General features: G+C 38.8%; 1 protein-coding gene across 16 annotated transcripts; it reads left to right on the top strand.

The window, feature by feature from the left end:
- Positions 1–803: 803 nt before the first annotated feature.
- SLMAP (sarcolemma associated protein) lies at positions 804–95446 on the top strand. Of its 16 annotated transcripts, none has more exons than XM_081318074.1 (25): positions 804–979; positions 1146–2490; positions 39532–39679; positions 42601–42673; positions 44037–44073; positions 48816–48878; positions 50499–50594; positions 50783–50854; positions 53593–53733; positions 55735–55872; positions 57979–58147; positions 58235–58285; positions 59033–59083; positions 63877–63939; positions 71756–71815; positions 76345–76425; positions 76631–76690; positions 77410–77535; positions 78103–78177; positions 79833–80153; positions 81848–81965; positions 82664–82835; positions 85145–85279; positions 92159–92248; positions 93618–95446. In XM_081318074.1, the coding sequence occupies exons 2-24, from the start codon at positions 2293–2295 to the stop codon at positions 92240–92242; spliced, it is 2532 nt and encodes an 843-aa protein (XP_081174200.1). In that variant the 5' UTR covers positions 804–979; positions 1146–2292; the 3' UTR covers positions 92243–92248; positions 93618–95446. The 16 variants fall into 16 exon arrangements, with proteins under 16 accessions (XP_081174200.1, XP_081174202.1, XP_081174190.1 ...); XM_081318076.1 differs by having other exon boundaries at positions 77413–77535; XM_081318064.1 differs by lacking the exon at positions 92159–92248.
- The last annotated feature ends 35161 nt before the right edge of the window (positions 95447–130607 follow it).

A 130607-nucleotide genomic window follows, 5' to 3' on the forward strand; every position in this document is an offset into this window, starting at 1 on the left:
ACCCTTGTACCGTTGTTTCCTCAACAATTTAAACTTGACCTTGGTTTTGCTAATGTTGCTCTTGATTTCTACTCCACCTTCCAGTTCAAGATAAATTTTAAATACTGTTTTGTTTGACGTATCTCCTCCTGACATCGATGAAAATAAAGAAGGCATTTGTGGGAAAGGGAACGAAGGGCTAAAAGGAACTATCTGCAAATCGATCCGGACGTATACTGGAATAAATCTCATGGAACGAATAAAGTGCTTAATAAACAGTTATAGAATAGATACACACGTGTATATTATAGAATTTACTGTTATACTAGGAAGCCTCTATTTTATGTGGAATTACCCCCAGGTAAATGAATACGGTTTCCGCCTCAGTATCTTGCTGCAACAATTTCGCAAGACCTGTGTCTCTTTGGCATTTCCAAAGGTTTGAAATAAAAGTTTTCCCACTCTTTCCGTGGAGTAACGATATCCAATTTTGCCTTAGATTTCCCGTCTTCCTCAGGTAAAGCTATTGGCTGCCCGCTTTTCCACCCCTCACCATTCAACGTGATGCTTTCCCCTCTACCTCCCTTCCTGGGGAAAAAAAAATATCTGCAGAACTTAAATTTCCTTCGGTCACCGAGGCCTTTCCATTTAGTCCTCTGGTGAGTTTTTACCCCTTTTTTTTTACTACCCGGAAACAGCGCCAGCAGCGCATTCCTAGGTTACGGGCAACTACGGCTTGCCAGTAGCCCACCGAGAGCTTCAGTGGTTCCCTGTGCGCATGATTCCCTGTGGCGCGTTCTCAGTTCGCGCCTGCGTCGAGCTCCTGGCTGGCCGTCAGCCTTTCTTTTGGTCAGGCCCATGGCAAAGCGGCTCCTCCCCTCTCATTCCCTTTCCCCTCCCCGGCAGCGCGGCGGCGGCGGCGGCGGCGGCGGCTGCTACACCGGGTAGGTTTCTAGTCAGTATGGCCGCTCCTGCTGCTGCTGCTGCTGCTGCTGGGAAGGTAAGAGCGCGCGGGCGAGCTGGCGGGCGGAGGGCGCTGAGGTTCGTGCGGTCCGCTGTCCTTTCGCCCTGCGCGCCTCGACCGAGCGGAGAAGCCCCGCGAGGGGCGGTCGAGCCGGGGCCCGCCTGAGCCCTGAAGGCTGACCGGGTTTGTTTTGCTTTTACAGGTCGAGGGAAAGTTTTCGTTGACGGCGGCCGCTTTGACACCCAGCTCGTAAGGCGTCCGGCCTCCAGGCCTCTCCCCGGGCGGGAGCGGGACAGAGCTCCGGCGGGCGAGCAAAAGGCGCCTCGGGAGGGGAGTGAATTTTTTTCCTTCTCAGCCACCTGCAGTCCCGACTCTTCGTCGCCCGCGGTTCCCCCGGCCTTCGCCCTCCTAGTTTTCCTGAGGAGATTCTGCCGCCGTTTGCTCCAAGACCTCCCTCGGCCAGAGCCGCCAGATGGCTTTTCTCCCCCTTTCCCCATAAGTTATCTGCGTTGGTTTAGAGTCCCTCAGCGGAGGGACCCCGACACCCCTGCTTTCACCAGGCGTCGTCTGGCTACTTAGCCTCCTGTCCGTTTCTCGCTACTTGAGAAGACCCATGTTATTCACTGGCTCAGATACGTGGCCAGGTGTATTGCGCTAAGATGTGTGGGGAAATACTTGCATTTCCTTAATGGTCGCACTGGGGTTTCCGTTGGCTCCTTGAAAAATTGGAGTCTGGGCCTATGCTGCCTAGGGAGGGGGAGAACCTGTTTTTTTTTAGCTAGGCACCCTCCCTTTCCTGATCCTGCTGATGTGTGAAACTGGACGAACCACAGACTTATCCTTGGATCATTTTCCAGTTCTTAACTCCTGTCTTGTAAACCTCTGGACTCTCGCTCTCTGAAATTTTTATTGTTTCTCTGGTGAAGAAAAAGCTTGGGCAGTGATTACGGAAGAGGATAGAGTGCGTACATCCCAAACAAGTATTTTTGTGTGAGTCATTCGTTCGCTTGGATTTATAACTCTCTCCACCTTAATTTGAACAAGTTTTGTTTCTCTTTGGAATGGTCATATGCTCGTTCACATCACTGAGGGAGATGGATTAAAGTGGAACTTCTTAAACGTGCTACAAACCTTATTAAAGAAAACAATGGGGCTTCTCTATTGGATTATTGCCTGCTTTAGTTCACAGACTGGAGGTATGAGTTGTTAGATCTTGATGGCAGGTAATGTTTGTCCTGCTTTAATGTGAAGTATAGTGGGAGCTTTGCTTATCAACTGTGGAGGGGGGCTTGGATCAAGAAGAGTTTCTCTTCTTTCCTGGTTGGTGTGGCACCACATATCTGTCCTCAATGCCTTCAGCCTTGGCTATCTTTACTTGCCGCCCGAACTCTCATCCATTTCAAGAACGTCATGTCTACCTGGATGAGCCTGTCAAAATTGGACGATCAGTGGCTCGATGTCGACCAGCTCAAAATAATGCCACCTTTGACTGTAAAGTCCTGTCTAGGAATCATGCACTTGTCTGGTTTGACCACAAGACTGGAAAGGTAAGACATTTTAAATTTCTCAAGAAAATTTTATGATCATGCATGTAACTTTAATATTGCTAACTTTTTGAAGATTGAAATGTTGATTTGCATGTTTCAAATTTTATAACATTTTGCCCAAGGTAATGGTTTTTAAGAAATTATTTATCAAAAATTGGCCCTATTAGCTGGTAAAGTGTTAGAAATAATTGTTGAATTTATTCTGACAACAATCTTCTCATTGCACTAGTATATACTTGAAACTGAGAAATGGCTTGTATGCAGATACTGCACATCCATCTCAAACAGCACTATTGACTTATTGTCTCCAACACTGCTTTAGTACTATATAATTTGATGTCTGAAGAATAACAGATATTTCCATACCTGATCAGAAGTACCTTACTCATTGCTTCTGTAATAAATCTTTTAATTTAAAAAATAAATCAATTTTTATCTCCACTGTCTAGGGCCTAGGCTTATATGTTTTTATGATTATAATTTGATTTAAAATTGGACAAAATTTAAAAATTGAATGCTGTAGCTAATGATGCAGCTAGTTTTTTGCTTGTCATTCTGAGGAAAGCAATACTTCAGTGAAGTAATTTTTAAATATTCTGAAGCTATAATTTAAACCTCCAACTTTACACGGCAAGCAGATGCATATTTTATTGAGGATTCCTTTGGGTAATGGTTATATTCACCTTTCATAAAATATAACTGATTGCATCTGAACAATGTTTCCTTATTTGGTTTGTATATTTTAAAATATATTTAAGCAAGAATATTCCAGTTTTAAGAATATACAATTTAAGTATAGGTAGACCACAACGGCACCCAAAATTTCTGTTGTTAAGTGAGACTTTTGTTAAGTGAATTTTGGCCCATTTTACGAACTTTCTTGCCACAGTTGTTAAGTGAATCAATGCAGTTGATAGGTTAGTAACCTAGTTGTTAAGTGAATCTGGTTTCCCCATTGACATTGCTTGTCAGAAGGTCATAAAAGCTGATCACATGACTTTGGGACACAGCAACAGTCATAAATATGAACAAGTTGCCAAGTATCTGAATTTTGATCACATGATTATGGGGATGCTGCAAAGGTCATAATTATGAAAAATTGTCATAAATCACTTTTTTCAGTACCATTGTAACTGAGTGGTCACTAAACGAACTGTTGTAAGTTGAGGACTACCTGTAGTTAGCACAAAAATTTGGAAATACCTATATTGGCTATTGTAGTTTACATTAGCACTGTGATGGAATGTATACAATGGGTTGGATACAAATTAAGTTTTTTAAAAATCAGTGGTACACAAAGTAATCATAACTAAGTTCTCAACTGATTGACTGGTTTGATCAAACGTGTCACTAATATCATTTAAAACAAGTCAATCATTTCCTGAAAGATACAATGAAAAGTCTAGGTTTCTTATAAAAACTTCTTTTTTGGTAAGACTATGTTGGGTCGCATAGGAATTATATATTATTTTAGCTTTAGCTTATATTAAACATTTTTGTGGTATAAAGGCAGATACTCTTAAATGTTAAGCATGCCATAATACCTATTTTTCTGAAGTAGAAACTAAAATCGGATATTCAGATGCTGCAATATGTTCAAATCAATGCTTTAGCTATCCAAGTTGTACAGTAATTACATTTGTTTAAAGTACCGGTAATCCTCAATTTATAACTACAATTGAGCCCAACATTTCCCTTGCTCAGTTGATAAGTAGGTTTTGTCCCATTTTAAGACCTTTCTTGCCGCCATTGTTAAGTGAATCACTGTTAAGTTAGTAACATGGTTGTTAAGTGAATCTGGCTTCCTGTTGGTTTTCCTTGTCAGACTCTGGGACACTGAAGCTGTCATAAATACATGCCAGTTGCCAAGCATCCAAATTTTGATCAAGTGTCTGTGAAGATGCTGCAATGGTTATAAGTGTAAAAAACAAGTCACTTTTTTCAGTGCTTTTGTAACTTTGAACATTCATTCAGTGATTACAACCAGTCACTAAATAAATTGTTGTAATTTGTAAGTAAAAATACTTGTAGTATTTTTCAGTGACTATAAATTTTTAGTGTTAGTATGCATTTATTATTTTGAAAATACTTTTACTCTTTTGGTTTATTTTGGCAAAGGCTACTAATTAATATATTAGTAAAACTTACCACCTGGCACAGTATGGCATGACATGATAAGGATGTTTTTTCCCCCTGTCCATTATGCAATAGGAAAAACAGAACAAACTGAAAGTTGAATAAGTTGTAACATGAATGTCATATGACTTTAATGTAGAGTAACTTTTATTTAAGGTGCAAATTAACAGTTCAAAATATAGAATCCACTCACATTTCTTGTAATATTTTAAAGGTCCTGCTTTGAGTTATTTTTAATAGTGAAAATTAACATTAAGGAAGAAAGTATTAAAATAGTACTGGTTAATTTGTCACTAAAGTCTGTCTTCAGTCCTAAAATCAATCTTTCTAGTTAGACTGAATATGCTGAAATACTTTCTGCAAGTATGTTTCTATATCTAATTCTATACATTATTTTAAAACTATACTACAGTTTTGCATAGTGGCAGATTGTTCAGCTGAGGTACAATTTCGAGTTTCAATATGGATACTACAATCTTGGAACAAATAGGAGATTTTGCATATCTTGCTTTAGTTGTCACTTAGTCACTTTAGTTGTCACTTTAGTTGTCATTTTGCATATCTTGCTTTAGTTGTCACTTTTCACCTCACACTAAAGTGGATGCACTTACTTGAAGCTATCTTCCTACTGGTTGTCACATGTATTTGTCTTAGTTCACAGTGGATAGGGAGCAATGCTACATGTATCCTCCTTACCTTTGCCCTCTTGAACATAATTCGTTATTATGAACTCTTGAAAATAGGAATGGAGAACAGTGGAGTTGTAAGCAGTTGTAAATAGTTGAATTTGAAAAGCACAAATATTGTAATGGTTGAAATGAGATTGAGAGCTGTTTAATTTCAATTTAAACATTAGGCCTTTTATTATTTAATGCTTTCAAAGTTGGTACTGGTATCTGCAGGATCGCTGTCCTCCACGAAAGTTAATGTGGCCACACTTGTACTCCATTCATCTGGCAGTCACAATAGTGATAAAGAGTATTAGGTGCTACCATACTTTTAACTAGCAGAATCATCCTTGAGATTTTTGAGGTTGCACAAGGGTAAAAAGATAGATTTCAAGTTATTGTTTGGAGTCTCTGGCATGCTTTGGCCCCCACCATCCCATTGGCCTTGTGACTGCTGGCACTAGAATGATTTGTCTAACCTGTATTCTCTATTGTGTAGCAGAGATGTTGGCAGAAAAGTGATCCTTGTGAGCTTATTTTTACATATTTAGATTCTGTCAAAGAATGAAAGCAGTCTGGGAAAATATATATGTACCTTGAGCAATTGTAATCTGTGATCTGTAGTCAGTTGCTCATTATCAAGACTATAATGACCCTAGAATATCATTTGTCAATTGTTAAATATTCTATATTCTATATCTGAACACTTTTACACAGTAAATTAACATCAGATCAGGGTTCAGGCTTTTGCCATACTTATATCAAATCTGATGAATGGAAAATCTGTAACTATTAAGAGTTGAATGTGTCTGATTTAGGAGTATTTATGGGAATACCTAACATGTAATGTAGTACAATATCTTAAACAATCAAATAAAGTTTCCATCAATAAAAAATCAGACTAATAATTTTGGGATAAAAAGTGCAATGTTTTGGTCAGATTTAATCTGTGTTCCTAAGTATTGCAAGGCATTTCTTTCTCCAGATATTGAATGTTCTAAGAAGCAGTTTCTAGTTAGTAATTTACAGAGAAAGCATTAGTTACAAGAGGAGAAAATTGTTCTTCTTATATTGAATTAAAACAGCTTTAATATTAACAATATTTTATTTTAGAATTTGGAAAAGAAGTGACATCAGCAATTAATAGCTGAGAGATGTTACTGCCTACTGATCAGGATTTTCCTGCAGAGATACTAATGTAGTCATTGCTGCAGAGCTAATACTGTAATTGTTGGAGGTGCTCCAGTATATTCACATAGCTTTAGTTTTTTTTGAACCTTGACAATTTAATGAAATTTTATATATATCTCAAATGTTTGCTTTCCAAAAGTTAGCTTTCCAGTGCTGACTTAAAATGGGCATTAAGCATTTTTAGTTAATGTTAATTCAATTGTTGACTTACAGTAACTATTAGTGGAAGCAATAGAAGGCTATCAGTTTTAATATGAGGTCATTGTTAAAATGAATGTGTTAATTTGCATATGCATACATAGACATTAGGGACGCGGTGGCTCAGTGGGTTAGGACGCTGAGCTTGTCGATCAGAAGGTCGGCAGTTTTGCGGGTCGAATCCCGAGTGCCGCGTAACAGAGTGCGCGCCTGTTACTCGTCCCAGCTTCTGCCAACCTAGCAGTTCGAAAGCATGTAAAAATGCAAGTAGAAAAATAGGGACCACTACGGTGGGAAGGTAACAGCGCTCCGTGCGCCTTTGGCGTCTAGTCATGCTGGCCACATGACCACGGAGACGTCCTCGGACAAGCACTGGCTTTTCGGCTTTGAAACAGAGATGAGCACCGGCCCCTAGAGTTGGAAACGACTAGCACACATGTGCGGGGGAACCTTTACCTTTACCTTACATAGACATGATAGGATGGGATAGGATATAGCTGGAAGGAACCTTGGAGGTCTTCTAGTCCAGGGCTTTTCAACCAGTGGTATGCGTACCACCTGTGGTACATTGGCACCTGGCAGGTGGTACGTGGCCTTGCCCAGCCAAGTGTAGTGGGAGAAGGGAACTAGCCAAAGTGGCACAGTGCAGGACTTGCCTTGAGAGAGTCCTCAGGAGCTGCAGAGCTGCTTGGGGTTAGACAAAGGCCCCAGGATCGGCACTTCTGGCTCACCTGGAAGAGAAAGGAGGAGGGGGGGTGGAGACAGGAGAGGCTATAAAAGGAGGCAGTTTTGGCAGGAGAGGGAGAAAAGAAAAGACTCTAGAGCCGTGTTGGTGAACCTATGGCACGTGTGCCACAGATGGCACGCAGAGCCCTCTCTGAGGGCACGTGCGCCGTTGCCCCAGTCTTAGGCCTTCAGCTGGGTTTTATAAAACTTTCGCTTTAGGCCTCCACCACTGTGTGCAAAAAAAAAAAAAAGGTTCACTCAATCAATTTCAACTTCTCGCAGGAAAAAAAAAGATCTCGCAGAGTTGGAATTGATTGATTGAACTTTTTAGTCCCACCCAGTCTGCCGTTACCACTGCAGCCATGCCCACCCAATGGGTCACGCCCACCCGGCATCCGACAACACATAAGTGGGTTTTGGGTTGCAGTTTGGGCACTTGGTCTCTAAAAGGTTCGCCATCACTGCTCTAGAGAAAGAGGCAGAAGAGAAAAGGCTTTTGTCAGAGAAGTGGTGAGAGAGACCTGTGTGTGTGAATGGAAAGGATATTGGAGGAATGTGTGTGTGTGAATGGAGAGTGCCAGGTGAGCCGCGTTTTGCAGGACAAAGCGGGCAGATGTATGCCAGCAGGCCTATCGGGACCAGGAAGGTTCCAAAAGAGGTAGCTGCGGGGGGGGGGGGAAGTAGGTGAGTCTGCAGCAGGTGCTGCCAGGCCTGCAAATGCAGTACTGCCCCTCTGCTTTCCAACCCCGAAATTCCGGAGTGAAGTTGGACAGCCTCTGAGTGCCCCTGACAAGCTGCAAATCTGCTGTAGTCTCGGCTGCCACCCCCTTCCTTGGCAGGGCGAGGCTGGAGCGCTCAGCCTTTAGTCGGGGCTGTCAGCATGGCGGCAGGTGGGAGCACCACTTTGCAGAACAAAGCAGACGGAGGTACTTGCAAATCCCACCCCAGCTATGTTGGCCCTGGGGCCGAGGAGAAGGAACTGGAGGGGCGCGGTGGCTGGACTGCCTTCTGACCCGCTGGATTCAGGTTTTTCCTTTGATTGGGGGTGTGTGGCCTGACTCTTGCCGAAATGCAAATCCCTCTCTCAGCAGGGACTGGGAGGCTGAAGGCCTCTATTTTTGTGGCCATGCAATTCTAAAATCCATGGGCTGCTGCTGGGGAGGAGAATCAAAATAGGGCAAACAAGCTTAGTCCACTATGGTTTATTGATTGCTAAATTTTCCTTGGGTTTTCATATTCCTTCCTGGGCTGTTAAAATCACATTGGCAAGGTCTGTACTGAGCACCTGGCTGCAAAGTACTCAACCAGATTTTAGCCTGCTAGCCCCTCGTGCAATCCCAGGCCACAGTCTAGAGAGGTAAGAAGATGTAGTAACAGGAGAGAGCTGCAAAATTGATTCGTCATTCTTTTCTAGCATCAATGACTACATTCTTTGACGACTTTGCTAGCAACCTGCAGGCTGTGAACTTTCCTTTCCCCCTTGGGGAAAGAATTCAGAAGTGCTAAATATATTTTTCCTGCTAATTACAGTATACCTTGTTGGTTTTTTAAGGAGCTTATGAGAAAAAGATGTGTCTGGAAATTAAAGGATGTATCGATTGAGTTGTGAGACAGGAAAGGGAAGTACGTGGACTTATGCACTTCCAGTCGCTGACAGGTGTGCCAGTAATATTCTGACTTGACATCTGTATGCTCTCAGGGCCCAAAGATCATCTTCATTCTTCATAGGGCGGTATTGTGGATTAACTACATTTTTTTGGGTTCTGATTTTAAGGTAATTATCCTGAGCTATGGAGGCCTTTGATCTTCTTAAATACATAATAATAAAATAAAGAGAACTAAAGGCTTAAAGGGAAGGCAGATTAGAAAGAATGAGACCTTTTGGGGTCTTAAATTCCCTTCCTATTGAGAGTTCCTTAATAAGGTTTGCTCTTCCTTCCTGACATCAATAAAGGTGGTTTTTTCCAGAAAATATGTGAAGACCTGTAATTAGTGATTTAGCTATGTTTTCTTTTTGGCTGTGTTCAATTTATATATAAAGGTAAAGGTAAAGGTTCCCCTGCACATGCGTGCTAGTCGTTTCCAACTCTAGGGACTGGTGCTCATCTCCGTTTCAAAGCCGAAGAGCCAGCGTTTGTCTGAGGACATCTCCGTGGTCATGTGGCCGGCATGACTGGACACCAAAGGCGCACGGAACGCTGTTACCTTCCCACCGTAGTGGTCCCTATTTTTCTACTTGCATTTTTATGTGCTTTCGAACTGCTAGGTTGGCAGAAGCTGGGACGAGTAACAGGAGCTCACTCTGCTGCACGGCACTTGGGATTCGACCCGCCAAACTGCTGACCTTCTGATCGACAAGCTCAGCGTCCTAACCCACTGAGCCACCGTGTCCCTTCTAATTTATATATAATGTATGTTTAATCGAGGAGGGCTTGGAGAGGTAGAAGTGGCCAATATGGAGGCTGCACCTTGGCCTCCAGATCACTATCTCCCCTGCAGATCTCTGGAGAGGAGGAGGGGGTGGCAGGGGAACTGTGTGAGGGAAGTCTGCCCCAACAAGCCAGCATCCTTACCATGCATGATTGGAAATGGGAATTCCTTTTCAAGAAGGGCTGGTCTCCCTTGTGCAGGACCTGGGAGTGCTGCTCCCCTGCCGCCTCCTCTTGCTCTCCAGAGATCAGTCAAGATAGAAGTTGGACTCGGAGGAAACTGCTTCCTGCAAACGTCCTCCACCTCCTGCTTTGCCGGGAGGGGGCACCGGACAGGAAGACACCAATGATGTCTGGGATTGGGAAAAGAACATCTCTTTAGCATGCTACACACACACACAGATACACACAGATACAGACACACACAGACACACACATTAGAAGCTTGGAGACTTGTATCCACATCTGAGCTAGCAAATTGCCAATCATGCCTACACTTGGGGAGAAGGCCCTCTCCTTCCTCTCTGGATTAAAGTCCCCAAACCTGGAATGTGGTGTGTGTGCATATGTGTGCGCCCACATATGCTTGGCTGCTAGCAGTTTGGGGAGGCGAGGAGTTTGTGGGGCACCGAGTTCTCCCCACATTGAGTTTTCTGGTGCAACTTGTTCCGTTCCGACCCAGCTGTCTCGAGTCATCTGTGTCCAGGTAGTGGCGTCGAGTAGGCCACATCCACCTGCTAAGCGACTGACCGGTGGTAATCGAATAGTACCATATCCTAAAAGTGGTACAATCTCTGAAAAGGTTGAAAAGCCCTGTTCTAGTCCAGCCCCCCCCCTCCGCCGCTCAGACAGGAGAACCTATACCATCTCAGACAAGTGGCTGTCCAGTCTCTTCTTAAAAACCTCCAGTGATGGAGCGCCCACAAGTTCTGGAGGCAAGCTGTTCCACTGGTTAATTGTCCTCACTGTCAGAAAGTTTCTCCTTAATTCCAGGTTGCTTCTCTCCTTGATCAGTTTCCAACCATTGTTTCTTGTCCTGCCCTCTGGTGCTTTGGTGAATAACTTGATCCCCTCTTCTGTGTGGCAGCTCCTCAAATACTGGAATACTACTATCATGTCACCCCTATTTCTTCTTTTCTTTAGACTGGCCAAACCCAAGTCCTGCAGCCGTTTTTCATGTTTTAGTCTCCAGGCTCAGATCATCTTAGTTGCTCTTCTCTGAACTTTTTCCAAGGTCTCAACATCTTTTTTGTAGTGACCAAAATTGGTTGCAGTATTCCAGGTGTGGTCTTACTAGGGTTTTATAAAGTAGTACTAAAGTGGATAATCTCAAATAACTGGTCAAGGCTAAAAGGTTCTTGTGACAGTGGTGGACAGGTAAAACTGATAATGCTTAGGCCCCAAAGCCATAAAAATTAGTATGAAAATATCATTAAAAATAGTTTAAAAGATATTGGCTAGTTGTAGCGGATACCCAAATAACCTTATTTCTCTCAAGTTTTATTATCATTAATCTGTAGCCCCTTGTCCCCGGCCAATTGTAGTGCTGTATGTGCAGTGTGTGTGCTCTGGCCTTCCCTGGGTGTACAAGCTCTGCTGCGCCATTTAGTACTAAAAGAAAAAATATCTTATGAACCGATAGGTATGAAATTTTCTCTACATAGTATTCTATGGGCTGCCTTTTGCTAGTTTATGCTAGAAGCTGTGAAGAGACTGTTTTAGTTTCATACTACAGCATGATCAAGCATGATGTTGAGTTTTATAGCATTGTTTGAGACCATCCAGTGAGACCTTCCAATGCAGAAATAGAATGTAAATGCATATTGTGTTGTGGAACCAGGAATTTGTTATGTTAGGGAAAAAGAATTAAAATGAGCTCTGTGATAGCTATGTGGAGTAAAGATAATGTTTCAGGGATACATAATTTATTGTTTCTGAGATTGGTCATTTTTTTCATAATAATAGTCACTTTAGTAATATCTTTATTTATATACCATTTTTCCACAAATTGTTCAAAGCAGTTTATATAAGAGGCAGACACGAGGCTGGTTTCAGGCGGTCATCTCTGCTTCTCTGAGTGAGGGTCACTTCCCCGCCTCCTTGAAGGAGGCGGTGGTGAGACCTCTCCTCAAGAAGCCCACCTTGGACCCAACCTCATTGAATAGCTTTCGTCCAGTCTCCAACCTTCGCTTCCTTGCGAAGGTTGTTGAGAGTGTGGTGGCGCATCAACTTCCTCAGGTCCTGGATGAAGCGGTTTATCTTGACCCGTGCCAATCGGGCTTCAGGCCGGGCTACAGCACGGAGACGGCATTGGTCGCTCTGATGAATGATCTCTGGAGGGCCCGGGACAGAGGCCATTCCTCTGTCCTAGTCCTATTAGACCTTTCGGCGGCTTTCGATACCATCGACCATGGTATCTTGCTGCGGCGCCTCAGGGGACTGGGAGTGGGAGGCACGGTACTGCGGTGGTTCTCCTCCTTTCTCCTGGGTCGCTCGCAGTCGGTGCTGGCAGGGGGGCGAGGCCTCTCGTTTGCGGAGTCCCTCAGGGGTTGGTTCTCTCACCTCTCCTGTTCAACATCTACATGAAACCGCTGGGTGAGATCATTCGTGGTTTTGGAGTAGGGTACCATCAGTATGCTGATGACACCCAGCTTTTCATCTCAACTCCAAACAGCATCAGTGATGCCCTCGACGTGATGTCCCGTTGCCTGAAAGCGGTCCGGGAATGGATGGGGAGGAACAGGCTTCAACTCAACCCGGACAAGACTGAATGGCTGTACATACCAGCAAGCCAGGATACTCAGAACATTCCATCCCTTAACATCGGGGATGAGTTATTACCCCCTGTTGATAGGGCCCGCAACTTGGGTGTCCTCCTAGACTCACAGCTATCCTTGGAAGATCACATAGGAGCTGTGACCAAGGGGGCCTTCTCCCGGGTTCGACTGGTGCGCCAACTACGACCTTATCTGGACCTGGATGCCTTACGTACAGTCACCCATGCACTTGTGACCTCTCGCCTTGACTACTGTAACGCTCTCTACATGGGGCTGCCCTTGAGAGCCACTCGGAAGCTTCAACTGGTGCAGAGTGCAGCTGCACGGACACTTTTGGGGGCCTCCCGATACTCCCATATCACACCTCTCCTCCGTGAGCTGCACTGGCTTCCGGTTGCCTTCCGAGTGAAATTCAAGGTGCTAACAATGACATGGGTCCGGACTACCTACGGGAGCACCTTCTGCCAACGTCAACACCCCTCCGTCCTGTGCGCTCCCACAGAGAGGGCCTCCTCAGGGTGCCACCGCTCAAAGAATGTCGGCTGGTGGCCCCCAGGGGGAGGGCATTCTCAGTGAGTGCGCCAACCCTCTGGAACTGCTTGCCTACCGAAATCCGGATGGCCCCCGACCTCCGCACCTTTTAGCGCGACTTAAAAACTTACCTGTTCCAGCAGTCCGGCCTGGCCTGATAGCTCTTGGGGTCTCAGTTGTTTTTACTACTGTTTTTTACTATTGTTCAACTGTATACCTACCTTACTCTGTACACCGCCCCGAGTCCCTCGGGAGAAGGGCGGTATATAAAAACAAACAAATAAATAAATAAATAATTTACATTAAAAAATCTAATTATGCCCTTACCTCATTGTTCATTTAAAACATAGTTTTGTAGAAATGAGAATTACAGAAAGTAATAATATTGAATATTATCAATATTCAGTATTATTACTTTTTGTAATTCTCATTCATACATAACATTATTGATGTTATCACTATTGATTAGTAATACTAACAACACAGAAAATATTATCACAAAATATTTCATCCAACATTTTACATAACCTAACGTTAAGATTCTGTGCTCAGTTCAAACAGGAAGTGACAGAAAAATGAAGCACAGGAACCACACGTACTAATCCATCCTAATCTCATGCAACAGGAAGGGATTATTATGGAAGCTGTCAGTGCTAATTGCAGTGCAAGCAGTCAAGTTCTAAGAGCATCTCTCAGAGCATTGTCCCTACCATTCCTAGTACAGTAGTTTAGCAAGCAACAAAATACATCTGTAATTAAATTGTTGTCAAATATTCCTGTTTATGTCTGTAAACATATTGGAATATGTTGGGGTCATATTAAATTTAAATGGGAAAATTAACTGACTAATAATTAACAATAGAAGTTTACTACAAATTTTACTACAAGCATTCACAGGAGAGAAGAAAGATATGTATGATTATATCAGTCAGATTGATAAAACTGCCTTATATGATGGAAATAGTATGTCAATGTTGGAGTACCACTGGATTAACTTCAGTGTGGTTGGAACAGCCTGTTCCGAACTCAGACTCTTGAAATGTTTTGTACACGTTTAGTATTTTTTTTTATTACAAAGTAAGGGAAAACAAATACCTTTTTATTCCGACTGACATGTTGGCTAATGTTAGATATAGAGTAGGGCTTTTCAACCTTTTCACAAACTGTACCACTTTTAGGACATGACAGTATTTGAGTACCACCAGTGCTTAGCAAGATGTCAAAAACTTGATGACTGAAAAAAGGGGGTGGGATTTTGGGTTTTACTGATTAGATTCATTTGTTGTTATAGAAATGGCTAGTCTATACTATTATGGAAAAGTAAAAAGTTGAGGTTCGATGTTAATGCTTCCTTCTGCTGCAATAGAGGAAGTCGGAAGTCATTGCCTTTTTCCCTTCTCCCCCTCACTATTTTCCCCCTTCTTCCTCCCCACTGTGTCCTACTATTTGCTTTTGTATTTTATTCCATCATCTAATAAAATGTTACAAACTGTAAAAAAAAAAGGAAAAAATTACTGGTTTTAATTTCTTCGGTAGTGGTTCCTTTGCTCTCAGGCCATGTGGAGGACTCCCAGCAGTGCAGGCTGCCCAGAGCCCTGGGCATTGGAGGGAAAGTACCCAGCTCAGCCCAGCCTTCCCCAAGAGGGCGCCCGGCTGTGCTTACCTTCTCCTTGAGGCTGCTGCTGCTTGGCTTGCTCTCCTTGGCCAGGTTGCTCATGGTCTGTGTGAGAGGGCAAAATATGTGGGTCAGAGGGAGGCCCACTCCCTTTCCATGTGTGGAGACCTGGCTTTGTAACCAAAACATCGTCAACGATAGGATGGGAGACCACCAGGAGAGTCAGGTGGAGGGGACAAGGGGATAGCAAAAGGGCAGCAGGGCTGGTCATGGCCATGTGCTAAGGCAGGATTTCCCTCTCATTATAACCCTTCCTTCCTTCCTTCCTTCCTTCCTTCCTTCCTTCCTTCCTTCCTTCCTTCCTTCCTTCTCTGCAAACTAATGAAAGCTGTTTTTTTGGAGTACTTGTTTCTTTTTCTCAATGTGCTGCCGATCGCATTGCGCCCTGCTCCCCTCAGCTCCCGCCCCAAGCTTCGTGGAAGGCTGCAAGAAGCTTCCATCACAGCTTCTCTCACCTTTCCCGTTCTTTTCCTCCCCAATGTCACAGTGTGGGGCTGCAAGGAGACCCCCCCCCCGCATGTGCACACACATACAAATGTGCATGGGTCTGGGAGAGGTGCAACCAAGATTTGCCTGTTCTGAAGAATGATTTTCAAATGAACATTGGAATTGTCTAATTAAGGATCTGCTCATATTGGATATAAAAATTTAAATTTGAAAATTGTTCAAAGTACCTCAATCCAAAAAGAAGTACAGTTTTCATTTAGGATCGCAAACCTACAGCAATTTGGGATAGATTCAGGATGAGGTTCAAGAAATGTGTGTCTCTTGTAGGAGAAGAGCAGGCTGACAGCAGAGTTAAATATGTCATCTTTAAAGGTAAAGGTTCCCCCGCACATACGTGCTAGTCGTTTCCAACTCTAGGGGCCGGTGCTCATCTCCGTTACAAAGCCAAAGAGCCAGCGCTTGTCTGAAGACGTCTCCGTGGTCATGTGGCCTACATGACTAGACGCCAAAGGCGCACGGAGCGCTGTTACCTTCCCACCGTAGTGGTCCCTATTTTTCTACTTGCATTTTTACATGCTTTCGAACTGCTAGGTGGGCAGAAGCTGGGACGAGTAACAGGCGCTCATTCTGTTACGCGGCACTCGGGATTCGACCTGCCAAACTGCCGACCTTCTGATCAACAAGCTCAGCCTCCTAACCCACTGAGCCACCGCATCGCTTATGTCATCTTTACAGATGCTATAAACCAGGCATGTCAAACTCGTGACTTCTTGGAACTTTTTCCCATTGCCGAAAATGGGATGGGCGCGGTTTCTCCGTGACGTTCCGGCCCGTGGGCCGGCAGTTTGACACCCCTGCTATAAATGATCAAAATCCATTCCCCCCCAAAATTTTGTGATCCTTATCTAGTGCCAATTTACTGCTGACCATTAGTTGACTAGGTTGAATGCCTTTTATGTACTACAACTTAACATATGGCCCTGATCCTTTGCATCTGACACCTCTGGAGATAAGTAAATGCCTGACTCTTTGCTTTAATGTTGGCTAAGTGAGTCACAGAGAAAACTTGAACTTGAAGCTGAACAAACAACATACAATCATAGGACTGTAAGGGACTTCAGAGGTCTTCTAGTCCAACCCCCTGCTCAAGGCAGGAGACCTTATACCATCCTGGTCAAATAGTTGTCCAGTCTATTTTCGAAAACTTTCACTGATAGAGCACCAACAATTCTGGGACACAAGCTATTCCATTGATTAATTGTTCTCACAATCAGAAAATAACTCTCTGTGTTAGATCTCTCTTGAGGAAATATCATCATCATCATCATCATCATCATCATCATCATCATCATCATCATCATCATGATGTCCTCACAAAGACCTTGATTCTGAATCATAGTTAAACAAGTGATGCAAGTTCAAAAATAATGTTTTAACCTAAGGATTTAAAACTCAAAACATCACGCATGATGCTTGAGAACTGGTTCATTAGCATAAAGATAATAACATTGAAGCCTGTTTATATGTCGATACAAAAATCCTTACTGAGTCAAAAAGGAGGAAAATGAATATCAGGTACTGTCCATTAATCATACATTTAATAAATAAAGTCACATTTTCTGTAAAAGAAAGTCATTTCATTTTGGCAATTTAGCTGGCAGCATTTTTAATTAACTAGAACAATATTTGGTTTTAATCCTGAGATGACTGCATCCTTAGTGTTGCTTGCAATTATTCATGTCAACCATGATATCAATATTCATTTGTTAATTTCTGAAAAATGAGAAAACTTAGGTGTATGCGTGTGTGTATGTAACTTGGCAATTTTTTCTGGAGACAAAATTGTAGAAATCTGTCTCTCTTCCCCTCCCCCTTCTTCCCCTCCCCCTCCCTTTCTCCCTTGCCTCCCTCTCCCTCCCTCCTTTGGAGAATTAAATAACAAGACCATCTGAGGAGCCGCTGCCTGTCATTGCTGCTTCCGTCTCCTTGCTATGACTTCAGAGAGGTGCAGCTCTGCACTGAGGCACTACTACAGCCAGAGCTCCAACCTCCCTCGTTCCTCCTTGTGCAGCCAGGCCTGAACAGTGAGTGGACAGGCCATTAATATATTGGCACACAAGGTAGTCGTGGTCCACTATAATTAGAAAGCTAGATTTTCAGTTCACAATAAGTTAATAAAGAAGACAAATCTTTTGGAAAATAGTCTGAAATTGAACAGAGGGTTCTACTTGCCCAGGGAAATAGCAGTAGGAGAATGATTAACACTCTCTAACCCTCACAAGCGAAAGAAATTAGAATGAATGCAGTGTCTAACTAGAGCAGCTATCTGTTTCTTAATTCAGTTAAGCTGAATTATGTAGTCCTTTGTCCCTAGACTTACCCTGTGTATTTGGGATAACTCCTCCAATCATTTATCAATCCACTGGAGAGAAGGTGCATTCTTCCTGCTTTCTGAACTCAGGGAGAAAAACTTGTTTTAAATCTCCAGAGTTCTGCCTTTTCAAAGATCGAAACTTTTTCTCTTACCTAAGAAGGGGAGCAGTTAATGAAGTCTCTTGTTTATACATGGTAAATGCCATGCCTAAGAGTAGATATATATTCAGTCTCAAACATTTTCTAGATTAGCAGGGAGACTAGTATTGTGAATGCTGGCGGGTTATTCACATCATAGGTATTTTTTTTGTATGCAGCTGTCCTGGAGAACAAGGTTATTCCTTCTAAACTTCGTAAGAGGATATAAAAATTACAAATTGATTTTGTAAGACATTATTGTATGACTAGGGGTTCTGTAAAATGATTTTTTTATTAACCACAAACCCTGCTCTTGCTGAATCTTCTCTAGGCTTTAATATTTTTCAAAATATCATTTGCCAATGCTGTTGTAAAACTTTTTCCTCTTTAATTTTTGTACTGTTCACAGTAACTCATACCGTCATGACCTCTTGTCTGGATTACTGCAGCGCACTCTACATCGGGCTGTCCTTTAAGACTAAGAGTATTCAGAAGCCGTTGCAGAATGCCGCTGCTTGGGTAGTAAAGGGTGTCATGTATTTGACACATATTAGACCACTGCTCTGTGAGCTGCATGGGTTGCTAGTTGGTTTCCAGGTGCAATTCAAGGTGCTGGTTATCACCTTTAAAGCTTTTCATGGCTAGATATTGTTATGTAAAAGTCTTCTCCCAGTTCTTTCTCCCGGTCCTATTCCGTCAGGAAGATTTGGCATGCTGCAAGGGATGTCAGCTGGGCAACCAGGAGATGTGCCTTGTCTGCCATAGCCCCTGCCCTTTGGAATATTCTCTCTTCAGATATCAGGGTGACCCCAACCCTGGTGGCCTTTTGTAAGGCCTTGGAAATTTGGTGGTGTGCCTGGGCCTGGAGCCTGAGTGTGCTAAAGGCCCCGTTTCCTGGTTGTATTAATACCCATAGTAACAGCTTAGTGCCATACATATTTATTTTTAATTGTTTTAATTTTTAAAAATGTTTCATGTCTTCTAACGTACACTATCCTGAGTCACTTGTTGAGATAGGCAGTTATAGAGATCAAATAAGTAATGATGATTCATATAGTAGTGCTAGCAAATATAGTACAAGTTATGATGGGCCTCCCAAAAGCTACTTACAACCCAGTTCCAAAGTTCCTGTGGTCCCCCTGGTCACATGGCTACATTTTACATGCTCCGCAACTGGCCAGCCTTTACAGTTGTTTGGTCATGTCCTGCAGGCCTTTGTAATTGTGATTTACGATACTTTTGCTGGGAAAACGGTGTTTAGTTCTGGTTTCTGGCAAAAATTGGGCCATGGTGAACAATGGATTTGCTTAACGACTGTGCTGCTTGCTTTAACTGTGGTGTTTGCTTAACAACCATAGCAAAAAAAGGTCATAAAGTTGGACAGTCACATGATGATCCACTTTATGACTGTCATGACTTAATTATAATTGCCAGGCTCGATTACAGTCATACGTCAAGGCTTTCCTGTATTCTTTGGGAACAGGAACCATTTATGATACATAAGGCATGAATTCACTTTCTATTTCTGTAAAAAATAATAATTCTCCCCACTTTTTTCTTCCATAATAATTTTTCTCCTCCACCTCCTCCTTTTCCCAAGCTATTGACACTTTTAATCTCTAATCCTAATCCATTTATAGCAATCCATTATGTAACAAATAGCTTAAATGGCAGAAATTAAATTTCTGACTTACTAATGAGGATTAAAAAAGAATGGCCTGGAGTTTTGTGCAAATGCACTATTCTGTTTATTTTTTCAATGGTGATGTTTATTAATAGTATGATGTGCTTTCAGAATAGCAGTGCTAATATCAGCAAAAGCTAGCAGAGGGGATAATACAGGCAGATTTTGTGCCTTTAGAAGTTTATTTATTTATTTATTTATTTTAATTCCATTTATATCCCGCCCTTCTCCGAAGACTCAGGGCGGCTTACAAGCTTAGCAGTAGCCTTCATTCTATGTAGTATATGCCTGCTTATTAGGGCTTTCACACACACCCCCAAGCGGCATTATTACAAAGTCAGCTTAATTGCCCCCAACAATCTGGGTCCTCATTTTACCTACCTCGGAAGGATGGAAGGCTGAGTCAACCTTGAGCCTGGTGGGATGCGAACCTGCACTAATTGCAGGCAGCTGGTGTTACTTAAGGAGGCATCAGCCCACTGCTCCACCAATTGGGCTATTCAATGAAATATGAAGGGATTGGTGTGATAGAATGGCCAAGAATGTTCGATAACATTGATAGTTGCACAGTGATGATTTAGGCTTTCTATAGACATTGGACTGGGGATGTGTTGGACAGGCTCTTGTGTGGAGATAGATGAATTCACGTCTCTTGCTGCAACCACCGCCAATTTGTTTTCCTGTGCTAGGATTACTAATTTTACTGTTACTCTGCTGTGAAAACCCTTAGGGGGCAAAGGAGTATGACCATCTCACAGCTTCAGCCAGAGTCATTGCCATTCCTCCAGATAGGACTGGGACCTGTTCCAACCCCCTTAGCTGTTTCTTGTGCAACTACATGTGTAAGTAGCAAGTTGACAGGCTTGGACATTTCAGTGTGAGGCTAGCCTCTGTTGTCTGAATGCTATATTTCCTATTCTAAATCTATAACAGGAAGAGCTATTGCAGTGGTGGTAGGAAATGCTTACCTTGATTTGCCCCATCTAGGGTTGCAAGTTTGAGATCCTTGCCGTGCTTTTTTGTTAGCCTAATTGCCATACACTAAAAGAAAAAATGTTGGCCTAATGATAGACTAGTAAGCTGCTTTTACAGTTATTGCTCTCTTGCTGTATGTGAATCGAAAAAATAAGTTGGAGGTTTCATGAAGCCCTGGACCATACGTTTTCTGTAACCTAATAATTAATCTGTGTTTACTCCCTGAATGTTAGATTGACCAATTTAGATTTTGGTTGCTTCACTGAGCTGGTGACATGATAAATGGAAAGGTTTCTGTATTTACGGTATTTAGACTTTCATGCTTTGCATATAAAATAACTCTACTTAACTGAATGAAACTTTAATTACAGCGAAGGCAGGTTATGTAGCATATTCTGGATCATTTTTGTCTATGTATATGTGTGTGGCAGCCCCCTCCCCAAGACAAAAATCATGATGGACGAGACTAGTAACAAGGAAATAAATTGCAAGTAATGATGTCTTTTGGAACAAGTCATTAGGGCAAAAGGACATATTAGATAATGATTTTATATGCAGTTGCTTTCATTTTATCAAAAAGCATGGGTTTCTGCAAAAACCTGATAAGGCTAAAGTCATTTAAAGAGTGTGGGTTGGAGGAATGGGCATAAAGATATGCCATCAAATGTTTTTGAGGAGAGGCATCATAGACCTTCTGGACCAACCCATAGCTATTTCTTCCTCCACAAACAGAGAACGCTGTCTTATCTCCCATGAAACATTCAAAAATTAACAATATGTATAGTGTTAGGAAATGAATTTGTTAGATACATTTGAGATGGCAAGGGGGAAGGAGAATATTTCTATATATTTTAGCATAAAGGTAAAGGTTCCCCCGCACATGCGTGCTAGTCGTTTCCGACTCTAGGGGCCGGTGCTCATCTCTGTTTCAAAGCCGAAGAGCCAGCGCTTGTCCAAGGACGTCTCTGTGGTCATGTGGTCGGCATGACTAGACGCCAAAGGCACACGGAATGCTGTTACCTTTCCACCGTAGTGGTCCCTATTTTTCTACTTGAATTTTTACGTGCTTTCGAACTGCTAGGTTGGCAGAAGCTGGGACACGTAACAGGCGCTCACTCTGTATTTTAGTATATAGTTCCAATAGAAAAGAATATCTCTAACTTGGGGTTGAATTGTAGAATTCTTGGTTCTCTGTGCTTGATAGTTTGCTTGATTGCAGTTACCACCATCATGAGTCGTTTAGCTCAGTAATGAAATGCCTGCAAACAAGGCCAGAGAGCACCAAGAATTCCATATAGTTTTATTCTGTGAATTCACATGTTTAAATTATATAAAGGTTTTTGCTTAAGATTTGAACAATCTTGTCTCTTTAAAATATATAATTGCCTACAAGTAGAGAAACATCTAATCAAAATGCTTATAATCTATATTTAAATTTTCAAAAGCAAAGCAAAAAGTGGAATATAAAATTAATATTAAAGATGAGAAAAATCAGTGCAGCTGCTGTTCAGTGAAACAAGCTTACATTTAATGCCAAATCCTTACAGGCAATGCATAAGAAAGTGCTCACCTTATGGTTTTGTTAAGTTTTATGTGTTCTGTCATTTTAAAGAGCAAGGGGAAGGATTGTGGTTTGAGATAAAAGAAAAGGAATACTTGTTTTGCTGTGAATATGCTAAAATTTCTACTAGCTGAAGAGCTCTATGACTGGAAGAGGACAAAACTACTTTCTTTAAAAGGGGAAACAATAGTCAGAGATTATAGATCAATCAGTCTAACATTTATATCGGGGAAGATTTTAGAACAGATTGTAAAACCATCAATCTGTAAGGAACTTGATTTTTCAAATAGTTTATTACTTGATTTTTTTTTAGCCCACCTAAAATTCAAGTGACATATATACCTAATGTTTCTATTTTCTGTTTACCCACATCAACAAGCCAGTGGGTGGTCCTAAGGAAAGTGACTGGCCCAAAGTGGTACCAAAGTGGGGCTAAAGCAGGGGCTAAGTCAGTGACAGCTGACTGAGACCGCTCAAGGCCCCAGGCCTCTACTCAAGGCCCCAGGCCTCTACCAGCTGTGGCACTGCTGCCAATGAGTGTTGCCAAGCAGAGTGGTGAACATGGCAAAGACCGGTTGGGTCAGAGTTATGCTGGTGGGAGAGAGTTGCAGCACCTTGCAGGCATAAGCACTGGTGGGCTGGGTAGGGGAGCTGAGCTGGCTTCCAGGGGCAGCTGTGCCTTTGTGCTGTACTGTAGCATCCCCCAATTTATGCATGTCATACCCCAGGTCTCCCAGAGCTCTTCCCACAATGCACCCCACCTTGTTGCCTTGGACTTCCTCTGCTTGACAAGCCATGATTCACAGTTAAACAAAGCCCCCCCCAGAAGTGCCACTATTGCAGTCATTAAGCAATGTGGTCACAGGACATTTCATTTTATGACCCCATTGCTTAGCAACCAAAATTCTGCTCCCAATTGTGGCCATAATGTAAAGTTTCTTTGTTTCAGCAGAAGATCTGAAAATTTTTTCCCATGACATTCTGATTAACATACTAGTTAAGTGTGCACTTAATAGTATGAAAATGTAGTTTTCCTTTTTAGTTGTCCCATTCAATCATATCTGAAACTCAGAAACTGGACAACTCTTGGAGTTTTTTTGGCATGAATTTTCAGAAATGCATTGTCTGCCTCCTTTCTTGGGCTGAGAAAGTGACTGGCCAAAGGTCACCTAGCTGGCTATGATACCAGAACTCAGACTCCGGTTTTCTAGCCTTAACCACTATCTATCATCAAATCCTCGCCCAGCCGGACTTCTGCTGCTATATAACCTGTGCCGCCCTAGAGCATTGTCAACAACGTCCTTAGACTTCATCACTAACTTATGAAAATCTGGGGGGCTAACATATTTCCTGAGGCAGAATTGATGCACAGTTTGAGGGTTCTATAGGATTTCTGGCTTCTGCTCAAGGAGAAGGTGGTATCTGTGACCAGGAAGGTTTTTGCAAAATTTGTTTATTCAGTTTGCATAGCACAAAGTGTATTAAGCTAATTTGTATAGTTACATCTTGAATGCCATTTACCGGTATATTCATTCCTTATTTGTGATGTACATCTCATAGTCACCTGCATTGTAGTCATCTCTTGATTAAATTGTTGCAACATGCATGACATGGGAATGTCCTTGATGAGTGTTTGAAAGTGTAAACTGGTCTAAAACAGTGGTGTATTGTGGTTTGATATACCACAATATGCTTATATGACACTATTGCTGTATGAGCAGAACTGGTTTTCAGGGGGCTTCTGTGTACAATTCAAGATGTTTGTTGATCTCTAAAACCCTATATAGGGCAGATTACTTGTGGACTGTTTATCCACAGTGGTTTTAGTACATCCTTCTAGATTTGACAGAGTGGGTGTGCTTTAGTTCCCACTTGTGAAGCAGCAGCATTTCGTGGGTCTCAAGAAGCATTTCTTCCCTATCATGGCTTCTGTATTGTAGAGCAAGTATCCCCTCCAAGATACAGTCGACCTTGATACTATTATGTTTTCAGAAGGCCTGTGAAGATCTTGACCCCCAGTCACTTGGGATGGTATGTTGATGGAGCTGTAGCATGGCTGTGGTTTTATCAATATGTTGACAATGTAATTTTTAGGGTCCTCAACCCAATTTCTGAGCCACCACAACAATCTGGCTGTTAGTGGTGTTGTTGCTTGTGTTTTAATGTATTTATTTATTTATTATTAAATTTAGCCTGGCATGGGGTTACTTTGGCAGCTTACAATAGTAGAATGTAAATTTATAAAAAGTGTAAATACATTAGTAAAACAATGAAACAGTAAAATTAAATAACGAAAGTACAGCAATATGAATTAAAAGATGGTTGGGGAGGGATCAGGGTGCGCAGTGGGGATGGGATCGGCTGTAAGTGCAGTAGCCACCTCCAGTGGTTATTGGACTAATGTCCTATAGTCATAAATATGTGTTAGTTGCCAAGCTTCCCAAATTAAGTAATGTGACTCGGGGGTGACATTTTGTTTCCTTCTGAAAACAGATTCTATTGCCTGCCCACTTCCAGATGGTAAAAAAATTACCCATTGTGATACTAATGTATCTAACGATAAACCAAGTCTTTAAAATTCAGTATTTTTTAATTAGAAACTTAGAGATGGAAAGAACCTTAAATATTTATTTTGCAGCAGTTTTTCTCTTTTCCCTGTGGCCATAAAGGGAAGAGGGAAGGGCCCTGAGTGAAGGAGGAAGAGCCAGTACCAAGGTAACAATCAGATAAAAGGAACAAAGGGCCTGAGTATGGGCAAGAGTGAGTAAACTTCCCAGACAACTCGCATGTACGTCACACAAACATGAAGGGTGGGGGGTTTCCTATCTTGGTCTACCTTGAAGGACTGATAGTGGCTGGTTTCATTTGGTGTGGATCGGCAGAGAGACATTCACACTTGGCTGTCATTCCCTTTTTGTTTAACATCTACGTGAAACTGTTGGGTGAGGTCAATTATTGATTTGGGACCATTTAACATCAATATGTTGTCAAAGTCTGGATGCTGTGCTGGTCTGAATTGGGAGAAGCAGAAATAGGCGCAATCCTGACAAGACTGAATGCCTGAGCTTATTTGGACCATCCCGTTCTGGGGATAGTCCATCATTGGTGTTTAATGGGTCATGCTTCCCCATTCGAGACTGGTATGTAATCTTAGGGACTTCTTGTACTCACAGCTCCAGCTCAAAAGAGCAAGTGGCAACTATGGTTAAGGGGGCCTTTGTACAAATTCATCTAGTACCCCAATTGCTCCTGATTCTAAAGGCCTTTCACACAGTCACATCTTGATCATCTATTTATTGGATTACTGTACAGGTAGTCCTTGGCTCAGGACCATAATTGAGCCCGAAATTTCCTTTGTTAAGCAAGGCAGTTAAGTGACTTTTGCCCATTTTACAATTGCCACAATTGTTAGGTGAATTGCTGTAGTTGTTAAGTTAGTAACAGAGTTGTTAAGTGAATCTGGCTTCCCCATTAACCTTGCTTGTCAGAAGGTCACAAAAGGTGATCACATGATCCTGACACATTGCAACTGTCATAAATAGAGTCCTCCTAGATTCACAGCTTTCCCTAGAAGACCATATAGTAGCTGTGACTAGGGGAGCCTTCGCCCAGGTTCGCCTGGTGCGCCAGTTGCGGCCCTATCTAGACCGGGATGCCTTACGTACGGTCACTCATGCGCTCGTGACCTCTCGTCTTGACTACTGCAACGCTCTCTACATGGGGCTACTCTTGAAGACCACTCGGAGGCTCCAACTGGTACAGAATGCAGCCGCGAGAGTTGTGTTGGGAGTTTCCCGACACTCCCATGTCACACCTTTGCTCCGCAAGCTGCATTGGCTTCCAGTTGTCTTCCGGGTGAGGTTCAAGGTGTTAGTAATGACCTACAAAGCCCTACATGGCATGGGTCCGGAATACCTTGGGGAGCACCTGCGGCCGGCGTCAACTTCCCTCCGCCCAGTACGCTCCCACAGAGAGGGCCTCCTCAGGGTGCCACCGGTCAAAGAATGCCGACTGGTGGCCCCCAGGGGGAGGGCGTTCTCTGTGGGTGCACCGGATCTATGGAACCATCTTCCGGTCGAGCTCCGGATGGCGCCCAATCTCCGCTCCTTCCGGCGCGATCTTAAAACCCATCTCTTTGAACAAGCTGGCCTGGCCTGATGGGACGGGGTTGGATTTTATAAATGGATCTTAACTTTTAATTTGTATTAATTTATTACGGGCACTGTTTAATTACTTTTTAATAATTTTTAATATTTGTATCTTGTTTTTATGTATTGCCCTGTTCACCGCCCTGAGTTCTTCGGGAGAAGGGCGGTATACAAATTAATAATAATAATAATAATAATAATAATAATAATAATAATAATAATAATAATAATAATAATAATATGAGCCAGTTGCCAAGCATCTGAATTTTGATCACCTGACTATAGGGGTGCTGCAATAGTTGTAAGTGAAAAACAATCAAAAATCACTTTTTGCTCCCATTGATTAACAATGTCATTTTTTGAGAATCCTTATCTGTTGCAGCTCTTGCCCTCACTGATCCATACTACCCATGTAGGTTTGGGGTTTTTTTTGCTTTTTTTAAATAGGTCTTTTCGTTGACTGATATTTTTATGAATATTCCTTTTTTTACAGTTAGTCGTTAACCTACGATCATAATTGAGGCTAAAATTACAGTTGTAAGGCATGCTGGTGATTAAGCAGGTCACTGTGCGATTGCACCTGATTTTACAACCAATTTTGAAGTAGTGGCTATGTTTTTTTTTGGGGGGGGGGTTTGCCAGAAACTGGAAATAAATGCAGGTTTCCAGCAAACGTTGTAAAGCGTGGTCACGTGATCTCAGGATGCTGTAAAGGTAAAGGTTCCCCCACACATGCGTGCTAGTCGTTTCCAACTCTAGGGGCCGGTGCTCATCTCCGTTTCAAAGCTGAAGATCCAACGCTTGTCCGAGGACGTCTCCGTGGTCATGTGGCCGGCATGACTAGATGCCAAAGGCGCATGGAACGCCTATTTTTCTACTTGCATTTTTACGTGCTTTCAAACTGCTAGGTTGGCAGAAGCTGGGACGAGTAACAGGCGCTCACTCTGCTACGCAGCACTCAGGATTCGACCCACCAAACTGCCGACCATCTGATCGACAAGCTCAGCGTCCTAACCCACTGAGCCACCACGTCCCCAGGATGCTGTAAACAGCTGTAAATGCAGTTTGTTAACATCCTTTTTAAATAGCAGTGCCCAGAATTGGGAATGGTATACCAAGTGGGGCCTGTTCAAGCAAAGTAGAGAATTACTTTCCATACTTATATTTCTAATTATGCCTTATTATCAGCTGCATCACACAGCTATCTTTTGTTTAATTTGTTCATTTCACTGATTACCCCACCTGCAGGATTTTATAGTTCTCCCATCTTTTCTTCTAAAATATTAGCCAGTATCCTAAGTATTATATAAATATTTAAATGTTAATACATAAGTGCTTTTTCTGAATCATATGACCAATTTTTATATAACATTTTTTTACTCTTTGTGCTGAAAATAGGTAATAGATATATTTGTTATGGAACAGCATAAAAATGGGGAAAATAGTTATTCCACAAAACTATTTATAAAGTTCTTATAAAATATTGCCCATGAACATAGTACCCAGTTTTTCAGGGATTTTTTTCCTTATGGCATAGCAGAAATATGTCAAGGAATTATAGTTCTTCTCTTTAAGAATTATTTGTAATAAAGGAGAAACATCTTGTTTTCTAAGCTATTTTTGTTTTGCTTATAAGGGAGATTTTTCAGTTAAACACATATCATTTTCAAGATATTCTAAGTTGTGTTTTTGCTCTAAGAACTGCATAATTGGAAAGGCCGCACCCTTCTTTAGTTGCCTCTGTTTCCAATTAATTACTCATATTCCTAGTGGAATGCTCAAGTTGCAAAATCTGGATGGAAAATGATTGTATAAAACAGTTAAACAACAAATCTCTTTTAAAATCTTAATATATAGGACATACTATAATATGTTTGAAGCTAATAAACATAGCAGGGGTTCAATATGTATTGCTTATGGACAGTTATGTACACACATACTTGGTTTCCACTATGGTTTTGTTACATCTGATTTTTAAAATCTTTTAAAAATAATTTAAAAAGGTCACTTATGCTGATTAACAAAAAGCTTGCAATGCTGTAAAGAAACAAAATCTAACATTTAAAAAAAATAAGCTTGCTTCTAGCATGCAAGATTTCTTAGTAAATCAAAACAAAGGAGACACTAAGCTAATTTTATATTATTCACCCAGAGTTGGTTGAGTGGCTATATAATTTTGGATAGGTAAAATTAAATTGAATAAAGCCCAGTCTTTGCAATTTATCTTTCAGTCTAGAAAAATATTAAAGTTAAGCTAAGAGAGAACCTTGTAGAATCTAGAATGAATGATGGGAAGCTAAGTAATAGTTGACCTTCAGGTTTTGATGCCTGCTATAGTAGCTATTTTTTGAATGCACACAAGTAGCCTTTCATATCACCTAATAAAAATCTAATTAAATAATCTATAGTTTTCCCCTATCTTCATGTAAACATAGCATTACTTTTTAAGGTTTTTTGGTTTGACTTGCTGATGGTAAAAGAAATGAGTTATGTGGAATATTTTTAAATAGATCAGTTTAGAAGTAGAATAAACTCTGAACCAGTATGGTAAGGTAAAGATAAATCTTGAACACTTATCTATATCTATAAACATTTTTATTTGTAATATTAGAATAATGTTTATTAAAACTTAAGACATTTGGTAAAATATGGCTGTACTACTAAATAAGTTTAAAATGTAAACTAAAACAGGCATATCATTCAGGACAAACTAAATTTCTTCTTTTCATATGATCTAAGAAATTTAAACCCAGATGGACTTTCATTGAGGTGAGGCCAGCTTCTACCCGTGTTTAATAATAATAATAATAATAATAATAATAATAATAATAATAATAATAATTAATAATAATAATAATAATAATAATAATAATAATAATAATAATAATAATAATAATAATAAGAAGAAGAAGAAGAAGAAGAAGAAGAAGAAGAAGAAGTTGGAATGGACCTTGGAGTTCATAGTCCAACCCCCTGCTCAGGCAGGAAACCCTATACCATTTCAGACAAGTGGCTGGCCAGTCTCTTCTTAAAAACTTCCAGTGTTGGAGCATTCACCACTTCTGGAGGCAGGTTGTTCCACTGGTTAGTTGTTCTAACTGTCAGGAAGTTTCTCCTTAGTTCCAGGTTGCTTCTCTCCTTGACTAGTTTCCATCCATTGCTTCTTGTCCTGCTTTCAGGTGCTTTGGAGAATAGCTTGGCTCCCTCTTCTTTGTGGCGGCCCCTGAGATATTGGAACACTGCTATCAGTGTTTCTCTGTTCTGCACAGATTGCAGGAGCATTTTATCTGGAAAGGCAGCTGTATGTGAGATCCAGATTGCTGAAAGAAAGATAAATCTGAGGATTACTCTCATGTGCTTCAGACACCTCATTTTTGTGAGCAGGCTATAGAAACTGTAATTTTTGCACTCACTTGCGATCAACTGGGTGTCATGGGTTCCCTCCTGAGCCATAAATGCAGCCTTCATGGACTCAATCTTTTTAATTGCTTAGGAATTATTTTTTTGTACCATTTCTTTAAAATGGAAAAACCTTTGGAACTACACGCAGCTAGGTGAGTTTGCTTTCAATCCGTTTAATAGAAGAGAAACTATGCCTTTTCAGCTTTGCAATATCTTCATTTTTTTGCAGCTATTGGCAATAAACAGCAAAAAAAGTTACTTCAAGACTTTAAAGTTGTTTCTATATAATTTAAATGCTAAGGCTTTGTGAAACTGATTTAAAGAAAGGTTTTTAAACTAGGTTATTTCATGTGTGAAAAAACTGTTTTGTTTACATTTTAACATATAACAAGACTTTGAAAGTTAATTAGTAAAGCACATGATGGCTTCTTTAAAGGAAGCTTTTGAACTGTGTGTGTGAACTGTTTAACTGCTGACTGGTGTTTTAAAATTTGTTACTGAAGATGAACAATCGCCTTTGAAGACAATTGAAATGAATTTTAAGGTGGACTTAAAAATTACAGCTTACAAGAAGGAGATGGAAATACTGGCTGTGAATAGGATGATAGAATAGAATAGAGCTGGAAGGATCTTGGAGGCCTTCTAGTTCAGCCGCCTGCTCAAGCAGGAGAACCTAGACCAGGGGTAGGCAACCTCGGCTCTTTTATGACTCATGGACTTCAACTCCCAGAATTCTGGGAGTTGAAGTCCATGAGTCATAAAAGAGCCGGGGTTGCCTACCCCTGACCTAGACCATCTCAGACAAGTGACTGTCTAGCCCAGGGGTCGGCAACCTTAAACACTCAAACAGCCACTTGGACCTGTTTCTCACAGAAAAGAAAACATTGGGAGTCACGAAACCCTTTTGACATCTAAAATGAAGGTAACACTGCATATAACCTTTTTACCTTTATGCTGTGTATAAAAAAACTATAGTGTGTTGCATTTATGAAATCAATGAACTGCTACAAAGAAAACAAATTTTTATGCCGGAGAAGGAGGGGAAAAAACCAAAACCTTTCTCCTTCATCCCAACAGGTGAAAACAATTTTAGTAACTTATCTACCATCTTTAAATACAGCATAATTGTCCCCATACCTCATCTCTTAATGAAAAAAAAATCAAAATATTTCATTAAACGTTCTTGACTAAAAGTCCAGTAAGGACAACATATATTTATATTTTCTCTCTCTCTCCCTCTCCTTCTCCTTCTCTCTCTCTCCTCTCCCTCTCTCTTTCTCTCTTTCTTCTCTCCTCTCTTTCCTCTCCCTCTCCCTCCCTTTCCTCTCTCTCTCTTCTCCCTCTCTCTCCCTCTCTCCCTCTGTCTCTTTATCTCTTTTCTCCCTCTCTCTTTCTCTCTCTCCCCCTCTCTTTCTCTCTCTCCCCCTCTCTTTCTCCTCTCCCTCTCTCTTTTTCTCCCTCTCTCCCTGTCTCTCTCTCCCTTTCTCCGATCTTCTGCTCACCTGGCCAGCTGGCCTCACGCTGTTCTCCGACAAGCTGACACACAATCTTATTGGGCTGGCTCTCTCCTGCCCTTGGTTTGCCAGTCCTCTTCCTCCACTAAGTAAGTAAAAGTGTGTGTTTGTGTGTGTGTGAGAGAGAGAGGGGGGAGAGGGAGGGGGGAAGAGAGAGCGAGCGAGAGCGAGCGCTGCTGCTTCCTGCGGAGACGCAGCAAGGGCAGGGAGCCCGCCCAATAAGCTAGTCAGCTTGTCGGAGAACAGCATGAGGCCAGCTGGCTAGGTGACCAAAAGATGTGTGTGTGTGTGTGTGTGTGTGTGTGTGTGTGTGTGTGAGAGAGAGAGAGAGAGAGAGAGAGAGAGAGAGAATGGGGGGGAGAGGAGCACAAGTGCCGCTCTCTGTCTCTCTCTCTCTTTGCAAATGGCGGAGGACGACTGGGAGCTGCAGTAGAAGGCTGAAAGAGCCACATGCGGCTCCAGAGTCGTGGGTTGCTGACCCGTGGTCTAGCCTCTTCTTAAAAATCTCCAGTGATGGAGCGCCCACTATTTCTGGAGGCATGCTGTTCCACTGGTTAATTGTCTTCACTGTCAGGAATTTTCTCCTTAATTCCAGCTTGCTTCTCTCTTTGATCAATTTCCAACCATTGTTTCTTTTTTTTTATTGAAAAGTTTTAACATACAATTTTTCCTTTAAAAATCCCCCCTCCCCCTCCCTTCTCCCTCCCCCCTACCCCTCCCCCCTCCCCCCCTCCCCCCCCAACTTCCCAGAGCTAAATACAAGGTATATGTATAAAAAAAAACAATCATAAACAACCATATACTAACAACCATAAACTCTAAAATCCATCACTCTCTAGCTTATATAGGATAAAACAAACCTTAGTAATATTAAATATATATAGAAAACAAAAATAGAAAAAGAAGAAAAGAAAGAAGACTTATTCAAATGCTACATGAAACTTCTTAACCCTATACTTGTTCTGGATAAACTCAATCCATTTTCTCCATTCCATAATATAGCGTTCTTGCGAGTGATCTTTCAAATAGGCCGAAATCTTCGCCATCTCAGCCAGGTCGGAAACCTTTAAAGTCCACTCTTCTATAGTCGGCAGTTCCTCTTTCTTCCAGTACTGACCTATCAAAAGTCTTGCTGCCGTAATTAAATTCAACATCAACTTAGTGTCCACAACTGTAGCATCTGTAATTATTCCCAACAAGAAAAGTTGCGGACAAAACTTTATCCTCTGTTTAAAAATCTTCTGCATGTTCCACCATACTTTTATCCAAAAGGCCTTAACCTTTTTACAAGTCCACCATATATGAAAATATGTTGCGTCTTCATCACCGCACCTCCAACATTTAGGCTGATAATTCGGATACATACTTGCAAGCTTTTTAGGATCTAAATGCCATCTATAAAACATTTTGTAAAAATTCTCTCTTAGATTTTGAGCTTGTGTGAATTTTACATTCCTCACCCAAATCTTTTCCCACGTGTCCATTGTGATAACTTCCTGGATGTTTTGGGCCCATTTTATCATACAATCCTTAACAAGTTCTGTTTCTGAATCAATCTCTATCAACGCAAGATATATCCGTTTAATATGTGCTGGTCCCTGATTTCTGATTTGCTTTATCAAATTTTCATCAGTCATTGTAAAACCATTTTTCTGATCTTCTTTCCACCTGGCCCGTAACTGAGTATATTGAAACCAATTTTGAACAACCTTCTCTTCTCGCAAGAGGCTATATGATTTCAAACACCAAACATTTCTTTCCAAGCTTAGGATCTCCTTGTACGTAGTCACATCATGTTTGAAACCAGCATGTATATTTTCTATTGCGTGTTTTGGAATTGCCCACAGTGGTATCTTGCAATCTAACTTATGTCTGTACTTCTTCCAAACTCTCAGCAATGCCTGTCTTAAAATATGCACTCTAAACACATTGTCTACCTTCTTGTCATACAACAAATATGCATGCCAGCCAAACAACAAATCGTGGCCCTCAAGATTTAATAATCTCTCTTGTGTCAAATTAATCCAATCACTTATTCCTACTAATGCAGCAGCTTCATAATATAGTTTAAGTAAAAGTGTGTGTTTGTGTGTGTGTGAGAGAGAGAGGGGGGAGAGGGAGGGGGGAAGAGAGAGCGAGCGAGAGAGAGCGCTGCTGCTTCCTGCGGAGACGCAGCAAGGGCAGGGAGCCCGCCCAATAAGCTAGTCAGCTTGTCGGAGAACAGCATGAGGCCAGCTGGCTAGGTGACCAAAAGATGTGTGTGTGTGTGTGTGTGTGTGTGTGTGTGTGTGTGTGTGTGAGAGAGAGAGAGAGAGAGAGAGAGAGAGAGAGAGAGAGAGAGAGAATGGGGGGGAGAGGAGCACAAGTGCCTCTCTCTGTCTCTCTCTCTCTTTGCAAATGGCGGAGGACGACTGGGAGCTGCAGTAGAAGGCTGAAAGAGCCACATGCGGCTCCAGAGTCGTGGGTTGCTGACCCGTGGTCTAGCCTCTTCTTAAAAATCTCCAGTGATGGAGCGCCCACTATTTCTGGAGGCATGCTGTTCCACTGGTTAATTGTCTTCACTGTCAGGAATTTTCTCCTTAATTCCAGCTTGCTTCTCTCTTTGATCAATTTCCAACCATTGTTTCTTGTCCTGCCCTCTGGTGCTTTGGTGAATAACGTCACCCCTTTTTCTTGGTGGCAACCCCTCAACTACTGGAACACTACTATCATGTAGCCTCTGTTTCTTCTTTTCTTTAGGTTAGCCAAAACCAAGTCCTGCAGCTGTTTTTGCTTTCACTTGAAAGGATATTAAGGATAAATTTAGTGTGGTCTCTCTTGATCAAAATTCTAGTCTGTGGGAGAAGCCCTGGAAGGACTTCTATCATTTTCCTACAGCTATGTTCTGTTAGTGACAGGAATCCTGTTTTTTTTAATCCTGACATAGTAATTGTTTATACTTTTACACTTGTTTACACTTATTAAATAATTCTGTTTACGCTCAGTGTAAGCATCTCAAGAGGGATAAAGTTCTTCCTATACAAATTGTTTTGAGCTAGTTGGAAAATCTAACTAGTGGTAGATGAAAAGAAAAAAATAATTATTATTCCTTTCCATACAGTTCCTTACACCCCACACACCCACCCACCCAAGAACAAAAAGTTTTCTACAGAGCAGGAAATATGGCTTTTAGGGCTTTAAAGAATCTGTGTACATTGCCTCTTTCCCTCCATTGAGGAAGCATTTTTAATGGCCCCTACAAATGGAAAAGAAATTGGATCCAGATAGTTAAAAGATAGACAGTTATCACCATTCCTGTGGGATATATGCCTGTTTTATTTAAGAAAACAAGTTTCATGGTCTTTAAATTTGCTAATGAAGAAAAAAGGAGCATTTTGAAGTGAAGATAGTCAACTGAAAACTGAAAAAGAACTACATATAAGGTAACTAAATTGTAATTGTGGTGAATATGTGGTGTGATACTTGTCAATTCTTATGGAGAAGAGTGACAAATTTTAGGAAGGAAAAGGTACTAAGTAGTACCTAATTTGTAGCTATGGAGACAAGTCTTGCAGTAAGATAACTAGCTAGCTAGATACACACATATATACAGATTTACTTACAGAAAGTTTTCTTTTAAAATTCTTATTCTTTTAATAAATAAAGCTAAATAACTAAAACTTTATGAATCCTGTATTCCACAGGACCATTTTCTTCTGATTTCATTTTAGGTAATTTAATGTTATGTAGTATATTTCTAAAATCCAACTTAAAGACATTATTATATAATAGGTTAGGTTTTTTCCTTTTACATAACATTTTATACAATAACAATTTAGTTAAATACATATAATATGCTAAGTAATATTAAGTGCAGTGTTCTTAAATAGCAATAAAATTATTTTTGAAAAATATTTTATTACAGATTAGAAAATAAAAGTAACTTTGTGGGGACAGAGATAACAACAACAACAAAACAACAACAACAACAACAACAATAATAATATAATAATACCAGTAATAGTAATAATAATAATAATAATAATAATAATAATAATAATAATAATAATATGATGATGATGATGATGATGATGATGATGATGATGATAGGGAACTTGGAGGTCATCTAGTCCAATCCCCTGCTCAGGCAGGCAACCCTATACCGTTTCAGACAAATGGCTGTCCAGTCTCATCTTAAAAACTTCCAGTGTTGGAGCATTCACAGCTTCTGGAGGCAGGTTGTTCTACTGGTTAAGTTGGCAATCAGTTCAGGTGATTCCCACAGAATGGAGCGAGGGAAATTCGGTGTCATTTATAGCAAGTTATAATCAGACTTATAATCAGTCCAGTCCAGGTCACACATACTTTATACTCTTACTCAATTCGCAAAATACCGTACTTATATTGATGACAAAACAGGTAAATACAAATACACTGAAATCTGGAAGCCTGTAATCAATGAGTATTTAGGCATGGGTTAATATTATCTTTCCACCATTCAGAGACTTTGTTCATAGTGGTCAATGCAATGTGCACTGATTTGAAAATAGCATAGACAGTGCAGAATTAATAACTTACCCAGTCACTAGAACCTATAATAAAGTAGATTTATTACAAATCCAGATTCTATCAGAATAGAATAGAGCTGGAAGGGACCTTGAAGGTCTTCTAGTCCAGCCTCCTGCTCAAGCAGGAGCACCTATACCATCTCAGACAAGTGACTGTCCAGTCTCTTCTTAAACGTCTGCAGTGATGGAGTTCCCACGATTTCTGGAGGCAAGCTGTTCCACTGGTTAATTGTCCTCATTGTCAGGATGTTTCTCCTTAATTCCAGGTTGCTTCTCTCTTTGATCAGTTTCCAACCATTTTTTCTTTTCCTGCCCTCTGGTGCTTTGGTGAATAATGTGGCCCCTTTTTCTTGGTGGCAACCCCTCAAATACTGGAATACAGCTATCATGTCTCCCCTATTTCTTCTTTTCTTTAGACTACTCAAACCCAAGTCCTGCAGCTGGTTCTTTGTATGTCTCCAGGCCTTTAATCATCTTAGTGCTCTTCTCTAAATTTTCTCTAAATACTCAACAACTTTTTTGTGATATGGTGACCAGAACTGGCTGCAGTATTCCAGGTGTGGTCTTGCTAGGGCAGGGGTGTCAAACTGCCAGCCCATGGGTCAGATGCGTCATGCCGAAACTGCGCCCACTCCATTGCCGGCAATGGGAAAAAAGTCACAATACGTTGCGACACGTCACATGACATTGTGAGTGACACCCCTGTACTAGGGTTTTATAAAGCGGTACTAATAGTTCACATGATCTTGATTCTATGCCTCTGGTTATACAACCCAGGATTATATTAGCTTTTTTGGCGGCTGCTGCACACTGCTTGCTCATAGTCAAGTGATTGTCCACTAGGACTCCAAGGTCCCTCTCACAGTTACAGTTTTTGAGCCAGGTCTCACCCAATCTGTACTTGTAACTTTGATTTTTTCTGCCTAAATGTAAAACTTTGCTTTTCTCCACACTGAATCTCATTTTGTTGGATAGGGCCCATTGTTCAAGTTTGTCAAGATCTTTTTTGGATCCTGAGTTTGTCTTCTGGGGTGTTGGCTACATCTGCCAGTTTGGTGTCATCTGCAAATTTGATGAGTTCCCCTTCAATTCCTTCATCTAAGTCATTTATGAAGATATTGAAAAATGCTGGGCCTAAGATGGAACCTTGTGGTATCCCACTGCTTACTTCTCTCCATGTGGATGTAGTGCCATTGAGGACTACTCGTTGAGTACAGTTTGCTAGACATCTTGACAATAGATATGAAATCTCTCTGACCATTTATTGAGTCAAATCCATTGAAAGTTCTGAATTCTGAGTCCATGTGAGGTATATATATTTAAAGCTTCCTGTTTTTCGTGCTATATTTTGTGCAGTACAGTTAAGAAAAGCCATTCTATCACTAGCAATATCTGTTTCAATTAATTAACAGTTCATTTGCCTGAGATTGGGTCTAAACCACCATAATAGTTAAAAAATAAAATAAAAGTCATGCATAACAAACATTTTACTGTATACTACAATGGCATTCAGGCAAAATTCAGAGACCAACTTGTGTTGTTTAGATTTTTGAAGTCCAGGAGTATGTACATTTTTAATATATGAGCCTCTAGAAAGAGTTGAAACAGAAGTCTTATGAAAATACTTTGTTATATTATTATTGTATTTTAATAATTTTATTATTGGAATGTAATCTGTTGGTCTCTTATAGAAACTAGATGATGCTATTACTTGACAGTTTTTTGTGATCTACAATAAGATGAAATCACTAATTACAACTAATTGTAATGAAATTCAATTTAGAAAATTTCAGCTTTGTTTAAATTCCATAAATAACAGACAGTAGGTGTTAGGTAATAAAGAAGTAATAAAAACAATATACCCTGAAATATTTGAGTAAACTAGTTTTTAATGCAGGCTTCAGTTAAAGCTAACAAAAATAAAATATTTTATTTATTAATTAAAATGTTTATGCCAATATTATTTATTTCTGGATAAGCAGAATGTTACAGCCCAAACAAAATTTTAACAGAACATTTCTTATACCCTAACAATTCATACGCTCAACTTATTAACTATAAATGTGCTCAGTATTTCTGAAATTATTATACATTTGGCCCACACTGGATGTTTTCTATTTTCTGTGTTTTCTATTATTCCATCAAATTAAAACTAAATGGTATGTAGATAGGGCTGATTTGTTAGAATGCCAGATTTCTAGGAATTACCAGACAATTTTGGGGTCTGATCTAAAATATTTTTTGCTTACCAATTGAATTTGTGTTTGTATTTGTTTAAGTATTTAGAGATGAACATGCCTCAGACTTTTAACACGTAAACATTTAACAAAGCTCAAAGAGCATCAAGAACCTAACAAAAGAAATGTATTAAAAGTTGCTTCTTGTTATTTCTGTTAATCTGTTATTCATGCAATACTATTTCTGTCTCTAGAACCCAGTCTTTATGGCTCTTTTTTAGATTTGATGGCATATATCATGAAGTTGGTGTAACATTTCTGAAACTGGAAGGGCAAATAGTTCTGAGAACCTGAATGAAACACGCTGAGCCTAATTTCATTTGCTAGCCTACTTTAATGCTTGGAAAACAAAACACATACAATTTTAAATTGAAATTTACATTTTAAAAGATTTTTACATTGTCATACATGGAAGTTCTATAATACAATAAATTGGGTCCAAAATATTAAATATTAAAATTATGAGAATCATTAAAGGGATGTTTCATTAAGCAAGAATTTGACAACTCTGATTTCATTGCTTGAAGTATTGGAGAATCATCCTCTCAGAGGTGGGGCTGCACTTCTCCTGCATGTCGTCGGACATTGTGTGCACATAGAGGATGACATTTCCAACAGAACTGATGTTAAAACGAAGCAGCTGATGTTTTGTTTCAGTGGCATTCCTTGTGGAGCTATCATCTGCACATATCTATGCTTGCTTATGTGATGTGAGGAGGCCCTTAAAGCTGCAATACTAAACCTATAAGGACATGTAGTGCTTTGATGGCTCAGACAGGATATTTGTGTAAGCACTGCTCTGTTAAATACTTTATTACACATGGCAGTTGAAAACAGTGTAAGTATGGGGCTCTTGGTGCTCTCTGAGTTTGGTGATTTTCTTGCAGACATTTCATTATCAAACTAGGTAACATCATTGGTGTTAGAAGGAAGTGGGAGTTTGCTCTCTCCCCCCTCCCCCCCCAAACTTCTGCTACAGATATTGGGTGCTCTTGGATGAAAGAACCAACAATTTACTTTCTTTGGTTCTATGTTTTATAGAATCTCTTTCCCTTCACAATGTTTATTTTGTCAATGAAAATGAAGAAAATTGTGTGGAGGGCATTAATGGATTAAGCCTTTCTCACAGAGCACCTTTATTCTCAAGTTGTTCCCTTTCATTTTTTGCCTTAATTTTAAACATACTTGTTATGAAGTGAAAATTCAGAATGACTGTTTTCCATAGCTCTCTCACTCATGAATAGAATTCCGGATATTTATATTGTTGTTAAAAAATAAACTTCTACAAATGCTTTTACTTCTACTTTGCTGAGGAACAACACTGGGCTCTCAGGGAAGTAATGGAGAGTTAGGGTGAAGTTGAAAAGAAAGAAAGACAACTATTCAGATGGTACATAATTTATTAAAGTTTAATATGGCTAAATTTCTACATAGCAAAATAAGAGTGAATGCAATCCAATGAATAGACAGTCATCTGTGGGATTCATTCTCAAAATATAAGAAATAAACTCTTTTATTACTCTGCTGCAATGATAATATAGACGTTATCTGAGTGTACTTGAATTATCATAAATCTCCTCTTGATTTTCATATTTGTGAATTGTCTGCCATTTTAATATTAAATTTGACAAACTTTAAACAATACGTAAGATAAAATTACAGGCTTTTTCTGTTTTTCTTACAGTTCTATCTTCAAGACACTAAGAGCAGTAATGGTACCTTTATAAATAGTCAGCGATTGAGCAGAGGATCTGAAGAGAGTCCACCATGTGAAATTTTGTCTGGTGATATTATACAGTTTGGTGTAGATGTAACAGAGAACACACGGAAAGGTAAGAATATGGATCACTTTTTTCTCTCCTGCCTTTGTAATATCAAGTACATTTCATCACAAAATAAGCTTTAAACAAATACAGACTGTGGATGTTTGAGCTCGATATTGTAAAGCATTGTCTTTAATGAGTTTCTTCAAGAAGTGAGGCAAGTATACCTCACTTTCTCAGATGATGATGCTCTCCCCTTTATCCAGTGGTTATTCTACCTGAGCTAGTTGGGATAAGTGCAGTGCTGATTTAGAAATCACCCTGATTGGAGCAACTTTATAGACTTTTGTAATTCATGAGGGTTGTCTTAGGTTATATCTGGCCATGCTTATAGTTGGACACTATAACTAGACCTTTTAATCTGCGACTGTATTACCTTTAGCCTGCCAGGTGAGAATGGGTTTGAGAGGCATCATTTTACAATAATTCCTTTCTTTCTGAAATAAGTTAACAGAAGGCGAAACTGGAAGACCCTCTGGAGATTAGAGTATTACAATGAAATTATTGGGATAAGCTAGGGAAATTGGGGTGTGCTACACAAGATAAGCAAACATGTTTCTCTTTTTTGCCCATTACCAGGGAAGCCGTTGGTTTTCTGAATGAGTATGTAGCAGCAGTTATGGGCTGGATAGGGTTTAATAGGTCAGCAAAGCAGAGTAGGGTAGGAAGCAGGGTAGAAAGCAGATGGTCTCTAGACTAAAAATTCAGTGTAGTTTGGATGAGACACCATACCTCTTAAGCAGTCAGTTTTATATCTTAGGGAAGGAACTTTTGGATTCAGCTTATACAGACAGTTTACAACAGTTCATTCAGCACTGAAAAAAGTAACTTATGACTATTTTTCATACTTATGACTGTTGCAGCAAAACCCCCCCCACACACACGGTCTCGTGATTTACGTTTGGATGCTTAACAGTTGGTTCATATTTATGATGGTTGCAGTGTCCCATCATGTGATCACCTTTTGCAATAACAACTTCAGTTATTCACTTAACAAATGTGGCAAGAAAAGTCATAAAATGGGTCAAAACTCACTTAACAAATTTCTCACTTAACAACATAAATTTTGGGCTCAATTGTGGCCCTACGTTGAGGACTAGCAGTACTAGGATGCTTAAAAAACAGAATAAGAAATACTTTTATTCAGCTTAAGCTAACACTGATTCCTTATAGAATGATTTTAAAATATTATTTATAAATCAAATTTATTAGACCTTTCAAAGATATGAAGTAGTGGCCTTATAAATTTGGTGTACTTATTTAAACAAATTTATTTGTTTGTTTATTTAAATAAATATATTTTAAAATATTCCTCAATTGTATCTGAATTGGATGCAACTGTATGTACTTGTTTTCAGGTTACATTTGAAAAGTCTTTGAAAATTACACCGATCTAGAATGTAATAGTAATAAAATTGGTGGATGAAAAATTATATTATATCCTTTTTACAAAGCTGTAGTGGTTGCCACTTGTTTCTAAGTGCAGCTCAGTTACAGCCTTACTATTATTCAACATTATGACTTTCTTTTCATCTATATTTTTTGGGCAGTAGCATTTATAACATCAGTTTTATCACTGTCATCACCATATGTATCTCTAAAATGCTTTTTTCAACTTTACGTTACTTAGTATTCATGTAAAATCTCTGGCATTCGTGATTTTTTAGCAGCTATGGTGGCTTAGTAGTTAGAATGCAGTATTGCAGGCTAACTCTGCCAACAGCAGGCGTTTGAGCCTGACTGGCTCAAGGTTGACTCAGCCTTCCATCCTTCCGAGGTCAATAAAATGAGGACAAGATTGTTGTGGGCAATAGCACTGTGAAGCGGTATATAAGTCTAACTGCTATTGCTGTTAGTGGGTTTTGCTTTTTGTCTCATACTGAAGCAGATTCAATTGAAACAAATTCAAAAGTGCATACAATACTTTTTCAGGGCAGATTACTAATTCTCATGAATTGATACTCTAACTCATGAGAATTTCTTGATAATGAAAACTTGGCTCTTCGATCTGTTTGGTCCAGACTGTGGGGTTGTTAATTTAACTGGGTTTTAGATTTATTCTTGGGGCTTGAATTTAATTTACCGTAATTGTTTTAATTGTTTTTAATTTTTTGTATTCATGGTTTTAACTGCCCTGTAAACCGCCCTGAGTCCTACGGGAATAGGGCGGTATACAAATCCAAATAAATAAATAAATAAATAAATAAATAAATAAATAAATAAATAAATAAATAAATAATGGAAGACAGTTTTCTAGAGAGCTTCTCAGAATTTGAAAATAATTTTATTGCCACAGAATAACGTGCATGGCATTTTAAAATTCTTCCATGGTACTTAAAGCAAGGCTGAGGAACTGCCCTTTAAATGATATTGACATACATCTTCCAATTGCTATAGCCAATGTGATCACTGGGGAGAAATGCTAACCGTTATTCAGTAATAAATAAAATCAATAGGGTTCCTTTCCCTAGCCTTGTTTATCATTGTTACCAAACAATTTCCTAGTTTTATTTTTGTCTATTTTTCTTAGCTATTTTTAAGTCTTTTACATCGGGGAATTGATCAATTTTTATTGTTTTTGTTCTGCACTTGTGAAATGATCTGCTGGGTGTTTTTTGTGATCCCAGATGAATTATCTGAAAATTGTTTCAATTTTCTAGGAGATGTCAGAATATTTCAGAATTGGATCCATAGCACAAGGTGGGAAATAGTATGGGACTTGGGTCTTCCTGATATTTTTAAATGGCTTGCTACTTTTTATTTCTTGGAAAGAGAATATTTGATCTTTCTTTTTCCTGAAGTGTTCAGTTTTCATCTGTGTATTGCTTTTGTCCCTTCAAGGTAACATTATTGCAATTATAATAAATTGCTTTAATAATGTAATTTTTAGTAACTGGATACTTAGAACTTAAAGTCTTATTTTTTTACAGTTACTCATGGATGCATTGTCTCAACAATAAAACTATTTCTCCCTGATGGTATGGAAGCTAGGCTACGGTCAGAGTAAGTGCAATTTCAACATTATTTTAGTGTCCAATATATTTGGATATTAGAGAATTTCCCTATATATAAGGATAGTCTGTTTTTTTATTCAAGAATGTTAATACATGAGCTATGGCTGGCATGCTTGAATAGCCCATTTTGAGAGATAATAGGAATATTATCTTTTTTGGTAAATGGTTTTTTATATATTGGAGTACAGTTTGGAGTATTCAATATGATGTATCTATTTAATATAAACAGTTTGGACAATGCAGTGCTATTATTGCATGACAAACCAAGATTTCTGAAATATTTTATTGAATTTTTTAAATATAATGCATAATTTTGTGCATCTGTGAAATCTTATAGAACAGGGGTGTCAAACTCAATTTCATTGAGGGCCACATCAGCATTGCAGTTGCCCTCAGGGGCCCGGGTGGGTATGGCCCGGGTGGGCATGGCCTACTGGGTGGGCATGGCTAGAGTGCGTATGGCCTACTGGGTGGGCGTGGCCAGCTCTACATCATTCTCATCAAGGGTGCCTATGGGGGCCTGGGCAGGAGTGGGACAGATCTGAGGGTCTCTGGCAGAAGGAGGGTCTCTGGGCCAAGGCAGTGGGGGCCGTTCCCTCACTGTTTCCAGGATGGCTTCGCGGGCCACAAGAAACCACTTCGCGGGCCGGATCCGGCCCCCGGGCCTTGTGTTTGACATGTCTGTTATAGAATATAGCACAGTATAATAGTAATTTCTAGAATGCTAATACATAACAAATGCTGTACTTCCCAAAATAATTATCTAATAATTGGGAAGGTACTCATACATTCCTTGATAAAAAAAATAAAAGATGTTAAAAGCAAAGAACTGAGCAAAAGATTCCAGTGAATGCAGGCATGGTGTTAACATGAATATTAGCATAAAGAAACACTAATATAAACATTTGCCTCCTTTTTTCTTTCCTCATCCAATCATTTCTTCATCTTTCTTAATCTTCATAAAGTTTTAAGCCAATCATGCAGCTACCTCTTCTATTTATTTCATTTCCATCCTATATTTTTTCTTTCCCCTTTTTTCTGTTTCTTGATAAAAGGAAGGAGGCAATTTTGTAATTTTATTTCTCTAGGGTCTGCATTTGTATGTAAGACAATGGTTGATATGTGCAGATAGAAATCAGTTAACCTGATATCTTAGTTATTCATTAATATTTTTTCTCTTAATCCTATCATTTGGTGGGAGGAGATATCTATATCTATATCTATATCTATTATATCTATATATCTATATCTATATCTATATCTATATCTATATCTATATCTATATCTATCCTCTTTGCTAAATATGGTGGAAAGATTTTTAATTGATAGATTTTGTTTTCCCCACCCTATAGTGTCATCCATGCTCCATTACCAAGTCCTGTTGATAAGGTAAGCCTCAGAACATTTCTCCTTCGGTACCCCAGGATGGCAAGGGAGACAGGATATTTCTCACAGATCAGGCCTATGATTTATTGTTTTATATAATTCCTTAACCCTTCAAACTTAAACTAATGATACTGCAGTATAAATGTAGATGCCTTTTTGTGGTATTCCTGTTTAAGATAAATACACATAAATAAAAAGTTATTGGGTGGTCAGTGCTTCCTGTTGTGCTTTTTGCCTTTTTTCAACATTTTTAATTATTTCAGATTACTTAATGAAGGCAGATTAGCATCACTTAAATGTTTCACTTGCTGTGGCACAAAATACATTAAATTGCATGGGATAGCCTTTAATTACTATATCAAATAGATATTTGTATTACTATAATTTTTGAATCCTCATGTCATCAGTTAATTAAAAGATTAATTTAAATATTTTTAAATTTTAACCAACATTAAAAGATTAAATTTTATTCCTGAATTTTGTTATCTGCTGAGAAACTAAAAAAAAGTTTTGGTGCTGTTATAGTATACTTCTTATGTTTTACATTATTTAGAATGTATGGACAGTTTCAAGAGTTGTAGCAATAACAATCTAATTATCAATACTCTTGATGTCTGATCTTCATACTAATAGAGGCTAGGTTAAATACCAATGTGGATTTGAAAGTTGACTTTTGCAGTGCAGGTACATTCTTGTGTACTTTTGCAGTTGGCCATGTAAAAACAATTTCTTGAACATTAAACATTCCAGCACAATGACTAATTGTATATTAAGTACTCTACCAAGGTAATAAGCATTTTACTAGATTATCTTCTTCCATATAAGGAAGAAAACTGAGCCCTAGAGAAAGCTGCATTACATTTTTTTCTCTTTTATTAGACTTAATACTATGTTGCGTGTGTGGCTTTTCTTAGATTTATATTGTCTGTATATCTGGACAAAGTTGTTAAAAACTGTATGTATTAAAAAGGGATTTTGATTGGCACGTGATGTAGAAGTCATTCCATGTTCAAACTCATTTTTATGAATGTCATATGTTATTACATTTGATTTCTCCTGTGTTTATATTGCCTCATACAAATTATTCTGAATACAAAAAATAATAACCCCAATTTTCTTTGTAAAAGTTTACAAATTCAAATTCATTTCTGATTTCTTTTCTTATTGAATCAAATGTATACAGTGGTGCATAGCATTTTGAGAAACCTTTTGAATTTTGAGTATTTTTGCATAAATATGACCTAAAATGTTCTGTTTTTCATACAGTTAGATAAAAAGATCCCAATTAAATAAATCAAAAACATTACACATGTTCATTTGTTTACTTTAATCCTATTTGTACTATTCTGAACAATTCTATCCATTTTTTATATAACTTTGATGATGTTACTTAATCTGGTAGTGAAACATCCACAGGAAAATAAGCAAGCTAAAAAGTAAAAATGTAACAATTCAACACTAAGCTACCTATATCCTCTATTATTGGAACATAACACAATCCTTCAGATACTTTGGAAATAACTTATCATACGCATACTCACTACTTGCAACCATTCATTATGAACTTTTGCTTCTAGGCTCCTTACCGTTTTAATTACCGTATATACTTGAGTATAAGCCGAATTTTTCAGCCCACTTTTTGGGCTGAAAAATTCCACTTCGGCTTATACTCCAGTCAACAAAAAAACTTACCGAGGACTTGTGCGCGGCCGAGGCTTTGGTGCTTCTGGGATCGCGCGCACCTCTCCCAAGCCACCGCCGTCCGGAGACCTGCCGACGTTTGGGGAGGTTTGGGCGCCTCCCCAAACCTCCCCAAACGTCGGCAGGTCTCCGTTCCTCCGCGCCCTGCCTGCCTGCTTCTTTCCGCTGCGGAAAGAAGCAGGCAGGCAGGGCGCGGAGGTCCGGAGACCTGCCGACGTTTGGGGAGGTTTGGGGAGGTGCGCGCGCACCTCCCCAAACCTCCCCAAACTTCGGCAGGTCTCCGGACGGCGGCGGCTTGGGAGAGGTCCGCGCGATCCTGGAAGCACCGAAGCCTCGGCCGCGCGCAAGTCCTCGGTAAGCTCCGGGCGGTCACTTGCTTCGCGTCTCCTGAGGGAAGGGGGGGCGACTGGAGCGGGCGTGTTTCCTCACCTGCTGGGCGCCGCGATTTGCCCGGGGAACGCGCAGGCCCCGAATGGCAGCGTGGAGCGAGGAAGCGGACAGCCAGGGCTTCCCCGAGAGCCGCGGCCACACAGGGTATTCCTGTGTATTCAGGCTTGCAAAATGGCGGATCGAGCCTCTGCTGGCGGCAGAGGCTTGCAGAGCGCGGATCCAGCCTCCGCCGGTGGCGGAGGCTTGCAGAACGGCGGATCGGCTTATACTCGAGTCAATAACTTTTTCCAGTTTTTGGGGGTGAAATTGGGGGTCTCGGCTTATACTCGAGTCGGCTTATACTCAAGTATATACGGTACACTCCTTTGAATATGTTACAATTTGACAATGCCCTTCCTACAATATGGTACCCATAATTGGATGCAGCGTTCCAGGTGTGGTCTAAGTCAGACTGTCTAACCCAGGGGTCTTCAAACTTGGCCCTTTTATGACTTGTGGACTTCAACTCCCAGAATTCCTCAGCCACAAGTCATAAAAGGGCCAAGTTTGAAGACCCCTGGTCTAACCAATGGAGAAAACAGAGGATCAGTGACTTTTTTTTAATCTTACACTATATTTCTTTTGAAGCAGCGCAAGATTCTTTTCTTTTTCTTGCAACTGTATCAGGCTGATCTGCCAAGACACCCAGATCCTTTGTGAATATACTTCTGTCAGTATCATTCTTCCATCCTATATTTTTGCTTTTGATTTTTCCTACGTAAATGTGGGTCTTTCTGTTTTATCCCTATTGAAAGTCTTACTGATATCTGCCCTTCTTCCATCTTATTACAATGTTCCTAAACTTTGATATTAGCCTGTAAGTTGTTTGCTACAAGTCCATGTTTGTATCATCTGCTATTTTCATAATTATATTTAACCCCTAATATAATCCATAAATATGTTGAACAGCATGGGGCTTAGAATGGATCCTATGAGGTATCACTTGATTCTTCTTCCCCCCCCCCCTCAGCTTTATACAGAGTCATTGTCATAGAGTCATTGGTACAATCTGTTCTGTATCCATCCATCCATCCATCCATCCATCCATCCATCCATCCATCCATCCATCTCTATATCTATCTATCTATATCTATCTATCTATCTATCTATCTATCTATCTATCTATCTATCTATCTATCTATCATCTTTTATCCTTCTAATTTTGAAATGGCCTGTCTCCTTCACATAGGTTTCCTATCCTCTTTACTGCAATCTCACAGGAGATTTTGTCAAATGCTTTGTTAAAATCAGAGTATAGTTTATCTACCACTCTCATTGTCAACTAAACTGGTTATATTGTAATTAAAGGAGAATAGATAGATTTGGCATTACTTGTTTTTAATAAATCTCCATTTTGGTTTCTACTAAATAATACATTTTTCCTAAATGTTAGCAAATCAATTTAATAGTCTGTTCCAGAGCTTTCCCCCCACTATTTGTGGTTACCTAGGTTTTCTTTTTTGTTACTCTTGGGTGGTGGAGTCATGTAATTTCTATTGTAAAATGCATGATGTAAGATAAAAACTGTTTTTCAAGTCTGAGAGCTCAAAATATAAAAATGGATACCATTAATAGAATGTGCCTAACTGATAGTACATACTGTACCTCCATAGTGATTACAGCCATTATCCATTTCTTATGTATTCTCTCAGCTCATGCGAAACTCTATATTACTATGCTTCAATTTCTCTTTCTATACTATCTTGATTCCCAAAATGGAATCATTTTCCTCCCAACTTTGCCATTGCTTTTACCTCTTGAATGTTTTTTCTTATTGCTTAGCAGTGAAGTAGAAAAAAAATCCCCTTGTATCTTCTTCTTGGAAATAAAACAATTTTAGGGACCTTTCCTCTTGGCAAAATCAGTCTACTAATCGAGGTCCATGTAATTGAAGTTTCCCCTTATTATGTTTTGCCTTCATAAAAATTCTGGGAAGCATTGTCTGGTCAATAAGGACTTTATACAGATTATCTGTCTTGCTTGGTGGTCAATAGCACATCTCTATAATATAGTCTTTTTCCCCAATTTCTTGTATCTTGAAGAATTGCTTCAGGCTTTGCACAAATGAGCATCACCTTGTGTTTTATTAAAATAACCTGACTTTTTTCAGCTTGAAAAAAAGTTCTGCTTCAAGAGTCATTTTTACTTTAAAAAGATGGATTGTTTAAAGTAGCAGCATCTTTATATAGCTCGTGCTTTAAGAAAAAGCAGAGGATCGACGTTTGATCTTGAGTGAGCTCTGAAACACTTCTTGCAAATAATTTCTCCTGCATGTTAATTTGAGAGAATATCAACAATGACAAGATATCCACTTGATATAGTATGAAGAAGTTATTTGTAAAAGTTAAAAGAAAGGAAGCTGCGCAATCAAAATAAGGAACAGAATTTTTAGTGTAATATTTTATTAGGGCTACCCATTCTGAGGTAGCCCTAATACACATAGAAGAGGTGTTTTAAATTCCTTTTTGGTGTTACTTGGAGGTTGTCTGAAATTTTGCAGCTTAGATCTGTTAGCCCAGAATTTATTTAATATGAAAATATTAATATAAGGCCCAAAAGAAGTTGAAATCTGACACCAGAGGAATAATAGAGGCTTTTGTTTCCCATTTTTACAGGTTGCTGCTAACACTCCCAGTATTTACTCTCAGGAACTGTTTCAGCTTTCTCAGTATCTTCAGGTAATATTGTATGTACAGTTCTATATAAAGTTCTGAAGTTCTATGAACTTCAGACTTATAAAACTATATTATAAAATTTAAATAAGAGTTTTAATATGATAGTTATGTAAGAAATTAGGCTGAAGCTTGATAATCATGTTCTGCTAATATGTACAACTAAAGTTCTTGCTGTAAAACTTAAAAGATTGCTAATCTAAGACCCCAGGTGCACAACTAAATAACAGCATAGCTTTAGTCATAGTTGTCAAATTAGCTATATTAATCTGAACATATAGCTATAATATAAATAACAATAGTGGTAAAATGTTAACATTCCAGTCTCCCCCCCCCTTGCTGTTTATTATATTCAAAGTCATACATAGCATGGGGCCTCGATATTTAGGGGACTGCCTCTCTTTTTTTTTGATGGATACATCTAACCATCCTATCAGACTCAGCAGAGAAGGTATATGGGTTCCATGTACTAGAGTATTTCATCTGGCGGGACCCTGGAGGAGAGCCTTTTCTATCATGGCATCTGCCCTATGGAACATCATCCCTTCAAAGTTAGATTGGCCTTGACGCTACTAATTTTCCAGAAAATTTAAGGATAAGTTCAAAGTATTATTATCTACATGGCCTGTTGAAAAGAAAAGAGTGAGGTGTGCCATCTAGTGGCTGTTTGTGAAGAGTCCAGTAATCCTTTCATAGGAAGTGGGTGTTATTTTCAGAATTCTGTAACTGATGTTTGATAACTGAACTGCTTTGTTTTCCTTGTAGCAGAAATAGCCTGATATATTTATTATTATCATGAAAGGTTTACAGCAAAAGGAACACAAACATTTGTAAATGGCCCAAACATAAGTTGTACATATATATCAGCACTCGTATATCAGCAGTCTGGAACTCCATATCAGTTGCAGAAAGCAATATTTTCCCCTAGGTGGTTATTATTTATTAATTTAAATCTATTGACTGCCAACTCCAGTGGTTTCCAGGACTGTGCAGCTAACTTGCACTACTAGAAGTCATAATGATTATATTTAACTTTAGCACGCATAAGGTATCTTGAAGTTATGAAGCACATTAAAATAATGCATCCATTGTTTTGAAGTTATTCTGATCATTATACTAAAGAGAGAGAAAAAGAAAAGCTGTTACCAAAACTTATCTGTCTCCAGTAATGCTTATGTGGATAATTATGGCGAGGCTGAAAAAAAGTTAAGATATATGCAGAGCTTTTCATTGCAGCATTTTTGCACAAACAAATCATTCTACGTGCTTCTGAATATCTTGTCATATAAGTCTGATTATATTAAACGGATGTCTGTATAGATACCATATATGATGTTACCTGCTTACTGGAAAGAAGGGGACTATCATACCATATTAAAACGTGTTCCTGTGCCGAGTATTTGAAACCAACAGAAAAGAAATCAGTTTTAGGCATGAGCAGTGAGTTCTAAAAGGCAACATTCCCATTTTAAACTGTTACTTTTAAATTTTTCCTTAAAATAAACATCATAGATATGTAAAAGAGAAAGTTAAAACAGCATCCATGCAGAATTTTAAATATTAAATAATGTTATTTGCTGCTGTTAAAACTAAAGAGTTTTTTTTTGTTGTTGTTGTTCAATGCAGGAGGCCTTACATAGGGAACAAATGTTAGAACAGAAGTTGGCCACTTTACAGCGGTTGCTAGCTGTCACACAAGAGGCATCAGATACAAGCTGGCAGGTATTTTGTCCCCTTCCCTTCCCCCTTTCATTAACGTGATAGTACACCTGCTTACTTATCAAAATTATAGAGCTCTGCTGATTAATTTAAACTTTGTGGGGATACTATGTGAATTTCTATTGTTAATATTGTTTCTATTATATTACTGGTGTTGATTTAAGGACATGTTTGGATTTCTTTTTTAACAGGCTTTGATAGATGAAGATAGACTTCTATCAAGGTTAGAGGTTATGGGAAACCAGTTACAAGCTTGTTCAAAAGTAGGTTCCGTACTCGGTTAAGACGTCTAGCTTTTGGGAACTTACTAATATAAAAATATTTATTATTTGTTTAGTGGCAAACACAAGAAGACCCTTGCTAATTTAGTCCAAAGATCTATCTGTTCCCTTTTCCCAGAGTGACCAAGTAGGTGCTTCTGAAAAGTTTACATGCAAGGAATGAAATATTCCCACACTATGTTGTCTTCCCTTTAGCAACTGTTATTAAGTAACACAACATCTCTGAATATAGAGGCTTTATCAATAAAAATGCCTAATATTCCCTAATAGATGTTTCCAGAATTAACTGTTTAATAGTTAGTTTTAAATCTGTCTAAACCTATGAGTATCATCATTTCCAGCCACCATCTTGCCATGCTAACAAAAGTATTAATATAAAGTTGAGCTTAAGGATCCTGTTACTGTTTCAGTATTTTGTTTTTACTCTGTTGTTTTAGTTGTAATCCAAGTTATGTTGTAGTATTGAAGACACCTTCAGAGTCAATTTGAAGCGACTTGTGCCTGGTGATGAACAGCTCCTGAAAGATTAGGTCTTCTTGCTGCCACTCCCACCACCCCTTTGTTACAGACCTCTTTCTCCCGTTACCACCAACTTTCTGGGGACGAGAAGAAGGCTGAAAGAGAAATCCTTGCCCTACCTAAGTCTGGCTAAATGGCAGAGAGAGAGAAACCAAACAAAACACTGGGAATCAGCAGCTTAGCTAAACAGTGGTATGCTAGAAGGTCACCAGTTATCTCCAGGATTGAAACAAATCAGCTTTATTAAAGGTCCCCAAAGAAGTTGAGGTTCCAGATACACAATGCATAGATAAAAAAAAAGTTAAAACCACCCCATCCTTAAACAATTCTAGCTATAGCCAAACTATTTCCAGTCTCACCTGAGGTAATCCTTCTCATCCAGGATTCCAATCAACTCTCTTACCCTCTCCCTAGTCTTCTTACATCCTAGTTTCTCTTTTGGGAAATTTTGGAAATTTCCCCTTCAAATGAACTGGTATTTCCTTCCCCCCCCCCCAAATATGTAGTTTTGGATCATTTACCTTATTAATAAATGACCAGGTCTAATGTTCTTTTTTTAAATTCAGTTCTCTTTGTCTACTTTTAGGATTTGGGTGGAGAACATCATGTTTTAGGTCACATTTATGCAGCAATATTGAAAATTCAAAACACTTCACTAATCTTCTACATAAAATAGAAAGCTGAGACCAGATGCACACAGTTTAATACTTTCTGATTGTATTTTAATATTTGCATGTAGTTTATATTTATATTATTATATTATTATTATTAAATATTATTAAATATAATATAATATAAATAATTATTATATTATTATATATATAATATATAATAATATAATAATAAATAATATTAATATATAATATATAATATTATTTATATATTATAATATATATATATATATATAATATATAATATTAATATATAATATATAATATTATTTATATATAATATAAATAATTATTATATTATTATTATTATTAAATATTATTAAATATTATTATTTTAATATTTGCATGTAGTTTATATTATAGCAGTTTTAAAATTTTAAGCCATAATTAACATCACCAAATAATGCACTGCTGATTTTATCATTAATTTAAATGGCGTTTTCCCTTTCTACAGCCTATATTAGAAGTAATATTTAGACTTTAGCATCAGAACCAAAACTATAAACAAATCAGAGTAAAATCAGTTAAAAACACCCCGTATGTCAGTTGAGTCATATAATTGGAATAGAAACAATATCTGGTAATTTATCTATTAAGGCCTTATTCTGATGTTCAAATGTATCTAGGGAATCTGTGTGCCTTCTGGTGTTTATTAGATTATTAACTTCCAGGCTCTCATAGAATGGTAGAGAAGTGCAGAGAGAGATATAGTTATAACACAAGAGTCCTGTAATATTAGTATTAATTTCTTTGTTTTGTTTCTGAGTTTCAGAAAACACTATGGTCTAGTGCAGATCTAACATTGTTAAGAGATTGGGAATATGTACTTTTTCATTCTTTTTTACTAGTTAATTATCTATAACCTTTTCACTTTAAAATTAAGGAAAATGAAAATACACTTGAATTATGATTAATATTAAAACTTAATTAGAAATCAAATTAATCCAAATTAATTAGGATTAATAATTATAATTCAGTTAGGATTCAAAATTAAAACTAACATGTTACTCTGTGTTCAAATTTCAGTTCTATGTTAGCATTAACAGCAGTTAATTCTGTGTTGATATTTTCCTTAATCAGATTTAAGAAGTATTTATTTTTCTACCAAATTTCCACACTGTCCATCTCATCTAAGTAATCATCTCTAGGTGGTTTAAAATTATGTACTTGAAAGCAGCAAAAACATAAAATCAATCTTAACATTGATTTCTGATATTTAACATGATCGAGGAGAAGTTAGCATTATGTGTACATCCTTATATGGCCTGAGACACTGTTTTCATAGTATTTTTAATAAGAAAAAAATAATTTGTTGGTGAAGTCAGTTAAATGAACATATTGAGGTGATTGGCTAGAAATAATTCTGAAATCACGAAATGGCAAATACTGGAAAGTTGAAGGTTTTATTCCTTGGACAAAGCTTTTAAATTCCAAAAAGGATCATATATTTTATAACATTGAGAATATAAGGAAATATATGGGGTTATATAAGAATTATGGGCTTAAACTCTCTGCCATGTTATATTTCAGAATCAAACAGAAGATAGTTTACGAAAGGAACTTATAGCATTACAAGAAGACAAGCATAATTATGAGACAACTGCCAAAGAATCCCTGAGGCGGGTCCTTCAGGAAAAAATTGAAGTGGTCAGAAAACTCTCAGAAGTAGAGGTATTTACTAATTACATTTTGCCAGATTTCTAAATATAAATTCAGTGTTCAGATCACGCAAGTAAATCTTTAGTGTATTTACTTTTCATAACAATTTGATTGTTTGATTTGTACTTGTGTTGAGAATTCTAGGATGCTTTGCAGATTTGTCTGTCATAAATTTTTCCGCTCAATTGTTAGTGTTCCCAGAAAATATTGGGTCCATATGTTGGGCTTATATGGTCTCTGATTTAATTGTTTTGCTATTTAGGTAAATACATTCAAATCTTTCATTTATTTTTATGTGTTTAATCTTTCATAGCAGGGGATGGCTGTTAGTTCTTAGGATTGATCAGATCAGAATACAGCATGCTAAGACCTTCCAGTGAACAAGTTGGGGTTTTTTTTTGGGGGGGGGAGCACGTCAAGGTTAGAAAGATATTGGCCTATCTGCAAGATTGTTTCAGTCAGATAATTATGCAAGCAGTACTTAGCCCCTGTGTACAAGATCATTTCAGTTCTCTTCTCCCTCTTGTCTTCGAATAACAAATGTATATTGCTTTATGCCTAAATGCTATACTATTCTGAGATTATTTATTTGTTTGTTTATTTATTTGCTTGCTTGGCCTACCAATGTTCCTAAATATTCAAAAGTTTTCAGTTGAAGCTTAACTGTTGTCCTGGCTAGTCTAACTTTGATATTTTCCGCTTTCAGTTCTTTTCTTCCCTATGGATATCTTTGCTGCTTTGCTATTCTTGCATAGTTATTTCTATTGCAATCCTTTTTCAATGATGTTGAATCAGCCTGGACCTGCGTTTTTTTTTCATCAAGACTGCCTAATTTAATTTTTGTTTGCTAGCCATTTTTTTCCTTCCTACTCTCTGTATATAATACCGCTCACTTCTGCCGTCTCCTTAGCTCATTTTAGCCTCTTTTCCTCATGATAGACTCTGCAAGATCTTTTCCCTCCCAGCCTCAGATTATCATTTATAATCAACTTTGATTATGGTTGTATGCCTGGGAGATACTAGTAATATGACATTGCTTCTCTTTGTTCTGTCACAGAGATATTTAATAACTGCAAATACATGTTAAAATAAGCTTTGTAAACATCCAACCTATGTAATTTTCTTAAATAAGTTTCATATGAGTAGTAGCATTGATGAAATGCTGGTTGAAAGTATCTTAAATGATATTTTAAGGAATATAAACATATAAACAAAAATAAAAAGATAAACATGTCAATGATTTTGAAGTCATTTATTGAAACACATAATTTGAAGTTCTGTTATTCATAACTAGTTGTTATCTAAATTCACTGTGTTCATTGTAAATAGTGTTAAGTGTTTTTAATGCTTTTGAAGAGAGTCTAAAATTATACCAATATAACAAGACAGAGTATACTTCTTCAGTTAATGTGTGCCTCAAAGATATACAATTAGGATATGCTTCTTGTAGCCACTGTCTTTAAATCTGAGATTGGCCATTAGTGATTTAATTCTAGCACAACTAATTAATGAAACTTGAAATTATACTTGAAGCTAATGAAACCATAAAAGAAAAGCAGATAGGCAATGCCATCTTTTCTCTGCCTATCTCTTGGGCATCTCTTGGAAGGTGAAATTGCTGCTTTCAGTTTGATCTGGCAATCAGTTGTCCTCAATTTTGGATATTACTGTAAACTTTAAATGTTTCAGTTCCTGATGTAACTTATTTTTTGGTTTAAAGTTGTAGTTCATGATGACTTTCATCATTAGTACTTAACCAGTTATTCCTAGTTTCTATTTTAATAAAGGATATAATTTTATTCACATGTGTCCTATAAAAATATATGCCATCAGTTATGCCATCAGTTATTGCCATCAATTTTGGATGGTGTACCTTGGCAGAAGAATGTTTTAAGTAATGCCCTATGCATTTCTCAGAAAATTATTGTAATTCTTATATAACTTGCTTTGATTACAAAAGTTAGATCACAAAATAACTGTTCTGTTTAAAGTACTGTTTCTTTCTCCTTGCAGCGAAGTTTAAGTAACACGGAAGATGAATGTACTCATTTGAAAGAAATGAATGAACGGACTCAGGAAGAATTGCGGGAATTAGCTAACAAATACAATGGAGCTGTAAATGAAATCAAAGATCTCGCTGACAAACTAAAGGTAGAGATTATCACTTTTTATTTATTATTCTATAACAATTAACACAGAATATGAATATGGTCATTGGCTAAAAAAGGCTGTCCATTATTGATATAGATGTTCTTTCTGAGTTTAGTGACTTGAATGTAAAGTTATGATTTTTAAAAGAAGCCTTCTCTATTGCTGAGATTTAAAATAGTATCTATCAGAAATGATTAGCAGTATACAAAAAACAAAAGCTATAAAAATAATTGCTTGAGGGCACCCTCTACAAATGGTGGAAGAATGGTGTCAGCCTCCACAAATTATTTCTAGGCAAGATATTGAAACAGGGAAAGAGATAAAACCGCCAAACATCACCATCTCCAACTCATCTGTCAAGTTTAAAATTAGATCCCAAATGCTTTGGATAAAAAAGTAATATAATCTCTATATGTCTTTCCTCATCATCACTATTTCTTGTTCTAATGCCAGTGCTTCATATACTTCCAGACATTGATATTGTTACCATTAATTCCTTTGTGCCAGGCAGTTTGGGGGGTTTCATAGTAGTGGAATTTTTAGGCAAGTATCAATAGACATTATCAGCCTCCTCAGAAAGAGTAAAATTAAGGTTACTTCTTAGCAAAAAGCATGTTCAAAATAATTCTGAGCCAAGCTCAAGTGAAAGCAGTTATTTGGGCAGAATCACACATAGAGAGAGGTATGCTGAGCAGCTGAATAAATATATTTCTAGCTCAGCTAAAATGTCAGAAATGGGAAAAAAGGAGGTATTTCATTTTTCAGTAACTAAACTCCCAGTTATGATGGTGAGTTGTGTTCTCTTGAGTTCAGCTGAAATAGCATTTTATTCACAGATCCTTCAAGGGACATGATGACTGGAGAGCTTCACAGATCACCTTTACAGATATAACTCAGAATCTTATTTCCATTTTCTATAAGCAGACAAATATATGCCACCTGCCACTTTAAAATGCAGCTGCACTTATTTGAGCTTTTTGGCTGCAAGTCCTTTCAACTATTATTGTGCACACAATAACCCAAATAAAAATAGAAAGAGTTCAGCTTTCTCATTTCTTTGACAACGCAACAGTATGCAAACTTTTGTTTCTTTTGGAGTGAATGCCTCCTGGACACTGCATTTTCTTTTCTTTCTCCTTTGATTCTTGTCATTTCTAAATAGTCTCTTCCTCCACCATGCTGTTAGGCAGACTTCAGCATTGTGTTCCTGAGGTCTGTCTGCTAACACTATGTCTTTCATATGTCTGCAGCCACTGATGTAACTTGCAACTATAGTTAAAATCAATGTGGCAATGGAGTTTCCTTGCGAAACTGATAGCATGATGGGGTATTTAAATGCAACAGAGGAAGTATAAGTTCCATATCACCTCTGCAGCTAACTTTTACATCAGTTTCTAGATTTTTTTTTAATAACACAGAATGTATTCTGGGAATATGGCTAGCAAATTATTTCCTTTTTATAGTATAAGATGACCCTTTTTTGTTTTTCTTTTGTTGTATGTTTGTGTTTGCTCTTGGAATTAGAAGCTTTGATGAGGGAATTAAATGAATGGTTTTTTTTAATACTTTCCTATTGGTCAGCTGGAAAGAGGACTCATTGACTTACTGTGTGTAACTTCCTTGTTTTCTGACTCTGCAGTGATGAGGATGCACAATTGGCTTCAAAATTATTTAGAGCAGAGGTCCACAATCTTTTGGGCACCAGGGACTGGTTATGTGGAGAGAATTTTTTCCACGGACCGGAGGGGGTGTGGTTTTGTGTGCTGCCTGCATCCTGCAGATGGGGCTTTGTTTGTTTGTACAGACCAGTTGCTGGCATGCTTTGGCCCGGTACTGGTCCACGGACCGGGGGTTGGGGACTCCTGATTTAGAGTTTGGGGGAAAATTGACAGTGCCATATGGAAATCTCCTGAAACATGAAGAAGGGTATTTGATGTTTGATTAAAATAAATAAAGCGAGAAGGGTATTGTTTCATGGTATAGCATCATATACTTTATAGAACCACCATTTCATTTTTGTTTTCAGCTAGTAGAAAATGAAAACAGTATTAGGTGGTTCCATAAAAGCTTTTATTAAGAGATGATTGCTTTCTTTTGCTTTGATAGGTAGCTGAAGGTAGACAAGAAGAAATCCAACAAAAAGGGCAAGCTGAAAAAAAGGAATTGCAACATAAAATTGAAGAGATGGAAGAAAGAGAGCAAGAACTTCAAGCAAAAATAGAGGCTTTGCAAGCAGATAATGACTTTACCAATGAACGGCTAACTGCTTTACAAGGTAAGTCCAGTAGTCCAAATATATTGATGTTACATGTTTTTCTTTTAAATTGTGAAATATATATATATTTTGGAATTCTGTTTTCAGTCCGGTTAGAACATCTTCAGGAGAAAGCTCTTAAAGAACACAACAGCTTAGGTAGGTATAACCTTAAAGTACTTTGCTTAATAATTTTTATAGAATAATTTACATATTGTTATAATTCTTGACCAGTGGGAATATTTTAAAAATATTCTGGTTCTTTATACCTTCATTTCTGGAACATTGATAAATAACTTACAGCAAATAGTAGAGTACTCTGGTTTTAATTTTTCATAGTGTTAGCTCATGAAACTTCATAAAAAGGTAAAGGTAAAGGTTCCCCCGCACATGCGTGCTAGTCGTTTCCGACTCTAGGGGCCGGTGCTCATCTCCGTTTCATAGCCGAAGAGCCAGCGTTTGTCCGAGGACGTCTCCGTGGTCATGTGGCCGGCATGACTAGACGCCAAAGGCGCACGGAACGCTGTTACCTTCCCACCGGAGTGGTCCCTATTTTTCTACTTGCATTTTTACGTGCTTTCGAACTGCTAGGTGGGCAGAAGCTGGGACGAGTAACAGGCGCTCACTCTGTTACGCGGCACTCGGGATTCGACCCGCCAAACTGCCGACCTTCTGATCGACAAGTATTTTTGGATGCAGCTAAGAACCTTGGCTGCAACTGTGGTTTTTTGTGGGAATAATGACATTTTTTGAGACCAGGAAAAGGGGCAATTGAGTCAAACAGTTTTAAGAACCACCAGAAGAAAGCTAAATTTTCAGTACTATAATTCATCCAATTAGAAAGGCATAAGTGTGCAAGTGAATATGTTCTGAATATTTAGAATTAATGTAATTTGTTAATTCTAGGCATACAAGTTGATGACTTCGTTCCTAAAATTAATGGAAGCACAGAAAAAGGTAGGGTATTCTCGATGGTATTTTTTCTTACAGTGATTTGTGCATTTTAGGTTATGAACCACTTTTGTTCCATAAAAATATAATTAAATGCAAATACTATATTTTATAGATTAAAATATTAAGCATGGAATATTTTATTATATTTTAAAATACTTTAAAATATGTAAGCATGGTACTTTAAAGTAAAATCAAATGTACAATGTCTAAATATTCTACTAGGGGACTGATCCTGTATCTTTCAAATGCCAGCAGAGAAAATGTTAATAGCAAAATTTTGTATCTATATTAAAGAGTGTGTTGTAGTGAGGTTGCAGTGTACTATTTAGAAGTCAACCTCGCTGAATTCACTTGGATTTCCTCCTAGGCAGGTGTGTATGAGATGGTATCTTTTATTCGGCTGTTAATAGTGTATTGCTATTTACAATGTGGGGAATGTATATTGTTAATAAAATCTTCTGAGTTTTTTTAGATTTTTAACTTCTATCTGTATTGTCTTTCTGGATTAGGGTAGATGTTTTATTTGCCATTTGGTTTTTTTAATTTCTGTTAAAAAATTTTTTACTCTTGCCAAATTCCATAGAAGCTTTCAGATATCTGGGCCTTCTGCATAATATTACTGCCATCTTCCATACCTAATGCAGCAAGACTTATTTATAGTCAGCTATGGTGATAATATGGTTATAAAAGAACGAAGATGCCAAAATCAAGGTTATGCTTCCTCTAGCTTTTTGGTATTGTATAACTTTTAATCTTAGCCAAAACGAATCTTCACTCTTCCTTTTACCTACTTAAACAACTTGATTAAAATCATATCCGCATTCAGTTTAAAGGTGCATCTGGATTCATTTTAGCCAGAATTGGTAATCCGTTATAAATATATAATATTATGCTTATTTAGGGGAGAATAATTGGAATTTGCACGAAAACTGCTAAATCTATGTAATAATAATAATAAAAATGGAAAAGTACACCTGTCAGTTACTGTCTGAAATCTGGATCCTTTTACGTCCTGACCCAGCCAAAGCAGAGATAAATGTTACTAAAAATTAACTAATAATGGCTTCTATTAACTAGTTTTCTTCTTGGTAATTATTTTACATAGTTTCTAGATTATTCAGAAAGCAAAAATGTAAGGATTAGCCATGTAGATAACCAATAATAACACACAAATACTATTTTTGTATATTTGCAGTTTGACAGTCAATTTAATTTCTAAAATAACATATATTTAAAGTTAATAAGATGTAGTGTTTGCTTTCATATTGAAATCTTTTTACATCTTTACTTGTTTATTAGCAGATATATTTACTTGTTTTGCTGAGTAAAAGGTTGGGATTAGGGTTAGGGTCAGACTATTTTACTCCATTCAAAACTTATTAACAAATTATTATCTTCTTTCTTGTTAAGTATTACTAGTATTACTTATTCTTTTAGTTACATATTATCAGCATCCCTTTGTCTGCTGTTCTTTCATTGTTCATAACTTTTTTCAACACTTTACTTGCATGTTGCCCTTCTCCCTGTGATACTCATCAAAATATCTTCTGCCTTAACATTTTTCTCTTGCTCTGATACACTCAGTTTTCTTATTAAAATCTTTCAATCTTTATCACATTCTTTTCATTTTCATTACCTTGGATTTTATACCTTTTAGAGATTATAAGAAACACCACAAATGGGATCTTAATTATTTTAAGAACACTGCCCAAACTACCAATCCTATTTTCTTCTGTCGAAGTTACAGATGCCAATCTTTTACCTTTATTTTTAAAGAGATAAGCCACATTCTGCTCTGTTGTTGCCTCAGAACTCCCAGTATTTTGGTTCTGTTACATAATTTTAACAAGGGACCATCTTATAGGATTTCCTTTAGATTCTGCTTCAGGCACTCCATTCTGTGTTCTACAACTTCTACCACTTCCTCATCACCACCTGCGATTAGGCCTTGCATTTGTTTTACCAGAATGTCAGGGCACTATTGTTCCCTATCACAAGAAAAGAGGTCAGCCTTTAGCACCAGAATTAGGACTCCACATTATAGTAAATTATTTCCAAAAAAAAATGTGATGGGAAACCATGAGCATGTATACTGTAATTTGATGGAGTCAGTACATGGACAAGTCTTGGCAACATTTCAGAAGTAGTTTACCATTGCCTTTTTCCTAGAGTTGAAAGAAAGTGACTGTCCAAAGGGACTCAACTGTTTCCAGGATTAAGGCAGAACTAGAATTTACAGTCCCCTTGCTACCTTCCAGGACAGAATTCCATGCTGGCTCAGGAATTCTGGGAGTTGAAATCCACGAGTCATAAAAGTGCCAAGGTTGTCTACCCCTGTATCTAGGACCTTTAACCACTATACCAAACTGGCTCTTGACATGAACATATACAATGAACACAACTAACCATGTAAAATATGTAGAATAGGATGATATACAGTTGAAATTAGAAACCTGAAAAAGTGAAACAAACTGAAATGTAAAGATTTATCCCTCTGTAAATGAAAAATCTGTGACTGATCATATTTATTATGGATAGACCCATTAAAATGTATAATATAATTACATAGGTATCAGCTGAAGCAAATGACACATACTGGATTTGGATAAGAGATACTAACTAGCCTGTGGTTTGTTAGTACTTGACAAGTCACCCTTTTTTTAACCAAATGGACATAATTTGAAAAAAAACACCAATGGAATACAAATATAAGCAATAAAAACATTTTATTTTGTTAGACATTAATTAGTTATATTAATGATCAATCTGAACTATTGAAAACTTCTTAAGTATTAGCCACAACTAATTTCATTTATAAAATGAATTCTGGTTAATTAATATCAACTAATATGAAAGTGATTTAGACATTACTTAATCAGGGATAACAAAAAGTCCAAATACCAAACCCCAGGGTTTTTGCACTGTTGAGGAAGTGAAGTTTCACCCAATAATATAAGGATCAGAAACCAAGTTCAACGCATATTTCAAGGAGAAAATTGGCTTTCAGTTGGAGAATGAATGATAGTATTACTCCAAGAAAGTATATTGTAATAATATAACGAAGAACAAAAATGTTACAGGTATTCCTTGACTATGAACATTTGTTTTTCATAGTTAAGAGAATGGATACAATCTCCTAATAGCACAATACTAATTTTAGGAGGAAAAAACAATTTCACAGACATGTTTACAGTATAAAGAAACAAAAGACAAAAAAGTGGAAGGAACCTATTGTGAGAAAATCCGCTAAAAATTTTGAACCTTCTGAGAATAAAGATAAATCTGGCAATTTCACCATTAATATCATTGTCAACTGCTTTTTATTTCAAGGATAATTACAATAAGAAAAATAATCATATATGTCAAAATGCATAACCAAATTCAGAAAATAGATTAAAGACATGGCGGGAATTGATTTTAAAAAGTTGGCATTTATAACGGTTAAAGAAGTTTAGAATTTATTTAGAAGTTATTAGAAGAATAAAAAGTGATCTCAAGAAAGAAGGAAGCATTTTAAGAAAGAGCCTTGGTGGAGCAGTGGGCTAATGCCTCCTTAAGTAACACCAGCTGCCTGCAATTAGTGCAGGTTCGCATCCCACCAGGCTCAAGGTTGACTCAGCCTTCCATCTTCCGAGTTAGGTAGGTATTGGGGGCAATAAGCTGACTTTGTAATAATGCCGCTTTGGGGGGGGGGTTGAAAGCCCTAATAAGCAGGCATATACATAGAATGAAGGCTATTGCTAAGCACATTTGATTTGTGCTTAGATTGTAAGCCGCCCTGAGTCTTCGGAGAAGGGCGGGATATAAATGGGATTAAAATAAATAAATAAAATAAATGGTTGCAAAACTTCAAAGATGCAGTTACAGTGGAACAGTGGGAAGAGTTATGGGGAAAAAACCCAAAATGTATTCCAACCCAACAAGATGGATAAATCATACAATAATGACTGCTGGACATGCCTCAATAAAGGAGCATTCTACTACCTGTGGTGGTGGTTATTAAAACACACACACACACACACACACACACACACACACACACACACACACAACCAGAAGTGCTAGAAGAGACTACACTCTTTGAAATGAAGCCACAAATGCTTTATTATGTATAATTTCAGACAGCAATCTACTAAGATACATGCTGACAGAAACAACATCCAATTTGGAACATTAGAAAAGTGAAGCTCTGCTGACAATACAAGAATGGGAGATCAACATTGGAGATTATGCAGTAATGGCACCAGAATATATATTTGTAATCAAAGTTTAACTAAACTCAAGCAGGAATGTTATCTAAAATAAATCGCATTGCAAAGAAAATTCAGACATCTGGAATATAATTTTAAGAAAAAAATATGGTTTTAGGGGATAAATTAAAAATAATAGATGAAATCGTTTAAATAAATATAAACAACCAACGTCAACTCTTCAAGAAAAGGACAAATACTTATGTAATGATTAGTGGCTAGGGATAATGGAATAGAAGGGCAAAGTGAGCTATTTTAAAGATCCCCTTTAAAGATCTTGTTAACAGATTTTCCTGAACAGATGTCCAGTGCAGACATTTATTAAATTCATTTATAAAATTATAAAGCTTATGCATTCTGATCATATAAACCTATTACAGATCAGTTCATTTATTTGATACGTGGTATATCACTTGTACTTATTGCAGAAGTATTTTTGTTTGTGCCTTCTTGAGGCATCCCTTTCCTCATATCTGAGGCTTGTATGTTTTCTTTTGAGCCCTCAAAGACGGAGATATAACCTAAAGGTTTTTCTTTCTTTACTAGAGCACTTTCTTTCAAAGAGTGGAGGGGACTGCACTTTTATTCATCAATTCATAGAGTGTCAGAGTGAGTACACAGCATTCATCACATTCACTAAAAAGTCTGTCCTATATAGAATGGGAATAGTGATAATTTTGTTGAGAAAACAGACAATGAGAAACTTTTTTTAAAAAATTGATTACATCGGTTTTAAAAACTCAGGTCCCTTTAACTAACGGAATATGAGTAACTATGATAGCTATGTAATGCTGTGGAAATATAACCTGCAATCTGAGTAACATATGCAGTATTAATAACTATTGAATACCAGTGAAAGACAATAAGGCATGTGGAAACTTTATTTTTTCCCAACCTTCACACAGTAATCCTGATAAAGGTTAAAGAAGGGATAAATTGTTATTTGATAAACAAATCTTGAAAAGATTAGGGATTTCTTCTGGCAAATTTTTGGTTCAGTATTATAGATTTGGTAATGCTAAATCCCACAATGTAATATATATTGAATCTTTTTGTTTCTTCTGTTCAAAAATTGCCTGGACGAATCCCTGCAATTTTCTTGGCCAGGTTTTTCAGAAATGGTTTAACTTCTTCTAAGAGCTGAGAAAAAGTAGCTCAGAGTCATCCCTCTGCCTTTGTACTCAAGGAAAGACTAGAACTCATGATCTTCAGGTTTATAGCCTGATGCTTTAACTACTATATCAAACTGACCATTGAATCTGCTTATAAGCTCTACTAATTCAAATCTTAATATCACTCATATATATTTAGGATAGCTACCACATACACCAAAACTTTCAGCACAAGCTGATTTGGAAATAAACGGCCCTAATTTATATATTTAATTCACAGTTCACTTTTCTAAACTTAGAAGAATTAAACTCCTTGATGTTTCTTGGCATAAGAAAAACTGTCACAACCAGTAGTTAACATTAGAGAACAAGCAAAAGTTGTAAGGCAGATTCATCATACGTATAGAAAAACATCAAAATAATTAGAAGCAAAAAATGATTCTAGACTACCAATAATGAAACCTCTTACATTAAGGAATTATTGTTGATAATAATGTTGTTGATGAAATACCGTATATACTTGAGTATAAGCCGACTCGAGTATAAGCCGAGACCCCCAATTTCACCCCCAAAAACTGGGAAAAGTTGTTGACTCGAGTATAAGCCGATCCGCCGTTCTGCAAGCCTCCGCTGCCGGCGGAGGCTGGATCCGCGCTCTGCAAGCCTCCGCCGCCGGCGGAGGCTGGATCCGCGCTCTGCATGCCTCTGCCGCCAGCAGAGGCTCGATCCGCCATTTTGCAAGCCTGAATACACAGGAATACCCTGTGTGGCCGCGGCTCTCGGGGAAGCCCTGGCTGTCCGCTTCCTCGCTCCACGCTGCCATTCAGGGCCCGCACGTTCCACGGGCAAATCGCGGCACCCAGCAGGCGAGGAAACACGCCCGCTCCAGTCGCCCCCCCTTCCCTCAGGAGACGCGAAGCAAGTGACCGCCCGGAGCTTACCGAGGACTTGCGCGCGGCCGAGGCTTCGGTGCTTCCAGGATCGCGCGCACCTCTCCCAAGCCGTCGCCGTCCGGAGACCTGCCGAAGTTTGGGGAGGTTTGGGGAGGTGCGCGCGAACCTCCCCAAACGTCGGCAGGTCTCCGGACCTCCGCGCCCTGCCTGCCTGCTTCTTTCCGCTGCGGAAAGAAGCAGCCTGCCTGCTTTCCGCAGCGGAAAGAAGCAGGCAGGCTGCTTCGTTCCGCAGCGGAAAGAAGCAGGCAGGCTGCTTCGTTCCGCAGCGGAAAGAAGCAGGCAGGCTGCTTGCAGGCTGCTTCTTTCCGCAGCGGAAAGAAGCAGGCAGGCTGCTTCGTTCCGCAGCGGAAAGAAGCAGGCAGGCTGCTTGCAGGCTGCTTCTTTCCGCAGCGGAAAGAAGCAGGCAGGCTGCTTCTTTCCGCAGCGGAAAGAAGCAGGCAGGCTGCTTCGTTCCGCAGCGGAAAGAAGCAGGCAGGCTGCTTCTTTCTGCTGCGGAAAGAAGCAGGCAGGCAGGGCGCGGAGGTCCGGAGACCTGCCGACGTTTGGGGAGGTTTGCGCGCGCACCTCCCCAAACTTCGTCAGGTCTCCGGACGGCGGTGGCTTGGGAGAGGTGCGCGCGATCCCAGAAGCACCAAAGCCTCGGCCGCACACAAGTCCTCGGTAAGTTTTTTTTGTTGACTGGAGTATAAGCCGAAGTGGAATTTTTCAGCCCAAAAAGTGGGCTGAAAAATTCGGCTTATACTCAAGTATATACGGTATTTTAATATTACATGAACCAAAATGTAAAGAAAACAGAATTTAAAAAGTGTCTGTTATTAACCTACATATGTAATTATAATTACATAAATTAATATATTTTAGTTACTGTACATTAAGCAAAAACCAGATGAAGGAAAATAGAGAAGATTACAATTTATAATACTTCAAGGAAAGTATTACAGAGTTCAAGAACTTCTGTAAATAAGCAAATCGCTTAGTGCATACGAAGTGTTCATTTCTTAGTAGTGGAGGCAAGTACAATAGCAAAATTATGGAATACTTTCAGCCATTTGAAGAGATTTTAGTGGTAGATTTTAGTAGAATTTAGAGAAGCAAGATACTGTACAGCTATAGAATCATGAAAAAATTCCATTGGGAATCAGATAAAATATTTAAAAGAGGCGCTTCACAGTGTATTGGCACAAGCAAAGCATCTCCTTTCAAAATATTATAGCAGAGCATAAGACTTCCAAAAGATCTAACTCACGAGTGTCAAACTTGCTGTGCCACGTGACATGTGATGTATTGCAACTTTTTTCACATTGCCAGAGCTGGGGTGGGTGCAGCCTCTGCATGATGCAACTGGCCTGCGGGCTGGTAGTTTGACACCCCTGATCTAGCTACTTTGAAGGCTATCCTAACTGCTTGCAGGTGTACAATAGAGGCAGTCCTTGACTTACGACCATAACTGAACCAAACTGAGAGAGTTGTTAAGTGAATTTTGCCCCATTTTACAACCTTCCTTGCCACAGTTGTCAAGTGAATTCTGCAAGTTAACATGGTTGTGAAGTGAATTTGGCTTCCCCATTGACTTTGCTTGTCAGAAGGTTACAGAAGGGGATCACATAACCCCAGGACACTGTAACCATCATAAATATAAACCAAGCATCCAAATTTTGATCACGTTACCATGGGGATGCTGCAACGGTCATAAGTGTGAAAAATGGTCATAAGTCACTTTTTTCAGGGACATTGTAACTTCGAACGGTCACTAAATGAATTGTAGGTTGAAGGACTAGTGTATGTGTGTATGTACAGTGGTTTCCCTTTAAAGGTTAAGAGCCCCAACAGAAGCATGGGGACCCCTTCAAAGCAATTGCTTGGGCTTTCCAGAAGACACGGCTGATTTCACAGTTCAGGGCTATACTGATGTACTTTACAATGCACCTCTTTGGAATGCTCTGCATAGCTCTAATTTCTAAATGCTGCCAGATAATAATAATGGGATAATTTGATTACAAATAAATAATAATTATAAAAAGATAATAAAAATAAGTTTGTGGAAGAAAAAATGAACTAGGCTAGCTAAACTAGTAATTGTGGGGGGGGATTTGTCCCTCAGACATTTAGTTCTGTATGATGGTACATTTGTATTTAAAATTAAAACTACTTTCCAATCTCAACTATGAACCTTTGCTGTTAGTAAGAGTGATATAATTTTATACATCTAGGAACACAGTTGAGAAGCACATGGGGACATTTTTCAATCACAGTCACTTGCATTTATTCAGGAAAGGCACATTACACATTTTCTACTCGTCGAATCCCCAGTGCCGCGTAACAGAGTGAGCGCCTGTTACTCGTCCCAGCTTCTGCCAACCTAGCAGTTCGAAAGCACGTAAAAATGCAAGTAGAAAAATAGGGACCACTACGGTGGGAAGGTAACAGCACTCCGTGCGCCTTTGGCGTCTAGTCATGCCGGCCACATGACCACGGAGACGTCCTCGGACAAGCGCTGGCTCTTCGGCTTTGAAACGGAGATGAGCACCAGCCCCTAGAGTCGGAAACGACTAGCACGCATGTGCGGGGGAACCTTTACCTTTACTTTACTTGTGGTTCTGCTATATTATCAGAGGTCCTTGGTGGTCTGTTCTTGAAATGGTAATACGTTGTCCCAAAATTTAAAAGAAAACCCCTTAGGATTGAAGAAGAATTGTTTTACCTGAGTCATAAAGTAATATATTCAAATTCTTTATGATTGAGCATAAGTATCAGGTTTGACCAGCGTTTATTTCAGTAACTAGACTTATACATTGAAATATAGCCTGGTCTTTCTTAGTCTATTTACCCTAAAACCTTGAAATAGTTTTGTTTATTTTGGAAGTATTTTCATGGTCTTTGTGCATCACATATGAGTTTGTGCCTCACATCTACATTTGTATAGACTCAGGCTGGCTCAGGAATTCTGGGAGTTGAAGTCCACGAATCATAAAAGAGCCAAGGTTGCCTACCCCTGGTATAGACCCTCATTGAAAAAATTATTGATAGACACCACCTCTCACATTATTTATAGCCCATTCTGTAAATCTGACTCAAATTACTGATTTCTGTGGTTTTATTCTTTTTCCCCTGTTCATATTTCATATTTTGAATTATCTTTTTGGTAATCTGTATTCATTGAATTTTTGGTATCTGTATTCATTGAATTCATTCTTCAGCCCTGCTGCATGTGTTCCATGGACCTTTCAGAAGGGGAGGGAGAAGGGCATCTCTCTCAAACACAAAATAACCCCCTCCAGAATAGTTCAAAAGACATTTTGTGCAAAAGCACTGGCTTTTATGGCCATCCATTTATAGCTGTAAACTTTTCTTAATATTATACAGCAAAACTATACATAAAACTGCTTAATGCCTACTAAAATTTAAAATCTTACAAGCATTTGCATCTCACAAATCTATTGTATGATTTACATTTACATTTACATTTACATTTACATTTATTAGATTTCTATACCGCCCTTCTCCCTAGGGACTCAGGGCGGTTCACAGGGCATATATAAATAGGTATACAAAAATTAAAAGAGAATTAAACCATGCCCAATTAAAATACAGCAATAGTAAAATAATAAAACCAATTAAAAAACCCATATTCCCCTTCAGGCCAGACCAGCTAACTCGAACAAGTGGGTCTTCAACCCGCGACGGAAGGATCGGAGGTCCGATGCCATCCGGAGCTCAACCGGCAGTTGGTTCCATAGTGCCGGGGCACCCACAGAGAAGGCCCTCCCCCTGGGGGCCACCAGTCGACATTCCCTGACTGGAGGCACCCTGAGGAGGCCCTCTCTGTGGGCACGCACAGGGCGGAGGGGAGTTGACGCCGGCAGCAGGTGGTCCTCGAGGTATCTCGGACCCATGCCATGTAAGGACTTAAAGATCATAACCAAGACCTTGAACCTCACCCGATTTAATTACTCTGCAGTACACTTTGACCTGAATAAATGGATTTTTTTTGTTGAGCAAATTAATATGGAAATTTTGTTATGGTGTTTCAGTTATTTGGCGTTCTAATTATATTTAACTTAACAATGAACATTAGTATTTGTAAATCTTCAGATTTATTTCCATAACTTCTCGCATTTTATCATTTTCTTTTTTTGCTTTTTGTGCCTTCAACACACTGCAAAATCTGCATTTTTTTCTGCCCCGTTTGTCTTATGCTACAAATGGTTATGTCTTGTCTTTTCTGATTTACCAGGTTACTATACTTTCTGTCTTTGTTCTCTCCACTGATACTCCCTATTTGTCTCTTGATTTGTCTTTTTGTCTCTTGATCTGACTCTTGTATAGTGCTTTCCTGACTTTATAAATAAAGACGAAAGCTACCAAACCCCTACATTTTCCCCTAATTGTCTTAAAGGTTCCATCTACAAGCCTTTTTAGGAATCATTATTCCAAATAATCAAGAAATTACACTATCTTCTGCAATCAATTTAATAGAGATTATTAGAAAAGAGGCTAGATGAATCAAAAGTTGGAATTAAGATTGCCGGAAGAAATATCAACAACCTTAGATACGCAGATGATACCACTCTAATGGCAGAAAGTGAAGAAGAACTAAAGAGCCTCTTGTTGCGGGTGAAGAAGGAGAGTGCAAAAGTTGGGTTGAAACTTAACATTAAGAAAACCAAGATCATGGCATCTGGCCCTCTCAATTCCTGGCAAATAGATGGGGAAGAAATGGAGGTAGTGACAGATTTTATTTTCCTGGGCTCCAAGATCACTGCAGATGGGGACTGTAGCCAAGAAATTAAAAGACGCTTGCTCCTGGGGAGGAAAGCCATGGCAAATCTAGACAGCACACTAAAAAGCAGAGACATCACCCTGTCAACAAAAGTGCGTATAGTCAAGGCTATGGTCTTCCCAGTTGCAATGTATGGCAGTGAAAGTTGGACCATAAGAAAGGCTGAGCGCCAAAGAATTGAGGCCTTTGAACTATGGTGCTGGAGAAGACTCCTGCGAGTCCCTTGGACTGCAAGGCGATCAAACCGGTCAGTCCTAGAGGAGATCAATCCTGACTGCTCTTTAGAAGGCCAGATCCTGAAGCTAAAACTCAAATACTTTGGCCACCTAATGAGAAGGAAGGACTCACTGGAGAAGAGCCTAATGCTGGGAAAGATCGAGGGCAATAGAAGAAGGGGACGACAGAGAATGAGGTGGCTGGATGGAGTCACTGAAGCAGTAGGCGTGAGCTTAAATGGACTCCAGAAGATGGTAGAGGACAGGAAGGCCTGGAGGAATGTTGTCCATAGGGTCGCGATGGGTCGGACACGACTTCGCAGCTAACAACAACGACATTAGAAAAGAACATAAATATACTCTGTCCCTTCAGTTATATGAGACAATAGTTGAAATGCTACATATTCCAACATTATAGGAATATAATCAGTGACAAATAAAGGGCTAAGCTAATAAAAATTGTTATCTGTCTATGGAGGAGCTGTAAGTGGGAATTGTACTACCTCTTACATGTGCCTCTTCAAAATTGTCTTTATTCCTGTATTCTTAGTGTCAAGAATCAACTATCAGTTAATTAGTAATACTTCTAATAAAGAAATGTGACCTATATTCACTATGTTGAATAATACCATATTGTTGTACTAACATATAAAATCTTTAAATAAAATTCCATGGTTGAAATCAGTTAATGTGTACATGCATAACCATTTCGTGGGGATGGGGGACTCGGTAGGAATTGTGGAATAAATATTAATATCAATTTTCTTTCTGTATACATTATATTTGGTACAATGGCTTAAACTCGTCTGTCCTGAAATTTATTATAAAGTTCAGCTGTCTTGCTGTAATTCTTTTTGATAAAATATCAGCAAATGAATCATGGATTAGAATGCTTTCAATGACTATTAGTCCTGATAGCTCTAAATTAACTTTACTATTACAGACAGTATGCAGAAATCTACAAATGAAAAGGTCCGTTTATGCTTTGTTCTTAAGAGTTTTTCATAGGTCTTTACAGTGGTGTGATATGATGGAAACAATGCTGGGCTAGTAATCCTTCTATCATATGTTGCAGGAATCTGACAACTGTCTGTTAGAGATTCTTTAATTATCTGAACTGGGGATAGGATTTGGTGGCCTATTGTGTTCTTCCAACACAATGTTTTTGTCTTTCAATTCAGTGTTTTAATATTTTATTTATGAGCGGATGATTAACAGTATTTTTACAATTCTTTTATTCAACTGGAATATTCTTGTGCAGGGAAGTATGAGGTAATACTGCCCTGTTTAAATTTGGGCATGGAATGTAGATTAGAGACACGTACAAAGAATTTGAGCTTCGTTAGTAATCCCTATTTTGTTCAGCAGACAAGCTCATGGACGAAGGACATCTTTCCAGAACAGATGAAACAAAGATACTGAAAGGTCAGATTTATTACAATATTTGTATTTTGAAATATGTATTTTATCTTCAGACCTAGACATTGGATATTTATTTCATGTAAGGGAAACATATTTGAAGAATTATGATAGTTAAAATATTAAACTACTTATCATGTAATGTTAAAGGGCTTCCAAATAAAATATACCCTAAAAATGTGAGCTGCTTTAGAAGATTTGAGTGAAGAAAAGTTTGTAGCAGATATTTTTTGGTTTGGTTTTTTTTTAAAAAATATTTGGAATATGGAATTAATTAGTTTAAAACACATGCCTATGATTGTAGTGAATTACATAGCATTCTCATGTTTAGATTTTCCATTCAGTAAATATCAGTGGATGAATATTAGCTTGTTATGAATTAAATATTCCATTTTTTAAACTTTTGATTTTGTCAGATTTATTGCCTTTCGTCTCTAGAAAATCACAGTTCAGATCTTGCCTGCTTCTGCTCTCCTGTTTTTGCAAGGAGAACATGCCATATTTGGAAAAGAATGCAGACAATAAATACAAGTGTAATTTAATGCTTGCATGCTAGTATCTTGCAGAATGTTGAATTATTTTGCATTAATATGTAATGTATTCTACTTTGAAAATAATTCAGTCATGAAATTATTAAATTTTGTATCCTATATTTTATAAGACTGTCCTAGAGAGAATAATATAAAGTATAAAAAGAATAAAGTACTGTATATTATGAACATAATTCTTGATAGATATTAAATTATATATATATAAATATATTATATGCCAGATCTCTTTCCTGAAAAAGAAATTAGAAAATTATCAGTGATGAGAAATTTCTCTATCCAAAACCTTGAAGTTAAAGGTGTTGGTCATTTGTCTTGTAAGAGAGGTTGCTATTCTCTTTAAGTTTAATATTGATAATTGATCTGAGGACTGAATCATCTTATATTTCAGTAATAGGTTTCACATTGATATGGCTTAGCAAAGTATAATGTGCTAGCATTTACTAAATTTTGGGGTTCATTCTTGACTCTTTATTTGGGCTTGTATAGACTTCAACTTCCTATAAAATATTTTGTGAGTTGTAAATGACGTCTAGAATCAATCTCAAAATTTTGAAAGATGAATCTGTACTAGGTTAACAATGTAGAATTCAGATAATTTAAACAAGTATAATTCTCTTTTTACCATATTTAATAGTTGTGTGTACAGTATTGCTTTCTAGCTTTATCTTTCACTGAAGTACAATTTTTTTGTCATTCAGAAAAAAAATATTTCATCAGGATTGTAAATTCTGTAAATTAAGATTGGAAAGAGATATTGAAAATGTGGAAGAAAAATGTGTGATTTTGCTGTTTTTCATGCCTTTAAATGACTCATCACTAGTGTATACTGAGAGACCAGTTGTTCCTTTTATTTCCATATAAGGAAGTATCAGTTACCCAACTACATGTAACACATTTAAATTAATATTTTCAAATTAATGGGCAAGCAAGAAACCTTGTAGCATTTTTGGTTATTTTGAATTGTTTGCAGTAAAATAATTTCATAGGATAATGGTATTTAAGAGTGATAGATCCTCCCATTTTAATTATAATTTATTGTGCAAAAAATCTCAAGGTTGTTTACAGTCCCCAAACAAACCAAGTAAATAAGTACAATTTTAAAAAAAACACTCAAAAGAAATAGTAAAAGCAATTTAAAACATCAGGTGAATGAGAAACAGTAATGTTGCACGTTGGGTCTTCTCAAAAGCCATTAAAATATAAAGGGACTTGGATTAATATTTGAAAGGTAGTCAAGCAAGTGCAAAGGAAGAATTTAAACAGTTATAGTTTCTTAATTAAAAATTCTCTGTAGTAATTGTCTCAATTAATTCCAGAAGTAAAGGAACCAAGAGAAGGGTTTATGAACCCACAGCAGATAGCATTGCATGGGAAAAATCCATTTATATTTTCCAGAACCGAGTACAAGCTATTCAGAGTTTTAAATGCGCTAGTTAGAAATTAGAAAATACTTATCTTTAAATAAAAGCTAAGGATTGCTTAAAAGAATTCATATGCTCAATACTAGAGAAGTGGCATTTCACATTATTCACAGCTAAATGCTTTCAATAGTTTGTTTTGTGAGCATGGCCATTAATCTTCTAGCTGTCATAAAAAAATTCTTTTTGTATAACTATATGACTCATACAGTGAAAGTGTCTTCATATTTGCAAATTACCATATTTGCCCATACCTATGTCAAGAGAATTCTCTTTAGTATTCATCAGTTTTCTACAAGCTCTATCTTTAATGTCAGTGTATGCATTTTTGAAATTTTGATATGTGTTTTGGAGGGGATGGCAGCAATATGGTCTAGGTGTCTCACTTGGAGGAGGAAAACCTAGGTTCTAATCCGTCTCAGCCACAACAGCTCACCGGTCCACTTTGAATCTCCCTATCAACCCAAGCCATTTCAGACATGGGAGGAGGGAGTTGTTGTTGTTGTTAGTTGCGAAGTCGTGTCCGACCCATCGCGACCCCATGGACAACGTTCTTTCAGGCCTTCCTGTCCTCTACCATCTTCTGGAGTCCATTTAAGCTCACACCTACTGCTTCAGTGACTCCATCCAACCACCTCATTCTCTGTCGTCTCCTTCTTCTATTGCCCTTAATCTTTCCCAGCATTAGGCTCTTCTCCAGTGAGTCCTTCTTTCTCATTAGGTGGCCAAAGTATTTGAGTTTCAACTTCAGAATCAGTGGTTCCGTGTCCAGTTCTCACTGTTGCTTCTTGACCCGCATATAGGTTTCTCAAGAGACAAATAAGATGGCCTGCTACTCCCATCTCTTTAAGAACTTGCCACAATTTATTATGATCTACACAATCAAAGGCTTTAGCATAGTCAATGAAGCAGAAATAGATGTTTTTCTGGAACTCCCTAGCTTTTTCCATGATCCAATGTATGTTGGCAATTTGATCTCTAGTTCCTCTGCCTCTTTGAAATCCTGCCTGTACTTCTGGTAGTTCTCGATCCACATACTGCTGGAGTCTAGCTTGTAGGATTTTAAGCATAACTTTACTAGCATGTGAAATGAGTGCAATGGTGCGATAGTTTGAACATTCTTTGGCACTGCCTTTCTTCTGAATTGGAATGTAAACTGACCTTTTCCAATCCTGTGGCCACTGTTGAGTTTTCCAAATTTGCTGGCAAGTTGAGTGTAGCACTTTTACTGCATCGTCTTTTAAGATTTTGAATAGCTCAGCTGGAATACTGTCACCTCCACTAGCTTTGTTGTTGCTCAGATTTCCTAAGGCCCATTTCACTTCACATTCTAGGTTTTCTGGCTCGGAGTCAGTGACCACCCAATTGTGGTTATCTGTGACATTAAGCTCGTTCTTGTATAGTTCTTTTGTGTAGTTTTGCCACCTCTTCTTAATCTCTTCTGCCTCTGTTAGGTCCCTGCCATTTTGGTCCTTTATCATGCCTATCTTTGCATGAAAAGTTCCCTTCATATCTCCAATTTTCTTGAAGAGATCTCTGGTCCTGCCTATTCTATTGTTTTCATCTATTTTTGGCACTGTTTATTTAAGAAGGCATTCCTTGGGCTCTTATACAAAGGCATGATAAAAATCTAATAAATATATTGGGGAGCTTTTAGTACAGTAAAGGATTTTCAGGGAAAAATATTTGTAGCTATGAAAAAACAGGAACAGAAGAGCTACTTTGATAATTTATCCATTATGCCTAAAAAGAATTATTTTGTAAATGGCAGATTATAGTTATTCTCTGCAAAGTGAAGGTAGATTTTGAATGCTTTGGGTTTAATATGTTAGTAGACACTTCACTGCTATTTGGTTCTGTCTTGTTGTTTGAACATGGCATATAACTAATGTGAAGTTATTGTGATAGAATTAATTATAATAAAAATGAGTTTGCTAAACAGCATTATGGAACATTAAATATTTTCCTAATCAAATTCCCTTTCTCTATAATGATGTCGTATTTTGTTCAATTGTAATGGCTTCTTTAAACCTTAAAGCTCATTATACAAATATGAAAACTTGTAGATGAATCAGAGGATATAGTTAATAGCTCATTAAGAAAGTAATGGAAAAATAGATTTTCTATCAGTGTCTTTTAAAGCATTTCATTTTAACTGTTGTGTTGTTTGAAACATGGTATTATAAGTAATGTGTCAACTTATTGTTACTTTATCCACTTAAGTGCTACAGAGCAGCATTTATTCCTAATACTGTAGCTCTTTTCAATGTTCACTGTTTTAGAATCCCTTTTCTTTATCCCTCTTTCTTGATTTATACTCAGAATTAGTAAACAAAACAACTAATTTCTCTGGGTTTCAGCTGGCCAAAGAACAAGTTTCAGACAAAAGGCTAAGCAATGCATGAACCAACTTAATCCTGCATGGGTTTTTTTAATATTAAATGCATGATCTGGAACCATTTAATCCAGTTCAAACAGGAATTTAATCCACTTGTTAAAATTTATGCTGAAAGCATGCATGCAGTTGCACATTTATTTGAATGGAATTAGTGTTTATATTTTACAGAAAATCAGGCAAAAGCAAAAGAAGCTGAGCTTTCAGATACTTTGAGCCCAAGCAAAGAGAAAAGCAGTGACGACACTACAGGTATGGCGTATCTTTGAGTAAACCTGGATTTAAGTGATAATTTGTAATGAGGTTTTTTTTTTGAAAAAGCAAAATTAAAAAATCATTTAAAACAGCTTGTTAATTTTCTAATTCAGTTGAATTTTTATACTTTTTGCCCTGTGCTGAGTTTTTAAATTGATTTAAAAATATTACTTCAAATTCTAAAATAATTTCACTTTTTTAGATGCTCAGATGGATGATCATGAATTAAATGAACCTATTGCTAAAATTGCTCTCTTAAAAGGTAAATCATTATTTTCCTTAATATTGAATCTATTTCAATAAGCAAATAATTTAATATTGGAATTAATATTAGTTGGAAACATGGGTTGAAAATTTTATTTTGTTCTCTGTAATTTGCTTTTGATGACAGTTGCTAAAGTACAAACTGGTACTTTATCTATATATGAAATGTAGTTATAATCCAAAACAGAAAACAAATTAATTTCAGTGTACCTTATCCTCTAATTTTAATTCTGCACATGAAGCATTATTTTTCTTTTATATATCAAGTCCTTAGAGGAGTAGGTTCCATCACTCTCACCTCTTATAAATGAAGATAGCTATGTCAAGAAATTAGCAAAAGTGATAACTTTCAGTCTTTTTCTCCCCCTTAAAAACAATAACCCAGCATTTCATTTTGAATAATAAATATGAAAAAATCTGAAATGAAATATCAGTGGTACTAGAATTATTTTGAAATATATTTATATAAAATTGTATATAAAATCTTAAGACTGCTAAATATGTTTCGGTTAGAATTAGCAACCTGTTGCTGCCAATTTATATTTTATAACTTCTTGCATGGCTTGGGTATATAGATACTTGTCTTATTTATCTCCTAACCTTTCCCTAATTCATAATGTATAGTTAACCAATTTTATCTGATTCCTATTACTTCACCAAGTAATAGAAATTAAGCTACTGACAAAAATAATGCTTTAAAGAAAAATATTCTTTTAGCAGATGAATTGCAGGGTGCACAATCAGAAACGGAAAGTAAACAGGAAATTCAGCAGCTGCGCCAGGAACTGATTGAAGCCCAAGAGCTAGCTAGAACCAGTAAACAAAAATGCTTTGAATTGCAAGGTGAGATGAAGAGTCCTTTGAGTTGTAGAATTCACAGGAAATTATTATGCCCCAATAGAGTGACTGAAGATGGCGTTTGAGTCTGTGATCTGTTTATTTTTTATCTAGATGTGTGGTATATGATTATACCATACTTTCAGCAAAGGGGGGAAAGGCTGCTATTTTATCCACACTTAATTGGGAATAAGTCCCATTGAACTTAGTAGAACTTGATTCAGCCTAGAGATATATAATAGTACCTTTTGCTTTAAGTTTAAATAAATGTTTAGCTTAAACAATTAAAATGGAATCAGTCATTTTCCTCATAGTCAGTTTTTTCTTCAAAGTGGAATGGTATCATGAATGCATTGAAAAGAGTGCATGATATTTTAAACAATTTTAGACAGTTTATTAACTAGCACAGTAACAATGTAAATATGGTAATTTACTTACATTGGTTATGACAAAAATTTAATGACATACTAAACTAAGCAATCTGTTTAAAAACTAATACCTAATATATACTGTAAAATTGATAATGAAAGTCATAATAAATTGGTATGTTGAATATTTTCATAATACTTACAGCTCTGTTGGAAGAAGAGAGAAAAGCATATCGATTGCAAGCTGAAGAGTCCACCAAACAAATCCAAGTTCTCCAAGGTAAAAAAAAGAATCTTAAAAATTAATGGAAAAATACATATATTGTCATTGAAAAGAACAGAACTTATAATAATTTTCCATACAAAATTCTTTAAGTAGAATGAAATGTCTGTTCTGGTCCTTTTGGTCTTGTTCAAGTTTTTTATTTTCATAACTTCTAAGTCCCCGTCATCATAATAATGTTGAGTGTACATCTTTCTTATTATAATCCTTATAAAAAAATCAGGCCTGCTGAAGGGAACCTTTAAACTTTCTCTTTTAATTAGGTTTGATATTGTATTGGTATTCCTATTCACGGTCAGTAAGCTTTAGGAAGTCGATGTAGAGTTTCATTATTACCTTTCTTTGCACTCTGTATTAGAGAAAAAAATAAATAGGACTATTACTGCTCTAGTCTTTCACTTTTATTAATACATTTTTAAGAAGAAAAAATAAAATAGCTAACTCTATTGAGACTCTTTAGTCTCAATAGATTGTAGTTTAAGAACAATAAAATAAATTACAAATATAAGCATTTGCTCTCCTTAAGTAGCAGCTGCTCATTTAATAATTACAGATAAGCTGCAGGAGATTGGTTGCTATAGAAGCAAACAAGAGTGTTATTTTAATAGATAAACATAGCTGTAAAAAAGGAAGGTTTGCAACAGCTGCTATGGTTTTCTTGAAGTGCAGGACAAGGTTACACTATAAGTACCTGAGCTGACTTCAACTATACTCTCTTTCCAGTACATTCTGATTATCTCTTGCCATTCACCAGAATTTTGTGAAGCTGAATTAACTCCCCTTTTTCCTATATTTAATAATTGAAGCACCTTTCAGCCTCTTATACTTGAAAAAAATACTAATATGTCTGAGAACAGAACAGAATAACAGTTGGAAGGGACCTTGGAGGTCTTCTAGGTGACCCCCTGCCCATGCATGAAACCTTATATTTCAGACAAATAGTTGTTCAATCTCTTCTTAAAAACTTCCAGTGTTGGAACATTCACAACTTTTGGAGGCAAGTTGTTCTGATTAATTGTTCTGTCAGGAAATTTCTCCTTAGTTCTAGGTTGCTTCTCTCTTTGATTAGTTTCCATCCGTTGCTTCTTGTCCTGCCTTCAGGTGCTTTGGAGAATAGATTGACTCCCTCTTCTTTGGGGCAGCCCCTGAGATATTGGAACACTGCTGTCATGTCACCCCTCGTCCTTCTTTTCATTAAACTAGACATACCCAATTCCAGCAACCCTTCCTTACATGTTTTAGCCACCAGTCCCCTGATCATCTTTGTTGTTCTTCTCTGAACTCTTTCTAGAGTCTCAACATCTTTTTTTTGTCTAAGAGTATATATGTATAAGAAGATAGATTCCAAGAAACAGATATAAACTTAGAGTGTTGTGATAAATGTATAAGCTTAATATGGTAAACCGCATAAATCCACTCAAAAAGTGCCTTTTTATGGATATTTTTCTAATTTTGTCTAAATATTTTAAATATAACAATAAGGGACTTAGCTTTGTAAAAATTTATGCTGCAATATTGTAATGTAATGCAAGCATTTTTTATCTTATACAGTAGTATTACTTTCATAAGGATATTTTATAGTTATATTTAAATAATATGAATTTATGTACTTAACAATTTTAAGATATATAATTTCTAATAAATGTTTATAGCTCAGCTGCATCGATTACAAAAAGATATTGAACGTCTTCATGAAGAAAAGGAAAATGAGATCTCCAGTACACGGAGTGAATTATTGAGTGCTCAGAATGAGATCCTGTTGTTGCAAGATGTGGCAGAAAAGGCCACATCAGAAAGGGACACGGATGTCACTATTTTACAAGAAGAGCTTCAAAAAGTAAGAGCTGAGCTTGAACGATGGCACAAAGAGGCTTCTAAATATGAAAAAGAAATTGTCAGTCTGCAAGCCAGTTTTCAGCTACGATGTCAGCAGTATGAGAATCAGCAGAGAGAGGAAGCCACCCATTTACAAGGTATAGCACAACTGTCTTAATAATAATTTGTATAAAGTGGGTTGGGGGGGGATACATTGCTTTTTCATTAACAAAAATTAAGTTAACAATTACAGAAGTTGAGATAGAGTAAATATTTGAGTTTTAGTTATGTCATAGTAGTAAAAACAGTAGTGGGCTTAATGAACTTTAAAGTTTGATACAGTAAAGAATCAGTTTCTTTAGTTCTTTCAACTGTCTGCTGCTGCATATCACAAGTTTTGGAAAGAAAGCTGGGTCCAAAATTAAAATCTCTAGTCCACTTTGGTGGGCCAGTAGTCAGTGTAGTTCATGAGTACAGCCATTCCATAAAAGTGAGCCAAAACTCAAAATGCCTTGTAACAAAAAGTTTTTCAAGTATATTTTCCAGGAGTTGCCCCCATAAAAATACACAAAATTGTAAATTATTATATAGGTCCCGTCATAACAACCTCAAATTAAAAGTGCATTATATATAAAATACTGTGATTCTGGCTGTGGCTTGTTAGATTGAACTATTACTGGAATCAAAATGTATGAGTATTAGATTTACTGTGCCACATTGGAGACAATGTATCATTCCCTAACTTATAAAGTGTAGTGGTTAAGAAATTGGACTAAAATTGGGGAAAATTAAGTTTACCTTTACCTTTAACACTGGAAGCTTATTTGGTGACTCAAGGCCAGGCAGTAACATGGCCCACATTTCTTATATATGTCTTGACAGCAATCATGCCATAAGCTCACTGCAATGGATATCTATACTGTACATTTTAATTGTCTCCTGAACAATAGAAATAGAACAATAGAAAAAGGAGTTTTTAATTCTAGTTTTCAAATGTTTTCATTGTATTAAGATGATGTTCTAAAAGTCCATCCCTATCAGGATCTTTTCATATTCTGTTTTGAGTTAAATCATTCAGCTTGAGATTGATATTATGGAGGAACAAGCAGTGATCAATTTAAAAAAAATGTAGTGGTGCTTCTTCAATCTGTGTGAAAGGTTTCAAATAAGGATGTACAAAGTTTACTAATTTTCCAGATTGTCATTTAGGGGAGGGGTCCCCAACCCCCGGTCCATAGACCAGTACCGGACCGCAGCATGCCACCAACCAGTCCACACAAAACAAGCAAAACCCCATCCATGAGATTCAGGCAGCACACAAAACAATGCACACTCCAGTCTATGGAAAAACCTTTCTCCATGGAACTGGTCCCTGGTGCCCAAAAGGTTGGGGACCTCTGCCTTAGGAGTATGACAGAACTATTTTGGACCAATGCTGTTCTGGAGGTGGTTTGTTGGTTTCTGGAAACAAATTCTTTGGAAAAGAAGCAATATGATATGTTTTGAACATGGCATTCTGGACAAAACAGGCGTATTTTGGGCTGAACTACCCATGGAATATCTGGAACCATTTCTCATTTTTAGGATTTAATTCTGGAAATTGCTGAGCCTCCCAGGTCCAAAGGGGAAACAGAAATTTCCAGAATTCTCCAGAATGTTCATTCCTAAATCAGTGAGCCTAACATATTACTAATTTTAAGTTGTTTTTTTAAAAAAGCTTAGCCCACAAAACACTAATTTGTCATAGTGAAAACCAGTTTTTTAATCCTAATATAATTGGCACTAGTAAATCTTTAAAAATAGTTATTTCTTAGCGAGCTTCAAGAATATTATAGCATTCTTTGCTTTGTAGGTGAGCTTGAAAAGTTAAGAAAAGAGTGGGCTGTTCTTGAATCTGAATGTGTCTCATTAAAGAAGGAGAATTCTTTGCTTGCATGTGAACTTCAGCAACAGGAGAAGGAGCTGCATAAGTAAGTGCCATTGAATCAAATAGAAAAAGGTTAAAGGCATTAAATTCAAAACAGTGTCTCCTGATTTAGGGGTTAGTACTTATAGATTTCTTTCTATTTATTGTGAATGTTACAGTTCATCTAAATTTTCCCTCTTATTCAATTGACCTGTTTTAGCTACAATTCTGTTTCTACTTATTCACCTCAGTGAGCTAATTAAAAAAAGTATAATTATGTGAGACCAAAGTGTCTTCTACCCTAGAAAATATATAGAAGGTGCCCATATCATTCCTCTTCCCAAATCCCAGCTGATTTTATTTTATATAAGCTTTGCTTCATTTAACATTATGAAAATAAGCCTCTTGGGCTCACTCATTTTCCTTCTGTTTTCTTCCAATATAATTAACATTTTAAGCCTTTATTGTTACAACAATTGAACTTCATAAACTTTAGATTTTAAATGTTGGGATCTGCTTGGTTGGTTTTTGGTGTTATTTTGAGTTGATTGGAAATACTTGCTTATGCTTTTGTTCAAACCAATACATGTTTGGAACATTATGTCTTCTTTTGTACTCAGTAGCCTATATATAAGAACTTTAATTATAAGATTATGCAGTAGACTTAATATTACGATTACAAAGAGCACACATTTATAATGCATTGGTGTAAACACTTATTTCTAAATATGAAGTATTGTGATTTTTTACTTTCTTTTATAGCTCTCAGCAACAGAGTTTAGCACTTACCAGTGATCTTAGTGTTCTGGAGGGAAGCCGAAAGGAACTTGAAAATAAAATGGGTTCTTTAAAAGAAGAACATCAGCGTGATGCAACTACTCTAAAAACTCTTCTTAATGAGGCAGAAAATCAAGCTAAGGATGCTCAGAATGAGGTAAGTTTCAAACTGCTTACATCAGGGGTGTCAAACTGGCGGCCCGTGGGCCGGATGCATCATGCTGAAACCGCGCCCACCCCATTGCCGGCAATGGAAAAAGTCGTGATATGTCACGACATACCATGTGACGTTGCGAGTTTGACACCCCTGGATTACATGGTTATTTGCATTTCTTTAAAGAGGCCTAGAGTTAGGGTACTATTTTCTTCTCCTAACATTGGCCCTTTTATTGGATGAATTTGAATGAAATAACTCAATGAAATCAAGCTCAGATTTCTTTCTCTTCTCTCCCAGTATTTCTTTGAGCAAGAGATTTGAAAGTTGTATCGCTATTCAGTTTTAAATAACATTGCTCATTTCATTAAACAGAGAAATATAGCTGGTGCCTGGGTTATTCAGTGCAATAAACTATGCACCATTTTAAAAATGATATTTTACATAAAATGGCTAGGCATAAAGCATGGGTATCTGCATTAAATATATTAAACAACTAAGGCAGAATCACATATCCCTGGTCACTGTTGCTTCACTAAGTAATATATTCTTAATTGTGTGCTACTTTCATCATATACTGGTCTCAATTCTTTCAGAAACAAACTTTCAAGTTTCCATTTGTGCAAAATATTCTGTTATTCAATCCTTTTAACTTCATGATATATTTTATCCAAATAAACAAACATTCCCATTCAAATTAGAGCAGTGCCAAGAGAACCTAAAATAACACATTGGTGCAGGGCTGTTTAATAACTTCCTGGTTATGTTTTGAATGACAATATGTGAAGAATCATATGAACTGCACAGAATCACTTTGGAAAAAGATATGGGCAGCATATAAACTTAATAATAAATAATTTATTAATATTCTAATCAAGTTTTTTTAATATATTTTTCCTGATCAGTTGGTAGTATGCCAGTAAAGAATATATATATTGATAAATATCAGAGACAATAGTAATTCTTTCAGACATTTGATTAGCTTTGCACATCTTAAACTGATGCTTTTAAGTCTGGGAGAGGCAAGATCTTTATTTTAAAGCCATCCAATTAATATTATTGAATTATTTCTCTTACTGAGTTATCTTAAAAATAGAAAATAAAATTTGAAATTAAGGTTTATAGGTCTGGACAGTTAGTTTATAGATTATAGTTCTGGTTAGAGAAGGTACAATTATAGTAATGTATTCACACAAGGCATATTTAAGTGATCAGTTTTATTTAAGAAATTAGGCAAACCTCTGACTTCAAAATCTTCAGGTCTGCATTCCCACTTTTTTAACAGTTAATGAGCGATATCACATTTTATCACTTGATGGAAAAAATGTAAGAGTTCTGGTCAAAGAAATGCTTTTGTCTTTTGTCACTTTTCTTTTAACAATAAGATAATTTATTAAATTTATATACTCACCAACTCACAGCAACTCTAAAACAGGATTCTTACTCAGTGATCACTGGCAAATCAGTTCTCTTCCTGACGGCTGTTGAGCATGCATTCTTGAATTTTGTCTTTATCTGGACCTCTATTTCAGTTATTGACCAATAAAAATACATTAAAAAAATTATCCCTAACAATTCACAGCCACTTGTTTACACATAACGTAGCAAAACTTTGCTTCTTTTAAAGAAATTTTTTTTTCATTGCTTAACAGACAGTGTAAATAAAAGTTATCAGAGTGGTATACATAAAACAAGGGTGTTATCAGGATTCATATGGGGTTTTCCTATATTTCTCATCTAGGATGAGAGAGCATTAAATTGAGCTAAAGTTAAAGCTCTCCTAAATTTGGGAACTGTGATATTATGTCAAACTGATTTAGGCACTAAAATTTGGTAATTTTAGTTCCTAAATCAGTTTGACATAATATCACAGTTCCCAAATTTAGGAGAGCTTTAACTTTAGCTCAATTTGGTAATTTTAGTTCTATTTGGTAATTTTAGTTCTATTAAGAGAAAAATCATCCATCTCTATTTGATCTTTTATATTTAAATCTGAGCTTTCTAAATTTTTGCTTTAGTAATGATGTAGCTTAGTCTGATTCTGAACTTAAGATGGCATCATTGGAGAAACTATAGAGGCTGAGTTTCTGTTGGATCACTATTTCCTCGGAAGATTTGTAGCTCTCTGCCAATATTAGACGCATCAGCCAATTAAGTCTGTATAAAGCATGTGAACATCTAAATTCTTATTCCAAATCCTTATAATAGAGAGTAGTAATTTGTTAAAGAATTAAAAATTATTCAGAAGTTGTTTTTAACTTATTTTCAGAGTTTAAATATGTTTTTGCTTTTGCTATTTTTATTTCTTTTAGTATGAAAAGACACAGACCATGCTTTCAGAGCTGAGGTTAAAGTTTGAAAACACCGAGCAGGAAAAGCAATCAGTCACAGATGAACTTAAACAGTGTAAAGAGAACTTGAAGCTACTTCAAGAAAAAGGAAATAATGTAAGTCAATAAAGATTGTGTATGCCAGATTGTATTTAATTTCCACTGTGAAGGTATTTGGATAAGATATATATGAAAGCAGTTGGTTCATATTTTCCTGGATATAGATGATAGAGCATTAAGAAAGTAATTTTAAATTGTTTGTGAATTATCCAAAAATTGAATATTTTTTCAGATCCAGTTGGAAGGCTCCAAACATTGATTTTTCTTCCTACTCCCCCACTATTTTCCCTTTCCTGAATATAATCTGACTTACAATAGAGCACCCATTTTACAGGTGCAAAGAAAAGTTTTCTGTTGAATAAAGATGAAATTAAATAGATGGGGGTACAAAAACTAAGAAACAGATAAAGATGCTTATTAGGATGATCTCACTCATTCACCCTCGCTATTGTCCCTCCAAACGTTTAATTCTGAGGCTTGAAAAATATGCTTTTTCTTAGGCATCATGGCTTAAGTAGCATCTGATTGTTGTTCTTTTTTTATGTTAACAGTTTGACCAATGGTGACATCTCATTTTGTATAAATATTGTGATTGGCATCTGAACTGTGTTGCTAATATTAAAAGCAACAGACCTTGAATTTCCCAAAAAAGTTATTTTAAAAGTAATTTTAAATTAACCCAGAGTTCACTATGAAAAATATAGAATCATTTATTTATGTATTTGTGTTTGTTTATCTGTCAAAATTATTAATTATCCATCTCCTTTACAGAGGGCTCTGAGCAGTGTATAATTTAATCAATATAATAAAATATCCATATTCTAGCCTGCTATTGATCCTAGTATACAGGGAGTGCAGAATTATTAGGCAAGTTGTATTTTTGAGGATTAATTTTATTATTGAACAACAACCATGTTCTCAATGAACCCAAAAAACTCATTAATATCAAAGCTGAATATTTTTGGAAGTAGTTTTTAGTTTGTTTTTAGTTATAGCTATTTTAGGGGGATATCTGTGTGTGCAGGTGACTATTACTGTGCATAATTATTAGGCAACTTAACAAAAAACAAATATATACCCATTTCAATTATTTATTTTTACCAGTGAAACCAATATAACATCTCAACATTCACAAATATACATTTCTGTCATTCAAAAACATAACAAAAACAAATCAGTGACCAATATAGCCACCTTTCTTTGCAAGGACACTCAAAAGCCTGCCATCCATGGATTCTGTCAGTGTTTTGATCTGTTCACCATCAACATTGCGTGCAGCAGCAACCACAGCCTCCCAGACACTGTTCAGAGAGGTGTACTGTTTTCCCTCCTTGTAAATCTCACATTTGATGATGGACCACAGGTTCTCAATGGGGTTCAGATCAGGTGAACAAGGAGGCCATGTCATTAGATTTCCTTCTTTTATACCCTTTCTTGCCAGCCACGCTGTGGAGTACTTGGACGCATGTGATGGAGCATTGTCCTGCATGAAAATCATGTTTCTCTTGAAGGATGCAGACTTCTTCCTGTACCACTGCTTGAAGAAGGTGTCTTCCAGAAACTGGCAGTAGGACTGGGAGTTGAGCTTGACTCCATCCTCAACCCGAAAAGGCCCCACAAGCTCATCTTTGATGATACCAGCCCAAACCAGTACTCCACCTCCACCTTGCTGGCGTCTGAGTCGGACTGGAGCTCTCTGCCCTTTACCAATCCAGCCACGGGCCCATCCATCTGGCCCATCAAGACTCACTCTCATTTCATCAGTCCATAAAACCTTAGAAAAATCAGTCTTGAGATATTTCTTGGCCCAGTCTTGACGTTTCAGCTTGTGTGTCTTGTTCAGTGGTGGTCGTCTTTCAGCCTTTCTTACCTTGTCCATGTCTCTGAGAATTGCACACCTTGTGCTTTTGGGCACTCCAGTGATGTTGCAGCTCTGAAATATGGCCAAACTGGTGGCAAGTGGCATCTTGGCAGCTGCACGCTTGACTTTTCTCAGTTCATGGGCAGTTATTTTGCGCCTTGGTTTCTCCACACGCTTCTTGCGACCCTGTTGACTATTTTGAATGAAACGCTTGATTGTTCGATGATCACGCTTCAGAAGCTTTGCAATTTTAAGAGTGCTGCATCCCTCTGCAAGATATCTCACTATTTTTGACTTTTCTGAGCCTGTCAAGTCCTTCTTTTGACCCATTTTGCCAAAGGAAAGGAAGTTGCCTAATAATTATGCACACCTGATACAGGGTGTTGATGTCATTAGACCACACCCCTTCTCATTACAGAGATGCACATCACCTAATATGCTTACTTGGTAGTAGGCTTTCGAGCCTATACAGCTTGGAGTAAGACAACATGCATAAAGAGGATGATGTGGTCAAAATACTCATTTGCCTAATAATTCTGCACTCCCTGTATACTAGCATCAATAGTATAGCCCTAATAAGCTTGCACTTTTGGTAGAGCAACCAGTTTGCTCTTTTGCATATTGAAAAAATAATTCATATAATTGGAAGCTTTATTCTACAAAAAGTGTTTTCAAAGTTCTGATTATACAGGGAGGCAATAGTGAATAAAGAACAGATACAGGATCACAAATTCAAACATGTTTGTATGTTCTTTAAAACTGATAACTTTACTAAAATGTTAACTCCTATTGGGGACAGTCTCAAAATAATTTGAAACTTAAAACATTTAAAAATTATATGGCCCATTGTATCATAAACCAGGTGGGTTTTTTCAGCAAGAGGGAAAGTTGGAATTTTGAAAGCATTTGACAGGTGTGCTTACAGAATGTCTGATTACTTCAGCCTCATGTTTAAGTAAATGTAGGCAACATAAACAACAGTATTGTGGAATTCCACTGAATTGCGCATGATGTGCATGCTATACCTGTTAGTACATCTTTGAAGAAGTTGCATCTTTTCCTGGACTTGTAAGGTATCTTCACAAGAACAGCAAAATGCCTATGTAAGCTAAGATGCAGATAGAAGTTTGAGAGACAGGGTATGTTCCTTAACTCAAAAATGCATATGTAAGCTAAGGCAGCTCTTACAAGATGCAGGTAGATGTTTGAGAGACAGGGTATGTTTCTTAACTCAAATAAGTATTTTTCTAAGATTGAGTGGCTATCCAGTGAACTCAGGAAAAATTGCAGTTATTTTTAAGGAGACCAAATTGATGCTGTGTGCATGCCTACATCCATTCCAAAACATTGCATACACCTAATCATAAGTGTTATTTTATTTCACTCAGTAAATATTTTTATGTGAAGCACATCTTATTGCCAAAATATTTTCACTAATTAAGTTGCTGGCAGTATTTTTTCTTAATTGATCTACTGCCTGATACAGGTCTTACAGTTTTATTTAATTATTTGTTTGTTTTATATACCGCCCTTCTCCTGGAGGACTCAGGGCGGTGTACAGAGCAATAAAGTAAGAATACAATAAAGCAATAGAGTGAAAAATTTTTAAAACCCAAATCCATCAGGCCAGGCCGGCTTGTTGGAATAGATAAGTTTTTAGATCACGCCGGAAGGAGCGAAGGTCGGGGGCCATCCGGATTTCAGCTGGTAAGCGGTTCCAAAGGATTGGCGCACCCACCGAGAATGCTCTCCCCCTGGGGGTCACCAGCCGACATTCTCTGAGCGGTGGCACCCTGAGGAGGCCCTCTCTGTGGGAGCGCACAGGATGGAGGGATGTTGACGCTGGCAGTAGGTGCTCCCGTAGGTAATCCGGACCCATGTCATGTAGGGCTTTGTATGTCATCACTAGCACCTTGAATTTCACCCGGAAGGCAACTGGAAGCCAGTGCAGCTCACGGAGCAGAGATGTAATATGGGAGTATCGGGAGACCCCCCAAAAGCACTCGTGCAGCTGCACTCTGCACCAGCTGAAGCTTCCGAGTGGTTCTCAAGGGCAGCCCCATGTAAAGAGCGTTGCAGTAGTCAAGACGAGAGGTCACAAGTGCATGGGTGACTGTACGCAAGGCATCCAGGTCCAGATAGGGTCGCAGCTGGCGCACCAGACGAACCTGAGCGAAGGGCCCTCTAGTCACAGCTCCTATATGATCTTCTAAGGAGAGCTGTGAATCTAAGAGGACACCCAGATTGCGAGCCTTATCTACGGGGGGTAATAACTCGCCCCCGATATTAAGAGATGGAATACTCTGAATATCCTGACATGCCGGTATGTACAGCCATTCAGTCTTGTCCGGGTTGAGTTGAAGCCTGTTCCTCCCCATCCATTCCCGGACCGCTTCCAGGCAACGGGACATCACGTCGAGGGCGTCACTGATGTGGTTGGGGTCGAGATGAAAAGCTGGGTGTCATCAGCATACTGATGATAACCCACTCCAAAACCACGAATGATTTCACCCAGCGGTTTCATGTAGATGTTGAACAGGAGAGGCGAGAGGACCGACCCCTGAGGAACTCCACAAACGAGAGACCTTGGGGTCGACCTCTGCCCTCCTGCCAACACCGACTGCGAACGTCCCAGGAGATAGGAGGAGAACCACCGAAGAACTGTGCCTCCCACTCCCAATCCCCTGAGACGCCGCAGCAGGATACCATGGTCGATGGTATCGAAAGCCGCCGAGAGGTCTAATAGGACTAGGACAGAGGAATATCCCCTGTCCCGGGCCCTCCAGAGATCATTCACCAGAGCGACCAATGCCGTCTCCGTGCTGTACCCGGGCCTGAAACCCGATTGGCACGGGTCTAGATAATCCGCTTCATCCAGGACCAGAGGGAGCTGATGCGCTACCACACTCTCAACAACCTTCGCAAGAAAGCGAAGGTTAGAGACCGGACGAAAGTTATTTAACACAGCTGGGTCCAGCGGGCTTCTTGAGGAGAGGTCTCACCACCGCCTCCTTCAAGGCGGCGGGGAAATTACCCTCACTCAAAGAAGCAGATATAACCGCCTGGAACCAGCCTCGTGTCCCCTCCCGAGCTGCATAAACCAGCCAGGAAGGGCACGGGTCCAATAAGCATGTGGTGGAGCTCAATCTCCCCATAATCCTGTCCACTTCCTTCGGAGTCACAGGATCAAACTCCTCCCAGATAACATCGACAAGACCGCCCGTGTCCTGTTCGTCAGACTCTGCCCAGTTGGAGTCCAGGCCGGTCCGAATCCGAGCGATTTTATCCAACAGATATTGACCAAATTCCTCAGCACGACCCTGCAAGGGCTCCTCCCTCACCTCCTGATTGAGGAGGGAGCGGGTCACCCTAAACAGGGCGGCCGGGCGATTATCTGCGGACGCGATGAGGGCGGAGAAGTAATTAGACCTCGCCGCTCTCATCGCTGCGAGATAAGACCTAATAATAAGACCTAATAAAATTTTAATTTTATCATCCATAATTTCCATTTACCTACCTATTGTTCTGATATGAAATGGATGCAATTATGTAAATGGGTCATTTTTAGGAAAATACTACTAATAGGTTAACATGCCTTAACAAGATTTGATTATTAGGTCATAAGACTCTCTAAATGTGGGATTAGAATTTTAGAAGTAAAATATACACTTGTTTTTTCTACCTTTGATTCTCATGTGGTTTGGGGTGCACACAATCTGATTTTTCTCATTCTGTTTAGGACCATATACTATTCATTACCAACACAATAATGCTGTATGTACTGTAGTATAGGTTATTTTTCACTGCCTGAATGTTATATTTTTCCCATTGTCTTCATGTAAAGCAAAATATCCCATTATACTTTTTAATCATCTTAGTTGACCTTAAAGAACTAAGAATCTAACCAGTAAGGTACTAGTTAGTATTAGGTGCCCTTCAGAATTTGGGCTAAATTGAAAACTTAAAAAAAAAAAGAAAACTAAAAGAAAGAAAAGAAAAAATCCCAGAAGGAGGCAATGGCAAACTAATTCTGTATTGTTTATAGGAAAAATGCATGGATATGTCTCTATAGTCAGCCAACAATTGAACTTGACTTAGAAAGTCTTTGCTTTTTTATTTAAGAGAACATAATGAGAAACTATCAATGAGGTTCATGATAAGAGTTGCTGAATCAGAAGCAAATCTTGGGGTGCAGTTGTTTCACCCACTGCTGCAACCCCTTTATCCTGAGTAATTAGTTTCTATTTTAAAATCAGATTTAGATGTTAATAGCATTTTAGATTTAGATAGGACTATACACAGTGAAATAATATTGCTTGTGAATATGCTTGTTATTCCTTTCCCTGTTGAAAAGTATTGTGCATAACTTAATGTTTAGCCCAGAAAAAAGTATTATCAAAATTATAGCTACACAATGAGGCATCATTTTGAAGAATACATATAGTTATACAAAATCGCGTGTTCTTTACAATGGACATTGTTTTCCTTCGGAGATAACCTTTATTTCATAACCTTTATTTCATAGAAATGATATGTATGTAAGAAAAAATTATATAAGTGACCACCAATAATTTGGCTACAGAGTTTGTATTTTATTACAGTGATAAATTGATGAAGAGAAAGATAAGTTTGAGGAAGAGTACTTTATGGACAGAGTTCTGGATCAGTATTTGAAGTTCTGAATTGAGTATGGGTGAAACCCTGGCATTTGTTGTACATGTAAAATGTACTGCACACTATCATCTAGTGTACCTACCTACCTACCCACCTTCAGATATGTTGGACTTGCTGGGTAGAGACTATCTGAAGGGAGATAGTCATCCAGCCCGATGAAGAAGGCTGCTGTAGCAAATTCCATGTGACAAGAAAATAATGTTTCATTTTTCATTATTCATGTTTACTCTGTACAGTGGTATACTAACTTTGTATGCCAAAGTAGTTGTGTCTTGTTGGATGTCTTTATGTTTCAGTTGAAACAAGAATTGATCTTTAAACTATCCCCCTATCTAAATCATCTTTACCTTATTGATTTGTATAGCACAAAGTGATCTTAATATCCCTTCCCTTCCCTTTAGCCTTCCATATTTCCACCCGTCCCAGCCGTATTCATCGGCCTTATCCTGGCTTTCCTGTTTTGGTGTTACAGCCCATTGTGGTAGAGAAAGGTACTACAAGCACTATTCGGTCCATTTATGTTCGTCCCTTGTCACCTGTTTGTGCCATTTTTGTAAAAAAAAATGCATGATGAAAAGGGAGTACTTATTTACCTGACTCCAATCAATTCTTCATTTAATAAGCCATTATTTATAATATTGGCAAACCAAGCAAACTAATCATTTAACATTTGTCTGTTTTCCCTGTGCTAATGCTAACAGTATCCTATTGTAAACGTGTTTTTCTGTTCCTTTTCCGATACACATTTGTCTTACATAAGGTGCTGTAGTTAGGGCCTGGAAGGAAACCTAACTATTTATTTCAGTCTTAGCAAATCAGATGTTTGCTTGCTTCAATTTGGTTCTTGAATTCTTTTTCTTTACCGTCAACTAATTCCAACATTTCTCTCTTTGAATGCTTTTTTAAATATATATATATATATATCTCACTATTGTGACAAAGATGGAGGGGGAAGGACAAAGATGAGGGCAGTAGGTAGAGGGTTTGCATTTCCAATTCTAAACTTGCAGTGGTTTTTGTTACTTTCCAAAATGAATTCTGTAAGACCATAACCACTTATGTAAAATAATCATAATAGTTAATGTTTTAAGTAGTGGACATGAACAATTATACATGTAATAATACTGCATGTTAATATTCTGACTCATTTTAAATCTAGGCAAGAAAAGATAAACATGCATTATTTAAAGGGATTTGAAGACATTTTAGAAGAATTCATAATTTGGCATGGGACTTATCTAGGTTTATTTGGGATAAAGCATAAATGCTGTTAATGAATTAAATTCTCAAAGAACTAATAGGAAACACTTTAAAATAAGAAAAGGCAGTATGCATACTTCAGATACCTTACATTAATTCTGGGCAGCATAATTTATAACAAAAGGAATTGCAGTCACATTACATAGTGAAATTATAAAGCTAATGCAATTAAGAGACAGCCAATTTGGTCTAGTGGTTAAGTACCAGGCTAGAAATTGGGAGACTGTGAGTTCTAGTTCCATAGGCATGAAGCCAGTTAAGTGACCTTGGGCTAGTCACTCTCCTAGAAAGAAGGCAGTGGCAAACCTCTTTCTAAAAATCTTGCCAGGAAACTGAAGACACCGGTCCAAGAGTCAACGCTAACTCAGAAAGCACCAAAATAAAATTTAAAAAGTTAGATCATGGACATTTGCGTCCACTGGAATTTCTTTTAAATGAAATTATACTTAATTAATTGAAATGCAGCCAACATTTCTCCAAAACCTAAATCTGACGGAAAACATTCTAGGCTTGCCAAGAAAGTTAAAGAAGTAATATCAACTAAAACAAATGAGAGATTGATTCTTTTCTTTTTTCTTTTTCTTTTTTTTTCCTACACAGAGCCAATGGCCTTGGATGCCTGTGATGGCAGCTTTGGTAGCTGTGACAGCCATGGTGCTGTACCCAGGCCTCACCAGAGCTTCTCCATGAGAACTGTTGTTGAATCCCTACCCCATCCTCCATCTAGAAGCTGGCATCATTCACACATTGAGGGAATCAGAGAATCATCCTCTTCCTAACCCTTTTTTTTACCTCTTAGTCCTTCAGAGTTTGGCAGCAGCAGGGTCGTTGCTTTACACTGTACAAAATGTATCTGTTATAAAGAGGGAATAAAATAATTATTTCATTCTATGGTAAGCAATATTATTGCTTACACATATATATAATTCTTAAGATTATATGTCGGAGTCCTAAATACTGTTATGGTGGCCTCAAGTAGGCTTCTTGGTACCAAATTATTTATGATGGTTAGGTGTGTGGGTATTTTACTTTAAAAATTGATTGCCCAGTTGAAAGCAATGCATTTTCCCTTATTTGGATATCCACGCCAAATATCCTTTAAAGACTTGGAAGTTGATGCAGTGTGCTCAGTGCCTTTCAGTTTGATGTTATTTGTACATTAACATATCATTATCTTTACTTGCTGTGAGTCACTGAGCTATTGGGAACAATTTTCTTTTTTTCCATATCTTCTGATAAAAACAAATATTTTTGTTCAGTAAAAGCCCTATTTTATTGATGATTTGGAACTTGTATAATTCATTGTCAGCCTTAAAGAGCTCTAGAAAAAAAACATGAGTGAAAAGCAAAAGTCTAGACTGTTTTTGTGTGCATGTGTGTGCCTGAGTGAATTAAGGTTTTTCTGGGAGCAAAATCTTGATTTTCTGATGAACATAGTGCAGTAATCCAATTTTTAGTTTGAATGTAATTTATTAAATTTCATGTATATAGACACTATGAAAACCCAATGTATTTTCTCACATATCACATTAGAAAAATGATTTTTTTTCAGTCACTTATTTGCAGAACCAAACTGGGGAAATATTTGTTTCTTTAATTGTACTTGCGTTGGCATAACTTCATGATGTGAGGTTCTTGGGTGCTTTTAGTGTTGGGGAAAGGAGGAAGAAAATCAAATTGGGCCAGCTTTCAGGAAGGGTGTAATATCTTAATTGGTCCTCTGTGCAACAATTTATGCTGAAAGAATGTGGTGTCCATAATTAGAAGCTTTATATCACAATTTGTTTCACCTTAATATGAATGTTTCTAGTTGAGTTATGAATATGAGCAATCATAACTTACATCTGACTGTGCTGGTTTCAGTACATATTAGCTCAGTTTATTAAGATCTGTAATAAAATAAAAAGAATTGAAAGATGAAATGATTCAACTGGTAGAAAATTCATAGGAAGATTTTTCTCAACTAAAATTGAGTTGGTTTCAAGGATTTAATGGCAATCAAAATCTAGTTCAATATTTAAATAGAGTTTTTAGATTATTTGCCTTTGAGGGTCATTTTTATTTTAAAGGTTCTGTCTTAAGCTATTTGGAATTTGTTAATGGGAGGATCATTTAGATTTAAGATTTAATGTTACTTCACAAATGTAGAAAATGTCATTTTTGTTTATTTCATTATTTTCAGTTGCAGGAAATTGTAACTCACCCACAACACACACATGCCAGTGGTACACAGTACCTCTTGTATATAGGTTATTGCAAATATTATTCTGAAAATGCTTAACTTCAGAATTACATTTTTAAAAGTAAATAATTGTTTTAAATCTATTTTGTAAAGATATAAAAAACAATAGAATTTCTGGAGTACAGATTGAACTATTTGCACTAACACATGTGATGTGCATGATTTAATAAAATAACTTTACTCTCCCTATGAATCTCATTTGAATCTTCTTTGATAACCACATATTTTATTTTGTACACCAGAGTATGATAATCAAAACTTATCACAGTGTTTCTATTACATCTGCTTATAATGAAAGGTGTGTTTATTTGCCATATTTGCCATATAGGTTTATTACCTGATTATGAGATTTAATATAGGCAACTCTTCATTAATTTTTATCATTATTATCAAATGTATTTTCCATCCATCTCACAGTTTGAAGCGACTCTGAACAGGAAAATGAAATCTGATTTCATTTTTACCAGTCAATAGTTAAGAATAAAATACAAGTAACATAAATAATACATCATCCATTGAAGTGAATATTTAACATAAGATAATAAAAGAGGATCATAAACCCCTCAATGGTGTCATCACAGCCTCCATAGATGCTCCAAAATAGTTTAGTTTTTAATCAATTTAAAAGATCAGCAATGTGGGGGCAAGGTTGATTTCCAGAGGAAGGCTATTTCTTAACATAGGTGGAGTTATTGAAAAAGAAGTTCCTGTGAATTTCATCCCGTCTCAATTCACAGAAGTGGAGAACCCCTAACAGTTTCTTTCAGGAGACATTACTTGGGCAGAACTGCTCCTAGAAGCAACATGTAGCCAGTATAGGATCTGATGCAGCAGGTAATGTGTTTGTGGTGAAAAGCATTAACCAATACCTGAATTACTACATACTGAACCAATTGAAACTTTGAAGAAGTCTTCAAATATCAAATATAGCCATATTTAGGGCATCCTATTACTTTATCAAAGCCAATGGCATGATGAAGATAGTAAATGTGACTTTATCAACAAAGTGCTGTGCAAACTGTCACAAGTAGGACAGCTGCCTGTTGCCCTCTAGTAAGACGGGAATTACCCACACAAAGCTTCAGGCCAATTGGACCCCTTGACCCAATTCAGGAGAAGTAATGACACTTAGCTTTCTTTATCAACGATACAGGTTTTAAACTGAACATAAAGCCATGCTCAAGCAAATCCTCTTCCTCTGTTGACACTTCAGGGATTATTTCTACTTCATTTTGCAGAGCTCAGTAAACCAGTTTGGTGCAATGGAAAACCCCACTCTGGAGCAAATTATGTCAAGCCTCAGTTTTCAATGGGCCATTAAGAAATCAAAGAACTGCTTCCAAAATGTTGAGGATCTCCCCAAGTCCTTGCCAGAAATTAACAAATCCATTATCTTTATTGGCTGGTGAATAGTGAATAAAATGAAATATAAGACTTTACTAGCACAAAACAAACCACTGCATTAACTAACATCACAACAGTGTTTTCTTGGCAATATAAGTAATATAAGTTAAGTCCAGATATGAAGAAAGATGCCAGATGTTTTGTTAACATCTGGCATCTTAATATCTTAACCGTTATGTTGGTTATTTTAAGAAAAAAAGCGTGATATATGTGTCACTTGATGAAAAACAGGGCAACCCTGCAGTAAGTCTCTTGCCCTCCTGTGGTTCATTAACTAAAATGGGCCACCATGCCTTTTTATTATCAGCTGCCATGGTCCTGCTGATAATTAAAATTTTCTTCTGCACAGCATGCCAGAAGCCAGGGGGTTTAATGAAGTGAGCTAATTTGACAGAGAATATATTTTCATGAAGGTGTGAGTTTGACTGAATAAATAGATGAATTTCAACCACCTTTGAGAGCCATCTCTAATGCTCACCTCCAATTCGCAATTTCATAGGTACATCGAAAACTAATGCCAGAAAAAGATTTAGTGGCCTATTGAATCTGCCCTTTGAGTTTGTTTTTTTCTTTTTAATTGGTTTTTTTAATTATTTTTATTCTTTTATTTTTAATTTTTGTTCATTCCTGTCTGATTTGCAGAGGCCTTGCTTGTAAAATTCAGCATTTTACAATATAAACAGACTTGTTACGACTGCATCATGCAGAAAATCTGGCAGAGTATGTGAAAATGATATAAAAAGGGTCAGCTGTGTAAGTAGTAAACAAACATTAGAATAATTTTTCTTTTTTTACTAATTTGGATGTTTATACCCTCAAAATGTAGCAAAATATCAATACAAAGTATAGAGAAGACCTTTAGATGTAGGCTTCACATTTCTCATTTAGTAAGCCTCAATATACACTATATGTGAAGTATTCAAATAAAGTCAAATACAGTCACATTTTGAAATACTTTTTAAGCTTGTACAAAGTAAAAGCGCTTCTTTAAATATTTGTATATAATAATAAAATAATCCTTTTATATAAGTATCTAACTTTTTAATCATTAGTTATAATTTAGTACTATAGTAATAGTAATTTTTTATACATAACAGTAAAAGAACTAATAGGAGAAAATTGATTCAAAACTGAATCGGGGATTATGAGATTGAACATATTCAGGGTCACAGCCGGAAAAGCTTAAGAATTCCTATTTATTCTACAGTATATTCAAGTTTAGAAAAATGTGAACCATATATTGATGTAAATACAGTTCCTTGTATAGTATATACAAAGAACATACTTCTCCAGCAGTAGCCACTACTCACTATGGTCTGTATCACATAGAGGTTTGGGGCAACAACAGTATATGTACCTTTTAAAATGTTGTAGAGGCTGGTAGATTTTGGCAGACACATTATTCATGTTCTAAAGCCATAGAGTTATTTACCTTAGTTGATACTGATCTCTGCTATGGTAGCATCTCTGAGAATGTTTTGTATCAAGATTAAATCTTTCATTCATTCATTCATTCATTCATTTTTCACTTGTTAATTTAAGACTTGAAAATATGTTAAATATACATTAAATATGGCAAAAATATCCCCATTTTGGGCAAGCATTCATTGTATCTGTATGGAAAATAATACTTAATGGACTTTTGTTCTTCCTGACAAAGTTTTAAAAATAAGCCTGCTGCAACTCTTCCTTTTGGCTTCTCTCCACTGTGGGAACACACTCTTGCAAGTGTCTCATTATGGTATCATTTTTCAAGCCAGGTTTAAGAAGCTCTGGGTAGATTAAACTTGTCTCAAGTGACATCATTAACAAGAACAACACAGTATCAATAGTGGTCATGTCATACTGAAAACAACCCCACAAGGAATGCTGACAATGGTATTTCAACCAGTTTTTATAGGTCTCTCCTAAGTGGATACTAGGGCTAATTTGGATGAACAGTACTTTCTTCTTTGCTATATTAACCTTGCTACATTATTTTATTTAAGTATAGGTTGCAAGAACTAAATATAAATAATTTATTCATGCAGGCAAATAATTTTGATGGATATGGAAATATTTTATTCCTAAAATTCAGACACAAAAGAGTTCAACTAAAATCCTATCTGATATTACTTTGAACATGTCACTTTTTATTTTTTTGTTATGGAAAATAGTTTGAACTTAGGACTTATTTATTATTTGCTCTAGTTATTGTCTTTCCCCTTTTTGTGGGTGAGGAATAGCTGCAGACAAACCCGGCAGATGTCACTATAGTTATTTCTCTTTTTGGATTTTATCAGCCCCTGATGACAATTCAAGTCTGTCTCTCTACCTACCTGCCTGCCTATTGGAAAAGTGATTCCAATAGGCAGATAGGTAGAGACAGACTTGAATTGTTATTGAATTGGGACACTCATGCAAAAAGGATGTAAACTTTAGTACAAACATCTTCCTTGTCTGCTAAGCTACAGGAAAGGAGGAAAGCAGGGTGGAATTTCCTCCAAGGAATTCCGCAACCGAAAAGAGACTGGCTGCATTCAGAAGAGGGTCTTCTCAAGAATGTGGAGGTAATGCTGAAGGGATTGTGGTAGGAGGGTCTTAGGAAACCTTGCTTGAGAAAACTAGAGGGGCTAACCTAGGTACCCCACTCATACCTCTGTGAACACTCCGTTAGAGTGATATAGAAGAGAAAAGCAATCTATTACGCCCACTTTTGAAAAGTCAATTGAAAGCAAAGGCACTTTACCGCTGGAGTATAAAGCATTGTATATCAATTTGTAGTTAGGCAACTGACTGCACTTATCTCATGTAGAATACAGCTAAAACCAAACCCAACCTTCTCCTGGCTTAACATGAAGTGTTAACACAGTCATAACTCAGATGTTCTCAGCTGTAAATATAATCTGGAAATTCCTATGGGTCGTGAGATTTTCCTATCATTGACTCAGTCTGCGATCAGAAATCCCTCCATTTATAAGCATACACAAGATGGACAGGGAACAGAACCAATAGATGTTGCTTTTTTCCCCCTCTGCTCAAATCAAAATCACATGAATAAAATAGTGTCTCCAAAGGCTATAGTTCTTGAATTTCTATATCCCTGCCCCACCCAAAACTTTTCGGTAAGTCTGAGGTCAACATCCCATTAGCTCTGTGTCAGATATAATTTGAAAGAAAATGGGATTTTCTTCTAATGTACAATTCCTTGTACTTTAAAACACCAAAGTAATCCATGTTTTTATAGAAACTACAAAGAAATAGGAAGACAAAGGGAGGATGAAAAAGCAGTTAGAATAGTTTATAGCAATATAACTATACCCTTCCACACATTTCTATCTTTGCTTCTACTGGGTCAAGTCTGTTAAAAACATTACATTTGTTCTTCACTCTGCTCACCTTCCTATTTTTGAAATTTTCATCAGCTCCATACAACTACAAGTTTCTTGATCTTCACCCTTCTTTCATAAATTTGTGAGCCGATCCTCATTCTTTCCTTATGACCAAATCACCTCAAGATACTTCATACTGGCTACTCATTTTTGTTTCAATCCACATTTATGCAGCACCAATTCATTTTTGGATTTACTGGCATGTGAAGGAGTGAGTATGCCTTTTTGTGTATGTTGAAGATCGATAAACAAAATAGATTGGAATCAAATGTCCCCCCTTCCCCGTGCTCTAAAGCAAATCCCACAGTTTATAATGGCAAAATCTCTTATTTTAGCCTTTCTGCTAATTTGTAGCAACAACTTTTCACTTTCAATCCTGAAAACATTCCTAATTGATTATTCATGGAATTATTTTAATTAACAAAGGGGAATTCAGATTATGATGAATTAGAAGCAAAGAAAACAATAAAGTATGCAGTCATAAGCCATGACTTTGGGGAAATTATTTTCTCTTGGGTTTTTCAGATAAATCAGTTGTTTTTTTTGAAAAATGATCACACGAATTTATTTATTTATTTATAATTGAATTTCTATACCGCCCTTCTCCCGAAGGACTCAGGGCAGTGTACAGGGCAATAAAAACACTACAAAAGTTTACAAAAGTTAAAAGTAAATTAATTAAGCCCTAACGATAAAAATTAAAAATACCCCAAACCCTTAAACCAGGCCGGCCTGTTCAAATAAATAGGTTTTCAGATCATGGCGGAAAGAGCGAAGGTCGGGAGCCATCCGGAGCTCAACCGGTAATTGATTCCAAAGGGCTGGTGCACCCACAGAGAATGCTCTCCCCCTGGGGGCCGCAAGCCGACACTCTCTGACCGACGGCACCCTGAGGAAGCCCTCTCTGTGGGAGCGCACAGGACGAAGGGAAGATGACGCCGGCAGCAGGTGCTCCCGTAAGTAATCTGGACCCAAGCCATTTAGGGCTTTATAGGTAATCACCAGCACCTTGAATCTCACCCAGAGGGCAACTGGAAGCCAATGCAGCTCACGAAGAAGAGGTGTTACATGGGAGTATCGGGAGACCCCCATCACAACTCGAGCGGCCGCATTCTGCACCAGCTGAAGCCTCCGAGTGGTCCTCAAGGGCAGCCCCATGTACAGAGCATTGCAGTAGTCTATACGAGAGGTCACGAGCGTGTGAGTGACTGTGCGCAGGGCATCCCGGTCCAGATAGGGTCGCAACTGGTGCACCAGGCGAACCTGGGCAAAAGCCCCCCTGGTCACAGCTCCTACATGATCTTCCAAACTGAGCTGTGAGTCCAGGAGGACACCCAAGTTGCGAGCCCTATCTACGGGGGGTAACACCTCACCCCCCATGGTTAAAGATGGAATGGACCGAATTTCCCGAGATGCCGGAACGTACAACCACTCGGTCTTGTCGGGATTGAGCCAAAGCCTGTTCCTCCCCATCCAGACCCGAACCGCCTCTAGGCAACGGGACATCACATTGAGGGCATCACTGGGGTGGTTTGGGGTAGAGATGAAAAGCTGGTTATCATCAGCGTACTGATGATACCCCACTCCAAAACCACGAATGATGTCACCCAGCGGCTTCATATAGATGTTGAACAGGAGAGGCGAGAGGACCGACCCCTGAGGAACTCCACTAACGAGAGGCCTCGAGGCCGACCTCTGCCCTCCTGTCAGCACCGACTGCGAACGTCCCAGGAGGTAGGAGGAGAACCACTCGAAAACAGTGCCCCCCACTCCCAACCCCCGAGCGACCGATGTTTCCATTAGCTTTAACCTTATCAGTGTTCATGCATCAAAAAGATATTAAGAATATCCACAGACTCCCAAGAAGCTCAAAGATGTCTCCTGTTTAGACCTACATGCTCTTATGGTTTTGCGGAAAAACTACTGAAAAACCCCTTTTTTAAAGCTCTTGACTCAATTCTTCTTAGTTCTTGCTATGCAAAAGAACTCAGAATTCCATGAGAAAGAATATGGTCAAATATCCATACAATTAAGTTTGATTAAAAAAAAGAGAACTGACAGTTACCCTTATTATAAAACACTGGGAAGATAAATAATTATGAAGGTTCATTTCCTACATTCCTGTCATCATCTATAATCTTATTATGAAATGTGAGAATTGCTCAAGATTCTGAAATCTCAATATTATTTGCTTATTTCAAAACAAGTTTCTAATCTCATGACCAGGAAGAAATGCATTGCTGCAATATTTTTTTTCTGCCTTACCCAACTAGCATCTTCTTTCTCATGCAAGAACTTACATGGTATTGCCATTTTTGCACGGTATGTCTCAGGTTCATGTGGAAAATGCAATCTTATATGATATCAGTGCATTATAAATTTATTCATTCTAGTAGTAGTATTGCAAAGTTTATGTGAAACTATCTTTGTCGTAACACTCATGATGCTCTGTAGAAGAATGTTAATTCTGTGTAGATCTTGTTAGTATGGTTCACAATTGTTCATATTTCTACAGCAACACCTACGGCAGTCCAGCCATACTTTAAGTTCACAAAAACATTTTTTTTAAAGTTACTTCTCAGGGTGCTTTGAGTTTCTTGCTCCCACCTTCCCCCCTCCCCTTGTTTTTACTTTTCAAACTATCAGATGCAGTTATGAAAATGAAGGGAAAGGCCAGAGGTTTTATTTGTTTATTTTGAAAAACCCAAAAGGGAAAGAGAGGTTTCCCAAGAACGCTTTTTCCCCACAGGGGAACAAAGAAAGAGTTGCATGCAACAGGGAACACATTTTGCGAAAGCAAAAGCACCAATTCAGAGTCCAAATTATTGTTACTGTAAATATTCCTCACTCTACTTCCAAGGCACAGACAGGAGTGAACTGAGCTGAGCTCACATTGTTCACGCTGTGTTAATACATTTAATTTATGCCCATCCCCTGTTTGTAACCCTCCTTTTAGATTTTTTTAAAGGCTTTTTAAAAACAACTTTAAAATATTTTTTTAGCGTTTTATGTGTAATTTTTTATCCTGATAACCCAAAGCTGGCTCAGGAATTCTGGGAGTTGAAGTCCATGAGTCATAAAAGAGCCGAAGTTGCCTACCCCTGATCTAGATGATTGAGAATCTCCATAGACTTTTTATTCAGGCTGGGTTTTGACATAATAAAGACTTGATAAGTAAAGATTTGCTAAGCTTAGCCTCTCTCTCTGATAAGTACAAATCATCATATTTAAAAACAAGCAAACAGGTACACAAACTGCCTCAGAAAGAGGACTGAATAAGGTGAGTGGCCGCAGACCGTTATTTTAACTGAATGAAAACTCTAGGAAAGGGGAAAGTAGAAGAGTGACTGTGACAACTACAGGGAGATTACTTAAAAAGTAACAAAATTTCACAGTGCAGTGTTGCTTTGAGTCAGGCAAAAGATGAGTAGATGAGATTTTTCTTCTGGAATGCGGAGCAAATGATTTAGGCAACAAGGAAGGGTCGTGTGATGTTCCCTCAGTTTTGTAATGAACAAATGCATAATATTTATGTCCGTGTGTGTTTGTGCACTTGCACATGTGTGCCTGCTTTTGTGTGCAGATGGTGTTGTTTTGTTTGCTGAGAGCACAGTTTATAACAAATTATGTACAATGCAACATGAAGCAGGGATCTGAAAAGTAACTTAAGAAAGGTCAAGATGGTTTTGTCTGACAGGGTACATTTGTATCTTCAAATAAAAGGTGAAAACTAGAATAAATACCGTAGATGAATTTGTGTGCCTGGAGAGACTACTTACTGAACAACAGAAAAGAGATGGAGAAATATTCAAACATGCAAATGCTGATAGAAAGGGAGTGCGTAGTATGTGATCTGTTGTGCAGAATGAATGTTTGTCAAAAGGAGCAAAAATGGCTGTGCACAACAGCAGGTTTCTTCCCATTTTGTAATGTGGAAATTAGAAGTACCGTAGGTATCTCAGGAGACATATTAAAATAAGCTGAATTAAATTAGAAAAATTGGATGACTTTGATGAGATTCTAGGAATGAGACGGGTTTAAGGAGGTAATCTAGGAATCAATTTATGGATGTGGTGAAATCAAAGATGGTTTGCAAAGGCAGAAAAGACCAACTCTGTGTACACTTACAATTATGTACTTAAAATATTTCTATGCTGCTCATTAAAAGAAATCTTGAAACATTACAACACATTAAGTTAGTATAAATGAAATCTTCCAGATTTCTGCTACTCTTATCTGCTACTTTCTATTGTTCACCAGTACCGTACTTAATCTTTTACTACATGTTGCATGAGGTTGCTCATCCTGAATAGGGTGATGAGTATGTGTGTAAGTATGCAATACATATGTATGCAATACTTCACTCCAAGTTCCACGTGTGTCCAAGATATATCCCAATTCCTCTGTTTGTGTTTGGTTGCTACAAATCAGATTTGCAAAAATAAAATCACTGTGGGATCTTTACCTCGGATTAATGAAGAGTTCAGATCTATAGTCACCTGCTTGTAATTTCTTCTTTTTTGTGATTTTTTTTTTAAAAATAACAGTATTTATAAAATTAAAGCTACAGGGGATTCAGGTCCAAACACAAGTTGACTGAACCACTGGAAAAACTAGTTTTTTTTAAAGGACAAAAGAATCATTATCATCATCACCATCCCTAGTATCAAGAAATATATTGAGAAATTAAAAAATAAAGGTGTTTGACCGCAGTAATCTGACTGCCTTTTCTTTTAAAGCACAACTACTCTTCTGAAGGACTGTAGCAATAAATACAAATACTACATACTAATAAAGAATTTATGGATTGCAGCAGATGACCTGCATTATTGGCCAGATCCCTAAATGCATAGTTTCTAGGTTATACATAGTTTGTTGTGAAAATGTATTTTTTAAATATCACAACACACTAGCATTGTGTTCAGTCTTCAAACATTCTGGATGCCGTCCCAATTTTCCACCAAGAATTGTCATTAATAGCAATAGCACTTAGACTTGTATAGCTCTCCATAGTGTTTTACAGCAATCTCTGGGCAATTTACAGAGTCAGCATTATTGCCCTCGACAATCTGGATCCTCATTTTACCAACCTCAGAAGAATGGAAGGTTGAGTCAACCTTGAGCCTGTCAGGATCAAACTCCTGGCTATGGGCAGAATTAGCCTGCAATACTGCATTCTAACCACTTGGTCACTACTGCTCACCAAACTATATCTGTTGTCACCAAACTATATCCATTAATGTGCTGGAAGAAATTTAAAACTTGTACCCCCAGTTTCATGTGGAAATCATAAGAATGTATTTATTTATTTATTGAATATAAATCCTGTTTTTCCTCTGAGAACTTAAAGTAGCCCTCACAAGGATTTCCCCTCATTTCATTCCTGCTATAGCTATTTGAAGAGGTAAATTGTAACCAACATTTTCAGGAAGAGTGAGTAAAAGGAATCATCATCATCATCATCATCACCATCATATTTTCTTACCAAAAGGCCCCAATATGTGCGAGTTGGAACAAATACCTCTAATACCATTTTCTTGAGCATAGGTTCTCCTCAGGGCTGCGTCCTAAGTCCGCTGCTGTTCACCCTATTGACCCATGCCTGTTGTGCTAGGTTTGCCACCAACCACATTGTGAAGTTTGCAGATGATACAACAGTAGTGGGCCATTCAGGGGCGGGCCAAGGAGTTTAGCCAGCATCTTGCAGACAAAATCGCTCAGATTCGGACCCGTTTAGACTCTGACTGGGCAGAGTCTGATGGGGAGGAATCGAGCGGTCTTGAGAGTATTATCTGGACTGAGTTTGATCCTGTGACTCCCGAGCTGAGCTCTACCACCTGTTTATTGGACCTGTGCCCTTCCTGGCTGGTTTATTCAGCTCGGGAGGAGACACGAGGCTGGTTCCAGGCAGTGATATCTGCTTCTTTAAGTGTGGGTGTCTTTCCCACCGCCTTGAAGGAAGCGGTGGTGAGACCCCTTCTCGAGAAGCCTGCCCTGGATCCAGCTATTTTGAATAACTATTGTCCGGTCTCCAACCTTCGCTTTTTAGCGAAGGTTGTTGAGAGTGTGGTGGCGCATCAGCTTCCTCTGTTCCTGTAGGAAACTGATTATCTTGACCCGTACCAATCGGGTTTCAGGCCCGGGTACAGCACGGAGATGGCATTGGTCGCGCTGATGAATGATCTCTGGCAGGCTCGGGATAGGGGTTGTTCCTCTGTCCTAGTCCTATTAGATCTCTCAGCGGCTTTTGATACCATCGACCATGGTATCCTGCTGCGACGTCTCAGGGGGTTGGGAGTGGGGAGCACTGTTTTACGGTGGTTCTCCTCCTACCTCTTGGGCCGTTCGCAGTCGGTGTTGACGGGAGGGCAGACATCCGCCCCGAGGTCTCTTGTTTGTGGAGTTCCTCAGGGGTCGGTCCTCTCTCCCCTCCTGTTCAATATCTATATGAAGCCGCTGGGTGAGATCATTCGTGGTTTTGGGGTGGGGTATCATCAGTACGCTGATGACACCCAACTTTTTCTTTCCACCCCAAACCAACTCAGTGATGCCCTCGACGTGATGTCCTGTTGCCTGGAGGTGGTTCGGGTTTGGATGGGGAGAAACAGGCTCCGACTCAATCCTGCCAAGACTGAGTGGCTGTGCGTACAGGCATCTCGAGTGAATCATTCTATTCCATCTTTAATGATGGGGGGTGAGGTGTTACCCCCCATCGATAGGGCTCGCAACTTGGGTGTCCTGGACTCGTGGCTCAGTCTTGAAGATCATATAGGAGCCGTGACCAGGGGGGCTTTTGCCCAGGTCCGCCTGGTGCGCCAGTTGAAACCCTATCTGGACCGAGATGCCTTGCGCACAGTCACTCATGCGCTCGTGACCTCCCGGTTAGACTACTGCAACACTCTCTACATGGGGCTGCCCTTGAGGACCACTCAGAGGCTTCAGCTGGTGCAGAATGCAGCCGCACGAGTTGTGATGGGGGCTTCCCGATACTCCCATGTAACACCTCTGCTCCGCGAGCTGCATTGGCTTCCGGTTGCCCTCTGGGTGAGATTCAAGGTGCTCGTGATGACCTATAAAGCCCTAAATGGCTTGGGTCCGGGATATCTGAGGGAACACCTGCTGCCGGCATCAAGTTCCCTTCGTCCTGTGCACTCCCACAGGGAGGGCCTTCTCAGGGTGCCGGCGGCAAAGGATTGCCGGCGGGCAACACCCAGGGGGAGGGCCTTCTCTGTGGGTGCGCCTGCCCTTTGGAACCAGTTACCCGTAGAGCTCCAGACTGCCCCTGATTTTCGTTCGTTCCGCCGGAACCTGAAAACCTGGCTCTTTGAGTTTTCTGGCCAGGACTGAGAATTTTTAATTTTAACTTATTGTAATTGGGTTAAAGCTATTCTGTGCCTCTTGTATTTTGAGCAGAGATTTGCCAGCATCTTTTCAAAATGAGATTAAGATACCCTAACTCAAACTGCTTTGTGCTTGACCATAATTTAGAAAGAAATACCCAGAAAAACAAAGAAAAGACATTCTAAATAAAAAGTGCAGTTCTACATAGAATGCATATACATGTTTGTATTGCTTTAACTGCTCTTATCGATATTAAGGTCTTTCAGCATTTCCTTGATTAGGATTAAACTATTACGCTTGCAGAAATGAACAATGCAAGGTTTTCTGTTTCTTTTTTAAAAGGAAATTGAAATGAATATTTTCTTTTATCTTTGTTTACATGGCACAGCTGTTTTTAAAAGCAAACAGCTGGATTTGTTTGTGGTCTAAACAAAGGACAACCATCACTTTATGACTGTATAAACCATCTTTGAGTCATGGGGGAAACCACATGTGCCAGACCGTACAATATTATAACCAAACTCTGTTTCTTTGATTGCTTTGCAGGTTTCCTAGTAAAAGTCATAGCAGAAGTACAATGGATTGTAGGTTATTGGTCAGGTTTTTTTGTTGATTTTGAACTGTTAGAATCATTGCATTTGATTAGAGTACAGAAATGTAATTAAAACATTCCATTCAATTTAATTTTGTGGAAAAGGAGAGAAAGTGAGGTCACACTCCCCAATTATTGTGGCTGGCCATCACTTTCTTTTATCAGCATTAGTCATATATTGGTTTGGACTGTTGAGGGCAGCATGCAACTTGGTATCATTCCAGAGTCTGCTGAGCCTCCTCTCATACTAACATCTTCCCAACTAATTCCTCAGATTTTTAAAATGTTTTGCAAATGATCCAGACATGTGCACATCCCACCCTACTGGTTTTATATTAAGAAAGCATCTGTGGAGTTGATTTGGGCAGTTTTAACAATGTACTTCCTTGCAATTGCTCCAAGGTTCCAAATAACACAGGCAAAGAGAGTTAGGGTAAAACTTCTCTTATTTAGATAAGTTCTGTATCCCCCTTCCCTCATGCTGTTCACATTAAGGGATTTACTACTACTACTACTACTACTACTACTACTACTACTTATTGATCATTGCACAGTCAGCCAGATGTTCAGAGTGGATTTGGCATTTTTGTCTATCTATTGAGTCCTTACCAAGGACTTGGGATAGGCAGATGTGGATGTTTGATGGTATAATAGATATCATCGCAGGATGGAAGCAGTTCCTAGTAAGGCCGCCTTTTGCAATTGACTAATGGCAAATTTGTTAATGCCAGTGGTGTTCAAGTGGTGCTCCAGTTGTTTTGGGATTACACCCAAGGCGCCTATTACTATTGGTACTACCCTTGCTTGCCTTTGCCACAGTCTTTCTACTTCTATTTGTAGGTCTTTGTATTTTGTTATCTTCTCCAGTTCTTTCTCGTCTATTTTGCTGTCTCCAGGCACTGCCACGTCCACTATCCAGACTTTTTTGTCTTTCTTATCAACAATTGTTAAGCCCGGGGTGTTATGTTGCAGGTGCTTGTCTGTTTGAATTCTGAAGTCCCAGAGCAGTTTAACTTAATTTTCTATGACTTTCTCTATTTTATGATTTTATGATCCCACCAAATGGTATTTCTTGCAGATCTTCCAATGCACCATTGTTGCTACTTTATCATGCCGCTGCTTGTAGTCAGTCTGTGTGATCTTCTTGCAGCAGCTTACCAGGTGGTCCACTGTTTCTTCAGCTTCTTTGCATAGGCGGCACTTATGTCTGTTGCTGTCTTCTCAATTTTGACTTTGTATGCATTTGTCCTTAAGGCTTGGTCTTGAGCAGCCAGAATTAGTCCCTCCGTCTCTTTCTTCAACTTTCCTGCTCTTAGCCATTGCCAGGTCTTGTTATTATCTGCTTTCCCAGCTACTTTGTTAATGTACTGGCCATGTAGTGCTTTGTCTTCCCATGCCTCTATTCTGTTCTTCATTTGGTCTTTCTTGTAGGCCAGTTTGGTCTCTCTAGTAGTCAGTAAGCCTTCCTGGTATACTAATTTCAGTGCATCTTCATCATTGTCTTCAGTTATTCTTCCAAAGCCATTTTTTCCTCTTCAACCATCTGATGTACTTGCAGCATTCCACGTCCACCTATTTGCCTTGGTAGATAGAGTCTGTCAATGTTACTGCATGGATGAAGGGCATGATTCATTGTCATTATTTTTCTGGTCTTCCTGTCCATTGCTTTTAGTTCTGCTTGAGTCCAGTCAACTATTCCAGCTGTGTGTCTAATGACTGGAATTGCCCAGATGTTGATTGCCTTCACGGTACTTCCTCCATTGAGTTTGGACTTTAAGATCTTCTTCACTCTCTTGATGTATTCACCTCTAATCTTTTTCTTGACTTCAGTGTGTTTGATGTTGTCAGCTTGAAGGATACCCAAGTATTTGTAGTAATCTTCCTCATCCAGACTTTTAACATTATTTTTGTGGGGCATCTTGATTCGTTCAGTTTTCACTATTTTTCCTTGTTTGAGAGTGTGGCACATTTGTCCAAGCCAAATTCCATTGCAATATCTTGGCTATATATACGGACAGTGTTCAGCAGCGATTCTATTTCAGATGATGTTTTTCCATACAGCTTCAGATCATCCATGTAAAGGAGGTGGGATAGTCTGGCAGATGTTTTTGATGTTTGATAACCATGTCCTGAGCTATTCAGTATTGTTGACAGAAGAAACAGTGCAATAACAAATAGTAGTGGTGATAATGAATCTCCTTGAAATATTCCTCTCTTGATATTAACCTCTCCCAGTCTTTCACCATTGACCTGCAATTGTGTCTTCCATTGTGCCATCAATCTTTGCACAAATTTTCTGATGTTTCTACTGACTCCTGTTATTTCTAGGCACTTGATTATCCAGTCATGTGGCAGAGAGTCAAATGCCTTTTTGGAATCAATCCATGCCACATTCAGGTTGGTCTTCCTTTTCTTACAGTTTTCCAAGATCATTTTGTCTATTAGGAGTTGATCTTTTGTTCCTCTGCTATTGGGGCGGTTTCCTTTCTGTTTGGGTGGAAAGAGATTGTTTTCAACTAAATGCTGTTGTACTGCATCAGCTACCACACCAGTTAGCAATTTTAAAGTTGTTGGTATTAAGGAATTGTTGTGCCCGAGGTCTCCTTGTGTTACCAAAGAGTTGCACAGACAAGGAAGGGTACTGAGAGCAGTAAGAGTTACACAGTAACCACAAGAGTACACTGAGTTGTAAAAGCAAAAAGTAGTTTACTTTAAGGTGGTGTAAAAACAAAAATGCACAGTCAAAAATAAACAGTCCAAGTAGTAATCCAAAATACAAAGTCTTCTTACCAGTCCAGAGGTCAATACACAGTTCAGGTAACAGAGCAAAAACAGTAACAGTAGAGAGCAGTGAATTCAGAGAGAGAGAGAGAAGCTACGTTACTAGCTCCCTCTTATGGCCATGAAAACACTTACACACCCATTGGCCAATTAACATCTTAAAGACATAACATCATGGTTAATATATTTTCAACCCAACATTGTAGGCTAACACCATATGCCTAACAGTTGGTAAGCAGGTAATTGGCCTGTAGTTGCCTGGTGTTGCCCCTTTTGCTGGATTTTTCATTATTAGGTAGGTTTTCCCAGTTGTTAGCCACTTTTCAATTTCTCCTCCTTGTAGTACTGTATATTGTTGAACTTCTTGGCAATGGGTGGGTATATAACAGATGTTTCAACCAAAACACATGCAGTTCATCTTCACCTGGTGCTGACCAATTTTTGATCTTCCTTGCTATTACTATTACTATTACTATTACTACTACTACTACTACTATTATTATTATTATTATTATTATTATTATTATTATTATTATTATTATTATTATTATTATTATTTCAGAAGCATCTCTTTGCTACCCCACAGGCATTCTTCAATGCCCTGTACCTGTTTAGCAAGTGATTCCTATCTCCTCTTGTAATGGTATGTACGAATGACACTAAAAGCTAGGGAAGAATGGCAGCCAGGGCAATAGTCCGATAAGAGAAAGCCTAGCCCTCAGTAGAAATTTGGGCATGGCAAACACCTTAGAAGGGAGCTTCCTTAGTTTTTCAGACTATAAAGCAGGTGTGTGTGTGGGGAGAAATGTACTTGCAAGATTATGTTAATGTAACCTTACAATAAAGTAGAATTAGTTCATCTGGGCATGTGCCTTCTCTGGACTACACCACTACTCCAGCCATTCCATCATGGCTACACCTCGATAGGAAAAGTGCCTAATTGGAATATGATAGGGAAATGAGGACTTGGGGCTTTGCAGCTATTCCTTTATAATAATTGCTTAGTGTCTTTATGAGATAAATGCATATCATACTTTTGAACTATGGAGATGGGTGACTAGCAAGGTGTTTTATTTGCTTCGTTGCATGGACGGGAAATGTTAATAATAATAATAATAATAATAATAATAATAATAATAATAATAATAATAATAATAATAATAATAATAATAATAATATAAAGTTGGAAGGGACCTTGGAGGTCATCTAGTCCAACCCCCTGCTCAGGCAGGAAACCCTATATCATTTCAGGCAAATGGCTGTCCAGTCTCTTCTTAAAAACCTCCAGTGTTGGAGCATTCACCACCTCTGGAGGCAGGTTGTTCCACTGGTTAATTGTTCTAACTGTCAGGAAGTTTCTCCTTAGTTCTAGGTTGCTTCTCTCCTTGACTAGTTTCCATCTGTTGCTTCTTGTCCTGCTTTCAGGTGCTTTGGAGAATAGCTTGATTCCCTCTTCTTTGTGGTAGCCCCTGAGATATTGGAACACTGCTATCATGTCACCCCTCACCCTTCTCTTCATTAAACTACACATACCCAATTCCAGCAACCGTTCCCTATATGTTTTAGCCTCCAGCCCCCTAATCATCTTGGTTGCTGTACTCTGTACCCTTTCTAGAGTCTCGACATCTTTTTTACATCGTGGTGACCAAAACTGGATGCAGTATTCCAGGTGTGGCCTTACCAAAGCATTGTAAAGTGGTATTAGTACTTCACTTGATCTTGATTCTATCCCTCTGTTAATGCAGCCTAGCACTGTGTTGGCTTTTTTGGCAGCTGCAGCACACTGCTGGGTCATATTGAAGTGATTGTCTACTAAGACTCCGAGATCCCTCTCACAGTTACTACTATTGAGCAAGGTACCACCTATACTATACCTATGCATTTGATTTTTCCTGCCTAAATGTAGAACCTTACTTTTTTCACAGTTGAATTTCATTTTGTTAGATAGTGCCCAGTGTTCGAGTCTGTCCAGATCCTTCTGTATCTTAAGCCTATCTTCTGGAGTATTGGCTATTCCTGCCAGCTTGGTGTCGTCTGCAAATTTGATGAGTTCCCCATCTATCCCCTCATCCAAATCATTAATGAAGATATTGAAGAGCACTGGGTCCAGAACAGAGCCCTGGGGCACCCCACTACACACTTCCTTCCATGTAGATGCAGTTCCATTGAGGACCACACGCTGAGTACGGCCTGTCAGCCAGCTACGAATCCATCTGGTGGTAATGCTATCTAACCCACATTTTTCTATCTTATCAAGTAGTAGGTTGTGATCTACTTTATCAAATGCCCTACTGAAGTCCAAGTAAATTATATCTACAGTGTTCCTCTGGTCCACTAATTTTGTCACTTGGTCAAAGAATGTAATAAGATTTGTCTGGCATGATCTGTTTTTGACAAACCCATGTTGACTTTTAGTGATGACTTTGTTTGCATCAAGGTGTTCGCTGATTTGTTGTTTGATTATCTTTTCCAGAATCTTCCCAGGTATTGAGGTCAGGCTGATAGGTCTGTAGTTTCCTGGATCTATTTTTTTCCCTTTTTTGAAGATGGGAACTACATCAGCTCTCTTCCAGTCCTCTGGTAGTTCCCCAGTGCTCCAGGATCTTTAATCGCTCAGGTCTTGTGTTAGCTTAATGCAAAATATTGATTAAGTAACACTAACATTGGTGTTACTTTTTCAATATTTTAAACTCATTCTTTTTGTTTGTCAGTTTATCAGGCCATTTCGAAAACAAGTTGTCAAGAAACCTGACTCAAAGACAAAACCAAAAAGACCTCTAAAAAGCAAAAAATAAATAAAAATAAAACCGTGTGTGTGTGTGTGTGTGTGTGTGTGTGTGTGTGTGTGTGTGTGAAGAGAATCTTAACCATTGTAAGTCAGGCATGGTCATGTGATCTTTCACTTCATGACTGCATTGGTTACTGATAGAGTTCCCAATCCCAAGTACAGTCAGTAAGTGAGGACTACTGTATCTGGGCTAAGCGAAAACTATGGTTTTAGGGCACCTAAATTTAAGAAAGAGATTTGATAATATTGATCAAAGACTCCTTGCTAAAATAGAACAATATGGTATTTTTAACAGAGGTATCATTAACAAATGGATTTACAATCCTCACATGTGGTCATTAATTGATTTACAGTACATCTACATGGAGGAAGATAAGCAATGGAGTACTTCAAAGTTATGTCCTAGGGCCACTGGTCTTCAATAATCCGATCCAGTCCTGTACTGTATTCTTAAAGTAGCAATCACATGTCTATGGAAAGCTCAGCAAGTTAAACATCTTACCACCTATTTCCAATAAAAGTATCAAAAATAGTGTATATTGTGCTACTGAATAACATACCTTGACTAAGAGCCATTAATAGCTTTTTTCTCAGTGATTTTGTCTGATCCATCCTGAAGTCATTTAAGGGTGGCCAGCCAAGTTTTACAAGATAGGGCAGCTAGCAACTTTCCCAAGCAATATAGTACTTCTAAATGAAAGGGGTTTTTTGCCACCTTCTTTAAATTACTTCTATAAGGGTTTTTTAAAAGATCAGCCTTCAAAGCCACTCTTTCAAGGCAGACCAAACAAGGAGAAGCTAGTCACCCACAGGAAAGTTTCTGACTTTCTAGATAAGTCTAATTCAACCCTTGGGCATCCTGACCTCTGCCCCACAGCCATCATAAAATTTAAAGGGACTTGAATGATTTCTAGCCCAGCTGTCTATCCAGCTGTCTATCCAGGAATCCTCAAACATCACTTTGCACTTGGTAAATAGGAAAGGTGAAAACAGTATACAAACTAGGTCAATGTGGAGGCAATGCATGCAGAGAGAGGCTGATCTTAAGGATGTAGTCCAAATTTTACAGAAGATTTGGGAGGTGGCAGAACCTTTAAAACCTTTGTGCCTTTGTAGACTTCGAAAAGCAGAAGGACATTAGGACGATGAGCTATTATTCCCCTTCTATGGCAGATACAGATGAATGCTTGGTTAATTCCCCAGTATGCAGCACTGTATGACATTTCCCATAACTCTTAAAGGCCTTTGGATGGGGGAGGGCTCATGAGGAGTGTTAAACTCCTTGTCCCTTCCTGGAGTGTCCCCTCCACACAGCCTTCCTTGCACAAAGCCCAGAAACTCTAAGCATAGCCAAGCATTTGGCCCCTTTGGCTCAAGAGGAGCAAGAGATCTCACCTTCCAAGAGGTACACTATCAACTTCACCTGATTTACCTAATCCCAATGAAGACTCTTAAATCAGCCATGCAGACTCACATCCATCTCATGGGTTGAGGTCTTCCTGTTTTAAGGAGCATATCTTTCACGAGGAGATATTTTAGGATTTTGGAGCAGTTTCATTGTCAAGAAATCCAAGTAATGCAACAGATCAATAATTGTCTGCTTATGGAAATCTATCAGAATACCTAATTAGAAACAATCAGAATAAAATAAAGACTGGGGAAGAAAATTATTATTGGGTATTATATGGACATTTTGTTGTAGTTTCAGATTTATCTTAACAAAACAAATGTGTATTATAGCAACATGCAGATGATTAATGTTTCCTATTTTCACATAGAGTACTTCCTCTTAGAAAAAGCAGCAAAAACAAATTTGTGGGGAAACAATTGGAAAATTCCTGCCTGGCTCCCTTGGGACAATAAGGAAAATAGTATGCAATACACCATAACAAACAGATAAGAAAGTATGAGGGAAACACAAAACCCACAAAGTAATTAAGAATTGAGGAACCTTCCAAATACCTCTACAACACAATTACTTTCCTTACATGGATAGCCGAACATGCGCGTTTGTGACAGGAAAGCTCAAAAAATGGTAACGACAGCATTGTGTCTTGGGCCATGAACCTGTTCTCGGGAGCATATAAAAACTCAAGAAATCTTATGAGCAAGAACTAAAATTCTCCACAACTTCAGCCAGCATATAAAGGGCACCTTGACAAGCTCTGGCATTAAGAATCGATTCCTATAGAGTTTTCAGATAGGTCTGATGTAAAATCCATTTTTTCTAAACAGAATGCATCATTCTGTTGACACAGCCTTTCCTTTTGTATGTATAATAATAGATCAGGATATTAGAATAGATATAAAAACACCAAAGGGGCAGAATTTGGCAGGAAATTGTATTTATCTAAAAATAAGATGAGAGCTACTTTGGGATAGTGGTTAAAGCATCAGGTTAGAAGCTGGAGGACTGTGAATTCTAGTCCCACCCTAGGTGCAAAGCCAGCTGGACTCTCTCAACCCTAGATGAGGGCAAAGAAAGCTGCAGGGACCTATCTAGGCAGTTGTGAAGGCAAACAAACAAACAAATAAATAAATAAATCTGTCCATCCATCCATCCATCCATCCATCCATCCATCCATCCATCCACCCTTTGTTACTATCAAAATCAATTCAGTGGTAGAGGTAGAATACAGGCAGTCCCTGGGTTAAGAAGTTCTGAATTAAGGACAACCCCTAGATATAAATGCGCTGCCTATCTAGTTTTCTAAAATTAAATGAGAGCAATTGAAAAACTGGGTTCAATGCTCAGAATCATGTCTCACTTTTTTGTGGTGGAAACGTTAGCACAAAATACATAGTCAATTGGTACATTCTGAAATAAAACATCAATAGGCTTCCATGTTTACAGCAGGGATAAAAAGAACAGAATTGGAATGAGACTTAGAAGTAAGATAGACTTTATGGCTTTAATATACTTCTTTGGTTTGGATTGTGAACAGAAAAAATAGGATGCTGGAAATGTTAGCAAAGTTAAATGTTTACACAGATCAAATTAAATTTGTTCTCATTTATCTTATGACTCAGTAACTTGTGATGCTGCTGTGAACTGTGCAACAAATGAATAAAATTTGTGTTTGGAAGCATATAATAGTAAAAATATGCAATGAAATAATCCTTAAGAGTCACCTCAGACTTGCGTATCATTTTTAGTAGATCTGTGGATGGGTATCTCTCTGGAAATAAGGCAGGGGTGTCAAACTCAATTTCATTGAGGGCCGCATCAGCACTGCGGTTGCCTTCAGGGGGCCGGGTGGGTTTGGCCAGGGTGGGTGTGGCGTACTGGGTGGGCGTGGCTAGAGTGCGTATGGACTACTGGGTGGGCATGGCCAGCTCTACATCGTTCGCATCAAGGGTGCCTACGGGGGCCTGAGCAGGAGTGGGACAGATCTGAGGGTCTCTGGCAGAAGGAGGGTCTCTGGGCCAGGGCCAAGGCAGTGGGGGCCGTTCCCTCACTGTTTCCAGGATGGCTTCACGGGCCGCATGAAACCACTTTGCGGGCCGGATCCGGCCCCCAGGCCTTGTGTTTGACATGTCTGAAATAAGGTATTATTTACCCATCACACAGTGTATCTTAACTTAATATTAAGATGAGTGGACTTCAAATCTGTAAGCTGCTCAGAGTCAATTTTTGCAAGATCGACAGCCATGTAAAATCGATTCATAAATAAATAAATAAAATTCCCAGAATTCCACAGCTAGCATGAAACATTGCACTAAAGTCATAATTTGAGTTGATTGGTTTTGACTTAATGTGTTATATGAATCTAATCATTGTGATCAATTATAGCCTGTTATCAGGAATTCTTTTTGGAGGGAGGTAATGACGATTAGGACCCACAACACATACATAGATAAGCTCCCATTCAAAATACTATTCATTACAGTATTTGAAATCAACAGACATATCAATATTTTTCCTTTAAAGTAGTAGAACTACTCAGTTAAAATATAATCTTGGGAGTTAGTTTTATATATACAGTAGATATTCCCATAAACTCTTATTTCCTACCTAGACCTTGGATTTCAGAGGTCCTTGGTGCTCTCTGAGCTTGGTTGTTTTCTTCGTTGTTTTCTCAGCAGCGGTCAGACCACTGAAAAAGTTACCTAGTTTGGGTAATGAAACGTTTGCAAGAAAACAATCAAGCTCAGAGAGTACCAAGGACCCCTCATTTCAATCCTGAGCTACAAAAATTCTCCTTTATTAGTACCATTGAATTCAAAAGATTAAAATACAAAAAGGAATCATATCAGATGCAATGAGCAGCTCAGACTTTCTGTTCTCTCACATTCTGAAAAAGGTCCTGCTTAGAATGTTATGAGAATCCGGCTAACTGTCAAGCAAAACATATTTTAGGGAACACGGAAATGCGAGTCCAGTTTTAAATTAATATATTTGGTGCCATTCCTACTGTCTGTTGAATAAAATACCACTGATATTCCTTCTTCTCCATACTTTCTGTATTAATGTATTGTGAATGAAGCAAGAGAGCAGCAGCCATGATGCGGATAAGAGCTAAGAAACTATTAAAATTTAAATACCAGGCCTGCTTACTTTGAAAGCATCAATCTCTACATTCTCTGTGCAAATATGATGCCATACCATAAAGTAAATGGTACAAAGGGAATGGTCCCTCTTTATGTTTAATGAATTTTATGTATGAGCCATGATTATGGTTGACTGGATAAGCCACAATTGGCATTCTTCACACTGCATGCTAACTAAAGCCAAACAAATCCCATTATGACTTAGCAGGACAGGGAACTCAGCCAATTACTTTGTTCTATCTGTTCTGCTGCGGTTATTGCAAAAATACAAATAATTATTGTTCTTTTATCTGTATACCTAGCCTGTAGTTACCCAGGAGGAAGCCACATTGATCATGATGAGACACACACTGATAAGTAAATAGGCAAAGCATTTTGCTGTTATTATGCAACAGAGAAAATATTGGCAGATGCATGAAAAAGATCTGAATGGTGATTTGTAAACTAAACTTCCTTTATTTTCGAGGGGGAATAAAATCTACTTTTTGAATCTTGTGTCCTCTCTAAGTAGTTCAGAATTTGGTACATCAGAATCTAAATAGAGCAGCCCTATACTGTCCCACCTTGTGGCAATGAGAGATCTCTCATTTTACTTTTGCAAAGCTTTAGACTTAGGAAAAAGTAGGCTCAACATAGAAGATGGTGGAATAACACACTAACCAGAAAGGCAAGGACAGTGGGAAAGTGGTTGACATAATGAATGAATAAACCTTTATTGTCTAAGTACAACCAATGTATACATTGAGATTGGCTGAGCCTCCCTTCGTGCCCCCAAACCCCCAGCTTACAGTGACACAAACCCTCCATCTTATTACACCAGGTGAACTAATTGCACAACACACCGGCCTCGCAAGTCAATTATGCATAAAGTTTATAAAAATTATTTCCTGTTCAAAAGCCTAACAGCCCATGGATAAATGCTGTTTTTCAGCCTGTTGGTGCGGCTGGCTATACTCCTATAATCCAAATGCCTGTAGCAACGTTGGACCCAAATTAATGCTTGGATAGAAAACTCTCAAGGAATCCCAGGATTTTAGACTGGACTGAGAATTTGAAAAAGAAAAAAACAAACCTCAGAAGGTATTTCCCATATTTTTGTAAAGAAAGCTACATGGAGGTACTATAGTTGCCAGGAGCCAGGTTTAGCAGAAGGTAAACATTATCTCTCATATTAAATGATCCAAAGTAAACAGAGTAAGAAAAGATAAATCAAAGAAATTAAAGTCATAAGATCAAGAAATATAGCTAAACCTAGTTTATGCCAACTCATCAAGGAGGAAATCTATGTGATCGCTAAGAGTCAACACCAACTTGATGGCACATAATCCAAAAAGTGTACTCCAACAGCATTCACTATATTTCTTCATAGCTTTATATTCACTCGTATTTACACTGTGTCTATACTTCACTTCATACACTGTCCTTTCTTACTTAAACTTCTTGCCTGACTCTTTTTGAGCATCAAAGCTCCATCCGACCACCTCTTTCTTGAGCTTCCCTTCTTTTCAGCCCATTCGCTCTTCATTCATATACTGGTATTAGTTCTGTACTTCTGCCCTCAATTTCATCCTCACTCATTCTCTGCTCACCAATCCCCTCAATATCCTCTTGTACTGATTGCTTGTTTGCACTCAGCCCATATTTATTCAGCATTCTTTAATTCTTTCCTTTTTAACTTGGTTGTTGGGGGGGAATTCCACACCCTTTTGCACACCCATTCTCACAATTGTTATTGTTTTCTTGACATTTCCAACTCCCATTTCTATTATCCCAAGTTGGCAGATGTGCACTCTTACCCACAGTATAATTTATTTTGGCAAAAGACATATTACCTACTATCTTTCTACCAAAATTTACATTACTCTTATCATTTTTATGAATCCCACAATTTTAGACTGTTTTAAACCAATCCTTATTAAAATCTTAAGTTAGAATGAAGTATGAACTTAGCCATCATTTAATTTCTACCCAGCAACCCACAGGTCTTTATAGTTTTTTATAGACTTTATAGTTTACAGAATCTGACATCTCTTAATCAAAGATGCAGTTTTACCACTTTATGAATTAATTTATATATTGCTCTGTATTATGAAGCACAACTATCTTCTTAAAAGAAACAAATGCACATGGAAGACAGGAATCCCTATTGACAAAATTGCCTTCCACACTGAGCATGAAGTTATGCACTGAGAAATGGAGCTTACATTTGTGGGAAGCAGCGCAGGATATTTATCAACAAATGAGACTGACATCCTGATTGAATTTACTCAGTGGTATTAGGTCTGGGTCAATGAGTAAGATTGTGAGTGTCTGTACTAAGTTGCAGGGTATGGAAAACATATCCTAAAGCTCTAAGGGAAGTCGGTAAGATGTTTATCCTGCCACTTAATTTAATTGCAGTACAGGGTTTTTTGTTTTTCATATGTTTGCCAAGGCTGTTTTTGAAACTGTAACCAAAAGTAGTGAAAATGTGCCATAAATTACAATACCTTTATGCTTCAAAACACGTCTAAATCCACAATCCCCAGCCAAGTACAACTGCCCATATTGCCTGTGGATAATCAGATAGGTCTGACACATCTGGAAAAATCCAAATCAGTGATGTCAATGCACATAAAAAACAGGTGGAGCTTCAGTTATTTAAATGTGGTCACATTCATTTTTTTTTAATCACACCATATGGCCATCCATGAAAAGGAAGGAGAGGGAGACAGAGACACAGAGAGAGATTTACATCCAGTTCATATACAGTATCCCTTTTAACATTTACTGTTGCAGATTTGAAAATAAAAATACAAAATATCACCTTACAGAAAATTCTCATATGATGTGATGAGCCATGTTTGAAATTAAGTATATTGACCAGAGTTCCCCAACCTTTTTGGCTTTGTGGACCGGCAAGGGGGTGGGGAGGAGAGTGGATGGTTCCACACACGCACATGCTCACCTGCTGCTTGCACAAATGGAGATGCACATGCAGTCACCCACTTCTGCAGCCCGGTTCTGAGAGGGTCAAGGCTGCTAGTGGGCCACAGCACGGGGATTGGGGACCCCTGACATAGACAGTATCTATCCATTCCTTCCTCCCAGGCAGCCTGTTTGTTGGTTAATAGCCAACAAACATTTGGCTTGCATCCTGCCACCTCTGCTCATCTGGCCTATGGGATATTTTTCCTTACAATTTCAAGTTGTTTTTAAAATAATAAAAAGGCACCTCATTGGTGTCAAAGCCAAAAAAGTGGCTGACTTTCCTATCTCTCCTGTACTTGTGTTTCACCTCTCCATGTGGAAAAATGAAAAAAAAAGTCTGGGGGCTAAGTAGAAGGATCATCCCTCCTACTTGAAGTAGGACAAAATGGTTCCCCACCCAATGTGTGCATCCACCTATGACAAATTTGATTTCAAATCTTGGTTAATGGCCTTCTATGCCTGACTTCAAAGAAAACAGGTTTAGATAAAATGTTTATCCACTTTGCTACTGGTTGTTCTATTTCTTGTCTTTTCTTTATTTTCCCCACAATTAGTTCTTTTAAAAAAAAGGCATAGAAATGGGTATGTAAATTAAGATGCACCCTGTTTTACTTGTTACACAATTAGTGCATTTCAAATGATAGGTGTGAAGGAGTTGTTCTTTCTTAAGGCAAAATGACGGGAATTTTAACTTTCTCCCCCTCTCAAATCAAACATAGAAGTTATGGATTACATTGCATTGATAATAAACTAAAAAGTTACTGCTAATGTTTTGGGGGATGGGCATAAGGTCTCTCTGATAAACATAAATTCAGCTATTTTTCAAACATTTTCAAAGAGCCCTCTCTTTTCCCTTAAAATGGAGATCACTTTTTTTTCTCATCAAAGAACAGGTTCTTCTCCTGGTTCATATAGGGCATGATTGTTCTCTTGTTTTGCAAGTCTGTTATGGCAATCAGACAGCACTTCCTGGTTAAAAAAACGACTTCTCAGCAACTTTAAATGGATTCCCAGTCTACTTACTGTAAGAAGCTTATCGTGAGACTTTTCTTGGAGGCCATTCTGAGTAAACATCATACAACCACATTCCTGGAGCATTAGAGCATCTTGCCTCGTTCTCATGATCACCAGACTTGTATGATGAGCTCAAATCCTTGTGAAGCTGTGAGGAAGAGTGAATCTGAAGCCAGTTTCTTGCTGCATTCATACACTGCATAATAAAGCATAAATCTAGATTTACAAACTATGATAGCTAAGTTCACACAACCTGTTTAATGTATCATATATAAGAGTGCTGAATTGTCAAGAAGAGCACTGAATTTCACGAGTAATGCTGGGAAGTCTGTTTTCATGCATGCTAACAATCCTTTGCTGGTTTTCTCCACAGGCAGTAGATGGCACCAAAGTTATGAGATTAGAGTAGCCTCAGTTTTACACCTGTATATTAAGGGAATATTACTATTAATAGTGAAATGAGTAAGTCCCCCATTTAGTTTATTAAAAATAATGGCAATGAAATCTTTAAGTGTTTTCTTCTTTCTTTGCATTACATGAGAGAAATTTGGGCTCTGCTCATAAACAGATCTCAATTGTGATTTGTTGATTAAAGTGCACTCAAAATATTCAATCAAAACCAACCAAAGAATATTATGACCTTACAGTGTTACATGAACTAAGTCTTGATGAGCTTGTGATTAATTTTTTCCTCTGTGACAAAGTATTTGAGTGCACACAATCTTATGTCGAGACTCTAGAAAGGGTACAGAGAAGAGCAACAAAGATGATTAGGGGGCTGGAGGCTAAAACATACTTTTTTATTTTTTTTATTTTAATTCCATTTATATCCCGCCCTTCTCCGAAGACTCAGGGTGGCTTACAAGCTTAGCAGTAGCCTTCATTCTATGTATATGCCTGCTTATTAGGGCTTTCACACACACCCCCAAGCGGCATTATTACAAAGTCAGCTTAATTGCCCCCTACAATCTGGGTCCTCATTTTACCTACCTCAGAAGGATGGAAGGCTGAGTCAACCTTGAGCCTGGAGGGACTCGAACCTGCACTAATTGCAGGCAGCTGGTGTTACTTAAGGAGGCATTAGCCCACTGCTCCACCAAGGCAGAACGGTTGCTGGAATTGGGTATGTGTAGTTTAATGAAGCGAAGGGTGAGGGGGGACGTGATAGCAGTGTTCCAATATCTCAGGAATTGCCACAAAGAAGAGGGAGCCAAGCTATTCTCCAGAGCACCTGAAAGCAGGACAAGAAGCAACGGATGGAAGCTAATCAAGGAGAGAAGCAACCTAGAACTAAGGAGAAACTTCCTGACAGTTAGAACAATTAACCAGTGGAACAACCTGCCTCCAGAGGTGGTGAATGCTCCAACACTGGAGGTTTTTAAGAAGAGACTGGACAGCCATTTGCCTGAAATGGTATAAGGTTTCCTGCCTGAGCAGGGGGTTGGACTAGATGACCTCCAAGGTCCCTTCCAACTTTTTTTTATTATTTTTATTTTTATTATTTATTATTATTTTTATTATTATTATTATTATTATTATTATTATTATTATTATTATTATTATTATTATTATTATTATTATTATTATTGTCACAAAGAAAATAATTCACTCACACATTGTGAAGCAATGAGGTCAGGACTGCAATTCACTAACAGGACAGGAAGGTAAGAGTTCATCTTATGGCCATTTCAAATTAGGCATCTTCTAATGTGGTGCTGCTTCAAAAAAAAGATTGGGCAAATTCATAGCTTTAATGGCTTCTGAAGACCATCTTCTGGGAGACTAGTGGTTTTCCTTGCACAATGGTTGATCCCTGTGACAAAGAAACTGCTAGACTATTGGACCAAAGGTCCAACCCTCCAGTCTAATGTGAAAATTCAGTTGAAATACCACCTGGGCTCACAGATTGCAGTAAACCAGGATGGGCATGTTGCTGCTTGTTCAGTCAGATGCATCTCCTCAGCACTCCATTTTACGCCAACGTAGTCCAAGAAAATTTGGCAACAAAATGGCCAATTTTTGATTGTATGATTTTAGATGCAAATCAGCAGAAATAAAAGAAGGAAGAAATGACTTAAATCTCTAAACTGGAATGTCAGAATTTCAATCCAATATCCCAAAAGATCAATTATTTTCAATCGCACAGCTCACAATGACATCACTGGTAGGCCTTTAGTGCAATCCAGGACATTAAACTGCAGCCCTTCAGCTACTCATGAAGAGTCTGTACAGTAATTTATTGCTAGTCGTCTAGGTTACAAGAATCTCATTAGACTGACTGAATTCCCTTGGGAACGGCAAGATAAGGCTTCAAGGATTCTGAGGAAGGTCTAGCTTGTGCCTCTTACTGCACTGCAAAGGCTCAAAACTCAGGCTACTTTGACACCTGTCTCTAGTTTTAGTTGGAGATTTCTCTGCATCTAAACCAGAACAAATAAGTATGTACAGCAATGCATGTGACCCCATCCTTTGCAGTAGGCAGACAAGGCACTTTGACTTCATTAGGCCAATCAGACCTTCTAAACAAACATTAAACCATCCAAGGACTCATTCTCACATCCTACTAATCATAGAATTGTTTTCATTTCAGTGTTCATTATAGCCTTGATATACTGATTGCTTTGGGGGTTATTTTGCATCATGATTTTATTTACTGTCAGCTGCCCAGAGTCATTATGGCGAGACAGACAGCCACAGAAATCTAAATAAACAAATAGCATAAAGGTATCTTGCTATCCATTTGAGAGAACATGTACATGTTATGTATGCAGGCACCTGCATAGCAACAGCCACCAGGGGGCGTTGGCCTGAATGGTTTTAGCGGGAAACCCAGTTTTAGCGGGAAACCTAGGGCCAACCCCATTGGCTGTCCGCTTACCTGGCTAGGTATTTAAGGAGGCCAGGTAACCCTCATTCCTCAGTACGCTACCCCCTTCAATAAAGAGCTGAACATGTACTCCGGCTGGCGTCTCTTCCTTGCGTCGGACCCACTACATTACAGTGGCGACGAGGATGGGATTGCTGCCGACAAGAAGCTGAAGTCACTTGGGAAGCGCACCGCACGCTGAAGGAAGGAGGAATCTTCCCCTTCCTCCCAACGCGACCGCCAGCCAACCAGACCGCACCGATCACCGCACCCGTGATTCAAGACCCGAAACCGACGCCGCGATGGCAAGGGCCGGACAACCCCGCGAATTCGACACCCGCCACCCCGAGACATGGGCCCGGTACCTGGCTCACGCCGAACTGTACATGTGCTTCAACCAGATCTCGGAGGACGGCGCGAAGGCGGCAGCCCTGCTCTGCATCGGGGGACCTGCACTCCTAGAGATCGCCGCGAACCTGTTCGCCCCAGAAGCAATCAATACCGTTGCGTACCGGGACCTCGTGGCCAAGCTCAACGCCAAGTTCCAGCCCAAGCGCTCCAAAGTGGCCGCGAGGTCACAGTTCGAAAAAAGGGACCAGCGCCCCGACAAGTCCGGTGCCGAATTCCTTGCCGCCCTACGAGAAGCCGCCGTCGCCTGCAAGTTTTTGAACTTGGAGGAGCGGCTACGGGACCGGCTGATCTGCGGCCTACGAGACAGGCGGCTGCAAGAGCGCCTGCTCGAAAGAGAGGAGGTTTTCCTCCAGGAAGCCGAAGATGCCATCCTGGCCCACAAAGCGGCCTGTGGGGCCGTCGAAGCAGTCCAGGAGACCCGGACCGGCAGCCAGGCGGCCAGCATCCACCGGCAGGTCGCCACAGCCGAGGATGACCAGAGCATCGACCTCCTCCAGCGGACGTTGACCCCCGACCAGCGAGTCAGACGGCCAGACAAGCCCAGGCCTCCTAACAACACCACCAACCCCCAGAAGTGCGCAGCCTCTGCAAGTTCCGGTTGGCCATGTGTCGGGCCTGCAAGAAAACAGGCCCCATAGCCGCGATCTGTCATAGCCGCCGCACCCGAGAGGAGATCCACGAGCTGAAACTGGAGGATTCACCATTCGAAGGTACTGGGGCCCCAACCAAAACGCGAATTGGCTATGTTGAGAGCCAGCTGGCCATTAACCACACGGGTAGCCGCCGGCTGCTCAAACCCAAAATTAGACTAACAATCCGCTTGCAAGGCATCCCTTGCAGCATGGAGCTTGACTCCGGATCAGCGGTCTCGATCATTTCGGACGAGACCCTTAACTATATTAATAGCTGGAGCAAGCAGCGGATTAAATTACGGCCTACAAATTTAACCCTGACCGATTTTCAAAATTTGCCGGTCAAGGTAAAGGGGGAGGCTACCGTTTTGGTGGGGTTTAAGGGTCGCGAAGAGCACCTGGATGTTGTAGTGGTAGAGGGCCGGAGAGCCAGCCTGGTCGGTCTAGACTGGTTTGAGGCCTTGGGGATCACAGTCTCCGGGATCCACCGGATCCAGGGAGACTCTGTCGAGGCTGTCTGCAAAGAGTTCGCAGACGTCTTTGACAGGACGCTGGGCAGGTACACAGGGCCCCCCATATCGTTCAAGCTTAACTCGAACATTCCCCCCGTTAGGGTCCGGCCGTGGCGAGTCCCTTTCGCGCTCAAACACAAAATCGAGCGTGAACTGGATAAGCTGGTGGCCCAGGGAATCTTAGAGCCCGTAGATGGGGGGGAGTAGGAAACCCCAATCGTCACCCCCCTCAAATCCAACGGGGAAATAAGGATCTGCGCCGGCTACAAGTGCTCGGTGAACCGCGCCCTAAACCCGCACGCTTACCCAGTCCCCACGGTCAGCCACGTTCTCGCTTCCCTCCAAGGCGGTGCCATCTTTGCAAGGCTCGATCTTGCGCAGGCGTACCAGCAACTCACGGTTACTAGGGCAACAGCTGACATTCAGACCATAGTAACACACAGGGGAGCGTTCAGGGTGAACAGGCTGCAGTTTGGGGTCAGCGTTGCTCCTGGCATTTTCTAGGAAGTTATGGAGAAGACACTCAGGGGCATCCCAGGAGTCTGCCCCTATTTTGATGACATCCTGATTGCAGGAGCATCAGCAGAAGAGCTGGCAGGTAGGCTGAGGGAGGTACTGTCCAGGCTGCGCACAGCTGGCCTCAAACTCAAGAGGGAGAAATGCAGCATAGGTGTTCCCTCCACAGAATTCTTGGGATTCAGAGTAGATGCCAGGGGGATCCACCCCACAGAGTCCAAGGTGAGGGCAATCAAACTAGCACCCACACCCAAGAACAAGGCAGAGCTACAGGCATTCCTGGGCCTGTTAAACTTCTACCACGCATTCCTTCCACACAAGGCAGCCATTGCAGAGCCACTGCACAGGCTACTGGACAAGCAGGCAGCATGGGTCTGGACTTCCGTCCATGACCAAAGCTTCAGGGCTTTAAAAGCACTACTGTCGGATAAGTCCACAGTAACCCATTTCATCGAGACAAAGCCCATATGCATCGCATGCGATGCATCCCCTTATGGTGTGGGCGCAGTACTCAGTCACCTCGAGCCCAATGGGGCACAAATTCCCATAGCCTACTATTCCAGGACGCTGTCTGGAGCAGAAAGAAACTATGCCCAAATTGACAGGGAAGCCCTGGCAATCGTGGCAGGAATCAAAAAATTCCATGATTATCTGTATGGCAGGGAGTTCACTGTCTACACAGACCACAAACCACTCCTGGGCCTGTTCACAACGGACAGGCAGATGCCCCAAATTCTGTCCCCCAGAATGCTCCAGTGGTCCATCTTCCTTGCAGCCTACAACTGCAAGCTGGTGCACAAGCCAGGGAAGGAGATGGGCCACGCAGACGGCCTAAGTAGGCTACCCATTGACACCCCTGAACCAGACCCGGCACCAGCAACACAGATCCTAGCCCTGCAGGAGCTACCAGAATGCCCACTCCATGCCAAGGACATTGCCAGCAACACAGCCACCGATAACATCATGAGCAGGGTACATGCATGGGTTTGCACAGGGTGGCAGGACAAGTCCCCGGGGCCTGAGTTCCAGGCCTATTTCACCAGGCGCAACGAGCTCTCCACACACAGGGGTTGCCTCCTCTGGGGAAGCAGGGTCATCATTCCCACCGCAGTCTGGGGCAAGGTATTGGACTCCTTACATGAGGGACACCCGGGGGTGGTTAGGATGAAGGCACTGGCCAGAAGCTACCTCTGGTGGCCAGGGCTGGACAAGGACATTGAGGAACGGGTCAAGGCTTGTTACACGTGCCAGAGATCCAGGCCAGAGATGCCACACGCACCAGTACACAGGTGGGAGGCCACACACACACCCTGGTCCCGCATTCACATTGACTATGCAGGGCCATTTCAGGGCCAACTGTTCCTAGTAGTAGTGGACAGCCACTCCAAGTGGCTGGAGGTAGTCCCTGTTCCCAACATGACCTCGGGTAGGACAATCCAGGTGCTCAGAGCTCTCTTTGCCACACACGGCCTCCCCGACGTAATTGTGTCTGATAACGGGCCTCAGTTTACCGCTAATGATTTCCAGGCATTCTTGAAGGCGAATTGGATTAGGCATGCCACCTCCGTGCCCTTTCATCCATCGACTAACGGGCAGGCTGAACGGATGATAAGGACGACCAAAGACGCACTCCGGCACATCATTAGCGGGGACTGGCATCACAGACTGGCGAAATTCCTACTCGCCCAACACACTACACCATGTGTCGCTACCGGGAAAAGCCCAGCAGAACTTTGATGGGGACGGTGTCTCATTACCAAGCTGGACCGTTTACACCCAGACCGAGTAGCAGCTGAGACGGATAGGCCACCATCACCACCACCATCATCATCATCTTCATCCGCGCACAGTTCTCAATGTGGGGGACCTGGCCTGGGCGAGGAACTATGGGGCAGGATATCCATGGGTTCCGGGGACAGTGGTTGAGAAAACTGGGCCCCTCTCTTACATTGTGGGGGTGGAGGGGGACAGACACATAAGGTGACACATCGACCAGCTCAGAGGAAGGGTCCCTGAGTGCACCACACATGCCCAACAGGATAGCCACACCCCAGGAGAGGTCAGCCCAGCCGGAAACAACACAGAACAGGAACCAGAGGAGGAGGGCCTCCTGAACCCATCTCTGCTCAACCCAGCACAGAGGCCTCACGAACCAGCTGTCCAAGCCCAGGGCCAAGCAACGCCCAGACGGTCCACCCAGCCCCACAGGACACCTGCCTACCTGGCGGACTATGTGTGCAAGTGATCACCCCACAGTTGCCTTGCGTTGACACACAGTGTATATAGTTATGTAGCTAGTTGCAAAATTGTTCTATAGTTGTTATGTGGTTCTTCTCTAAGGGGGGAGGGGTGTTATGTATGCAGGCACCTGCATAGCAACAGCCACCAGGGGGCGTTGGCCTGAACGGTTTTGGTGGGAAACCCAGTTTCGGCGGGAAACCTAGGGCCAACCCTATTGGCTGTCCGCTTACCTGGCTAGGTATTTAAGGAGGCCAGGTAACCTTCATTCTTCAGTACACTACCCCCTTCAATAAAGAGCTGAACACGTACTCCGGCTGGCGTCTCTTCCTTGCGTCGGACCCACTACATTACAGTACACATGGTGCATCATTCACTGTATCCCTAATTCAGCTTATATTTGCCTCAGCCTTTTCAACTGTAAAATAGTGTATTCTAGCTTCTCTTGGTGTCTCTTGAAATATGATTTGTGGCAACCTATTCATTCTCTTGGTGATAATACAGATGTGCTGGTTTCTGCCAAACTTGTATTGGCCAGCTGAAGGGGAGTATTCGGGCTTATTTTGGCTCGGCAGGGACTAGGCAGTTTCTAGGTGTCATTGCCTATGTAATGTCTAATCTGAACTTTTCAAAAGGCTATTCAGAAGTTTCATGGGCTGCTTATATACATATATACTTTATATATACAGATTTGTTTCAAAATGCTGGGGTTGACCTTTAAAGCCCTACGTGGCATAGGACCCAGTTATCTGAGGGACCACACCATCCCAATTTCATCTGCCAATCCCACAAGAGCCAATGGAATTGTTTGTTATGGATTCTGTCATTGAGGGAGTTACGTTTGGTGGGTCCTAGGTGGAGGGACTTTTCTGCTTTGGGGTCTGCATTGTGGAATCTTTTCTCCCCAGAGATGAGGTCAGCCTCATGACTCCTGAGGGTCAAAAGCCCCGCAAGACTTAAGTAATTCCAGCAGGCCTGGGGACCCCGGGAGATGGGTGAACCCGTGAAGTGGCTCTGTCATTATTAACATCCCATTTATTATTGTCCTTTTTTTTGTTTTGGTCCCAATTTTATCATTTTTACTGCTCTTTTAATGACTATATGTAGCGGCTTTTGGTAACAATTGTTTTACTGATTTTATGAGATGGGTGGCTATAGAAATGTGATTAATAAAATAAATGAAAATAAAATATACACTGCTATACCAATCTTCTGGAGGATTGCTAAACCTGTTATTAAATGTATGTTCCTGGTCTGTCAAAAGACTGCTAGACATATTTGTAAATAAAAGGTTGGCAATCAGTTTAAACTGGGAAAGAGACATGCCATCAATTCTATGCCAGAATGAGAGCATCGTAAGT

This window comes from Vipera berus, assembly GCF_964194415.1.
Source record: "Vipera berus genome assembly, chromosome: 2".
NCBI classification, from domain to species: domain Eukaryota; kingdom Metazoa; phylum Chordata; class Lepidosauria; order Squamata; family Viperidae; genus Vipera; species Vipera berus.

Bases quoted from the DNA above. Each gene is read 5' to 3' on its own strand.
- SLMAP (XM_081318064.1), top strand. From the start codon at position 2,293: ATGCCTTCAGCCTTGGCTATCTTTACTTGCCGCCCGAACTCTCATCCA. The intron at 58,148-58,234 runs GTAAGTCCAGTA...TTCTGTTTTCAG, and splicing joins ACGGCTAACTGCTTTACAAG to TCCGGTTAGAACATCTTCAG. The intron at 80,154-81,847 runs GTATAGCACAAC...TTTGCTTTGTAG, and splicing joins GGAAGCCACCCATTTACAAG to GTGAGCTTGAAAAGTTAAGA.